At 38.3% G+C, this 114,782-nt stretch overlaps 11 protein-coding genes across 21 annotated transcripts in view; 4 read left to right on the forward strand and 7 right to left on the reverse strand.

The window, feature by feature from the left end:
• The window catches only part of LOC113636021 (serine/threonine-protein phosphatase 2A 55 kDa regulatory subunit B beta isoform), a 48,820-nt gene extending 35,744 nt beyond the window's left edge, over positions 1–13,076 (forward strand). For all 3 annotated transcript variants that reach the window (XM_027135882.2, XM_027135883.2, XM_027135884.2), the window contains 7 exons: positions 130–295; positions 1,584–1,696; positions 4,833–5,010; positions 5,596–5,760; positions 8,412–8,581; positions 8,987–9,078; positions 11,262–13,076. In XM_027135882.2, the coding sequence (XP_026991683.1) occupies positions 130–295; positions 1,584–1,696; positions 4,833–5,010; positions 5,596–5,760; positions 8,412–8,581; positions 8,987–9,078; positions 11,262–11,541 (1,164 nt within the window). In that variant the 3' untranslated portion in view covers positions 11,542–13,076. The remainder of the gene's footprint in view (positions 1–129; positions 296–1,583; positions 1,697–4,832; positions 5,011–5,595; positions 5,761–8,411; positions 8,582–8,986; positions 9,079–11,261) is intronic.
• A 5,915-nt stretch (positions 13,077–18,991) lies between these two features.
• On the forward strand, positions 18,992–21,255 carry gpr151 (G protein-coupled receptor 151). Its single transcript, XM_027135885.2, has one exon. The coding sequence runs from the start codon at positions 19,332–19,334 to the stop codon at positions 20,604–20,606; it is 1,275 nt and encodes a 424-aa protein (XP_026991686.1). The 5' UTR covers positions 18,992–19,331; the 3' UTR covers positions 20,607–21,255.
• Positions 21,256–21,346: 91 nt separating this feature from the next.
• tcerg1a (transcription elongation regulator 1a (CA150)) lies at positions 21,347–38,556 on the reverse strand. 5 transcript variants are annotated; one of them, XM_027135773.2, is made up of 21 exons: positions 38,404–38,556; positions 37,811–38,021; positions 36,660–36,812; positions 36,126–36,396; positions 35,441–35,674; positions 34,894–34,956; positions 32,341–32,529; positions 31,990–32,096; positions 31,760–31,848; positions 30,791–30,951; positions 30,481–30,559; positions 28,292–28,427; positions 27,370–27,459; positions 26,274–26,392; positions 25,729–25,879; positions 24,543–24,707; positions 24,072–24,254; positions 23,271–23,450; positions 23,058–23,141; positions 22,847–22,947; positions 21,347–22,280 (listed from the first exon to the last, which is right to left on the reverse strand). In XM_027135773.2, exons 1-21 carry the CDS (start codon positions 38,448–38,450, stop codon positions 22,079–22,081), a joined length of 3,015 nt encoding a protein of 1,004 aa, XP_026991574.2. In that variant the 5' UTR covers positions 38,451–38,556; the 3' UTR covers positions 21,347–22,078. The 5 variants fall into 5 exon arrangements, with proteins under 5 accessions (XP_026991574.2, XP_026991575.2, XP_026991576.2 ...); XM_027135774.2 differs by having other exon boundaries at positions 37,811–38,018; positions 38,404–38,531; XM_027135775.2 differs by having other exon boundaries at positions 38,344–38,464.
• A 2,155-nt stretch (positions 38,557–40,711) lies between these two features.
• On the reverse strand, positions 40,712–60,414 carry stag2b (stromal antigen 2b). 2 transcript variants are annotated; one of them, XM_027135686.2, is made up of 33 exons: positions 60,223–60,414; positions 56,522–56,656; positions 56,337–56,415; positions 55,000–55,143; positions 54,788–54,884; positions 54,622–54,698; positions 54,317–54,521; positions 53,985–54,136; positions 52,441–52,514; positions 52,057–52,180; positions 51,855–51,953; positions 51,540–51,619; positions 51,325–51,432; positions 50,350–50,461; positions 50,051–50,168; positions 49,852–49,955; positions 49,561–49,653; positions 49,375–49,464; positions 49,039–49,242; positions 48,787–48,857; positions 48,602–48,689; positions 48,431–48,511; positions 48,252–48,344; positions 47,981–48,155; positions 47,183–47,322; positions 46,978–47,079; positions 46,735–46,883; positions 46,480–46,608; positions 45,811–46,016; positions 44,583–44,820; positions 43,842–43,955; positions 43,205–43,331; positions 40,712–43,087 (listed from the first exon to the last, which is right to left on the reverse strand). In XM_027135686.2, the coding sequence occupies exons 2-33, from the start codon at positions 56,563–56,565 to the stop codon at positions 42,965–42,967; spliced, it is 3,840 nt and encodes a 1,279-aa protein (XP_026991487.1). In that variant the 5' UTR covers positions 56,566–56,656; positions 60,223–60,414; the 3' UTR covers positions 40,712–42,964. The 2 variants fall into 2 exon arrangements, with proteins under 2 accessions (XP_026991487.1, XP_047658264.1); XM_047802308.1 differs by lacking the exon at positions 60,223–60,414 and adding an exon at positions 56,901–56,978.
• Positions 60,415–62,748: 2,334 nt separating this feature from the next.
• Positions 62,749–69,126, reverse strand: LOC113636052 (X-linked inhibitor of apoptosis). Of its 3 annotated transcripts, XM_027135938.2 has the most exons (8): positions 68,977–69,005; positions 67,335–67,434; positions 65,065–65,883; positions 64,858–64,957; positions 64,041–64,119; positions 63,890–63,914; positions 63,562–63,756; positions 62,749–63,469 (listed from the first exon to the last, which is right to left on the reverse strand). In XM_027135938.2, the coding sequence occupies exons 3-8, from the start codon at positions 65,861–65,863 to the stop codon at positions 63,279–63,281; spliced, it is 1,389 nt and encodes a 462-aa protein (XP_026991739.1). In that variant the 5' UTR covers positions 65,864–65,883; positions 67,335–67,434; positions 68,977–69,005; the 3' UTR covers positions 62,749–63,278. The 3 variants fall into 3 exon arrangements, with proteins under 3 accessions (XP_026991739.1, XP_026991740.1, XP_026991738.1); XM_027135939.2 differs by lacking the exon at positions 67,335–67,434 and having other exon boundaries at positions 68,977–69,126; XM_027135937.2 differs by lacking the exon at positions 68,977–69,005 and having other exon boundaries at positions 67,335–67,486.
• Positions 69,127–71,851: 2,725 nt separating this feature from the next.
• On the reverse strand, positions 71,852–73,065 carry LOC113636053 (uncharacterized protein C21orf140 homolog). The gene has a single exon (XM_027135941.2). It carries the CDS (start codon positions 72,950–72,952, stop codon positions 72,194–72,196), a length of 759 nt encoding a protein of 252 aa, XP_026991742.1. The 5' UTR covers positions 72,953–73,065; the 3' UTR covers positions 71,852–72,193.
• A 2,054-nt stretch (positions 73,066–75,119) lies between these two features.
• Positions 75,120–77,368, reverse strand: psmd10 (proteasome 26S subunit, non-ATPase 10). The gene is made up of 5 exons (XM_027135235.2): positions 77,207–77,368; positions 76,965–77,063; positions 76,719–76,865; positions 75,949–76,115; positions 75,120–75,843 (listed from the first exon to the last, which is right to left on the reverse strand). Exons 1-5 carry the CDS (start codon positions 77,318–77,320, stop codon positions 75,690–75,692), a joined length of 681 nt encoding a protein of 226 aa, XP_026991036.1. The 5' UTR covers positions 77,321–77,368; the 3' UTR covers positions 75,120–75,689.
• A 224-nt stretch (positions 77,369–77,592) lies between these two features.
• nxt2 (nuclear transport factor 2-like export factor 2) lies at positions 77,593–81,342 on the forward strand. Its single transcript, XM_027135497.2, has 4 exons — positions 77,593–77,822; positions 79,051–79,137; positions 80,020–80,164; positions 80,931–81,342. The coding sequence occupies exons 1-4, from the start codon at positions 77,808–77,810 to the stop codon at positions 81,113–81,115; spliced, it is 432 nt and encodes a 143-aa protein (XP_026991298.1). The 5' UTR covers positions 77,593–77,807; the 3' UTR covers positions 81,116–81,342.
• On the reverse strand, positions 81,242–93,875 carry acsl4a (acyl-CoA synthetase long chain family member 4a). Its single transcript, XM_027135493.2, has 15 exons — positions 93,573–93,875; positions 90,950–91,415; positions 90,456–90,633; positions 90,129–90,238; positions 89,808–89,946; positions 87,963–88,113; positions 87,754–87,877; positions 87,584–87,655; positions 87,351–87,490; positions 87,089–87,258; positions 86,117–86,191; positions 85,519–85,710; positions 85,203–85,317; positions 84,935–85,092; positions 81,242–82,855 (listed from the first exon to the last, which is right to left on the reverse strand). Exons 2-15 carry the CDS (start codon positions 91,292–91,294, stop codon positions 82,698–82,700), a joined length of 2,127 nt encoding a protein of 708 aa, XP_026991294.1. The 5' UTR covers positions 91,295–91,415; positions 93,573–93,875; the 3' UTR covers positions 81,242–82,697.
• Positions 93,876–94,105: 230 nt separating this feature from the next.
• pin4 (protein (peptidylprolyl cis/trans isomerase) NIMA-interacting, 4 (parvulin)) lies at positions 94,106–100,938 on the reverse strand. Its single transcript, XM_027135498.2, has 4 exons — positions 100,800–100,938; positions 100,409–100,479; positions 98,995–99,114; positions 94,106–94,374 (listed from the first exon to the last, which is right to left on the reverse strand). The coding sequence occupies exons 1-4, from the start codon at positions 100,834–100,836 to the stop codon at positions 94,216–94,218; spliced, it is 387 nt and encodes a 128-aa protein (XP_026991299.1). The 5' UTR covers positions 100,837–100,938; the 3' UTR covers positions 94,106–94,215.
• Positions 100,939–103,514: 2,576 nt separating this feature from the next.
• On the forward strand, positions 103,515–107,754 carry nek12 (NIMA-related kinase 12). Of its 2 annotated transcripts, XM_027135496.2 has the most exons (4): positions 103,518–103,649; positions 104,007–105,187; positions 106,142–106,321; positions 106,984–107,754. In XM_027135496.2, the coding sequence occupies exons 2-4, from the start codon at positions 104,029–104,031 to the stop codon at positions 107,139–107,141; spliced, it is 1,497 nt and encodes a 498-aa protein (XP_026991297.2). In that variant the 5' UTR covers positions 103,518–103,649; positions 104,007–104,028; the 3' UTR covers positions 107,142–107,754. The 2 variants fall into 2 exon arrangements, with proteins under 2 accessions (XP_026991295.2, XP_026991297.2); XM_027135494.2 differs by having other exon boundaries at positions 103,515–105,187.
• The last annotated feature ends 7,028 nt before the right edge of the window (positions 107,755–114,782 follow it).

Consider the following 114,782-nt stretch of genomic DNA (forward strand, 5'->3'; position numbering starts at 1 on the left):
AATTCAGTTTGTAGCTACTCAATTAGACATCCCACATCCAGTCAATCATGTTTACTGAGTACAATTTAGTGATAATATCAGCTTCAAAACCAGTCTGAGATGTTTGTTTTCACTTTCTCTGACATCTAGAGTAAGAACCAACCTCAAAGGAGAGGAGAGTACAACGTTTACAGCACCTTTCAGAGCCACGAGCCCGAATTTGACTACTTAAAGAGTCTTGAGATCGAGGAGAAGATCAACAAAATAAGATGGCTGCCCCAACAGAATGCAGCGTACTTCCTTCTCTCCACCAACGGTGAGTTGAGTGAGCAGGCATCACTGAGGATTGACTGCAAAAACACTGGTTTTTCACTGCTGTGATGCTCAATATGACAAATACTAATACAGTTTTGGCAATGGTGAAATGTAGACAAAACATATTCACAGTATAAATGAACCTTTACCATAAATTATCATATGCATTTGCAATGTGGAAAGTGAGGCTACATTTTTAGGGAGCATGAAAAAAGACTGTACCGTTTAGAAGGAGGTCTCTTACTGAAAATTCTAAATTTGTGTCTTTTCTCTGCATAAGCAATTTTACATCATCTCTTTTTTTTAAAAACTGTAACAGAGAAGTGCATTTAAAAATGTATTTGAATCCTGTGTATCTCTAGCTGCTTAACAGTGGTTAACGTCACAGTATCACCATGTTGAATCTGTTCTCTGTTCGTTGTATAGTGCACTATTTGGGGTGCAGCCATTTTGTAGTGTTGGTCGAATTCCCAGTGGACATATTATATTCCCTGGAAAGCTGGATAGTGCACTGTTTTGTTGTTCATCATGCCATTTATATCCACCTATGTCCACTACTTAGTACTTAGTTACACACTGAATAGTGTTTTCACTAAATACAAAAGGTGTTTGTATGATGTAGCTTTTCAATTTCACTGGAACTAATAGGCTCACACAGTGAAGTCTATGAAGACATGGTTTGTCAAGTGAAAGAACTTGAGTGGCCTGCACAGAGCCTTGACCTCAACTCCTCTGAACACATTCAGGATGATCTGGAACGTAGGCTGCACCCCAGGCCTTCTCACCCAACATCGATCTCACAAATGCTGAATTGTGAATGAATAGGAAAATCCCCACAGCCATCAGGAATGGGGTGTTCAGCAAGCACATATGGTAGTGTTGGTCAGGTGTCCACATACCTTTGGCTATATGTATAGTGAATAACCGAAAGAGGATTGTACCTATTACTAACAGCAGTTACTAGTTGTTAGGAGAGGACATAAAAGTGTTAGGTGCACATATTAACCATAACTAATGCAGTGTATATTTACACTATGTTGACTTTGAAAATGAAGAAGAAGGTGTATAAGCAGAATATACAGATACATATTAAATTACTTTGTCATTCATTATAAAATTAAGGTAGGTTCAGTCTTCCTTTCTGTCCTACTGAAGAAGTGAAGGGTTTGTTTAAATTATTTCAGACGATATAACTTACATGCCGCATGAGCTGGAGAGCTGCCACTATTGTGCCAGATTGTGAGCAGTCTCTTGTTGCTTATTCTCCTCTTTCTGTCTCTCTCTGCCAGATAAAACTGTGAAGCTGTGGAAAATCAGTGAAAGAGATAAAAGACCAGAGGGCTACAACCTGAAGGATGAGGATGGGAGGATCCGAGACCCTTCCACCATAACATCACTACGGGTCAGCATGATGCATCTCTGTAATGTTATACAGCTAATACACTTACTACGCTACACAATTAATACAGTGTTTAGCATTAATTATGCAACAGACACTGAGGCAGATGTATGTAGAGATGGTAAATCTACTTTATATTCTGAAAGTATTCACTGATGACTTGTTTTCTGGGCATCTCAGCTAAGAAATGTGAAATGTGAGATTTTTAAATTCTCACATAACAGGAAAAAAATTTCTAGCTCTTTCACTGTACAGAGTCTAGCTGCAGCACTGCAAAAAAAATATACAGCAGCATCAGTGCTTTGTCTAATTCGGTGACTATGTCTTCCTTTGTCAGAAACTGAATAGCTGGCAAAACTCTTTTTTATCTTATTCACAGTATGGATGACTGTGGCTTGAGCTTGACAGAATGCTTTGTGAAAACCTTTTCTGCACGAAACGGACGTTACGGCAGGTCATAGCAGTTCACCAGAAGCTTTATGGTGCATTCTGTTGTTACGTGTAGCAGTCACTCATTTTAATTCCCATGTGTAAATCACATTTTCTGTGCTCAAAGCCAGCACTGATAAATGATCTGCTATCATCAATAGACACTGTCTTTCTCCTAATCAAAGCCAGCTGGTGAGAGTGATGATTGTGTGCAATGAAGGAGACATGATCATCTCTCTCTCTCTCTCTCTCTCTCTCACTCTCTCTCTCTCGCTCACCATTGTGCACTTTTACCCATCCTTCCAAATTGAATTCAGTTACAAAGGAGGGCATGACTCAGAATGTCCATTAATGTTTACTGCAGTGTCTCTGTTTGTGGCTCCATGGCCTAATGGATTAAAGCACACTGCTCCTGCGCCATTGTCTGCAAGATTAGCCTGACACGCGGCCGATGGCACGGAAAGGGTGGCAATCCGATTTGAAGCGTAAAATGTATGTGCGATAAAGGTGGAGAGAGGGATTTATCATCACACACAAGCAGAGGACTGAAGATCGCTAGTGTAGTCTATGAGGCAGGTTGTAATTTTTTTTTTCAGCCCTTGTTGCCAACACCATATTCCTGCACTCCTTCATGTTTGTGGTTTTTCTCCTCAAGTGAACAGACTTGATGGTAGATACCAAGAGTGATGAATTAAAACATTAAATAACATTAATCCAACAGATAAGGTAAAATCAACAATAAAAATTATCTCCATGTTAGTGTATTTGTATCTGGTCAGTGCACCATCATTCAAGTTCAAGTCTAGAGCTTGAGGCTTTTCAAATCTCAACTCATCCAGTTATTTAATTTTTTTTTTTGCTTCTAACCAAAAGTTACTAAAGTTTAAATTTTAGTGTAGGTACCATTTCCACAAAATAGCATAGTTTAAATCAAAAGTAGCATAATTTAAACCAACTCAATCTTGACCAGGCAGCTACTCAGGACTGCCACGTTTTAAAATTAATGATCAGGATCTTTGTTTGTCGTGTGAGCTTCATTTCTGTGCTCCCACTGTAAACAGCTCTTGCTGTTTTTTAGCATCCTGCAGGATCCCAGTGTCTGTAGACACCTTTAGTCTCTGTGAGATGCCCTGAGATCCTTTCTGGCACGCTTTGTTAAAAAACAAAAGAAAACAAAAAACGATTGAATGAATGAATGATTGAACAAATACTGCATTTCTCATTCTAATTGTGTATTTGTATTTGTTGAAAAGATTTCACTCTGAAAAATATATTTATATTTAGTTAAATCTCTACTCCAAATCATTGTAGACAAGCATACAGTAATAGACAAGCATAATAATCAAGAATAGCTGTGAAAACTAACATACCAAATCTAATTTCTTCTTTATTCAGTCCTAAGGGTGTGAAAATAAATCAGAAGACACAAAGAAATGCTGCTTGAAACAATTATGTAACCAACCATTTACCAACTACTATTTTGGCTAAGACATGTGTTAGTAAACAAAATAAGCAAATGTTTTATACTAAATATTTTACTGATTAAAAACTAATGGACATTGATCACGGATCTCTGATCTGGAACTATGTCTGTAAAAAGCTGCCTTATATTCTGTTCATTGACCTTTGATTGGAAACTAATAGTAGAATGGTAAATTTGTCTTGTGTTATCGTTCATTAAATACTCACTAGAGCAGAGCTATGAGCGTTCTTTTAAACAGGAAATAAAAAACACGTTCATCAACACACATGACAACAACCAGGCTCTTTTATCTTACTATCGTTATGAGAACGAAGGTCGTTATTCATGTTAGATGTGAATAAAATGTCGTTAAGTGGCATCTTAAAGTAAAACAGCCTAATTCATATTCATATCTAAAAACTCACTCAGACAGTTTAAGAGCCTGAAGATAATGATTAGTATAGCTGAGGTTGCTCTAGGGCCTGATTTTAAACACCTCTCATGCTGCGTGGAGAAGCTTTATTGCTATGTGCTGTAGAAGAAGGAAATCACACAAGGAGAGGCTTCCTGCTGCTACAAAACGTGCCATTTTGGACCAAGGCGTGCACCACATCTGCATGGTGCAATTAGGACCTGCAGGAGAGGTTTTAGTGCAGCACAGAATAGACACAGCACAGTGGGATGTGAAATACAATGGCACACATCCAGAATAGCCATTACAGTTGTCTTTAGCACCGATCAGTGGCGAAGAGCTGCCAAGAAAACAACAAATGATTTTTATGTTTAACCTGAATGTCTAATATGAAATATGAATCTGTGAAGGATAAAAAAAAATGGCTTGTTTACACAGTCATTGTGTTTCTCAATAATTCCACATCCCTCTTTTCAGGCTTGTGATGAGGTTAAAATCAATGAGAAAATGTTAAAAGAAAACTCTTTTCTGTAATATCGGCATATATTGAAGTACTAATTTTTAGTTGATGCTTGTATGGAGTATACAAATGAGGACTAGAGACCAGTCACTTTAGTTAGAGATGAATTCCCACTGGCACCAGTATTAACTCTCAGTTAGACAGTACCATGAGTAATAAGAAATCTGTTAACCAAAATAGACAAAATTTCCGATGAAAGAAAATATGGAGATCATACATTGATCATAAATAGTGTTATTTTAAACCATTCAGGGTTGGTTTTGTCCTTTAACAGTGTGGATGTGTTCTTATTCTGATTCTCTCCTTGTTATTGCAGGTACCCGTGTTGAGGCCAATGGACCTCATGGTGGAGGCGACGCCCAGAAGGGTTTTCTCCAATGGCCATACGTACCACATCAACTCCATCTCGGTTAACAGTGACTATGAGACATACATGTCCACGGATGACCTTAGGATCAACCTGTGGCACCTGGAAATCACCAACAGAAGTTTCAGTATCCTTTATTACTTCGCTGCTTTACAGTTCTTTGTGTGAGAGAGATGCAGCTTGTCTCCTGTGAAAGTAGACAAATCTAACCACTGGACTATACAACTGTAAATGAAAAACATTTCTCATCTCATTAGAGAAATCTCATTTTATCAGTTGTATATAGTTCCATTTTCATCTACTATTTTTGTTGCTGATGTTGTAGTTGTTGATGATTCAGAAATATGTTTCAGTGCTTTGGCTCTGATTGGTCACAATAGAGATAGATGACATCATTCTTTGGGAGTGTAAAAATAGCAGGACTATGTACAGTATAAGCTCTTCTAGAATCAACACAATGAGTCAGAGTGTCTATTGATTGATAAAAGGTACTCAGCCTGGATGGTTGTGTCATGATACAGTCTGTCTGGAACCTGCACAAGTTTTAGACCTTAATAAAATACTACAGGGGATTTCTATATTAGTCACAGCTAAGCTATCCATGCTAACATTATAAAAACAATAGAAATAGTAACTTTTCTGTTTTTCTGAAAATATTTGTATTCTTTTTTGCCATGTTTATTCTAAAGCATTTCCTAAGCAGTGTTTTTAGACATTGTGGACATTAAGCCAGCTAATATGGAGGAGCTGACTGAGGTGATTACAGCGGCAGAGTTTCACCCACACCACTGCAACACTTTTGTCTACAGCAGCAGTAAAGGCTCCATCCGTCTGTGCGACATGAGGGCTGCTGCACTCTGTGATAACCACTCCAAGTGTGAGTACTCATGCAATTCCTTTATGATTTAATAAAAAATGAGAAATGAATAAGTTCACCTCAGTTCCAGTTAGAAATCTAGTTATGTGCCTCGGTGGTGGCAGTGGAGTTGCCTCTCTCATAGTCTCCAGATACACCAGGACCCTGACCAGGATAAAATAGATACTGAAGATGAATGAATTGTGGCTTAATGACATAGCTGAACATTTCTATTCCGTTAAATGAAGATGCAGCAAGCTACAATGTAGAGCCAACTCTCATGCTAGAATCCTCTGTCATCTTTCATATTTATTTATGACTATGAAAATCTGCTTTCCTCCTGCCATCTCTCTGAGTCTTAAAGAGAAATTTTTTTTCCAGTTATTCTAAATTCAGATTATTGTCTCTGTGAAGTTTCTCACATTCTCCTTGCGTCTCTGTAGGCTTTCCTCCCACCTCTCGAAAACATTGTAAGGAGAGCTGGTGACTAGTGAAATTTCCCTCTGCTGGACTGTTGTATCATTCACCTTGTAGTCTCTGGATGAAACAGTAAAATGATGGATAGATGACAGATAAAACAGATAAAAGAGTAAAGATTTTGGATGCATACTGTATTTGACCTTTCAATACAAGCAGTCAAGCTCTTTAGCATCTTTTCAGACCTCTTCCATTTTTGGGGTTGTTTTTTTTGTCTGCTCCTGAGGATCTGCACAAGTAATACTCAAGCATTACAAATGGTCATGGGATATATAGCACTGCGATCTTGAAACTGAAGTAAAATGAAGTAGTTGTACAGTAAATACAGTCTATCTATCTGTCCACTTCATGTACTGCATATATTATATGGATATATTATTTAGAAAACCTGGAGTCTATCCATGGAGGATGGTGCACAATGCAGGGGACATTCTGGACAGGGTGCCAAGTCATTACAGGACACAGTCTCACACACACTCATACACACACACTACAAAAAAAGGTAATGATTCTAATCAGCCTATAGCATGTGTCTTTAGACTGTAGGGAGGAAAACTGGAGGAAACTCACAAACCATGTGAACCTCACACACAGAGGACAGAAGCAGGAATCAAACCCACAGTCCTGGAGGTCAAACCTCCCATTTTTGGGAAAAACTCAAACATAGCAATAAGAATATCATAGGAGCAAGCCCAAAAAAAAAAAAAAAAAAAAGGGGGATTCTTGTGAAATTCTTATACAATTAAATAGGAAGTCAGATATCCAGACACGTTTTATACCTGTTTAATTTAGGTCAGAATACAATGAAGTACCGGTTAATGTTCAGGGTAAGGTGTACTAAATTTGTTTGAATAGACCCTTTACAACATGCAGGCTCTATCCATGGATTCGCCATTGAATCAGACATTACAAATGCATAGAGCAAGGGAGCTCCTTCCACTCTGTCCTTTCCCCAAGAGACCAAACAGCACGTCAGCCGTGACAGGGATTATCCCACCTCCCACCTTCACCAGGGGACAAAGAAGGTGAAGCTTATGCTAATATTTAATATAATTATGTTTGTTAAGGCTTTACCTCCTTAATTTCATTTTGAAATGATTTGATGGATGCTGAAAATTTTATTTATGTGACTGACTTGATAACTGGACCCAGATAAATTTCTGTTAGATCTCCTCTGGGTTTTGGATCTCCTCAGAGTCTGCTGCGAGATTATGGGCAGGGGTGTGCATTTTCAAACCAGATTGAATACATTGGCATTTAAGCGGCGGTTTGAAAAAAATAAATCAATGCACCAAGGCGGTCCGCTGCGTGTCTAGATATCTCAGAGGGTAAAAAATCCAGTAATTTGCTGAGCTTTATGGTTATGGTAGGTGCTCCATACACACAGACACCCTGTTGAATACACTGTTTGTGTTGTGTAACCTGGGGAAGGAGTGGTCTTAATGGGAGGCTGTAAGAACTGTTTCTGAAAGCTCCTCTAGCATCTGAGGAGGTGGACATGCATCATACAAACAGCTGTTGTTTTCACCTGCATTGTGCAGACATGTCTGGGGAAACTGGACATGACTGAAATCTACTGGAAGCATATTGTGTATTTTTTGTGAGAGTCAATTTCAGGGTTTGTGCAACTCTGTGTGCATATGTATTGTGTGTGTATTATTCCTTCCTCCTCCTCCTCCTCCTCCTCCTGCGTTCCTCCTACACTAATAAATCTTAGCCCTGTCCTAAGGAATATTCTGAAAAATCAATGTGTGCTGTGCCACAGAGACCCCCTGCAGCTTTTTTCCACGTGCAGCAGAGTTCCCCGGAGATCTCATTACGCTCTAGTGAACGATATGCAGCTTAACTTGCACATCGATGGATTTGTGGAATGACAGGTGACATGATGTCTGTCTGGGACACACACACACCCACACACTCAATCCAGACAAGCCCAAGTGGCCAGTGCTTTGTGTAACTACACAGAGCTGCCTCACTCCCTCACTCCCTCTGCTCATGGCTTTTATGTGTCAGTTAGATATGCTGCTGAGACAGCATAAGCAAATACATAAAGCATGGCGGGTGTAAATGACACTTGAACGTTTATCTTGTTGAACTGGTGACAAATTTGGTTTGTGGTGGGATGGAAACTTATTGTTCAACTCTTAGAGTTGAGAATCAACAATTTTCTCCTCTTTCTCTACTTTCTCACACAGTCTTTGAAGAGCCCGAGGACCCAAGTAACCGGTCCTTCTTTTCTGAAATCATCTCATCCATCTCCGACGTCAAGTTCAGCCACAGCGGACGCTACCTAATGACCCGGGATTATCTGACGGTTAAGGTGTGGGACCTGAACATGGAAAGCAAACCCCTGGAGACCTATCAGGTGAAGCTTGCCTTTTGCATTTCTCCTCCTTAAAAACTTGAAGAGTAAAATAGTAAATAGTAGAAATAGTAATAGTAAAATAAGACATGCTTCATATTTAAAATAGGTTTGTTGCTTTGTGTGTTTTGATTTTAAGGGATTTGCACATCCTAATAATATTGGTTCAGCTGTCTCATGTCCATACATGTAAGCAAATAAAACACATCATTATTACAGTTAATGACATGATGCATACAAGGATATAATGGAAAAGCAAAACTTTTGTGTTCTTCTAACAAAAGTGACAATTCTGATTAACCAATTCAGCAGTTATGTTAAAAATACAGGATTCCCAAAATACTGTGAGCGAGAGAGTAGTTTTTCTGATGAAATGCACTCTGTTTTTGTTCGTGTGTGCTCCTGTAGGTGCATGACTACCTGAGGAGTAAACTCTGTTCCCTGTATGAGAACGACTGCATCTTTGACAAGTTCGAGTGTGTCTGGAACGGATCAGACAGGTAAGAACTGTTCACGATTATTAACACTGATATAAACATTATGCCTCTTATTCCCACTACACATTTATTCCCCAGCAGTAATTACTATAAGTGAACTAACATGTTAACAAATGAAGCCAGTGTTTTTTCTACTTTAATATCTTACCTGCTATGTTAATGGTAATTTTTTTCAGGGTTTAGTTAATCGATAGTCTTACATGTTAGACACGCAGGTAATTCCTGTTACTGGACAGCTTGAAGTGCAGACCAGAACTTTTTCATTATTTGATATGTTACATAAACTCTTGAATTTCCTCAGTATCTATCTATCTATCTATCTATCTATCTATCTATCTATCTATCTATCTATCTATCTATCTATCTATCTATCTATCTATCTATCTATCTATCTATCCATCCATCCATCCATCCATCCATCCATCCATCCATCCATCCATCCATCATATGCTGTAGCTTTGGGGTCGACTTTAAGTATGAACTCACATTGAAATATTCCACTTCCCAATCCTGACAGATGACACACAAGCAGTGCATCATTATATATCATTTTATTAACATCCACATAGGACAAAAAAATATTTTATGTCAAAAAATAAGTTTTACACAATAATTGTGCTGCGATGATGTCTTTAAAAGGTCAATGGTGAGTCACCATCGCAATTACATTGTTAACTGAATCTGACATCAAATGAAGGTGTCCCTTATTTAGTTTAATCCCATTCTGGAGGATTGGTTCACAGTAGATCAGACCTTAAATAATCAAACTATAAATTTGTTTTTACTTCACCTATAATGCATGAGTGTATAACACTTTATTTTATATCCTCATACCTCCTCCTTAAAAATGTATTCCTGCTACTCCACTGATATCCCTGTTCTGGACTGTTGTGTGAATATAAATAGCACTTTAATGCACAGGTTATTAGAGTAAATGTAATTGTGTGAATGCACCTCATTGTTTATATTTTTATATCTATTATGCCATATTTAGGCACATTTCTGTTTAATGGCTTTCAACAGGTTTCCCTTGCTCGAGTGATTGTGTTTATTTTATTTATGCACTTATTTTAATTGAGGCCGTCTGGGAAAGCTGACAAACAGCCAGATCTAAACATGGGAATTTGGAAAGAGACCTTTTTTATTGGCCATTAGCATAATTCACTCTTTAAAAGAATGAAACCTAAATATATTAAACAACAGTATGAGGGAGAATTGTTTTATCTTACGTTCTACCATTACTTTTACTGTCTTGCTATAAATGTTGTGTAAGGAGCTAATTTAACAAACATAGTGCTTTAAAAAAAGTCAGTCTGCCTAATGCTACAGTTGCACATACAGCGACTTGCAGCAACATAGTGACCAGAGATCATTAATTTTCAATGAGGGCTGGAAACTTTTGCCAAAATGAGCAACTAGTTGAAGGCAAATATAGAGCGACTTGCTTGATGCAGCGGCTACCAGTGTAAATGAAGACAGTCGAGGGCATGCGATCTGTGGCAAAGAGTTCTATTGTATTCACCTCCAGTTTTCTGTGCACAAACAAGCCAATTTTTTTATTTTATCTTCTTTAACTCCATAATGGGATAAAGTGGAACAATGCGACCCCCATATAACTAATGCCCAAAAGACTCAGTATTTCAGATAACGGATAAATTCTGTGTTGTAAAGATAGTTTGGTCATGATGTGATTCATGGTATTCATGGATATTTATAGCACAATTTACTTCAGAGGTCTTACTTTACTTTGAGTTCACAGAGTATTTTGAACAAAATTTAAATGATGAAAAATTTTGACCAAAAACACCCAGACATTTAATATTACAGTTTCATATCTTAAAAATAAATGAATAAATAAATGAATTCATAAATTTTTGTGATTTGTGATTGGATAAATTAGGCGGCTGATCTGGGAACAAGATTTATTAAAACATAATGAGCTCCATAGCAAACACTCATCTGTGTAACCTAAAGAATAACAAACATCATTAGTGTGAACTTACAGAGAACTACATATGTTCTCTAAACAAAAAGACAAACTTTGATGAAAAAAATACTAGGGTGAATGAGAAAAACAGATGAAAATCTAAAGTGTTGTCTTTATATGATGATACTTAATTTGACACTTTAGTACACATTGTACAGTATTTTACAACCTGTGTTTGTTTGTTTTTCATGATGTTCAGCATGATCATGACCGGCTCCTACAACAACTTCTTCCGAATGTTTGACCGCAATACGAAACGGGATGTGACCCTCGAGGCATCACGAGAGAACAGCAAGCCGCGGGCCGTCCTGAAGCCACGCAAAGTGTGTGTGGGTGGGAAGCGACGCAAAGATGAGATCAGCGTCGACAGCCTGGATTTCAGCAAGAAAATCCTTCATACCACCTGGCACCCCTCTGAGAACATCATCGCTGTAGCCGCCACTAACAACCTTTATATCTTCCAGGATAAGGTCAACTAATACAGGCACAGCCTGGGTGGCCCTTTACACACACACACACACACACACACACACACACACACACATACACATACAGGCATGGACACACACACACACACCAACAGGCAGACTGGAGTGCCTAATCGCTGCATGGGGCCAGTGTTTGGCTGCAGGAGCCATGATGCTGGTGGACTTTTTATGTTGAAGATGGAGCAGGAAACGGAGAGCATGAGCAGACCGGCATTAAGGACGCAGGCATGTTGCGCACTGGAGAGTGGGAAAAATATGCGCTATGCTATTTTACGTATTTTCATCACCACAACCACATTTTCTCTCTTTCTCTCTTTAACACCCTTTATTTATTCTATTTATTTACTTCTCCATTTGAAGGACATGTCCGATGTTTTACAATTGAAACAGGGCTGCATTACATGCACTGTTTTATTAGTATTATTATTAGGTTTAACAGATCTGACTCTGGAGGACGGTATCAGTAAGTTTTGTTTGGTCTGTTTTTCATTGACTCTTGCATCAGTGCTCAGGATTGTGACACCAAAGGGCACTCTATAATGAAGCTGACGAAGGTCTAGACAGGAAGGACACAGCTCCATTCCCTAAAGCCCTTCATCCACAACACAGCTGTCGATGAAACTGAAGTGGACTTTGGATGTGGTCATGCACACTGATGCTAAGGCCAGATACAATCTCTGGACATAATTCTAATTCTTTGCTACTTGATTCTTTGAGAACATGGAGGTTAAGTGGTCTGAAGTCGTTGCCGTTTTATTCGTCTTTTTATGTTACCATTTCATTTAATAAGCTGTGGTGCCTTCTTTTCATATGTGGACTTGAGCGCAGTTGGGAAGGGGGTTGATGGGATGCGTGTTTTTGGATGGTGTGATATGTTGGTTTGTGGAATGTGACTGTTTTTTGTTTTTATAAAATGTGGACTGAATAGCTTTGTGTAAGGAAAAATGAATGAAAATGATGTACTCAAGTACGCAAAATGTAAGTACTTGAATTTTGCAAAACAAGTCATGATGTCAGCTCTGTAGGCTTATGATTTAGGAAGTGTACGTCCCTGGATTTAACTCATTCAGTGCAGTGTTAGGTGGAAGCTGTTATTGCACTCGTGACAAATCACTCTAATTATCTAAGAGAATGTCTGCTCAACAGGGTGCAAACAACAGCATAAAATACTTTTGCCTCTTATTCAAACAGCTCACATGTTCCACTATTGTGCATTTCTCTCAGACAGCTAATGCACCATCCTACTTTTAAGTATGTTTCATGATGTGGAAGGAAATGGCAGGTCGGCGAAAAATGTAGCCTAACTAGACATGAAGAATATATGATATCAGGGAATTTTAGGTACAAGTCCTTAAAAAAAATAAAAGTAACATCTAACCAATTTCAGTTGTGAACTTGTTAATGAAACAAAGTTTTATAGCTCAGAATGTATTTAAATGCAATTGAATGACATGCAGTCTTTACGCTTAATGGAATTTGTTGGAATAAAAAATGAAAACGTGCGAGTTGAAATAGATTGATTTTGACTTAATTTGTACAGTGAGATTTGTCTTGAAGTTGATATATATGTGTGTGTGTGTGTGTGTGTGTGTGTGTGTGTGTGTGTGTGTGTGTGTGTGTGTGTGTGTGTGTGTGTGTGTGTGTGTGTGTGTGTGTGTTGTTATTGACCATTTTATCTGTGCACTTGCATTCTATTCCACTGACTTGTCAGACATTTTTAATCAGTATAAATAAAAAAAATATTATTTATAAGTCTGATATAAAATGTCAGGACAATGTTGGCTTTCAATGTGAGACATTTTTGCCTCTTTTGGAACCTTTCACAGAATTTTAGAGATTGTAGATATCACCGTGAAATTTTATGTTTAAGTTTATGAAGTTTATGAATAAGCACAGTAATAGGTTTAATAACATGAATTACTTTAAAGGTTTAAACAAACGAAAAAAAATATGAATATACTTCCCCTGGTTAGCCAGATAAAGACCTATAAGCACTTAAAAAGCACTAAATATCTCATTTCCATTAAGCAACATTATAGAGTGTAACATGACAGAGAAACCCAAGGCTGAACATAGGCACAACAGGCACAAATTCTATTTTGCCCTCTGATTTAAATGTCAATTAAACTGCGCCATCACATAACCTTAAAATGGATCACGTGCGCCCCCGTGTGGCCATTTGGAGGGAAATATATTTGGATTCATGTGGTAAGTAAAGATACATATTGTGAGCTGCTACACTCGCAGACCTAAATTAGTATTAAATGTACAATTCCTTTTCGCTGTACTATCAACTCTTCCAGTCTAAAAATTCAATTCAATTGAATTTGTATTCAGTTTAATTTTATTTGTATAGAGCTTTTTACAATTGCCATTGTCTCAAAGCAGCTTTACAGAACATAAACATAGAACAAAAGGTTAATATAAAGAATAATATAAAGATTAATAGAATACAAAATTCAAGATCAATATTAGATATATTTAAATGTGTATGTGTTTATACTCAATGAGCAAGTCTGAGGTGATGCACAACTTATTTAGATGGTGAAGGAAGAAACCTTGAGCGGAACCAGACTCAAAGGGGAACCTCATCCTCATATGGGTGACACTGGAGGGTGTGGTTATAAATATACAGTCTGACAAATGTTGTATTGATGCAAAAGATCCCATCTCCTCTTTAGTATCGCAGAAACTAACTGGAGCTGGTAGATCTCTAGATGCCTCGGGATCTCAGAGTCGGCCTCATCTCAGTGGACGTCCAAAAAATTCATTGCACGGAAGATGATCGGAGCTGGTACAATTTCTGGATGCCTCGGGATGGGTAGAAAGAGAGAAGCTTTGGAGAGGGATTAACATATCTGCTGTTCATAATATTTGCAAGTCTGATGTAATAGTGCACAATATTATGGGATGTATTGTGTGTATGCCTGACTAAAGAGATAAGTTTTTAATCTACATTTAAACTGGGAAAGTGTGTCTGAGCCCCGAACACTATCAGGAAGACTATTCCAAAGTTTGGGAGATAAATAAAAAAATGCTCTACCACCTTTAGTAGACTTAGATATTCCGGGAAATACCAGGAGTCCTGAATTTTTTATCTCAGAGAGTTGAAGGATTGTAACATGTTAGAAGACTAGTTAGATACATGAGAGCTAAACCATTAAGAGCCTTGTACGTAAGTAGCAGCAGTTTGTAATCAATTCTAAACTTAACAGGTAGCCGGTGTAGAGATGATGAAATTGGGGTTATATGGTCATACTTTCTTGTCCTAGCAGCTGCATTTTTGACTAACTGTAGCCTATTTATTAAAGATGCAGGACAACCACCTAGTAATGCATTACAGTAGTCCAGTCTAGAGGTCATGAATGCATGAACTAGCTTCTCAGCATCAGATACAGATTGGATGTTTCTCAGCTTGCCAATATTTTTAAGGTGGAAAAAGGCTGTTTTTGTAATATGGGTGATAAGGATTTTCAAAAGACAAGTTGCTGTCTAATATAACACCAAGGTCTTTCACTGTCGAGCTACTAGTAACAGTACATCCCTCTAAATGGGAGTTGAATTGTGAGAGTTTCTGGGTTGCTGCATGGTTTTTGGACTGATCAGTAGTATTTCTGTCTTATCAATGTTTAACAACAGAAAATTACAGCTCATCCAATCTTTTATCTCTCTAACACACTGAGTTAATTTTGACAATTTAGCTATTTCATCTGGTTTTGATGAGATATTTAACTGTGTATCATCATCGTCATGAAACTAATCCCATGTCTTCTAATGATGTTCCCTAATGGAAGCATGTATATCGAGAAAAGCTGAGGTCCTAGGACTGATCCTTGAGGGACCCCATAATTAACTGGCAATAAACTGGAGGATTCACCATTTAATTCTACAAAATTGTATCGTTCAGACAGGTAGGAGCTAAACCAACTTAAAGCCAGTCCATGAATACCTGTGTAATTTGGTAAGCAATCTAGGAGAATGTTGTGATCTATAGTGTCAAATGCAGCACTAAGATCAAGTAGAACTATTAGGGACATAATTGGTCCGAAGCTAGGAACAAGTCATTTGTAACTTTCACAAGTGCAGTTTCTTTGCTATGATTGGACCTGAAACCTGACTGAAACTCTTCAAAGATATTGTACCTGGGATTTTTCTGGTTATTTTATATGAGTTTGCTCAGGTTCTCAGCCCTAGCAGTTTTTAGAGCCTGTCTATAGCTGGACATACTGTCCTTATACGCAATTCTAAAAACCTCTAATTTAGTTTTTCTCCACTTTCGCTCAAGGTTATGGGTTTCTCTCTTGAGGATGTGAGTATGACTATTATACCATGGTGCAGGTGTTTTGTCTCCAACCTTCTTTAATCTGATTGGGGCAACAGTGTCTAATGTGCTAGTGAAGATAGGGGCAAGTCGTGGCCTAATGGTTAGAGAGTCTGACTCGTAATCCTAAGGTTGTGGGTTCGAGTCTTGGGCCGGCCACGACTGAGGACCTTGAGCAAGGCACAGAACCCCCCAACTGCTCCCCGGGCTCTGCAGCATAAATGGCTGCCCACTGCTCTGGGTGTGTGTTCACGGTGTGTGCGTGTTCACTGCTGTGTGTGTGTGTGCGCACTTTGGATGGGTTAAATGCAGAGAACGAATTCTGAGTATGGGTCACCGTACTTAGCTGTATGTCACCTTCACTTCACTTCACTACCTATGCTGTTAGTCATTACATCTAGATTGTTTGTGTTTAGTAAGAGGTACAGTAAGGAGTTGAGACAGATCAGGCAGGTTATTTGTGAATCTATCTTTGTTTTTTTGGAATAATAGTTCTACCGAGTCGATAAAGTGGTGAGACACAGTTAGTCTGTTCTACAGGTAGTGTGTACATTATGAGGTAATGGTCTGTGATGTCATCAGTGACATCTATTCCGTGTGATATTATTAAATCTAGCGCATGATTAAGACAATGAGTTGCTCTAGTGATGTTTTGTTTAAGCCCAATTGAGTTTAGTAAGTCCATAAATGTGAGTCCCAAAACATCATTTGTATTGTCCACGTGAATGTTAAAGTCTCCTACAATTGATGCTTTATCAAAATTAACCAATAGGTCTGAAAGAAAATCTGCAAATTCTCTAAGAAAATCAGTGTAGGGTCCTGGGAGCAGTGTTGTATAAAGTAGTAGAAGGCAATACTTGAGTAAAAGTACAAGTATCGTACTAAAAAAAGACTTTGGTAGAAGTGAAAGTCACCTTTTAGAATATTACTCCAGTAAAAGTCTTAAAGTATCTGATATTTAATGTACTTAAGTATTTGAAGTAAAAGTAAAAAGTAAAATTTCAGTGATTTTTGGTAGGTATAAGAGCAGGGCGGTTTTCATCTTTAGGGGTTTTAGCCCTCAGTGAGAATTTAAAACAAGAAGAGTTTTATATTACAATATAAGCCAAAAGTTATGGTATTATTTAAAATGGGAAAAGTGGAAACCAAAATTTATACATGATTCCAGTCTTGAATCAGATCAGTTCCTGTATGTGTGCATTCTCTACAAACAGTGTGTCCAATGAATGCAGTCATTAATAATAAAAAAAAAATGTTCACAAGACTAAGACCAAATCAATAAATGTTATTTTTATTTAGTATTGAATGGATTGTTTGCATTAATATTTTGTTTGTGCTACAACTCTGGTAATAAGAATAGTGACATTTCACAGCTTTTGGTTGCCGTCTTTGCGGCTTTCCGCCGATTAACGTTATAGATAAACGCCTCCAGCTCTGACTGCGCGTGCACGCTGCGCGTGCCTGAGCTTCTCCGTCGAGCGTGCGTACGTACGTAATACAATCTAATAGCAGTGATTCGCCAAACCTCCCTTATTGCAGTCGCACACATTTCTTCTGATTTTATTTTGTAGTAACGAGTAACGAAGATGCTTATTGGAAATATAACGGAGTAAAAGTATGCATTTTATCTAGGAAATATAGTGGAGTAAAAGTGAAAGTTGACATAAATTTAAATAGCGAAGTAAAGTACAGATACGTGACATTTCTATTTAAGTACAGTAACGAAGTATTTTTAATTCGTTACATTACAACACTGCCTGGGAGTCTGTACACGGTTGCTAGAGCAAGAGAGGGATTTTTTCGTGTGCATGTGCGAGAGTGTAAAATTAAGAACAAGCACTTCACAGTAATTAAATCTATACTGTGTTCTCTGAGTAACAGTAAGGAAATCACGACCATGACCAGTCTGACGAGGCTCGTGCTTATAAATATATCCTGATGGGGTAAACTCATTTAGACTGATGTAATCATTTGTTTAAATCCAAGTTTCAGTAAGGCAGAGTGCAGTAAGGCTATTTTCTGAGATGATTTCATTTACAATAAGTACTGTGGGTGTAAATGATCTAATGTTCCGAAGCCCAAACATTAGGAACTGTTTTTGTTTGTTTCTTTGGCATTTTTCTGGTCTAATTATATCTATAGGATGAGCTAGTGTGCATTTGTATCAATGTGATGATGAGGTGAAAGATGGCTATTGAAATGTAGATTTAAATCGTAGTATAGGTATGTAGTACATATGCTATAAATATGTGCCTTAAATATTAGGTACACTAAATATTTAAATTGAGTCAACAAAAGTTAAGAGACAATGATAGAATAAACATGATCAAGCAGAACTTTGTACTGATTCGGTTCACTACTGGGACAGATGAACCCAAACAACACCTCCAAAACCAAGAGAGCCAAAGTTTGGAGAGATGATTCCATGTGCTAAAGGTTTAAAAAAGTTATAACAACAACAACAACAACAACAACAACAACAATAATAATAATAATAATAATAATAATAATAATAATAATAATAATATATTGAAACTGCAACACTTGGAACACTCTGTTATAACACTCTGTGATAGAATTTTGAGAATTGTACTTAATTATTTAATAATAAAATTATTTATATTTTGTTATGTGTTTAGAAGTGGACTAAATGAATTGAAAGTATAAATGTAACAATTATGATCTGAATCTTTATTAGTGTGTGAACTCTTCCAGTTTGAAAGCTATGACCTAGAAACATTTTTCTAGATATTTCACAACTCAGAACCTGCAGAAATGTAGAGAAAAGATCATTTCCCCCTGAACCTGTTTTCCAGTGATTTGCAAAGATGTGCATGTAATGTCCTTGTCTTTTAAAAATATGGAATAACACTATCATGAAATATATCCTTACAGATGTTTAGTGTGTTTTGTGTTTATCTGTGCTAAAGAGCAAAATATCATGAGCTTGTCTTATGTGCGCATTCACCAGAAACCTGTAGTTCATAGATACAAACAATGGCAAAAGTATGAGTGTGTAAATGTCGCATCTCTCTCTCTCTCTCTCTCTCTCTCTCACTCACACACACACACACACACACACACACACACACACACACACACACACACACACACACACACACACACACAATTTGAGACGCTTCCCTAAGCCCTGGTGCATCCGTGTCCTGCGCGTAAAACTCGCTCAATGTCCGGTACTTATTTACAACTTGTTTGAAAGACACAGTGTATTGTAAGTGTAATTAACTGACGCTAACTGGCCTCGAGAGGACGTGGCGCTCCAGTCCAGGCGAAGGCGGACAGTCAGCTGGGGAGGGCACGTGTCAGTCTCACTCCGCCTTTATAACAGCGCGCAACCCGCAGCCTCCGGGAATAAAACGCGCGGGTCAGACGGAGTATAAGCCACGCGTGACAGAAAGTTACGATTTATTTTCGACTTTTTTCTGATTTTTCTGCGGAAATGGACAAACTGCAGGACGGGAATTTCAGCTCGGCTAACAGCACCTTGAACAGACGACCGTTTCTGGGGAAAGGCGCATATCAGCACCTGCAGCAGGGCGACCTGAAAGTGCTGGTGCCGGTAGGACTGGGCGTCATCTCTGTCCTGGGCTTCATTGCAAACGCCACCGCGGTGGGAGTGCTGGTGGGCAACGCGCGCAAAAACAAGCTCTCTCTGATCAACGCGCTCATTCTCAACCTCCTGATGGCTGACGGTTTGCTGCTGGCTGTCGCCGTCCCGTTTAAAGCCACCGCGTACTCCCGCGCCAGCTGGACTCTGGGTTTAGCCTTGTGCAAAACGTGCGACTGGTTTGTGCATTCCTGCATGGCGGCAAAGAGTTTCACGGTGGCCATCATGGCTAAGGCATGCTACAGGTACGTCAGTAACCCGACCAAGCAAGTCACGATCCGCCTGAAGACCATCGTGGTGGTGCTGCTTTTCACATGGCTCTTGGCTTGCGTCCTCCCGCTCCCCCACTGGCTCTTCACGTCGCTGCAGAAGGAAGAGGGTGGACTGCTGTGTGTACTCGAGGTGCCACCAGAAGCCCGTGAGTTTATGTCCTTTTACGTGAAGGCATACCCACTGCTGGCCTTTTGCGCACCACTTGGCTTCGCGCTGCTGTACTTCTGGCGCGCTTACGGCCGATGCCAACGCCGCTGCAGCAAGACGCAGAATCTGCGAGCACAGATCCGGTCGCGCAAGCTTACCTTGATGCTGTTCGGCCTGACCGTAGCCATGGCCACCATGTGGCTGCCACAATGGGTGTCGTGGGTGTGGATGAGGCACGCAGCGGACAGTAACGTCCCCATGCCGCCCGTGCTGTTCGCCGTTGCAGCACAGTTCGTCATGTTTACCATCTCACTAGCCAACCCGCTCATAGTGCTCGCGCTGTCTGAGGAATTCCGAGAGGGATACAAGGGCCTGTGGCGGCGTCTCACGCTGCGCAAACACGCTCCCAAGCCGCAACCTAAACCCGGGCCGCACGCGCCCACTGCGCCCAGGTCGCCCACCCCGCGACCCGAGGCTTCCGCCCACCTTCCTCCGAGGAATACAGACGAGTCCCGAGCCGACAAGCAGCAGCAGCAAGAGGAGGAGTGTTCCGGTAACGGCAATAAAGATGGCCTGGTGCCGCCGGATGTGGAGCAGTTCTGGAACGAGCGCGAGAGCGGCTCCATGTCTCAGGAGAACGACCCCATACCCTGGGAGCATCAGGACCACAAAGAGGACAAGCAGTAGTCGAAACCACTACCTGAGAAGCAACACACAGCTGTCACACAAACAACAGGAAGCTCAGCAGCTACAACCACTGACCTCACGCAAACTCCACACACAGGCCAATGAACACAATTGGACAAATAGCGCACTGCATCTAAGTTGACGTCAATATTCCACACCATACACACAGTGCATTCATGTACCCACTAAAAGATGACCATAACACCAGCAAACTATAGGGCTTCACAAACAAGGTTCCAGCAGAGACGCACACACCCCAAGTATCCCTGAAAGATTGTCCCACCAGTACCATTTGTGGACAATATTTATTACACTCACCTTGTTATCTGTCATAATATAACTTGAAAATGGTTTGTTTTGTTGGCTAAAGGTTCTGTAGAGAAATGTTTTGTGTTATATTTTGTGATTCTGATATGTAAAGAGATAATGCTCTACATTTACACCTTATCTGACTTCTTGCCTGATGTTAAGAAGCTGTAAATAGCACATTTCTGGATTGGAAAGTTAGCAAATTCCTTGTACAATTCTCCAAATATTGTGAATGTATTTCCACAAATAGAACTATTTCACCTGTAAAATATGAGGAAATGTTTTGTATATGTATTTGCGCAAAAATAAATGATGTTCCAGATCAATCTGAAAGCATGGCCTGTATTTTATCATTATCTAACCTTCCTGCAAGAAAATGAAATTATAAACTGAAACATTATTTTAACAAGAATAAAGAAATATTAACAAGGTAAAAAATAGGTCACTTTTATTCCAGTCAACTTGTACAGAAACACTGATGCTACAAAATATGGTCATCTTTTCAAAAACATTTGATCAATTAAATTAAACCCCATTAGCAGCAGACTGGCTTGGTCACTGCTTGCACAAACTATTACATATGGTAATGAAGGAATCAACACCCACCCGTTATTTAAAAAATATCTTTTTTCACAAGTTGTCAGTTAAAACGAGAGATGAACCGAGGTGCTTCAGTAGATGAAAGACACAGTGGACGACTGCAGTTGCAGATATTAAAGATAAACTGTGTGTACAAAAATCAAAGCAAATTTAATGGATTATGATTCGGCCACAGGTTCTGATAAAAGGAGTGGAATAGGGGGAACAGGTGGTCTTTGCTGCTCTGTCTCTCCCGATCCTGGGCATTTTCCTCGGCACAATACAAACACAGTTAACCCTGCAGAACTAATGCAAATCCATCACACCATAACGGTATCAGGTGGGTTCATCTGGGCTTGGAACGGATTCTCGCTTGCACTGCCTCTCTAACCGTTTTAGACAGATGTTCTCAGCTGTCACTCATGCAAGAGGTGAATTTTCACAGAAGTTCATCAGCGCACCTGCTTCCACTGGTCAACCAGCCTTGCTTTACTCAGATGTTCTGAGGAAGCATACGAAGATAATGGAACCAAAGTGGGGGGGAAAAAAAGTTGGAGGTCTGGAACGAGTGTATTTGAGTTAGATCACTTGGTGGAACGCCGGGCAGGTTCGAAGGCTGTGGGAGGGGGAGGAGGTCCCCTGCGCTCCAGCTCCTCCACGTATGCCATGATGAGTTTATGTCTCTCGTCCGACATACAGTCCAGTACCAGATAGCGTTTATCATTCTGCAGGATCTTCGTCATGTCCATCAAGTGCTGCTCAGACTCCTGTATGAACTTACGAGATCTGATTAAAAAAAAACAAAAAAACACATTGACAATCATTTCCACTAATAAAAATGAAATCAAACCTCATTTGTAATAAAACTAAAATGAAATGAACCCATTAATTGAGTACATAAAAAAAATGTTTGAAGCAATTAACATACATCACTAGCATATGCCACTATGATCTAACAAAGCTGCAATTAAAACTACTGGATCCTTTCATACTTAAACGGCTGAACGGTTGAAATGTGCTGCAGAGCATTTTGTGTGTATGGCAAACCAGTGGAACTATAAGAGTACAAAGTTAGATCCCAAACACCTATCCTGTACCACGCAAGGTTCTCTAGAGAACAACATACACTTTCACAGCTCTGTAAAAGTGTTGCTACAGAACAGCATGGTTTCTAATGCTATACTAAAGTGTACGGTCCCCCTGCTCTATCATAGTGTTTCTAGAAAAAGGAGCAGTCTCCCACTATCCTAATGCCTCTAGAGAAGAGCACTTAGTACTATTGCAGTCTTTATTGGAGCATCACCAAGTCAAATCCAGCTGTTTGGCAGGCCATGCTTTCTTTATCAACTCACTTGTATGTGATGAACTTGGTCTCTTTCAGTAGAGTTCTGAAGTCTGCTTTTGCTGAAATGTGCTTGTCTTTAATATAGTCTTCAAATTCTCTCTGTTTTTTCTGCAAAAAATGCAAAGCAGACTCATCACTAAATTAACCAGGTACAATGCTTCTGGATTCTTTATGGCCATACACAAGGAATAAAATACTAAAGAAACAAATGTTTGTACCCGATCGCTACTAGAAAACTTCATACACCTTGGATCCTCTTTGATGCCCTTTTTCACCTCCTTCCATGTCGATGTCAGTGTGATCTTTTAGATGGAAGCAAGTTGGTATAATGATTTTATTTGCCTTTCATCCACACAAGAATTCACAGCAATGAACAGTATTAAGATAACATAAGATGATAAAAAAGAAAAAGCAGATGATGGGGGTTGTACCGTGGGCGTCTCGTCTAAAAGTTGACGGAACAGCTCCTTCTTCTTTTTAGCTAGTGCCTCAATGTGCTCATTGAAAAGCCTCTCCCTCTCCTCTCGCTCCAGCAATGAAGAAGTCTCCCAGCGGTGGTCTTTCCTCAGGGAACGTCGTGTTTCAGACCAGGAGGCATCTGATGATCTGACCTGGCATTTAAAAGCACCGGAAAATCTATGAAGCAACCTCAAATAACTGCTTGAGTGTGAAATTCAGGAAACAGTGGCATGGGCAAAATGAATAATGAGCTAGTGTGGTTTCATCATATCATAAATGTTTTTAATGAGGCCAGCTGTCACTTACAGATGAAACACCTACATTTCCTACATTTTCATCAATCTTCACAGCTACATTGTTTTTAATGTGTGTGCTTAGTTTTGCTGACAGACCTGAAAGACAGTTTAGTGTCTGCTCTCTTACAGCTGATAGAACTCATGTTAAGGGCTTGAAAATGAGCAACGTTATGAGGAAGAATATGAAAACAGGAATCTGGAGTCTGACTGACTTGATAACTATGAAAGCCTTGATAATTTGCTGATGAAGTACGTCATCAATCGACTGCTGAGAGCAACATATCCGATTTTGTAAAGAAGGAATCTTATAAAAGATGCTGCTGTGGACGTTCTCTAACCCTAACCCAAACACAGACACACACGCGCGCACACATGCACATGCGCGCACACACACACAGTGACACACCGTGACACAGCTTTTTACACATGTCGAGGTAATTCAAAGTGATTTTTGGCCAGTGGTTACACACATCTTACCATATCAGACATGAGAGCTTTGAAGTGTTGCACAGCCTCCTCTCGTTTGTGCTGCTCTCGTTCACGGTCAATCTCTTTGGTCTGCTCAGAGCGAAATCTTTGCACCGTCCGCTCCCTTTCCCTCAGACTGGCTTCGATCCGCGCCTGCTTCTCCAGCTCCTTTTCCTTCTCTGAGTTTGAGTTCTGAGGAAGGTAGTAAGGGGAGATAAACACAGCTTAACAATTGTTCCTGACAACCACTGCAGGGTAAAGTGGGGCTAGAACTAGAAAATGCCTGAAAACATAAAAAGCTAATGTTATATTTCTGAATAAAAGAGCACAAACTAAAGCAACAGCGGTTAGTCCGTGACGGGGATTATTTCATTTTCAATAGTTTTTAATGAGATGGATGTATACAAAGAAAACCAATTTTATAAATCATGCAAAGTTAAGCTTAAAACACAAACATGAATGCACAGAAGTCCCATTTACCTTGGCAAGCTTCTCCACAAAGCTTTTGAAGAGTTCCTCTCGTGCAGCTGAAGTCTCCACTGCTTTGTACCGAGGATCCGTCTCCATCTTCTCCTTAACTTTGCTCCAGCGCTGCTGACCATCCACATGGTGATCAGACAGCAACTCGAAGAAGTCCTGTCTCACCTAAAACAGCATGGCTCACAATCAACCTGACACAAAGCTATTAAACAGACATCCTGTAGCTAATGTGCTTTCTGTATTTTTGGTAATGTTTAACTGTCCAGTTTCGATGAGCCTGTGATTCTTGATCTGCAGTGACACCTGATGTGCTCTTATGTTGTTGTGCTTATGCAAATTTCATCTGTGTGTGCTGTGCATCGGAAGATGCTTTTCTGCTCACTACGGTTGTAAAGAGGGGTTATTTAAGTTATTATAGCCTCCCTGTCAGATCAAACTGGTTTGATCGTTCTCTTCTGATCTTGCTTATCAACATGGCATTTCAGGCTGTAGAAACAGGTTGTTTTTTTTTTTTGGTTTTCCACATTCCCCAGTCTGATGTCTGGACATGTACATGCACGATTTTTTTTGCATAATCACACAAAGTGTTTTAGCATACATACATCTGATACATTGCTATAGTAACAGAGTAGCATGCAAGTAAACTATCAATCAAAATCTAATTTGAAAATTAAGTAGATCAAAAATAAGAATTCAAATAATGCTGATTTAGACAGAAGGTATTCAGTGATTACTGGTGTAGCTTTATGATGTTAATATGGGTCCCTGGCTGCAAAAACGGTGAGAACCTCTGATTTAATAGCCAGTTTCCTGTGCTCTGGTCTGACTGGTCATTACACTATGCATAAGTGTTGTTTGTTAAAGCAACCTTAGTGGCAGTAGATTGGCATCCTCTGGTGAACCCCACTCTGTGAAGACCTCCCCACCTATCACCCCTCCCCAAACAGGTGACATTTTGTTGCTATTAATGTTTTATTGCTGACCTTTAGCTGCCAAAGGCAATCAGCACAGTTCGCCCATTACTTAAGCATAACTACTTCATTCCAGCCTACACAAAATCCTGGAGGAGGGTATGAAGGAAACTGCAGTCCTTTGTGTACTGGGTCTATCAATCCAGATAATCCCACTTTTTGTTCATTAGTGCCATCATTTATAGTGGAAATTAGGATATGGTTAGCATGCTCACCTTTTCTCCTCGGTTCTTCGAGTTCTCCTTCTCTCTCTTTTTGAGAGATGTCATGAACTCAATGAAAATGGATTCTCTGTCCTTCATCTTCTCAATAGCTTTAAACCGTGCATCTCTAGCGTGCTTCGTTGCAAACTCGCTGAACGTGGTTCTAAAAAAATAAAAATAAAAAAATGAACAAAAGAGGCACAATTCATCTAAATATCTATGTGTAAGTTTGTCTTAAATTTGTTGTACTCTTTTAAATTTTACAGAGCCATGTGCACAGATGCGCTGTTTTGTCTTGTGTCCTTCACCATTATTCGGCTGGAACAATATTTCATCCCACTGTATGTGTTTATATGGTTTAAAAATGTGCACATTTATTCAAATAAATTCACTCATGATGCTAGTATTTGAATATTTCTTTGTCTTAAATCTACACAAAATCAATCAGAAAATCAAATGAACTAATCAAAACACAGGTATTGCACCATTTTCATACAGAGAGCAGCATTATTGTGGTGTTTAGCAAGGCACATGTTAAAGTGGGTCCAAGTATTCACCTGACACCAAGTCTGGCTTCTTCCATCATCCTCCTGAAATCCTCTTTAGCTTGCATTATCTTGTTCTTCTTCTCCTTCCTCTCCTCTTCAGCACGTGTCTTTACGTACTGATCAAATACCTGTGCAGATGCCAGTTAGGATTTAGGGATCACAAAGTGCTTCTTTTTTCCATATTTACTGCATGTGTTGGCATACATGTTAACTCAAGACTGATTTATAATGATCCAAACATTACATATTACATCCACTAAGAAACTTGCTCCAATTATTAATTTAGACTAATTATCTAATTAAAGCTGCTCCTAGTGGACTAGTCACCATAATACACACTGTTATTACTGTAATAATAAACAATAACAAAGTATTTTAAACATGTGCAATAACAGAAATTTTGAAAAATGTACAATATTACCTATGTGCAATATGTCTTCAGTGTAACCACTACTCTTTTTATACATTTTTGTTTTTTGTATATTATGTATATTATATTATGTCTTTATTCTTTTTTTATATGTATTTTTTCTGCTGTAACAGAGAAATTTCCCCATTGTGGGACAAATAAAGGTATATCTTATCTTATCTTATCTATCCATAGATATAACCTGTCATTTTAGAAGTAGGACTACTCCTTCAGAAAGGGGTTTGCTTACATTTTACTGACTTACTCTAATGTTTGATAGTTGAATAAAACGTCATAGTTACTTTACTTACACATTCTCTAATTTATCTGTTGTTAGAATAAATCTTTTTAATTAAAGTCTTAATTAAATATCTGTCATATGGTTACATATATAGCTCATATAGTTTGTACTGATAAGAAATGAACCAAACTCAATTGACACTTAAGTTTTCATAAATCAGCTTTTCCATTCAGTACAGGAGAATAATTTATTCATGGTTATTTAAAAAAAACCCTGCAGATGCAGTGGATGAAGGCGAGGTTAAAAAAAGTGGTATACTAAAAATAAGCTGAGCTGATGTTTAATGTTAATTCATTATAATGAATACTGGGATAAATTCACCCCAGGTGTAATATTTGATATCATAAGACCGAAAAAAAGAGTATGCCTTTGCATGCATAACATTGTGCAGGTACCTGCTTCCGTTCTTTGGGGTTCAAAAGCAGATAACGAGGATCAAAGACTATCTTATGTAGCTCTTTCTCCCATGTAGAAAACGCTGAAACCTGCCACAGAAAGAGAGAAACAAATATAGAAACAACAACCAGGAAATTGGAGCTTTTAATGCCTCTTTCCTCTGTAGTTACGCCCATTCTAATGAGCAGGACATTCAGCGGGTGAGCTCTTCTGAGCACGTCCCCCCCACAGTGCTGGAGTCAGGGTGTGTGCCTGCCACGTTTCATCCCCCTCCACATCAGCATCTCTAATGAATAACACACACGGTGGGGTGGCCCAGCACCTCTGCAGCTCTCTCCACACACTAATTGGCAAGGACAAGGCTAGGGTAATTAGTAAGGGACAAAAGGAGATGTGATGGGTGCTCCTCTACATCTTTCCCAGTGGCTGCTCTAGTTGCTACATTATAGTCTCCTGAACACATGGGAGCTAAAGGAGGGGAGGGTCTCACTTGATGTCTGCTCCTTCTGACTGCATAAAGCTGCCTTTTATCTGATGGAACACACCGGCAAAGGGCAAATACCTTAAAGAGCTCTCAAGCCCATACATAACAGAGCAGTTTATTTTTTAATGTAAGAACCAACTAATCTGCTGCCATTGATCACGGCGAGGGGAGAAGCGCTGCTCGTATTTGATGAGAAGATGAGACGAGAAAGATCAATGTTACTCTGATAAGTTGAAATGTCAGGAGAGCATTCTTAATGAGACTTAAAGCTGCAAGTCAGCAACACGTTTAACCTTTAATGAACAGAGGTAAGAAAATCCCTTTAAGAAACTCATATTAGGTATCAATTAAAAGGGATATTTGATCTAGTCTAGCGAGAGCTGTGTTAATACAAATAAAAAGACTTAGTAAAGTATGCGAGAGTACTTTGGGTTTACCCCTCTCTCTAGCAGCATGTCTTTGAACTGATTCATCCGAGTCTCTTGTGGAACCACGGCGCGCTCCCTCGCTGCTCTCAGCTCAGCCTCCACTGCTGCTTCCTTCTCCAAATCTGCCTCCATTTTCTCCTCTAATCTACAAGACAAAATAAGATGATCATGTTAAAGGAAAAATAAGATGGTGAAGAGTTCAGTACAGTTCTGAGGTAGAGCTGTAAGGACAGAAAGTAAAACAAAAATTAAAAAATTTACAGTATTTTGCGCACCGGATTATAAGGCGCAGTCTCAATTACGGGGTCTATTTCTGTACTTAACCCATACATAAGTCGCACCGTATTATAAGGCGCATGCTAAAACATACGTTCCACAAAAAAAGGTAACAGAAGCAAAACAGTGAGTTTAGTTGAACTTTATTCTACTATGTAACAACACACAAACTATTTTTAATCAATCTTCTCCCACAAATCCATCAAAGTCCTCATCTACTGTGTTTTCTTAACTTGGCGCAGTTCATTTTCTTGCTTCCTCCACTTCAAAACCATAGATAGATTGATGTTGGATTCTTTCAGCTGCTCTATTCCCATTTACAACTGCGTAACTGATAGTCTGTAGTTTGAATTGTGCCACATAAGCATCTGATTTTTACTGGCGGATGGCAAACCAACGTAAGGTGCATTTACCACCGGAGGCGTGGCGAAGGTAAGCGTACGTACTGTACATATTACGTAATGTTCTCTGATTGGTTTATCGCTGCCAGCGTACGTAGTGTATGTATTACATCCCTGTGTCAGCGGGAAATGGTCGGACAGTCAATCAAGCGGAGCGCTTACTAAAGTCACACAACAACATTTTTACAGATTTTTGGAACTCGGTGCACACATAAGGCGCACCGGATTATTAGGCGCACGGACGATTTTTGAGAAAATTTAAGGCTTTTAGGTGCGCCTTATAGTGCAGAAAATACTGTAATAAAATGAAATAAAAAGTTAAAAGTGAGCAAGAAGACTTAGTAAAGTACAGTATAGGTGCAAAACGGGATGAATGTAAGAAACAATGATGCATGATAAATTTTACTTGCTAACAGTACGATATGAGGTCATTCAGGTCAGTGTTTAATCTAATCATACAAAATCTTGCTTTTGATTTTTCTAATCATCTGTCAAGGTTTACCATTTATACGCTCACCTTGTCTAACAAAAGATATAAAACTATGTGCGTCTCACACATCTCTCTCACACACTAATGTATTAATACATACTTCATATATACACACGTTTCTTTTTCAACTTAAGTTTGTTCTGTCAAAATTAGTGCACAGTTTTCTCTCTGCTCAGGTTACGAGAGTAGTGAAGTCACTACTTTCTATATTTTCTGCACTGCCTGGACGAGCGGGAAATATAGAGTTGCATATTGTTGCCACTGCTCAACCGACAAGGGATTTTGTTTATTTAGCATGCTTTGTTATGTTGATGTTCTCAATATCGTTTCCCAATTTGGGCACAAAATTCTTTAGTAAGTCAGTTAATTACTATGAGGACTCAAAACCTCAACCTCTCAACCTTCTAAAAGAGTGGACCTTGGATGACCATGTTTTTAAAATGGGATGTTCAACATGCACATACTGATGGTCAGGCGTCAACATACCTATATCCATACATTTATTTTATTGCTGTTTACATTTAGCTTCTGACAAGTTTTTAACATTTTTTTCGGGAATCCAAGTTCTACATTAATAAACATAACCCCTTGGGCCTCCAAGTGATCATTTAAAAATTCACTTAAACTAAAACAATGCTGGCCCTAAAGATGGCTTCAGTTAAGTCACCACAAAAGAAATGAGCAGGTCAAGAGCGTGTTAAAAACTGTAAATGAAATGGGGAACAAGAATTGTCACCTGTGAGAAATTGTGGGTATATGGCAGTGTTTAGTAATAACTGTTAATAAGCAAGATCATTTTTGGACATGCAATGTTTTTTTTAGTATTGTCTGTTTTTTTAATCATTGTATTATTCACCAAAAGAGTTTTTTAGTGACCTAGTGACCCAAGATATTAAAGCACTTCTCCAAGTCTCCCTGAATTAGAGCAACAAAACAGAATACAGACATGCAAGCTAAAATGGACAAAGTTGGAGAATGGAGTATTTCTGAACTGATTCTTAAAAAAAAACAACAAAAAAAAAACACCTTACTTTCTTTTTTTGGCACTGCTGGGCTCATCCTCTGATGTATCCTCTGTAGCTGCAAGCTCTTGTTCCTGCTTAACAATTACTGATCACACACAGACACACACATTTTGTTAAAGACAGATGGTTTGGACAGAGCTGTGGAAAATCAGCAAGTCATTCAAGACAGATGACACATGGGTCAATACTGGGGTCTCTTGCATTAAATGTTTAAGCACCGAGCCAATGCTTATATGAATACTGTAGACATAATATGTATTTAATGTACTGAAACCTGATTTACTCTTGTGACCATGTTCACATGAAGAGTACTAACCTGACTTAGGGCCATTGTCCTGGCCTCTCTTATGGGGTGGCTCTTGTATACTCTTATCAACATCAGCTCGCCCCACCAGCTCCTCCGGCCTTTCCCACATGGACAAACGTGTGGTGGGGTTGTAGAAGAACACACGATCATCACCAGTCCAAACCACACACCTGACATGGAAACAGAACTGAACACTGAATGGTCTGTATGTTTTATGCACAAAATAAAGGTCCATAAATTCCAACACTGTAATATTCTGGTTTCAGACTAAAAGTTAATACAAATGTTTAAATAAAATACGTTTGTGTAATTATTCAGGAAGTTTTGAAATTTTGAAATATTGAGATGTGTTGACCCAGTGAATTAAGGTGAAACATTTACCATGGTTGAGCCCTGAATTAAAAGACACACAACTGACTTGACTGTGTGACATTAATGAATTCAGATCATTTATTGGCAAACATCTCATATACACACACAGAGAACACTAGTCCAATAGTTTTGGCCTTTCTATGCTCTCAAAACAGCATTGACGCTTTGTGACATGGATTCCACAATATGTTGGAACTGAACACTGTAATTCCTACAGATTTTCAGAAATGTATTGAAGATAGAAATACTTTTTGGTGCAATCAATCAAGCCTTGGTTGAAATCACTGAGATTAATTTTCCTTTTTTGGGATCTAGAAACATTTATATTTGGATATAAGGAACAGCGACAAAAGACTTAGGGATTTATAATAGCAATAAAACTACCTTTTTAAGTTGGTCTAAATATTGTGAAGCCTATTAAAATAATATTCAATAATAATGTTAATAATGAGCAAGTGAGATTTAGAGTTTAAAGGAATACTTTGGACATGAATCTAAGCAGCTGCATACTAACACAGTCAATTACACTCTATGACTCCTTATACTAATATCCAAAACAGATAGATAGGGACTTAAACAGAAATTGTGTGCTCCACTCCGGCCTACCATGGCGTGCCTGGAATGGGGTTGGTGGCTACAGGTCTGGATTTCTTAGCAACCTTCTCCTCTTCAGTCAACTCTACCTCCTTGGGCTCCTACAATCAAAACAATACCAAAAAAGATTGAATAAAACTAAATACCAACCCAGTACAGGTCATTTATTAATTATAGACAATATCTGTTTATGCAACTATTCCACCATGACACATGGCTATGATAATCCAGCAGAAATATACCTCCTTTTTCTCTATAGGTGGATAAATCATGGGGCTCCCATTGTCCACCTGCATGAACTCAGTTTCCTGAGAATCTTCAGAGTCCTTTGCTTTATCAAGCTCCTTTTCTGTTAGGATCACAAAGTGATTACCGGTTAAGGAATCTACTTTCAAATTATGCCAAAACATAGCTGTAGGGCCATGTACCCAAGTCAGGCCTTAAGGTTGTGCTGTCAGTAAACCTGATGAAATTGGAAAAAGCCTCCTAAAATTTTTATCTAGAGTCAAGATTAAGTCACTAATTTCTTATTTCAGTATTGAACACAGGCCCATTTCAGAGAGTAAGTATTCTGCCTTGCTTCACACCCAGACCTTTGTCTTTGAGCTCCTCAGGCTTGTCCCAGGTAGTCTCCAGTGTGCGTTTGTTGTAATAGTATGATTTCCCTTCTGCAGTTTTAAACTCTGACCAATCTCCTCCTGACAGTGGGGACGTGGTTGCTGCTATTGTCATCTGAGGAGGCATCATGGGTAAAAGCGAAGGTGCCATGCCAGAAAGCATACCTAGAAAAAACACACACACACACACTTGCCATTAACATACTTTCAGCAATGGCCAGAACTTAAACTATTTGTAGAGTCTTCACAATCATTCTATATTATATGATATTATCGATAGTTAGCTGGCCCAAAAATATTGGGACACTGACATAGTTACTGTTATATGAATATGTTCCCAAATTCCAAATGTTCAGCTTTAATTTGAAGGTATTTACATCCAAATCAGGCCAACAGTGTTTATCAGAATTATTCAGGTGGCTGCTCAACTATTGCATGGCCAAGTCTGTTATTCCCTCATTAAAAAAAGGTCTATAGTTAACATTTGCATTTGGAATTTACAGCTATTGACTAGTCCAAATAGCTGTAATTGCCAGTGAGGCATTAAACACAAAAAACACAAGCCACCACACACACACTAAAAAATTTATAATACTAATAAATAAAAATAATCAGTGAGATGGCAAAAACCTTAGATGGCCAAATCAACTATATGATACATTATGACAAAGAAAGGAAAGCTCAGGAACAATAAAAGACATAAAAGGACAACAGGTAAACTTCTGTGGTTCATGAGAAGAATTTTTCTGGTGAAGAAAAAACCCTTCACAACAGATCAAGGTCACCCATCAGGAGAAGAAACAGAAGACCTCACCAAAAGTAAATACAGAGTTTACCATAAGATGTTAACTACTAGTGAACCTCTAAAACAGACCAGATTAGAGTTACAGCTAACTAAAAAACAAATGAAACAAAAGAGCAACTTGTAGAACGATGGGAAGAGAAGAGTACGGTAAACCTTATCATTATCCTAAGCATGCCTCATCTTACGGTGTGGACATTAATGAACTGGTTCCCTTCGATTTACTGATCATGTGACTGTTGACAAAAAATGTAGAATAAATTCTGAAGTATTTAGAGCAATAAAATTACTGCTCGGTTACAGCCAAATGCCTAAATTTATTGGACAGTGCCATCACAGTGCAGATGGACAATAACCTGAAGCATACGTCAAAAGTCGATCACCTGACCTGATTCAAACTGTGCATGCATCTCATTTGCTGAAGAAAAAAAACAGATGTGAAACGGCCCAAGAACCCACACAGAACAGCTTGACTACATATATATTGTATATAAGACTGCAATAAGTGCATTGTAAAGAGTACTGTAATTCCTATATTCATGTAAAGCTGAAAATCTTTTCGTAATGGAAAAATACATATTAAATTGTACAAAAGATAAGGGCACATGCCGAGTGGCAATGAAAGTGAAAATATAGCAGAAGCCCTTACTAAGAAGCAGAAATTTAAAAAAAAAATAATTAAATAATTTAGAGCTTTTGTTAACTAAACTGGCAGTAGGTCCACATAGGACCATAAAAGTCGCTGTGTAGGTAAATGATCACTCTGTGTAAAATATTTGTTCCTAAGCACCACAGCTGACCAGATGCTATTTGTGCCATGGATACTTCGGCAGTGTGTCAAATGGGTTCTAGTGAATTAGGCATAACAGTGTTGCTTGGATTTTTGAGACACTGTGTTGAGAATAGTCCATCAAGCAATAATGTCCAGCTAATGGCATCCTGTGGTCAGAAACTGATACTGATTAAGGGCCAGAAGACAAATAGCACAAAGTGTTTCATATGTGAATAAAACTTTTAGTATTCTAGTGCAGCCTCACTGGTCAGTTTTATATTTTGTCCCTTACTAAAAACCTTTATAGGTCGACTGTTAAACATAATTTTGATAAAAACTGGCAACCTGAGTTACTACAGAGTCACTGCAGACATCACATCAGCTTAATTAAATCTGGCCATTCTCCTCTGACCTGTCTCATGATTTCCACCCACAGAACTGCCAGTCACTGGATGTTTTTTCTTGCACTATATAACTATATCCGAATGGGCGAACATGTGTATTTACCTTGCTTGCAGTTAAAGCCATCAAGAAGCTATTTCAAAAACTTTAGTATCTGGAGAAATGTCTTTGATATTCTTTGAACAAAGTTAATCAAATCTAGTCCAGAATCAAAGGTCACCTTTAGAATGGCATTTGACATTGACAACACAACAGTGCATGCCACAGCAATGACACACAAATATACCACAAATACAGAGAAGCACAAAGATTTGACGCATGAACAGCAGTTCATAGCTACAAGAAAATGTAAGCTCATGAGATATGGGAAGCTAAAATCTTTATTTCCTTAACTCTCTGCATTTTAAAAGCACTCCAAAACAAGAAAACAAAAGCGTCTTTAAATTTTGGTTAGAAATGATGGGCTCTTTAGAACTACAAGGTAAATACAATACATAAAGCGTAGATGCACAACAGTCACCAGCATGCCGGCTAGCGATGGAGAGGGAATTACCATTCTTGCTGGGAGAGATAGTCTTTATATAAGGACAGCTGACTATCTGCATCATTGCTACACCTAAAAGAATCAAGCAAGCACAGACCGTTGGTCAGAAAAAGACAGGTGTCAGCTAGAATTCACAGGTAACAGGCAGAGAAGTCTCAGCCCGAAGGTCAAACAACCAACAGGTTCTGTGTCTGTAATTATTTTGTCAGTCTGATACACGAGACTGACTATCATTCTGCAAAAACTTCTCGAAAATATACACCAAGACTAAACTGTCCAGGAAACTAGCAATTATGTAATCTGTATGTAGTATAATAATTCTAATAAAATTTTACAATAAAAAAGAGAGTAATACTGCCATCTATGGATCACTCTCACAAAGCTCTTATATAATTATATTAAATTATACAGCATGCAACTAGCAATTTCAACAGAAAAAATGAAGGAACAGACAAAATGATGACTATTAAGATCAATATTATGTAAAGAGAGGAGGCATTCAGATGGAGCTCAAAACTGGTGTCGCTGCAGGTGTCAAGAGAGAGATTCAACCTACCGGGTAGTGGGATGGGCAATCCAGGCAGAGGCACTCTGAAAGGTGGCACCATGACCGGTGGGAATGGTGGGATTGCAGCGGGCTGTGGCACGGCGTGGGGTAATGCCACTGAAAGTGACTGTGGCCCAGTTGTGACAGTGACTGCCCCTGCAGGGGCATTGACAGCAACTACGGGGGTAATGGCCACAGTGTGGGCAACAGTTACCGCGGATGACAGATCTGTGCCTTCTTGAACTGTAAAAACCAGGAGAGGATAACAGATAAAGTTGAGACAAAATTAGCATTAATATTTATATTTTCTATCCATATTTGACATGTCAGGGAGAAGAGATATTTCTGTACAAACCTGGAATGGATCTTTAAGACAAACTGTGGTCTAATGTGCTAATGTTTGTTTAATATATTGTGCTATAATGTTTACATTCAAATATCATCTTAATACTAAATAGTGATTAAAAATAAGCATTTGCACTAAAATTATCATCAAAAGTCACCCAGACAATCAATTCTAAACAAAAGTCTAGGATTTACTTAAAGCTGCTTTGTGACTGTGTGTTCTTAAAAGCACCATACAAGTAAAATTGAATAGAATACACCATTTTTACATATACTTATACACTGGCACAAATCAGACAGAAAAGTAAACTTCAAGCCAAAGTGTGGGTTTGGAGCAAGTGATATCTACCTGTTCCAGGAGTGGGGAGAAGAGGCGAGACTACATTTGTACTGGGGGTGGAGGTGGAGCTCATGACTGTGGAACAAGCCTGGGTGATGTGTGTAGTATTTGAGGATGCAGCAGCTGTTGCTGGGAGGTTGTTTAAAGGGCTGGGGCTGCTGGAGGCCACTCCTGCCGCCTGGCTCATCATCAGAGGCGTGAGTTCAACCTGTTGGATCACCTTCACACCCTCTGGTTTTGCCCAAGCCGACTCTCTTGTGCGTGCATTATAGTAATACACCTAAAGGAAAGCAAAAAGGTTATGTTTACTTTTTTTATAGCTAAAAGTATAAAAACATTAGTTATGTTAATCAAATAGCCTCCTTTGGAAAAGTAGAACTTGTGCAACTTGGGGTTAACTTTGCTGAACTATTCAAAAAAACATAATGGGATGCATGAATACAATAGACACTTAGCTTTTTTTTTTTTTAGCTATTTTTAGTATTTAGCTACTGTAACAGCTATACATACACTAATACATACAGCAAATGTAGAGACACTTACCTTTCCTTCTGGACTCTTGTTTTCTACCCAGATCTCTTCTGTAGAGGTGAGAGAAGCAGCAGTAGGTGAAGCCGAAGGTGGAATACCGGGAGGGAAGATGAGTCCAGGAGGAGGAGGCATGGCATTTACAGGAGGTGGAATGAACGGTGGTCTCTTAGAGGACAAAAAAAAAAAACAGCAATAGAAACTAACAAAAGTTAGCTACACAACATTGTTTAAAGTAGTATTCTGAAGGTTAATACATACTAATAATGGTGCTATAAGTCATACATGAGATGGTAAGCAAGGCCAAACTTGATTAACTTTGCCTAAAATAACTGTCTATGAGTTATCCTGCTTACCACAGTAATCTGCAAACAAGAACAATTCTTAATTTCTTAACAAACAACACATTGTACTATTTCTACTGATTATAGTTACATTTAACCTTATAAAATGTCCATGAGAACTGCATGAATACAAATGCAGTTGTTCATATGAGATGACTTTCATACTCTCATGAGATGACACTGTCATACAACTTCATTCGATATTTGGCATCAGTAACAAAGATAACACTCAATGGCTACCAGTCTAGGATAATTAACTGTAGTTAATTACTTAGTTACATTTGGACAAGTGACCAATGTATGAGGTATACCTACTTTGTTTACTAGGTTAACTGTACATTATGTGAAGGTTTACTGTTATAATAACACTTGATCCTCCAAAGGCATCAGCCAGGTTTTAACGTCAGAAATAACGGATGTGGTAAAGCCATTCTCAGCATAGCAGTGAAAATAAAAAACAAACAAAAACAAAAACTAACAGACAACATAAACCCACTGTCTACAGTTTAGGCTATGAGCACTATGTGCATGTGTGTTGTTCTCTCATCACACAAAGACATGGCATGTAAATGTCTGGTAAATAGAAAACTTCCTACAGGATGCTGTTGGCTGGTTAGTGTTAGTTTGATGGCTGTTTCTCAAAGCAGCAATGAAAAATACATGTTTAAACATGACTCTATCTAATCCACTCATATGTTACAATGTCATCGTTATTGTTTTGCTGAAAATGTTCCAATGAGTTAATCAGCAGTGATCCTATGCTGGTCCGTTTCCAAGGGAAATACGAGATTAGCACCAAAACCTACTTAATAAACATAGTACCTGTAAATGGGCGGTGCCCACCGGCGGAGGGACACTGGGGTCAAAGGGCATCCGTGCGAACGGGGCTCGCGCTGCTGGAGTTGGGCCTCTCATCACCGTGAACGGCGGAGTGGAGGGAGTGCTTAGTAACGGCTGCCTACGTGGTAATGCCCCAGTCACAGGAGGGACAGCGCCGGGGAACCGGGGGGCTGATTGCTGCGCCATCCTACTGCTACAGAGAAACTACATCGAGTCATACAGCCAAAACAAAAAACGGCACATCCCAATTTTGCATCTGTTTACGACATGCCGTGTTATGCTTCATTAAAAAAACCAAAATGAGAGATAAATATCACACATTATTTACTAATAAACTGCAGCTGAATACAATAAACAGCTTTATAAACATCCACCAGCATCGAGCAGCCTCTGTATTGTGTGTCTAAACTAAAAACCACACTAGCATGCTATGCTAGCCTACTAAATACACAAAACTCAGACCCTCTCGGTCAAACTGAACAATTTATTAACTGTAATTTATAAATCTCACTCACATTATTACTAATGGAATATCTGTAGACAGAGTAAATCACTGATACGGAATATAATCTGACCTGTTAGCACTAAACCCAACGCTTTCTCCCTCCGTGTGTTCCGCCATTACAGGAACACAACAAAACACCAGAGTGACGCATTTCCGGTAGTAACGGCCCACAGCTACACCACGTGCACCACGGATCAACACAAACACCAACTAATCGTCACATGTAACATTGACAATCGTTTAATGATGAATTCATGACGCAGATATTTTTAAATATCTCCAAATATACACTTCTTTAATGAGATAATAAGAATTCACTAAACAGGAGCGAAATGCCATAATCCATAGTTACCACTAGATAACAACCATTCACATCCATGTCACTTCTGTACCTGTACAGTCTGTTTTGCACCTTAGTATTTTATATATAATATATTTACATATATTTTCACATATACATATATAAGTACATACTGCATATAATGTGTAGTGCTACTGTAAGGATGCCCAATAGTACACTGTGTGTACTGACACGTTTGAGCATATTGCACATGTTCATTTGCTGATTCCATTATCTGTTTGTTAATTGTACATATTGTACACACATTGTACCGGCTATATGTATGAGCATACTGCACATTTCACCTGTGGATTTCTTTGTTTGTTAATTGTACATATTGTACACACATATTGCACTAACTATATGTATGAGCAAATTTCACATTTTTATACGTCAACTCATTATCTATATCTTTATCTGTATATCTGTACAACTGTTCTGCAATTTCTGGAGTTTGCTCCTAAGAATTTCACTCACCAAAGCACATGTGCTGAGGTGATGTGACAATAAAAGTGACTTGACTTGACTTGAAAATCAAGCACTATTTTGATGAATGGTGGACTGGAATATTATTTTACCTCCATGTATAAACAACAATGAAAAGACATAATGGAAAACCAGCCCAAAGTTTTTTGACCTGTCTGCACGTCATCACACTACTAATCCAACTAGAAGTAAACAAATTCACAGGTGAGCCAATGCATCTGGGAACTTTGCTGCTCAGCCCCAATGTCCAGCAGAGGTTGTACTTCATTCACCAGCTGAGGAAGTTCAACCTGCCACAGGATCTGCTGAAACAGTTCTACACTGCCATAATTGAATCCTGAGCTGGGAGTAAGTCATACATGTGCAAGTTACAAGTAAGTCTCAAGTCATGAATGTCAAGTCAAAATCAAGTCGAGTCTTTTTTTATTATTTGTCAAGCAAGTTTCAAGTCTGAAATTTGCGACTTAAGTCTGACTCAAGTCAAGTTATATGACTTGAGTCCCCCATCTCTGATTGAATCCATCCTCTGCACCTCAATTACTGTTTGGTTCAGCTCAGCTACCAAATCTGACCTCGGAAGACTACAGAGGGTAGTCTGGACTGCTGAGTGAACCACTGGCACAACTCTCCCCACTCTCCAAGACCTGTACTTCTCCAGAGTGAGCAAAAGGGCAAAGACAATCACTCTGGACCCCTCACATCCAGCACACTCACTCATTTGAACAGAGCCCTGAGCACCAGAACGACCAGACATAGGAACAGTTTCTTCCCTCAGGCAATCCATCTGATGAACACAACATACGTGAAACACACGACACTATTCTTACATACACATTATTTACTTAAAACACATACTATTTATATTTCAATTGGACATTTCACACTTGAACATTTGTACATACAAATTGTATATATTGTAGTCTATATGTCATTCTGTTACACTGTGGAAAGTGTGAAAACATACCTGGCAATAAAGCTCTTTCTGATTCTATTGTTCATCTATGATTGAAATGTTCATGACAAACTTAGTGATTCATTCAGTGGGTTCAAGCTCATAGAAAGTGAACCAGGTTTACTACTGCAGTTGTCCAGTTTCAATGAATCTGTAGCTTTTTCCCAGATTCCTCTTTCTAACAGAAGAAGAGCCCAAATGAGGGATTCTGCCATTGAAGCACATCCACTGGAAAAAAAAAATCATATTTTCAACTGAGATGTTTACCTGTTCACCATTTTATTTGAATTGTTGTGTTTGAGTTACCCATTGTAAGCTCAAACATTCTGAAAATTTTATTAAAAAAGAGAGTCATGTGTTAGCTAAGCCTCCAGATAACTTTAGACTGCGAAATAGCCCAGGAGACCAGCAACTACTGAAAAACTAAAACCAGCTCATGTTTAATTCATATTTTTGTGAACATGAAGTGAAGCTCTTTATTTACATTTACAGCATTTGGCAGACATTTATTCTCTACCAGGAGTTTATGCATTGCCACATGACCAGTTATCAGTGACCTAGAATGAATTAGGACACAAAAAAACAAAGCACACAAAAGAATGAGGTTTACTTTTATTCAAAAACTTACTGTCTCCAGATAAATAGAAATCAGAAACAGTACAGTAAGTGACAGGACAGGGAAACAATTATGTATCAGCATAAATCTTTGAACAGGGTAAATAGGCTTATAAACATTAACAGGGAAAAACACTAGAAAATTAAGTTTTTGTTAAAATGCACATATATTTACACAATCTATTCAGCAGTTTTGCCAATGTAGTGGTGAGTGACAAACAGGTGCCAGTTTCCAAAGGCTTTGTATTCATAGTTCTTTAGGTTGTGTTGCACTTTCTAACTCAATTACACACTTGCTATTTGGGATCATGGCTTCAATAGCAGTGCTGTCCTGTCGGAGACATGTAACTTTCTACAGAACTGTGTTCCAGCCCTAATCAAACAGGCTAATCAGGTAGATTGATTTATTTGGCGCTGGTGTGTTGGTTTAGGGGTGAAACTGCTTACTGCAGAAGGTAGCTCTCAAAGACCAGGCTTGGTAATCACTGTTCTAAAATAATTAGAAATCTGCACAAAACAAGAAATGAAAAGTAACATAATATTGAAAAATTGAGAACGTTTTTACAGGCATGTTTAAGGCCAAGACATGGAATGATTAAAATATATCCCTGTGACAAAACAGGTTTAGATATAATGTTTCAGTACAAGCTAGATGTGTTCATTTAACTTTATAGAGCTGCCCAAAAGCAACACAAAACCTGTTCATGTTTAAATGGAGAATTACACCGTGTTACATTGAAGCTTTGACACTGGAATAGAAACAAACAAAAACTTAAAGCTGAATGTAGTAACTCTGATTGTGAAGCTTAACCAACCAAATTTACATTTAGGAAAATGTAAAAACCCCAAAACCTGGGAATGCAAACAAACAAAACACCATAAAAAATGCAAAAAAAAAAACAAACAAAACTCATTGGTGCTTGGCTACATGCTTTTATATATATATATATATATATATATATATATATATATATATATATATATATATATATATATATATATATATATATATATATACACACACATACACGTATATATATGTATATATACGTATATATATACGTATATATTATATATATATATATATACACACACACACACACACACATATATAAAATCCTTTTTAATTTTAAATTGGAGCTTAAAAGTAAGAGAAATCCTAAATGCAGTTATAAAATCAGCACCAATTGATACTTTTTTAAAACTTATTTAAAAGTATATGTCTACATCACTGTTTAGCTGAATGTATGGGAGAAAACAATGGAGCAGACTTACTACAGTAATATTTGCTTTTAATTCAATACAAACAAAATGGCACTATTTCAGAGATTTCCTTTTGATTCCTTGGTTTTGCTCTTTGAAGGGTGTGGATCTAATATCTGGGAAGACAACTTCCTCTGTTATTAACAGACACTATTAGCTGCATTTTAGTTATCTTTCTCAAAGGGATGTGAACAAAACTAAACACTAGATATAAAGAGGTGGAGGATGTCCTCCATTTTACATATTAGTTAAGAAGTTTAAAATATATCACATCACTCACTATGATGAGCAATAACCTGCTTATAAATTACTACTTTACACCTGATTACTCACTATTACAAAAGGGCTATACATAACATAGTTATCTTTAAGTTAAAAAAAAAAAAGAAGATGCATTCACCCCAGTTTCAAGAAATACCACAACTCTTGAAGAGCTCACATACACTTCTTCACACAAGATGACGTTCAACTTTGAAATATATTTTATATATTTATACATGGCGAAGAACAGTCCAACAATCCATGGCATTCATTCAGCCCCCAACATTTTGCATTAAAAGTGAGCGCTTACTCAATATCTAAGCCACTATATCATCTCTAGTGAACAAGAATAGACGTTTTTGTTTAACCAGTTACTACACTGATCTTGTGTATATAGATATTTTTTTTTTTTTTTTTTTACAAAATCAACATTACAGAAAAGGTTTTTTTTCTTCAAAAAAGATTTTCTCTATCATTTTATCCTGAAACACGAGTACCACAATGGCCTACAAAAGAAAATGTTGAAATTCAGAGTGAGTTCAGTGTTACCAAATAAATGGCCATCGATTCTCTTTATTTCTTATATTGAGGCTATTGATACTCCACAACATGGAGTAAACTGTAGAACTGAGCTGTCTATTACAAATCACCCCTATTAGTGCCACCTAGTGGAGCTCTCTCATGGCAACAGAATGGAGCTTTGATCCCTCCGTATTACCGCTGAAAAGCATCATAACCCAGGAAATGAGTGGTCCTTACAGACTCATCCATGATAGAGGCTGGGTCAAAAAAGTCTGGTTTCAGCTCTGTTCTCTCTCGTCGATTCTTTGAGGCAGGCTACAAAACAAGGCAGATAAGACTGTACATTAACAATAATACAATTTTTCACTGCTTATAAATGAAGCCTATACAGAGAATGCTATTCAATTGGGATGGCCACTTAGAGTTCATTACCAGATCAATATCCATTGTGTCAAAATCTATGCCTTCGTTGAGATCCTCAATTCTGCTTTCTGATGACATCATTACATCCTCGACAATTGGCTCCTCGTCGTCTTCCATAAGGCCTGATCCTCGGCGTCTGAAAAGACATACATACAATGAAGTTTTTTTTAATACCAGAACCAACAAAAATACCAAATGCGATTTGTTTTATTTAAAAATTTAACAAAGCTCTTTATAGCATGTAAATCTTAAATAAATGGCCGCTGTGTGTCTCAGATGAAATATTCATCTACCACCACACAGGATAAGACCTCATGCTGTCTGCATCTCTAAGGCTTTCTGCAGTAAAAACACAGCTTGCTGAATTACAGGCAATTAGTGAATTAGGTCTTTTAGTATTAGTCATACTATCAACTTCTGAAACATCAAATGACATAAGACTCATATGCAGTAAATGGGTTTAAAACCATTTAAAAAATTTGAATTCTGGTTAAAGGGAACCCCCCCCCCCCCCCAAAAAAAAAAAACCACCCTTTACTTATGCTACAACGTCATCAGATAACAGTAAATAATAATGAGTAATGAATATTTTTATATCATGGGCATTATGAAAGCAAGGAAACGTATTTAGTATGTGCTCCTTTACATTGCATGCTGCAGGTTGCTCCTCAGTTTGGCGTAGTTCATGGCTCTCTCATGCTGCTGCCTGGCAGCTTCTTCCTGCTGCTGCCTCTGGGCCAACATCCAAGTGACCTGTGTGCTGCAAAACCATACAGGCAAATCTTACTGCATGAACAATACACAGAAGCAACACTGTTACACATAACTACTTACAGCATGCACAATAATATCATCTGTTTTTTCACCAAAGAAATGAGTCATGCTGTGAAGTGGAAACAGCAAGGTATAAAATCCCAAGAGAAGGTGCTCAGGCTACCAGTTTTTGAAAGCTTATTGCTCAGAAGAATCACTGGTACTTGCTCATTAATGCTGCTTTCCACTGGCTTTTGAGACTTAACCAAAATTTGATGATCGTAAATTATAAAAACAAAGCTGTTTGTTATACAAATAGATCCATTTATTATTGGCATGATCTACCAATTCCTAAATCCACTAAATCATGAAAGTTCATTAACATGAATTTTATTTTTGATGTGTCAATTATTTCAACTTTTATCATCAGCAAGGCCACACAAACAAAAAAACAAACAAACCATAACCTGTTTGGAGCTTACTTCAAGTTACTATTCCAATTATCTTGTTTTAGCATATTGCACATAAATGCCAAAATACAAAAGTTTTGAAGAATATGTGAAATTATTCTCCATAGAGAGTTAAAAATTATTGCTGTCATATTTTCGCAAGTCTTTGAATACTATGCTCTTACTTGTAGTCTATGGGGGTCTGGTGATTGTGAGGTTGGGGTGTGTAAGGGTGTGTGCGTTGCTGTGGATGTTGTTGCTGCTGCTCAGCTGGCATTGTATACACTCCCATGTAGCTGTCTTCAGGCCGTAGGCGTTTGGGGTCACGCATGACTGTGGAGGTAAGATGTGGAGAAGGCATCATGACTGGCGTCGGCATGCTCTGCTCTCGGTTCAGCCACACTTCGCTGCTGCTACTCTCCTCTGCCACACACACAAAAGCAAAGTTAAGAAGGTTGTAGGACTGCAGATTTCCTAATATGAATACAATTTTGGGCACAATAATTGTAACACAGTTTGTATACGTGTTAACTTCTTATATGTTGTTGCAGATAATGCTAGCACATATATACGGTGCCAGGAGCACAGCGTGTTCTCACAAAATGAAAAGGAAATTAGTCATTTTAACAGATGGTTAAATAATTTGTCATGGCAAGATTTCTGTTCCTCTGGCAACAGCAACTTATAAGCCACTTGCAGGCAGGAAAGCAAAAAAAAAATATCTTGATAAGCACGCTCTATGTGCGGTCTCACTGTGATGACTGATACATCAAATTTATTCCTTTTAAACATTTAATAGTAATGTGTTTATTTATTAAAAATGAATTTAAATTGTAAACATTCATCAAACATTTGTTTAAGACATATTTGTTCATTCTCACTACAAGCATGCATTTGGGTAATTAAAAAAATGCTTAGCTTTATAACAGTTGCATTTTTTTTGTAGACAAGCCATGCTTCAAATGGATAAATAACAACAACAACTGTATATGTGAGTCAACAACATGGCACTACAAAGTCCCAAAAGTGTTTAAAGCCTAAATTTGATCAAACTCATAGCTGTAAACTTGATTGGCCCTTTGGAAAGTGTGTCTACCTCTAGCGGGGGAAAAAGCCACAGTAAGACAAGGTTAAAGATTGCGTTGTAACCAGCATTTAGAGAGTCACAGAGTACTTTTGGCTTATATATTTTTTTCACCCTGCTGCATCATCCATGCATCCATACCATCCTTTAGTAGTCATTCTGTTGTATGTAATGTTTGTTTGAGTGCAAAATCAAACTGTGTAAATATAACTCAGGTTTACGATTTTCGTACCTTTTAATATTTTTTGCTACAGCTACTTTTATGGTTCAATTAAAGCAGCTGAACATTCTCAATCCATGTGACAAATTCTTTAAACTAAGACTAGTACCTTCAGATAGTTTCCTTTTGCCTGTGACAGGCTTGGCTTTTTTGCTGCGGATAGTGGAACCACGGCTGCTGATGCCGCTCACCACGGACATGGTATCGTCATCACCGCCAGCCTGTAGAGAGTTCCTGTAGGAGATAAGTGGGAGCCAACAGTCCTCCCTTTGCAATGTCATCTGAAATGTCATAAAGCGCTCCAGATACATGTGCCTGAAAAGAGAGAAACAGGTAAAAAAAAAAAAATCAGCAGGCATACTTGAACTTTGTTTAAATCATTAATCAACATGAACCATTTTCAGACTTTTTGGCAGAATAGAAAAAACCACATGGAACAGCGATGTAACAATGCAGGGGGACCAGCAATAAAATGAATATCTGCCAGCTTAAAACTGAGCAGCTGATGTCAGTGTTCTTTCCCCCAACCTACTCCATCTACCATGTATGTCATGACGACAGATAAGAGCGGAGATGTTTTTCTGTACTTGTTAAAAATATTTTCTAAAAACCTACATATAGTGGAAGATTGTACTTCATTATGAAGTTCTTCAGTTTTTGTGATTAAAAAAAAAAACTTACGTAAACGCCACATCACGATAGAAACGCTGTAGTATTGACCCTACACATATTCAAATATCACTTCGTCACAAGTGTGAGATTAAAAACTTGATCTTACACAGTGCGTTTGTCCTGTCTCATAAGCTTGGATGAGAATTCACTGAGGATGTCCAAAAAGGCCAGGTTTACAGGTGGATATCCATCTCCTTGTGGGTTTGGCTCCTTGAAGGCAAACTCAATACCATCCCTACAGGTCAAAGACAGAGTAAAATAATGATCAAGAACAGACCATAATGAAATCCCCCATATGCATCCCTTTACCACAGGAAAGCAAGTATCTGAGAGTAACCACAGTGGCTCGGTAGCAGCATACTTGTGTAACATGGCGATCGCCTCTCTGGTCTTCAGTTGATCCAGGCCAAAAGTTAAAGAGAAGCGACGAGCCAGCTCTTTAATGCCGCAGAAAGCTGAAGATGAACGGTCAAAGCCTGGGCCCAGATCTGACAGCAGCTCATTGAACAACTATAAAAAGCAAAGAGAAAAGGGCATGCAACTCTTAAGTTGTGAAAGTGTATGAGGAAATGGATCATATGGTTCAAAATAAACACACACTTACCTGCTGCAAGCTCAGAATGAGTGTCTTTGCACATTGGATCTTATCAATCTGTCTTGTTTTGCTCATGGTTTCCTTGATTATGTCACCGTAGTCATTATAATACTGATGCGGAAAAGGGTAGACAAGTTGATGGAGTGAAAGTTAGCAATTTGTCACGGTTACGGCTTGAAGAAAGTCGATGATGAAATGAAAAATTGAGACTCACCCTCATATACTGCTTAAATATGTCAGCACCAGTCTTCATCTCCACCACATTGTAGATGATGAGCTTGCAGTAAGCTGCGAGTAGGTTTCGTCTCTTGTGCAAAGCTTCTATTTTGCCTGCTTCATCGTCCTGCTGTCCATCTGTTGAAACACAACCAGCACAGTAAATTAGTGGGTAATCTTAAATATTTTATGTTGATATATACTGTATCACAGCTGTGCTGCCTCCCTCTTGTGGTAAATTGTGTCATTAAGGATTAGATGATACGGAGTTCAACGCGATACAAGGAATTCAGAAACACAGCAACTTAAAAAAAAAAAAGTTTACAAAACATTTAGAATAGGTTTGCATATTTGTATGAATAGTTTTTGAATAAGATCTGTTTAAGGAATAATTAATGCAACAGACCACACTTGCTAACCTAACACTGATACCTACATCATCAAAATCATACACGGTTTTGTAATCCCACAGATACGTGTTAGAAATAACGTTCAAGCTTTTAGAGTGCCAGGTTACCCATACATATATTGATATCTGTATATACACACCTTTGGTTTAACAAGATTTTAAGTCAGACCATTTCAGCTGGAGTCAAAGAGTCATTCAACTCCATGTTTACATTGAGCTTAAGACTAATCTACCCATTAACATCTAAACTCATGTTCTAAAGGCAATTTCAGGAAATCACCTAAAGCAGAAAATGAAAGCATTATAGATAAAAGGAAAAACTGGATGGTCTGTTCATTCCACACAATGGACTATAGTCCATTGTATAAAAAAGGCAGTATGTTGAACCTGTGCTGCTGTTATCCTCATCCTGGTCAATGAAAACATGGTCTAAGATGAAGCTGAGCAGCTCAGACTGCAATGAGGCATCTGGTGAGTAAACCAGCGGCTCCAGCACTTCCCTCCCTCCAGATATGATCTGGTGACTGAAGATCATCAGCAGGTCACACAAGATGGTGAAGGCCTGCATGGAAAGGGCTAGTTAAATAAGTGTCTTCATCAGGTAGGATAGGAAGAGATGCAAGGACAATTAACTGAGAGAATATTCTCTCATACTGACCTGCTCTTTCACAGTGGTGTTGACACTGGCTAAATATCGCTGGCACATCAGGCAGAATGCACGCATTTGCTTTCTCAAAGTCAACATATCCTCCTATCGACATCAAAAGAAATAATTAACAAACTAAGAAAAGGAAAGTTACTTAACAAAACGGAAGCAAAGAAAAAACATCGTCTTACTTTTTTGCAGCTGCCCTCGGACACCTTGGCTAAGTGCCAGAGAATCACATAGTGTGTACATTGCAGTGCATGTATGACAATCTGAAAGGTCAGGCATACAAAAACCGAGTCAGTCGCTCATTGCAATCTCTTTGTACTCCAAATCAAACAAAACACCATTTAAAGAGTCACCTGCTCTGGCATGTCCCCATTCTCAATGCCTGTATTGAGTAACTTATAGTTGCTGGTGAACAGATCCCATTTCGAAAGGTCATGAGCACTGTGAAGAGACAGTGGGGAAAAGAGCAATAAATGACATGACAAACAACTACAACTGTATAACAAAAGATCGTAAACTGTAAAATGTAAATCTCTACTTGTGAAAAGCAGTGATCCTCTTTAGTGTGGATAGGACTTGATAAGCATCATCCTCATCTGGTTCTTCTCCCTAAGAAACAAGGCATTGTGGAAAGAAAAAAAAAAAAAGAATGTGAGCATTTAAATAGACAGCTTAAATACAAGTAAATTGTTTTCAAGCAAGAAAAAGCAGATATATTCTGAAAATAACAGGCAGTGTCTCAATGCATATATCTAATAAACTGCAGAGAGCTCAGCTTGCCTGTCCTCACCTCTTGAAGAAAGTCTTCTAACAGCTTATTGAACTTGTCCACCTGTTCGTCCAAGAGCTGGCTGCGTGCGATGTCTACCCTGTTGAAGATTGTGAACTCCTCGTTGCAGAGGGAATGGTAGGTCTTCGAGCAGGCCTCTAGCACATCAGTGTCAGTGTGCTTCTCCACAATGTCCCTGATTTGTCTCAGCAGTGATTCCAAATGCTGAAGATGGGATAACAATAACACAGTATTTTGAACATTGCCTACCGTCAGATCTACAGCCAATTAACAATTTTATATTTTGCTTTTTTCACTATCTAAACAACAAACGTATAAAGTAGCTCTGGGCCTCACCTTTTCCAACCGCCCTGTTGTATAGATCTCTAGATCAAAAAACTGTGGTAACTGCAGAAGATTTGTCACCTTCTCTGCATCAACTGAATACTGTCAGGAGAAAGAGTACTTGTACTTATCCACATATGAAATGTTTACACACTTCTTTAGCTCCCAAACAATAAATAAAATAAAAATACTATTTACCTTTGCAAGTAAAGGTGGCATTGCCACTGCAAAAAGCTCAGTTATTCGTGTCCGATCGTCAAGCTGCGTTTTCTTCTCTTTTGCTGTCAATACCTGGAAAAAAAAGGAAACTGCTAAACAGTGTGTGTGTGTGTGCAGACTAAATTACATAATTTCAATTCACCATTAACTTAATTTCTTTTGTGAAATAATCCTTCCCTTGGAAGAATGGACACGTGATTCTGCTTGTACTTAATTTGTATTCCACACATTTGCAATGCTAATGACGTGCATTTCCACAGTGTCTCTTACCCTTTTGCCAGTGCCTCTGCCTACAGGGGGATGGCATTCTGCAGCTTGTCGGATGGTACAGAGCATGATCTCAATCAGCGCAGTCTCCTGTCTGTCTGTCAGAGCTATACGGGACATGTTCAATTAGAACCATTAGCACAATAAAATACCCTCAGTACACTGTCACAACAGTTACACAAGCCCATGGGATATTTCAGACCTTCCTCTCCAGGCAGGGGCTCATCCAGCAACAGACTGATCATGCACTCCCAGTCCTTCAGCAGTTCAGAGGCACAGTCCCACATGCTGTCCACCAGGTACGCAGCATGTTCATGAAGCTGAAGACAAGACAGTGTGTTAAACAGTGAGCATCTAATAACTGGACACAGAGTCATTACCATGTTTAGTGCTTTTTTTATTTCAATCTATAAACACCTTGACATGACCTGTGCATTCAACAGCCAAAGACACTATTGAGGTCAACAGAGAAAGGAGGGTGAATGTGATGCTGTGACTCACCTCACTCTCTAGAAAGAAGAAAACAGTAGTTTTCATCAGATTGGCATTCAGACTCTGTCTGCCCCGTCTCTTAGGCATGCTGTCATCCTCTATGTTCTGATGGCTGAACAATCTACAAAGGAAAAACAAAAAGGTTTCAGGGAGAGATAACTGTCATTTAGGTCCTGACCCTACATTTCATCTTTGCACAGATAAGAGCACACTGCAGTCTCTCGAATACCTTGCATCCACACGAGTTGGGAATAAGGAGTCAGAGACAAAACTACAATCTGTATTATGATATTCCAAACTAATAGGTTGTTTTGACAATACTGTAACAGCAATATGCAGTCAGTGCTGTATCAGAGCATGAGGTTGGAATTGGGATCTGTGTATAATTTATACAACAGCTCAGATAAATCAAACCTGCTCCAATACACCAGACGTCCTCCCTACTGATAACAGACAGGAGGCGGTGGCCAGTATGGAGAAGATAAGAGTGTGTGCTCCAGAGTGGAGCAATGAAAAAGTGTCTGTCCTATTGTCAGGAGACCGGTAGTTAAAATCCCAATAAAGCCACAACCAGACATTGCCATGAGCCATGGGAGCAAAATTGGCCATGCTGTCTGGGTTAGATGCACACTCCCTTTCCCCTGTCAATCACAGCAACACTAGCAAATGGACAGGAGTCTGTGTACTCGTACATACAGAAGAAAGCAGATAGCACCTTACTGTGAGACTTGCAAAAACTGTTGGATGGAGTCACATTTCTCCGAGGAAGCATGCGTTAGCCTTCACCCTTCCCAGGACTTGCGTGCTATCTCGGGTAAACGTGACCGATATGTAATGCGGTGTATACCAAAGATACCCATGTGCCCAACCTGCTTTAGGTTACTCTAATCTCTCTCCTCCAAAACACAACAGACGTTTTAGAGTATGTCACAACATGTGTGTGTTCTATTGATTAAGAAAGAAAAAAGCGAAATCAAGCCTCACTTCTTGAAGAGGAACTCTCCAGCAGCCACAGCAACAGGCCGATGGGCTGAGTACACCAGGTGGTAGACACTCTCACAGTCCTCTGCTGTCAGGACCTCATCACTGCTACTGGAAAAGCAAACAAAGGAATCATGTGAGCATACTATCAGGTTTTGTCTCACCTAAATTTAAATTCACAGAATAACAATAACAAATGTCTGTATATGCATACTTACTGTAACACGAGTGTGAGTAGTTTTATTGCTTGCACAGCAACGTCATACTCCTTGTCCAGTGTCATGGAAACAATCCGATCCTGAAAAGAGAGGAAAAAAGTTAGTAGCAGTTTGCATATATCCAAATATATAAAGATATTTTAAAATCATACTAAGAAAATTTTAAAAGAAACTTAGGCACATATAACTATTACTATTAAAAATTATGAAATTAACTATAAACAGTTCTTTATTCCCACTTTGATGAAATTCTGCTCTTTACTGCTTTTTCCCCTCTATGCGTTTGGAAAGAAATAAACTGCAGATGGCTCTCACCTTGAAGCGGCTGGTAAACAGCTCCAACTTGGCGTTGAGCTCTCTGTTGTAGTAGAGGCCCTGCAGAGCTGTGAGGCATTTCAGCCGCACTTCGCCTTGCTGATGAAGAGAGCAGAGAAACAATGAAGCTCCACTACTAGCATCCAGCACATGCTTCATCCCTGTGTGAATCAAACATTTGGAAAACATCCAACCACCTCACCTTGTCGTGCATCGTCCAGCCGACATATTTCAGGTAGCTGTCGTTGAGAAATGCATCACTGTACATTTTCATCCACACCCCGATTTCCTCAATGCAGATCGCTCGGATCTCGGCTATCGCATCACTGCAGGGAGAAAGACAATCAGTAACCAAAGCCTCATTTGTCATGATGTCTAGATGTAAGCTTCTGACACGATAGAAAAAAAATTGCTTTCCAATTTCCAACAGTTTGTGCTAAAAAAATTTTTTTCTAAACAAAAATATTGCCCTAGATTATATTTGTCAATTATCAATTAATCTGAACACCTGCTCTGTATCTCTAATAAACAGAATTATGTAGCATTTTTCTTCTTATTGCTATCAGAAGACCAAATGATGGCATACCGGTATCTGTGCACAAAAACTCCCTTGAAAATAGCATTCATCATATTTTCAATTTCATCCTGATTTTCTTGAAGCTGCAAAGAGAAGTACAAACATTATTACTTAAATCCAAAAACCTCTTAGTAAAAACATTCATACTCTAGTTCACCCTTAAAATAATGCACAGGTTTGCGATTATTACTGTATTGCTTGAGAGACATGAATGGCCATTCCCAGTTAAATCACACACCAGCCTCCAACACACTCACACAGATGGCATGCCAGCAGGACTATCATTACATAAAGGAACTGTTAATTAATATTAGTACTCCAAACTAAAGATAGCTCTGCAATCATTCTGACAATTCTGCCTTAAACAGGATTATATGTTTTGTTTTTTTAAAAACTCATTGACAATCTTTTTGGGGAAGTGATTTACTCCTTGTTGATCCAGCAAGTCTACAAACATTTTTGTGGGCATACAATCTACAAAAGCAAAAAACTTTCAACAGTAAGACTGCATGCCACATCCCTCATTGGAATACAATTTCACTAAAATATTTTATTAATAAAAATAAATTAAATGGCATTTGGATTTATACGAGGTTATGAAACACTGATAAATGTTAATAGCTGTTCATGTTGACAAAACAGCATTAAATACAGAAAGTAATGGATAGCTTGTGCCAGATACTTAAAGACAGTTGTGCTTATCCTCTATCTCCTTGGCATGGATCTTTAGTATAGTCATCAATACTGCTGTTACCTGAAACCTTTTATATTTTATTGCTGATATTTTAACATATAGAGATGTGTAACATTAATTGCACGTTATAAAAACAGAAAAGTCTGCATCTGGCTTTAGCAGACAAAGGAAAGTCTCCCCAAATAAAGACATACCACTTCAAATACAGGGGAAATGGCCATGTATGTCAGTAGCTACAGATACAAATTATGCAATCGTACAAATCTGAAATACTTTTGCTACAGACCAGAAAACCAACAGTGCTGGTGTCTATGTTTTTAATGCTTGTTGAGCAAGACATGAATAAAATTATCAATATATTATCTTTCATAGAAAATACTAAAAAGACACAGTGAATTGTCTTATCCTTGCATGCATTTTTTTTTCTTGTAGACTGTTATGCAATAGCTGTCCTTTATCAGGGAATTGAAATGTTAGACCAGGTGCATTTTTTGCAAACTAGGTAAAAGCTGCTTTATGGCAGTTTACAATGCAACATTCAGGTTGTAAACCAAAGAGGTCTTTAGTTTCTAATGTGGTGACTTACTGACTCTCAATCATGGTGTGAATGCTCTCACGTGTGATGCCAATGAAAGAGCTTTAAAGTAAGCGTGCTTTACACAAGGAAATCCATTATGGTTTACAAATAACCACAAGTTAAATTACAAACTTTTTTTGTCACCTATGAAATTTGCTTGAAGTTTGCCAAGTGTTTATTCGATCATCTCATAATCAAGCAGCTTTTTTATTTAAATATTGAAAGTGCAATCTTGCACAGATCCCATGAAGCCACTGGAGTAGTTGTAAAGTTTGGCTGTACCTCCTTGCGTTTCTGTAGGAGCAGCTCCAACCTGTCGTTAGCCCGCTTGCCGATCATCTTGTTTCGCTCTGCTTCATACTGGCGCTGGGTGTTGTCCATGTTAATGCTGAGGTTCAGTGCTACATTCACCAGAGCTGTCATAAGCTTCATGGCTGTATCACAACACACACGATAAACAGGTATCTATTAATACAATATGCCATAGACACAGAGATAGACAGACAGTTACAGATTCAGTTCAGTTACAGTTCATTCACACTGAGATAACAGTCAGATCCTCTCAGAGGGATTGTCTGAAGAAAAATGGCCATTATAAATATAGTAGGTCTGACCTGCTAGTGTGCTGGTATGTCTAAAGGCTCGCACTTGGGAGTCTGACAGACCGGTGAGCAGGGAGATGACTGTGTCCATCATATATTCATCATAGATGATGCTGTACTGACACTGTCGGACCAATACAGAAATGAACTCGCAAAAACTGGACTTGAACTTCTTCCATTGTGGCCCAGCCATTGTGAGTGGGTAATCTCCACTGTCCTACAGTAACAAACAATACTTTTATTTAGTACTGAGACAAAGATGTCCAGCATATTAAACACAACACTGAAAGCATGTTCCACAGCAAGTAAAATCTTGCCTCGTCAAATTCTTCAGTCATCTTTCTGATGATCTCAGAGTTCTGCATGTGCCGAAACATCTCACCACTCACAACACCTGCAATAATAAACAGTGTGCGTCTCAATAACGAACAAAATGACACCACAACTTAGTTCTAGCTCACAACAGGGAGAATCCTAATGTACCTTTACAGCCAGAACACTGGATAAAAAAGTTTATCAAGTCAAGGAGAGCCATGTCTCTGTCCTGTTTGTAGGACTCAATCCAATCGTCCACGACAGACTGGGGTGGGGGAGGTGGGGGTAAACAAAAAAGTTAAATCTTTAAGACCGATAGAAAATTCAACAAGAAAATATTAAACTATACGTTTTGAGAACTCAGCAGTGTCGACACTGACCTGCATGGCGCTCTTTCCCAGCTTGACAACTTCAAACAGCATGATATTCTCCATGCCATTCTCTTGATGGTGTCCATTTAAGCGACCAGCGCCTTTTCCACCTCCTTTCCCTTTCTCCCCAGGGGCCTTCTTCCCCTTTTTCACCTACAGCACAAAATTCAGTACAGCCTTAACAATGGCTCTGTAAACAATCTTCAATGCAAATGAAATTACTTGAGGAGAATAAAAAAAGGAATTCTAGATCATTGTATATTTAACCAATGTTTGATGTTTATCAACCTATAAGTTTTAATGGTTAGTATTTATAAAACTTTTTACAGAGAATCACAATGTGTGAACAACTCTCATGAAAATGTTCCTGTGCTGGGAAACTTTTCAAAGATCTATGAATGTTATAAAGTGCTAACAATCAACATGCATTCCATAAATGTCTCTAAAACAAAGCCACTAGATCATCATTTATAGCTTTTACTTTGTTAAACAAGATGCTTTATTATTATTATTATTATTAGATAAGGTGGAGTGTCTGCTGTCCCTGATCTATTACTATATTATCGAAAGCAGACATAAATCTCAAAACAATATAAACTTAATATAACGTTCATGAGTCTGTATAAACAAACTTAGTGCTCACTACGGTCCAAACCGGAGAGATGTTTGCAAGTTGTTGATTTCAACAACCTCCTTACTCCTAATTTCAGGCAAATGTAAAAGGTTGAGCAGTTTACTGTATGCTGAAATTAATCTTTTATTATACGATTAATAATGACTTATGGCATCATTTAAAACTCAATAAAACACGTAGTGTAATTAAACTCAAGGCTAAAAAGCTGAGATATCTGACTAGACTCATGTGCTCCTTGTTGCTATGTAACTAATGCACCCAGTAAACCTTGCTTCTTGTATAATCCCTGCATAATGCCCAGTTTGGGATCCATATAAACAATACAGTCTGAATCTGTAACTGAAATTAATTTCTTTTCATTGTTGAAACTCACTGCATTCAATCACAACCAACATGACTTATTTTTCTTTATGGGACTGCTTTGTCAGCATGTGCGGTGTATTTATCAAAACATCTGACCATCTTATCTGATAAGAAAGAGTTAATTTGCTCTACTTTAATTAGTTAAATGTGTTTAAGTCAGAATTATATGGTTAATTATTAATTCTTCATATATAATCATACTGACAACTAAAACTTTCTTCTTATTTTCACGCCATTAGACGCTATCATATTGCACATACTCGCACTATTGAGCAATGTCAAATTATTGATCCCAAAACAAACTAGTTTAGTCAATGTTACATTCAAAATGCTTAGTCGCACAAAATACCTTTCCTTTTCCTTGAACAGCATTTCTCCCATCAGAATCATCAAAGTCAGTATCTGATGAGAATCGTGTGTCAGTGTCCCTGTTTAACAACAAATAAATCAAAATAAATCAAGAATCTTACCCATGATCTCATCACACACTAGACTTATTATGTATCATGAATAATAACAGAAATGATTACTTACTGGGGATAATGAAACTCCGATTGTAATTCTGGTGCTGCTATCATTTCTTTAACATCTTCTGGACCACCTTAACTTGTCAAAGTCTTAATCTTCCTTCAAAACTAGCAGCAAATGCAGATACCTTTGTCATAAGACCTAAAACAGATCCAAAATAAATATCAATTCAGAACATTTGCATTTACTTTCAGATCTGATTATATTAAAACGAATAACTTAAAAGGGAGCAAAAGGGAAGGACAGAGAGAAAAACTGACAAGCAATAAGTCCTTAATGATGGCCAAAACATACTAAAAATATGGAAAATTTTTATTAAATAGTGAAATCAATTATGGAGCAACTAGTGAAAAGCTCAGAAGTAGAAAATAAAAGTTGTGGTTACATTATGGCCACAAGGGGAGCAGTGTTGCACTACTTTTCAGCAGCTGCTCTTTGAGTGCTTGTCCATGTGGGTGATGCACTGAGACAGAAAGCAGAATCAGGAAGCAAAAGTAATACAGGTAGTGCTCAAGATAAATCTCCTGTCTCAAAACAGCTACTACTACTAAGAAAATCATGTTCTGCATTGAGGAGAAAAAAAATTCAAAATAATAGTAATGTTTTCATTTAGTCCCAAAATGCAAAAATATATTTTACTACCAGATTTTCACTATCAGCTGTACCAGAACTGTATAAGCAAAACAAATATTTTGCAGAGGGTTCACAAGTTGCATGCATGTTTCTACAATAAACTAATGAAATAAAACATGAATGTACTTAATCAATTTTTAGTTACACTCTCTATATTTTAAATGAACTAATTTAGATCATAGGGATGTAACTTAAAATGAAGCTTTCCTTAAAGGAAAAGATAACTTGAGATCCAGTAGAGAAAATATATCTACATTTGGGCTGCAATCTCACAGGATATAAACTTGGGAGCACAAGCAAACAGAAGCTTGCAGGACAGTGAAAACAAGGGCAACTAGCTTCTTAACTGAATGTATTGTGAATATACTCTAATAAAACAGCTAAAGTTGAGGAAATGTATAAGCCAGAATTGTTATTAATTTTTTTTTGTATACAATGGTTGCGATCGTATCGTGCTTTTTTTTAAATGATCAATTAATTAAAAAGAAAATTAAACCTGTTTAGTCCATACACAATTCTGATTTAATTCTGAATACCGATACGCACACTGGCACACTGAACAAATACAGCATATGGCATAATTTTAGACCGCTACAAGATACCCATCCCATTATGTCCCAATCATCTTGCCAGAGTGGGCCAAATGCAGATCAATGCATTAACCCATATTCAAAGCAAAATAAACTTTATATGATTATGAGGAATGCTGACCATTAATTCTACATTGCAACAGATATGCTTTAACATTTCCGTGTTAAACTCTTTTTTTGCATAAATTATTTTTACGAATGATTTTACATTCTGTCCAGATATTAATTACAAAAAATTACATGGGAACTTTTTTTCCATTAGTATAAATGGCAGTATTAATGGCAGAATTTTTTTTAATGCCACATATTAAAGTTCTAAAATGACAAAAACGTCTGAAATTATTTCTAAACAGAGGAAAAACACTTTTTACTTCATGTTTCTGTTTAGTTTTCTGTAGACATGTTTAACACTGAGCACCACAGACAGTCTGTCTGCACAATTTAGTCCTGCAGAACTACAGCTTCTGTACCGTGCTGTGTGAGAGCCACACGCCTGAAAATGTGCTTGATGTAGATGAAAACAAGGAGGCGTGGCCTCCTGCACACTGTCACGCTATGCGTCGTGTTCATTGGCCGGTTTGTCTGCGGTTTCCAGGAAACAAGCAAGAGAGCGCACTTCCTCCGTTACCATATAAGGCATTAATTTATCCGCCCTCGTGCTTACCGCGCCCAATCAGAAATGATCATTATGATTCGTGGCCGTAAACATGTAAAAATGGGAGACGTCCGGAAGCAAGCAGATTAACCAGTGGGAAAGAGATGCTCGTGTGTGTTAAAGTGAAACCGCATTAAGCGTTAGGAGTTGTTTTTCTTATGTGCCCTTGAAGAACTTTAGGGAAAAATATAAGGTATTATAAGTAAACAGGTGAAGATACATTAACACTAAGGGGCGTGGCCTTAGTGTTAATGTTATAAACCAATGTGTTACAAGTTTAATCCTCACTAAACTGAATTACAAAAGAAACGTGTGTTGTGTGTGTGTGTGTGTGTGGTGTGTTTATGACGCCGTTATGTCTGAGGTGTAAACACGAATATTATGGCGTATCAGTAATCAGAACAAAAGCAGACTATAACAACGAGTCATAATAGAATTATATACATTCAATATTTTGTTTATAGTATGTAGAATAAAGCTACAAACCCTTAAGGACAACAAGATTTACGTCTTAAAAAGTGGCGCCAAATGAAGCTAACAAGTACAAACATACCTAACAAGCTAACAGGTTCATAAGCACAAAGACACACTAACAAGCTAACAAGTACAAACACACTAGTACACAAGCCAAATAGCGAACTAGTACAACACACTAACTAGTACAATCACCTCAAATGTGATATTCAGGGCTAAGTTATTCAGCTACATACGTGACTTATATAAACAATTTATTGTGTTCAAGAAGCTCTTCCGCAGTAAACCATAGAGTAAATAGGGAGTTTGAACAACTTGTTTAGCATCCAAGTTCGTATGTATTGATGTCGTCTGTCAAACATTTCACTCTACACATCTGGACTAAAACATCCTCCATAAAGTTAGTCATTTGGGGCTGTAACGTTATTTATAAACTACCTCCACACGAGGTAATAAGAGATGAACCACATTATAAGTATTCGCTGTAAAACTAGTGAGAAATGATGCAGACTGTACGGCTGCTAGTCACAGTGAAGGGTCCAGTCAGCTACGTGTTAAAGCTCATGTGAAACATCAGTGAGAGGAAAAATCCCCCTCAATCACATCTCTGAGCTGTTTAAGTTTGTCCTGTACAAAGTGGTGTACAAACCGTGACTGCGTGAGTCACTTAAAACAACCGCAACAAACAAGTTCCAGGGGAAACCAGAATATGGGGAGGGAGAGAGTGAGAGAGAGAGAGAGAAATCTCCATCTTGAAACCAATCCAGCAGCTGTTTTCAGGATTCTCCATTTTGGCTCTGCTTACAGATATGATGCCTTCCAGCTGAGCGAGTCGTGTTGTGATTTACACCGCATTTGTGAGCGTTAAAAACCTTCATCAAATGCATAACTTTAAGTACCAGGACCCAAAGGCTCGTTTTTTGTTCGTGCGACAACAGTTTTCTGCTTTCACGTGCGAGGGGGAAAAAACGCCTCCCCGCGTCCTCCATCTTGGTTGTGAATTTGTGCTCCAGTTTCGCCATAGCGGCTGCGCTCGCGCCCGCTGTCTTTAGCCTGCTAGCTAGCAACATCAACAAAAACAGCTCACATAATTACCGCGGAAGTGGCCTACGATGTCAAGGATTAAACCCTGAGCAGCACTGATGCGCGTTTAAAACCTTAAACTGTAATGTTTTAAAACTGTCCAACCCAGAAAAACCTAGCTTATTTGACTGTTTTGTCCATTTTAAAACCGACTTCTCTCAGAACAACTCCCGCGTATATTCGGGTACGCAAGCTAACCAAAGCTAGCGCTCAGCAAAATATCACTAAACCCCACCAACTTCTGTAAACGTCTCCGCCATTTTACAACTTACCTTCCAGCAGGATTAAATCCAGCACACATGCAGCTCCGTAACGGTGTCGAGTAGCGCTAATTGTTTTGAACGAAAAGCCCGGACAGATTCATGGATGTTAGTTTGAAAGTGGCGGTCAGAGGCTGTCTGTTCCAGACACTCAACCCGCTCGCACCGCTTGGTTTGTTGTTTCGATGATCGAGCGGAAAAAACGGCACAATGCTGCCACCTGCTGGTCACATGGTCACGACCCTTCAAACTGGACCGTGAGCGACATCTAGTGGTCAAACCTGGTTATGACGCTATTAATAAAACAGCAGCAAGGCACTAAGATGAAATAACGAGTCAAAACAAAACAAAAAAGCTCACTGGAAGAAATATGTTATTTTGCACAGTACAGGCTAACGTATGGAGCTTAATTACGACTAGGTGATTTCAGTGTGAAAACGATTTGACGTGTATTTATACTGACATGTATTTAATGTTCCCATATGATCAGATGTTGCCAGATGTTGGCTAGAAATTCCTCATCTATTAATGAATGTGCTGAAAAGCAGGAAGCCATAAAGGAGGCCTGATGCTGGTAAGAACACACTAGGTAAGTACACAGCCATTGCAGCTTGAGACACACTAAATCACTCACTTATCAGACGTTTGGTGCTTACTCTGATAAAGAGTTGCATGGTGTTAAAAGAAGATTGTGTGACTTAAATTCTGAGCCAATTCACTTTCAATAAAAGTCCATGAGTTCAAGTCAGAGACAAGGTAAGGCACGTGTCTTTTCCAGAGAAGCATGTCGGAAACTTTTATATTGTTTAACATCATACGTCATTGAAAATGGATCTAAAATGAAGTATATCCTATATGAAGGATAAAAATGGACACAAGACGCTGTACTAAAAAGCTGATCCATATGATATCTCACATCGGAGGCACCGCCATATAAAAATGGCCCCCCCCCCCCCCCCGGCCTTGGGTCTTGGGCAGGGTGAAAATTGGTTCTGTTTGGAGACGCACATCCCCTATGGATCCAGTGAAAAAACAGCAGATACCAATCTTACACCCTACAATTTCTTTGGATTTGTTGTGAGTCCAGAGTCTCAGATGTTTAAAAAAACTAGTACCCAGGAGCAACCTTCCTCTGTTCAACTGTCATATAGCCATAAGTGAACAAAACATTTTGGAAACAATACTGACTGCATTTAAATCGAGTAACCAAAGGGGAGCCACATGTGAACATCAGGGAAACATTCTGTGTTTACTGGGAAATGATACGTACAACTTCTGAGTTGTACTCAATTTCTGTAATATTTAAAAAATATCTGGGTATGTTTTAAACCCACGTGAATGCATATGTAACTTAACTGTACTCCACATTCTTTACTGAATATGGCTCAACATTATGCTCAAATATGCTAAACATCACAAGAAATTTTAATCTCACTGTTATGTGAAAGAATCTTTTTAACATTTAAAATATGCTGTACAAAATGCATATTAACAAACCTTTATGTATTCCTTAGTGCATCCTCTTCTTGCCGTCCCAATATATGTCACCTTTTCCAGTATGTATAGAAACAAGGAATCCGGTGGCCTTCAGAGACACTGGGGATTGATTGTGGACACCATACAGGCTTTATTTGGGGTTATCTTTACAAACGCTTATCATTTCTTGTGGTTCTGGATCATTAACTTTCCAGCAACAATGTAGATTTAGCCTACAATTTTTGTGTACAGTATCTAACAGAAATTAATAATCCAAAGCATCATGAGGCCTAGCCACCGGAAGCAAGGTATCATTTTCCATCTCAACTGTTCACCTTATAGTTAACAGCAGAATTTGAGGTTTTTAACAAGTCTAACAAACTCCATTGGGGTGCTTTTGGGATTTCAGGAAAATTAACTTTTTCTGGCAAATATTCCTAACAGTGTGCAGGACATACGGTGGACTCATCTTACCATAGTTTTGATATCAAACTTTAGTTATCACCATCTGCAGACTAATTATGCTAGTAAAACTTCACAAAATTAGACTGATCTTTAAGATCCTCAGCAACTGCTAGCACTGTAGCATAGAGGTCACCCTGATGTGGTGTATCACTGTATGATGTGACAACTGCTCCACACAAAGCTGTCCAGAGAATGGTGAGAACACCTCACGGTCTCCTGGTCATACAGACAACCACACAAAATGACCTCAGTTTCCCAGCACACAATTTTCCAGATTTCCACCTAGCAGAAAACATGGAAATATTTAATCACGTACGAGCAATTTTACCGTTGTTGCTTGGTCACTACTTTAGCGCGATACTTTTCTTGTAGTTTTATTACTTGTACTCAATGTATTTAATTTATTCTGTTTTAATAATATAAGGATTTATATTATTGGCATACCGTGCAATCAATAAACCTTTGCCTTTATGAACTTTTCTCCCACTTTTGCTCCTTGATGCATGACCCATTCTCGTTCAGCCTTTTTACTGTTGTTGAAAGTTTTGAAAACAGTAAATGTGTAAAAGGGAAAAGAAAAAAATGTAGTAGTCACTGCAGATTTTTACCATTTTTATTATCTAGTGTTCATACTCTTGGTCACACTGCATGTTCTAATATCACTGTTCTAAAACAAAATTAGAGTTCTACAGTTATGTTTAAATCAAGTTAACCAAAGCTTAAAGATGCAACTCAAACAATTGAATAGAATCACACTTAAAATAATTTAATTACATTAAGAAAGGCACTATGTGAAGGTTAGAGTGGAAAGAATTCAGAAATAATATGAAAATGTATTCGTATAATGTGTGTATCAAAGATGGCACAGATTTAAATAGTTTTATGAAGATACAAACTAAGCAAAAGCTAATTTAATAAAAGTAATAACATTTGCCATTTTATATAAATTTACTTTATAATCCAAATATACAAATACTTAAAAATATAAAACAATAATTATCTGTCAAATTCTTTCTATAGCATCAATGTGTATTTTGAAGCATCCATGTATGTTTATTTGTAAGTAATTCTCATGATAATATAAGTGGGAAAAGCAGCAGCTCTGAGCTGGATTGCCCTGGAGGTTGTTAGCTGTATGTCTTGATTTTCTGTGCAATAACTGTGCAACAGATGGGGCATTTGTGAAGAGACTTGGAGCACTTCATGCAGGTCACGAAGTGTCCACAGGGAACGAAGACGATCGAAACGTCGCTGTCCATGCACACTTTGCAGAGCTTTTCATGTTGCAGCTTCTCCAGCTTCTTCAATGGGTCTATAGCTGAAAGAAGCAAGAAAAGATTACATCATGAATTACCTGTATGGATTTCTTACATCAGAGAGAAAAAGACATTTGCAACAAACTGCGCTTACTCTGAGATTCCTGAGACATGTGAGAATCACCATCACACACACCACTGGTTATGTCTTGAATGAGATCTTCCACACACGAGTAGCCCTTGCCATTCTTACGGAGTTTCTCTAAGACGAACCTTTCCACTTTAACAGGATCGAGACCCATGTCGACAGCTTTCTTGGAAATATCTGACTGTTGTACATTGGATGCCACTGAAGAAAAAAAGCCAAAATAAGATGTGTGCCAGAAAAAGCCTACTAAATTCCCCCATCAGATGGCAAAGATTGTGGGAAAGGTTCAGACAGTACGTTTTAAGTTATAAATATTAAAAAATAAGATGTATACCTCTCTCATTATGGGAAAATCCATTCTGAAGAGAGAAAAATCACATAAATCAACATTAGAAATGTAGTGCCTGCTCAATATTTTAAAACGTTTTTTTTTTTCCATTTAAATTATCCACGTGATCAACATGAGATTTATTAATTCCACTTACTGAAGTGCTGCTTATAGGATGTCTTAGCTGAACGCTGTTGATAAACTCTTGCCCTTTTTCGGCGAGCAGGAAACTGCATCTGCTCGACAATTAAAAAGTGGATTTGCAGGTCACATTTCATGTTAAGGCACACATTTATTATGTTAGACAAGTGCAGCAGCATATACTTGTATATACACAACATCCCGAGTCTAATTACTGTCGGATAATTTGTTGTAACTGTGCAGCTCTGACAGACAAATCACAGGTCTGTATTAATGTGGTCTCTCTCATATATTCTCATTTCTGCAGTAACATCTCATTCATGTGTATGAGCCCTGATAATAAACTGATAAAAAGGAAGATTAAAAACAGTACTGTCAGTAATTCATTTGTCAGATTAAATATTTTTTTTGGAAATACAAAGAAAAACAAAGGCTGACAAGATGAGGACTGTCTAATTGCTTTAACGTAAGTAATAAAAGAAACCTGCCGGTTTCAGAATGTGACTATTAATGGATTAAACCTACAACTTGTTCTTCAGTTAAGACAAAAAATAAATCTCTGAAATATTGCTCTGCTATTAGAGGAATATAACAGTTAAAGCATGCTGTTATAGGAAACTTTGTTTCCTATAACAGCTGAGGCTCATCACATTACTCCCATTGTTTATGTTCCTAAAATGTTTCATTCAAGAACATTTTGTTCCTTATTTAACTTAGAAGACAAGCCTATCTTTAAATATATAAAAACTTGGCTACAACCTAGGAAAACATGAATTATCAACAAGTGTTTTAGTCACTTTCTACCCATCTAGAAAACTAAGAGAGCTCATTACCCTGGGTAATACTTAGCATGCTCCACCCATGGATCATCATCTGGCTGCCAGATCTTCAGACGTCCTCCACATTTAAAGCAAACCACACCATCTTGCTCACCTGCATAAACACACACACAACATTGGCATCTGAAGAAGAAATATGTAATCAGTCCTGTTACCATCTACACAAGAAAAAAAAAAAACAGTGGAAGAAATAAGCCTTACCTATTCGAGAAAACCCAGCTCTAGCCATACTTTCATGGTTGATGGGATGTGCCGTGTTCCTGAAACTTTCGAGGCGCTTCTCAAAGGAGTCCATTGAACTGCTATGACCACTGTTTCTCGTTCTCGGCTGCTCAGAGGGAATGTTCCCCACATCATGACCCAAAATGAAGAAGCAGTTTGGGTAAAGTCTGGAATGTTCCTGCCAGGGATTGTCACCTTCCTCCCAGTTAAATAGCATGCCTGCGCAGCAGAAACACTGCACCCTGTCTAGTTGCCCGTCACTCTCTGGCACATAAAACAACCCAGCTTCTGCTAGGTCATGAGGCTGGACTGGGGACCAAGAGGGCCAGTTGCTGAATGACCTGAGTCGTGCATCTTCGCTCTTCATATGCGGAATCTTGGGAAACACTGACTCATCCACCACTTCTCCTCTGCTTAATCGAAACTCCATGTCTTCCTGATCTTCATCATAGATAGAGCCAAGGGACTGAGAGGAGGTTCCACCAGTAAGGTTCACGTGATGAACGCACTTGAGGAATGTGCAGGAAGGTGAGACAGACTTGTGTCTTTCTACTGGGCTGTCCCCTTGGTGCCAATTCTCAATGGTGTGCAAACAGCTGAAGCAGCGCACACGATCAGATTCACCTGTGAAATAAAAGCCTGCCCTGGCCAGCCTCTCCGCAGGAACCTCTCCAGGCTTAGGAAAAGTTTGAAACGATTTCAATCGCATGCTCATTGCAGACCAGTCTTGCAGGCTGCTATCAGGTTCAATTTGGTCAAAAGCACTAGAGCTATCCATAGTCACGCTGAGTACAATAGCTGAAACACAAATACGCAAGAACCTTAAAGAACCTTTAATAAAAGGACACTGCTAATGGTATCTGTCACAATGAGCGCATGATAACATTATGAAAATAACAGACTAAATATGGAGTAATACAGAGGCATGTTTTGAGAATAAAACAATTTTGAAATTCAATTTCAAAATTGAATAACATGGCTATCTAATTAAACAAAACATTTATATCCTATTTTGTGACAGCTATGTGGTCACAGTTTACACAATTATTTTAGGTTTCCAATCAATCAATGAAAAAAGAGCAGCTAACAGGAGTATTTACAACGACAACTAATAACGAAACTGTTTAACGAAAATACACTAAATATTAGCTCTACAAGTCTTTCACTACAATTAAAGTGTGTTCAGCCATTTCGCATTGTATATTTCTACAGCACTGGTTTCTTTTGTATCAGATGTTATCCACAGCTAGAGATCTGACTTTACAGAATGGACTTTCAATTCCTGACCACTGAGTAGTAGTTGATTCAACATTTCTGGATAGTTCTGTGAATTCCGCTGACAGTCTGCTGGAACATAAATGGTGTATAAACAAGAGTAAAAGCAAAAGCTTTTTTTAAACTTTATTTGTACTTAACGTGTAATCTCGTTATGAGCTCCACGAAATATTACAAAATGGTAACAATAAAAATCATAACTTCACAAGAATGTTTGGTCTGAGCCATTCAGCTTCATCAGCCCTCCTCCACTAAACAGTTTATAAATACTAAACTACTGGGTTTAAACAAGTAACTACATCCACGCCTCACTAATAGGGATTAGTCATTTCACTGCTCCTGCTTAAAATTTCTGAATGTTATCATGAGAATTTTTTTTTATTTAACTCCACACTCTGACCCATTAAAACAATTTTTTTGCCCTCTGGTTGCCACATTTGATTTCCGGGGCAATTTTTTTTATTTTATTTAAAAAAAAAAACAAAAAAAAAAACGTTCAGACGTGTGAAAATTTTTCACATGCACACAAAACGTGACAACTGCATTTCGTATCATAATCTTCTGAACTTTGAATGTTTACTCAGGACTGTTTTACACGTGAGAAGATAGTCCTGCGAATATATAACATTTCACAGCACTCTTTTTTTTGTCGTTATTCCGCTTCCCAAGAGCTTTTAGATCACTGTTAGTATTATTTTAGATTAAGATTTAATGCAGAAAATACTTTTACTTTTACTTTCGTAAAACTACTTCACGCTGGTGCAGGAAATAAATTTAAGTCTAATTGTGACCAAACTACTCTACTCCCTCCTGTTACCCTCCCAGTACAAACCTTTCCCAAACAAAACAAACACAACGCCTAAGGTGACTTAACTACCTACGCTTATGCTAATATGCTAACATGCTAACCGAGCTAGCGACAGTACAACTATTATCAGGAGAAAACCTGCGCTCGAATCATAACTATTACTCACCTTGGGTTGATAAATCAGGCAAGTAAGAGCTTTAGGTATCGAATGGTGCCGTTCAGAAACTGTAGTATACCGATAGCTTCCCTGTGGACTGACAGCTGACCTAAGAACCGCAGAAGGGAGGTCCGTGACGTCATCAACACGCGCACGAAACTTAACTTCCGTTTTAAACGCTTTTAATTTCATCATGTGGATAATGTCCGATAATTTCTTTTTTTTCTTCTGTATTCGTATACTCTGTAAAACCGCACTTAGATCCAGCTAATTTATAATCTGCCTTTACAGCTGTATAATAATGCACAGGGCTTTAAAACGGGATGTTCAGTGGCCAAGGGGGTGCACATACTTATGGTCATATGGCATGAGCAGTGTTGTCATGTGCCATGTTTAGTCAGTCAAAATTACAAAATGTAATATTTACATTGATTTTGGATTCATTACGCCAACTTCAGTGTTGTGGCAATAGGAACTGAGCTCCTTTATTGAAATACCTTTTACATACAATTACAAACACATTTAAATAGATCTAAAATTAATCTTGAATTTTTGTATCATATTAATCTTTTTATTATTCTTTATAATAACCCTTTTGTTCTATGATTATATTCGGTAAAGCTGCTTCAAGACGATGTCGATTGTAAAAAGTGCCATACAAATAAATTTCAATTGAATTTTGCCAAGACAAAACCAGACTCAATGAGCTTCTGACATTGTTTACAGTACATTCAACTGCATATGAGATTGGTTTTAAAGTCTGTATGACACTTAAGGACGGTTGCAATTGCTTTATAGAATAAACGCTTACAAAAAAATTCACATGTACCTATAGCACCATCATACCACCACAGGGTTAGAATGTCACTTTTATAATGGGAACAGCCTGTTTCAGTGGTCAGATTTTTTCAACTGATTCATTTGTCTTTGAATTACATATATGGAAATGAAAGAAGTTCTGTGTAAATGTACCCACAGGCATAGAAAAGCTTAGGCATCCATATATTGCTCTCATACATTCTCACAGATTTTGTGAGCCAACCAGTGAACATGAGGTAGCCGACTAAAAATCGACTGTCAAAAGGGTTTAAAAGTAGTTAGCTACAAGTAGTAATGGTAGTACCTTAAATTTATTTTCAGTAGCATGGCAGTTGCTGATATTTTCAAAATAATTTAGCTTTTTTCCGGTAATAAACTACTATTTCACTGAACAAAATTTTGCATTTTGTTGTTTTTACTTAGGATCCAATCCCAATACCTCCAATTGGAGTAGCACACATCTACAACTAGAGATACCAATTCTACTTGTGATGAACAAGATTGGTTTAACACCAAGTTTATATTTATCAGTGGATATCTTTTTACTGTCGTTATTCATTTGTCTTTATGTTTAGCCAAATAGCTAGCATTATTCGATATTTATTAAAATGCACTGATTATTAGGATTATTATTTCAACTGCAGTAAAGCTATTTCAAGAAACATGTATCTGTTTTTCCCACATAAACCATATAGTAGCCACTGTTTTGCAATTTTCTGAGCTCTTCTATGTATGTTGATCACTAGGCAAAGCTACTTACATTTCATTTTTCACATTTAGTATTTAGTATTTTCTGTAAATCATGGTAAATCTTAGCAAAACTTTTGTTTACCTTGTCAGTAACTCCTTGAAAAATATTCCTAGTAACTCCTTTGGTTATTTTTACTGTAACCTGGAGATTATTCTAGAATTTTAGAAAAGAACTCTGTGACTGACATCTTAGAATTTTGTTGCATCACAGCTGAAGCATGAATTACAATGGAATGCTGCAACTGCACTTTGGTTTCACTCAGAACTAAAGCCTTTTTACACATATCTGCCCACCTAATGCTTCAAACCATCAATGTATTTGTCTCATGATTAATTATGATTAATTATATTGCCACTGCTGCCTATCATGGAGAATAGGCCGTTATATTAAAATATTAAACTGTCTCGCCCCATTCACTTCTTGACTCATTCTCTAGTCCTGGCATTGGTCTATTGTAGAACCCCTATAATAAACAAAATCTTATATATTATATACTTTGGTTCCCCAAAAATCCAAGCTGCACTTTTATTTATTTAAGTAATGGAAAGGCAAGGATCATTATTTTGTTTTTGCAATACACTGAAGACATTTGAGTTTGAGGACAGTTTACTCAGAGTCTAGGCTGTTTCATGTACTCACTTGGTTTCTGTTACGCAATTTTCACTATTTTGTTTCAGCCCACTCAGAATTGCATGAACAACATTCCTTAATGTTCAACTTATGTAAAACTTACTGTACAAATGTACAGTCCCCTCCGAAAGTATTGGAATGGAAAGGACGATTATTTCTCTTTTGCTATACACCGAAGACAAGATATATTCATCTGAATATTAGAATTTAATTTTCTGATAAAACTTAGAACATAGCATCTTTGGTGACAAAGTTTTTGAACAGATAAGCTTAAATTAAATAAGTATTAATATTTTGATGCATATCCCTTACTATAACACTGACACCAACTAACTGACACCCACTGACACCAACTAAGCTATTGAAGCGTTTCTTTTTCCCCAAAACACATTTCAATTTGGTTTTCACTTATGTTTTGATGCCTGCTATATCAGATTAAAAGTGAAAAAAAGTGAAAGTGGTGATTTCAATCTCTTTGAATCTCTCTCTCAAGGTATGTGTGTTTGCAGTGAAGGCATTTCACCGTATCGCCTCACTCGGTTTCTGTTACTCATATTTCAAATTCTAGAGGATGGATACTGTAATGTTAAACTAGTGGAACAACAAAGACAATTATTTTGTATATATATATATATATATATATATATATATATATATATATATATATATATATATATATATATATATATTGGAGAGAGGGTTTAGGAATTACAGCTATTACACCGGTGTAGGCTATTCCTTCATTATTTCTTAATCAATTAAGCAGGTAAAAGGTCTGTGTTGTATTTGCACTTGGAATATGTTGCAGTGAACCTCAAGGAAGCTCTCCATACAAGTCAAACAGGCTTCAAAAACAAAACAAATCCATCAGAGAGATAGCAGGAACATCAGGAGTGGCCAGATCAACAGTTCGGTACATTCTGAGGAAAAAAATATGCAATGGTGAGCTCAGCAACATAAAAAGGACTGGCTGTCCACGGAAGACAACAGTAGTAGATGATCGCAGGATCCAAAACACACTGCAAAAACAACCCAGGTGCTTTTTAAGAAAAAGAATTGGAATATTCTGCAATGGCCAAGTCAATCACCTGCTCTCAACCCAATTGAACATGCAGTTCACTTGCTGAAGGCAAACTAAAGTCAGAAAGACCCACGAACAAACATCAACTGAAGACAGCTGCAGTTAAGGCCTGGCAAAGCACCAGAAAGGAGGAAACCCAGTCTCTGGTGGTGTCCATGGGGTCACTGCCTGCAAAGGATTTTCAACAAAATGTTAAAAATAAACATTTTATTTATGATTTATATTCATAAATAAAATGTTCATTTTTAACAAAATGTTAAATAAAATGATTTATATTCATTTGTCCAATTACATTTGAGCCCCTGAAAATGGGAGGGACTGTGCATAAAAATGGTTTAATTTTCAACTCTTGCATAAACAGTGATAGTTCAAAATTGCTCTTTTTTAAAAAGAAACTCGAATAATGAAGCAACTTTTTTCCTAGTGTTGTGAGATTATCCCCAAAAGGTAATAGGATGAGGATAGGAGAAAATGGAGTTGTAGGATTCATGGATGCCCTTAACTTAAAACTAAGATCCAGCCTATATACAGTACACTCTAGGGGAAATTCCTATTCAAAAACAAAGTGGACAATAACGGTTGAGGAAGAGGTATAGAGAAGCTAAACGTGAAAAGGAAGAGGAACAGAGGCAGCTTCTGTTTGCCAATTAAATTAAAATTTGGTTACAGAAATGAAACATTTGAATATAAATAGAGTTAAATAGAGTTATAATTCCAATTGCCATAAATGCTACTGCAAGACTGCAGAGGATCAGACACTGTACCTAGACAGCTGGAAGAAGACTCCAACTGACTAAGAAGATTTATGCGAAGATAAGTTTTATTTATCAGATGTTCAAGAGAACCCTGATCGCTTTTATTTTGATTTATATGTACCTTTTTACTATAATGAAATGTATTCTTAGAAGTAAGAATGTTATAATCTTATAAATAGTAATAGAAATAGTTATAAAATAGTTGAAATAGTTACCCTATATATTTAAAGGGCAATTTAGAAATGACTTATTTAATGCTCCTTGATGCACAATGTTTTGAAACTATTAAGATATGTCTTCCTGGCACAAATCACAGAGCGTGCCTTGAAAGGTTGGAAAAAAGGTCAACCACAATATTGCATGTACCACGTTGTGCCTTGTAAATTGTTGGAAAAAGAGTATATAAGCTTTCCTGATTGTAGGAAATTGAATTCAGTAGGAAATTAATTCAGTTAGGCTATTAAAAATCTAACAATTTCCTCTCTTCCTGCAGAGAATATTTATTTTGTTATTTATTTATGTTGTAATATTTTGAGCATGGTGGAAAGCACATTTGCCTCACACCTCCAGGGTTGGGAGCTCGTCTCCCAGGTCCACCGTTTTTATGAAGAGTTCATCTTCATGTGCATTGCAGGTATGCGTTTTAAGCTGATTGATATCTTTAAATTGTTTGTAGTGTCTGAGTGGGATACTATCTCCTGTCTCCTGGGAAAGACACCAGGTTCCTCGCATCCAAGTAGGATAAGCAGTGGAGAGAATTTTGTTTATAGTCTTAAAGGTTGTCTGCCTTGCTTGGAACTTGACTTCGTAGAGCTGGGGTTTGAACTCATCTTCAGATAAGAAGTTTAGTACTGTTGCAAGCTGCTTTAACCCATTTGCATCGGGTCATTTCATTTAGTGCTCTGTCTACTAAATCACTGCATCTGATCACTTTATGCGAACCATTTCTGTTGTTATACACATCTGTGTATTTATCTCTGTTATTAATCGTGAACCATTTGGCAGTGATCCATGCAGTGTTGAGAGGACTTAGATGCGCATAGTGCATGGGTACGTGTAACATCATATGGCCATGGTATTGGGCCACTTCTGGACAACAGGTCATTGGTAGAAGCTCCACTGGAGCTGTAGAATAGACAGAGAATTCATTTTCCTTGATCTGCCTTTTACTCATGATATCTGGGTTGAGTATAATGGCACATTTCCCATAGTGGTCATATATCTCAGAACACAGCTCTTGGAATATTTCCTTGTCTGGTTTCAGCACTGTGCCACTCAAATAGAAGTGCATCCTGTAGTTCCAAGGAACCCAACCAAGTTCTCCACCAGCATGAATAATGATCCATGTAGGCTGGGATTTCGGGCTGGTATTTTGAGGCGAAAAGTCTCCACTTAAATGTCTTTCAGACAGTTCTGTTTTTCCCACATAAACCATATAGTAGCCACTGTTTTGCAATTTTCTGAGCTCTTCTACGTATGTTGCTCGCTGGGAAAAGCTACTGACATTTCTTTTCCAAATTTGTTGTACAGTGTTAATCAGTTTTAGACGCATTTCTGAGCAGTAACTTGTTAAGTATTCTCTGTAAATCATGGGAAATCTTGGCAAAACTTTTGTTTACCTTGCCAGTAACTCCTTTGGTTATCTTCCAAGTAGCTCATTTTGGATAACTTGCCAGGAAATCCTTTGTTTATCTTATATGTAACTTTTAGAATATTCTAGAATTTTAGAAAAGAACTCTGTGACTGAAATCTTGAATCTCAAATGAAGTATGCATTACAATGGAATGCTGCAACTGTACTTTGGTTTCACTCAGAACTAGATTTTTTTTTACACATATCTAAACCATCAATGTATTTGTCTCATGATCAATTATGATTAATTATATTGCCAAGCTCCTCACTGCTGCCTATCATGGAGAATAGGCCTTGATATGAAAATATTAAATTGTCTTAATTTATCATAGCTTTACTTTGCAACTGCGGACATTTTATTACAACATGTTCAAGGTATATTCCGTTGTTAAACCTAATGAGAAAATCATATAAGAGTAAAAGGATTCAACTCGGTGCTTTATTTCCTTGAAGAAAAAAAAAAGATAATTCACAGTTGTAGTCCACCATGTTCTGGGGCAGGATCGAGCTCCTGTTGCACAAACATTCTTTTAATCAGAATCAAATGTGTTCTTCATGACTCCTTGATTATCTTCCCAGTAACTCATTTAGTCTTATCTGCAACTTGGAGATTATTCTAAAATTTTAGAAAAGAACTCAGTGACAGAAATCTTAGTTTTGGAGTCTTAGAATTTGTCTCATGGTTAATAGTGATTAATTAGATTGCCATGCTCCTTGTCTGTAAAAATTTATTTTTATTTCTTTTGATATTTCTTCTGTATTTTTATTTATTTTTTTTAAAAACAAACGATCATTAGAACAATTGCAGGAATGATGCCAACTAGTTGAGAGAACTAGCATAATTGGTTCAACTAATTACTTCAGAATGGGCATTAAAATGGGCAGGTACAGTTTTTTACAATTCTAATTATAGCAAAAATATTTTACACTTCACATGGGCCAAGTAAAACTGCTAGTGGAAGCCCAAATATATGCCTCAGTCTATGTCTAGAATAATGCTGCAGAATTTTATTTACTTCTCAAGACAATTTGTAAATATAGACAGACATACACTTATAAAAGTGTAATTAAGGATTGGCCTTGTAAAGGATGTGATGGTCTCAATCTTGACTCTCCACATTCACTTCTTGACTCATTCTCTAGTCCTGGCCTTGGTCTATTGTAGAACTCCTGTAATAAACAAAATCTTATATATTATATACTTTGGTTCCCCAAAAATGAATGTATGAATTTAATGTATGAATGATGGTCAAGTGTCCACATAATACATTCCCATTGAAAAGTAATTGAAAGGCAAGGATCATTATTTTGTTTTTGCAATACACTGAAGACATTTGGGTTTGAGATAAGTTTACTCAGAGTCTAGGCTGTTTCATGTCCTCACTTGGTTTCTGTTACACAATTTTAACTATTTTGTTTCGGCTAACTCATCTTTGGTGACAGACTGCTCAATTTAAGGTGAGCAAAAGTATTTGAACAGATAAGCTTAAAGTAAATAAGTATTAATATTTTGATGCATATCCCTTCCTTGCTATAACTTCATCAAGCTGGTGACCCACGGACAGCAACTAAGCTATTGAAGTGTTTCTTTTTTCCCCCCAAAACACATTTTTATTTGGTTTTCACTTATGTTTTGATGCCTGCTATATCAGATTAAAAGTGAAATAAAGAGAAAGTGGTGATTTCAATCTCTTTTGTTTAGGTTTCAGTATTTCTCTCAAGGTATGTGTGTTTACAGTGAAGGCATTTCACCATATCGCCTCACTCGGTTTCTGTTACTCATATTTCAAAATCTGTCCAAAGTAGTGGAACAGTAAAGACAATACTTTTGTCTTTGTTATACACACTGCTTTTAATTTTATAAGATATATATATATATATATATATATATAATAACTGACACCCGTATATATATATAAGATCTGCATTACCAGATCTGTCAACACATTTTCAAGAACAGCAATTGTAAAAAAAACAAGCGAGTGCATTTTATATCTATAGGATGAGTGATTTGTTTTTGTTAAAACAATGCCAAACTTTCTATTTTCTTTAAGTTCCAAGTTCTAAGTTTAGGTACATGACCTAGGATTATTGATGTTATATGTAACCATTAAAACAGTAAAAACTGAGGGAAGATTGGCTTTATTGCAATAAACAGTGATAGTTTGCTCTTTTTTTTAACAAGAAACCTGTATATTGAAGCAACTCTGCAAACATTATCTATAATTAATATTAACTAATCACTAAAGGAAGTTTTCCTAAAATGTTAACTGCTGTAGTATTTTTTCATATGTGTCAGCTCTAGTATAACATATTGTATAGTGTATGAAAGCAAACATAACAACATTAGGTGTATGTAATCATTTATTCCCCTATTTCCTTTTTGTGAAATAATTGACTGAACTAATGATGTGTAAAATGTCAAAATGTTAATCCTGCCTCCAAAAACAATCCTTAATGTGTTAAAAGTAGTTTGAAGAGAAGTGCATAATTTATTAAATCAAAAATATCAAAATATTTCAAAAATTTTTTAACACTTACTTTTAAGGCTCTAATTCTTAAAAAAACAAAACAAAACAAAACAAACACATTCCCACTTTCTGCAGTAGTCCACCATGTTCATCGACAGGAGTTCTTCACGTCTGTAGAGCTGAACAGCTGGAAACTGCTGATGCACAAACCTTCTTATAATAATTTTAACCTTCTACAATCCTTCTAAGAATATTACCAAGTCCACCTTTGGCAATCTGTAAAGGTGTCTTTTCCTCTTTATTCTCAATGTAAATACTGGCACCGTGTTCAACTAAGAGCTTTGCAGCCTCTACTTGCTCTTCATCACATGCAAGATGGCTGGCAAAAAACAGAAAGACACCATTAATAAACACGTTTTATCACAGGCCGCAAAATGATGTAGTACATTCAAATCCTTTGTGTACAAATTGTGACAACACTCACAGCGGGGTGTTGCCCTCTGAGTCCTGAATATTAGTAGAAGCGCTCTGTTTTAAGAGAAGTTGGATGAGACGACAGTTCCCCTTTGCCGAGGCTCTGTGTAGAGGTGTGGATTCTAGTTTATCTGTGGCGTTAGGGTCAGCACCATTTTCCAGCAAAATCAGGGCTATCTGTTTAAAAAAAAAGGAATGTGTAAATATTACACACAACTACAACAATAGTCAATACTGAGGTAAATCAGTATTTATCTAATTTTTTTTTATACAACTGAGGAAGTGATGGTTAAGTGCCTTTCCCAGGGCTACCTACCACTTCCCCAGTTTATTTAAATCAAATTATTTTGTGAACCAACCTGGCTCCTTCACTCATTGACCATTCTATTATCTAAATCTATTATACAGATGTATTCTGTAGATTTATAGCTACTGATTACAGCCCAGGTGATGATATGAACAGTTTTTCAGCCACAGTTTGTTCTGTCTATCAGTAACAAGGAAGCATCATAGTGTCCACAGTACTTAAAAGCATGTCTTCTGCGTCTGATTCACTCATACCACAAACACACTTACTACCATGTCAATGTCAGTGCTGTGCAGAAAAAGATTTATCCAAATGATGCTGGTTTAGTGATGTTTCCCTTTTATGGATACAATAGAAACCATCTAACTCATTGTACATAATACATAATATGACGTTAAATGACTGTAGGAACATGTTATGTAACCTAATCAATGACACATATTAATGTTTAATGACTTAATTTCTGATCATACCTCATATCTGTCCTTTGATGCTGCATAATGTAATGGGGTGCAACCATTTTGGTTGACTGAATTCAGTTGAGCTCCTCTGCATATTAAAAATCTAACAATTTCCTCTCTTCCTGCAGAAGCTGCAATGTGCAGAGGAGTCCAAGATGCCTACAAAATGGTGTTAAACATGGTTAATAACTTCACACTGAAACATTACAATGGATTGAGCAGGAGTGACAGTGGAGCTGAGAAAAGATGCTGACTCACATCATCCTTAATTTCCACCTCAGCTCCAAGATCCAAAAGAAACTGCACGATATTTGCATGTCCAGCGGAACACGCCCAGTGCAACGCAGTCCTGTTGTCCTAAAGAGTTAATAACAATCAGCCAAAAAAAAAAACCCAATCACATTTTAACAATAAATACTACATAAACTGCACAAGGAGTTGATAACTAGCTAACTGGCTAATCTGATCTTTGCTGTATATTTCACATTCTACCCACTCACCTGATCTGTTTTCGCTGCCAGACTTCTGTCAGACAAAATACATTTTTTTAATTCTTCATATTTGCCTGTATAAGCTAAATTACAGATCTCTAAGTTGGACACAGACAGCGCCATAATAACTCCTGTAGTATGCACAACGGGTGTTACACTCAAAAGTATCCGGTATCGGAACGTTCAATATTTCAAATTAAAAGTACCAAAATAAAACTGATATGATATTGTTATCATTTATACATATGAAATGAACCTTAAATATAAAATATATAGTAATATGGGTTACTATATTGACAATTACAATAATTTTCCAAGTATAATAATAATAATAATTATAATAATAGTCCTGAAAAGAAGTGGGAACTAATAAAATCAAGAGTACGACTGTACGGACAGCGTTTACAGGAACACACCGAACGCAAAGGAGCAGTGGGGTTGGTTTGTTTAATGGCTCTGTAAACATTATACCCATTATATTGTGTGTAACTGTTCCCGCCTGGGTTTAGTTAATGCGCAGTGTGAGCTGGATTGTCGCACTTGTTTCAGCAAGTACATCTTAAGAGAACAAACCCACAGAGAGAAGCTCACGGCGTGAATATTCATCAGTATGGCTTCAACTATTGTAAGTATACCCCCTCCTTTTCCTCTCACCCCCCCTCCTTTTCCTCTCACCCCCCCTCCTTTTCCTCTCACCCCCCTTTCCTTTTCCTCTCACCCCCCTTTCCTTTTCCTCTCACCCCCCTTTCCTTTTCCTCTCACCCCCCTTTCCTTTTCCTCTCACCCCCCTTTCCTTTTCCTCTCACCCCCTTTCCTTTTCCTCTCACCCCCCTTTCCTTTTCCTCTCACCCCCTTTCCTTTTCCTCTCACCTCTTTCCTTTTCCTCTCACCCCCCTTTCCTTTTCCTCTCACCCCCCTTTCCTTTTCCTCTCACCTCTTTCCTTTTCCTCTCACCCCCCCTCCTTTTCCTCTCACCCCCCCTCCTTTTCCTCTCACCCCCCCTCCTTTTCCTCTCACCCCCCTCCTTTTCCTCTCACCCCCCCTTTCGTCCCTTCTCACCCACCCCTTTCGTCCCTTCTCACCCCCCCTTTCGTCCCTTCTCACCCCCCCTTTCGTCCCTTCTCACCCCCCTTCGTCCCCTCTCACCTCACCCCCCCTTTCGTCCCTTCTCACCCCCCCCTTTTCCGTGCCTCAATTCAAATCAAATCAAATTTTAGTTGTCACATACATACAGTGTGACGACATGCAAAAAAAAAAAACAGAAGATAGATAAAAAAAAAGTATAAACTATATAAAATATGAAAATATTAGTGGAAAGATGTATATGCATAAATGTGTATGGTTTTCAAAGATCCTCCCGCCCCTCTTCCCGCGCCTCAATTCAAATCAAATCAAATTTTAGTTGTCACATACATACGGGGTGACGACATGCAGTGAAATGCTTTTTGCATCTGTCCGGTATATAAGTATAAAAAAGGAATGCAACTTAGGATAAAAAAATTAACCAAAAGATAAATAAAAAAGTATAAACTATATAAAATATGAAAATATTAGTGGAAAAATAATGTATATGCATATACATAAATGTGTAGATTGTTCCCCCCCCCTTTCCCTCTCCCCCTCCTCCTCCCCCCTTTCCCTCTCCCCCTCCTCTCCCCCCTTTCCCTCTCCTCTTTCCCTCTCCTCCCTCTCCTCCTCCCCTCTTTACCCCCTTTTCCTCTTTCCCCTCTTTTCCGCTCATCCCCCTCCTTTCCCACTCCTCCCCCCTCTCCCATTTCCCTCTAGTCCTTTCATACTTTTATTTATGATATTTATTATAATCAACACTAAACTGATTTCTTCCTAATTAACAGGACTTCAGGACACATGTGGATCAGTCGTGCAGATACTCAGAGGAGTTTGTTAACATTTACTATGACTGCATGGACAAAAAAAGACGAGTACGTATAACACACATTCATATTCATTGTTTTGTTTTTCTTTTTACAGTTTAATAGCAAGATTTCAGGGTTTTACGATATTAATTGAATATTAAACACACAAGCTGGTGGATAAAATAAAAGGAAACATTTGTTATAGTTGTATATAAAGGCCTCTTTATAGGCCATCTTGTAAATCAGAATCAGGTTTATTGGCCAAGTGTGTTGACACACACAAGGAATTTTGTTCCAGCTGTTTGTGACTCTTAAAAATACAGACATAAATAACACTATACTATACAATAAAAGATAATACGGACTATAGTGAACTGCCCGATGTTAAGCAGTTCTTCTCTGATGTAAGTTATCACGGTAGGGTGACCAAACACACAAAGTAAACAAAAAAAATCCTATAGAGAGTCATGCCAAGGCAGCCATCTTGGATAGCTACTAATAAAATCCCCCAGTTGTCCTCTTTTAGAAAGGATAACTGTGGTTTTTAAAGATGGCAGTGTATTGCTTAGTTCAAGATTTTACTTCTCACATAGACCAAACGGTATATAACAGTGAAATAAAACCTGGCCTACTTCACCATAAACTGTACATTACATAAAATACATTTAAATGCTGTAATTGAAATGTCTTTACCCCCAACTGCTCAGTTGTATACACAAGTTAATTGTCTGGATAAGGACATCTGCCAAATATAGTAAATGTAATGGATTACATGACCAGAGGGTTGTCAGTGCAGTCTATCTCCTACATGGAGAAACTAAGGTTAGTGTTCTATGATTTAAGGGGAGCACAGAGGAAGGTGGTTGTGTAATTATGGAAGAGTCGAAAAAAACGTCGTTAAATCTGTATTATATATGAGACAAAAAAATGCCCTTTTGTCTGTTTCAGAACCTGACACGACTTTACCTGGATAAAGCCACCCTGGTGTGGAATGGGAATAACATTTCAGGACAGGATGGTCTTGGAGAATTTTTTGAGTCTCTTCCCTCAAGTGAATTCCAGGTGCACACACTCGACTGCCAGCCAGTCCATGGTATGTGTAGCATTATGTGTAGCATTATGTGTAGCATTATGTGTAGCATTATGTGTAGCATTATGTGTAGCATTATGTGTAGCATTGTGTGTAGCATTGTGTGTAGCATTGTGTGTAGCATTATGTGTAGCATTGTGTGTAGCATTGTGTGTAGCATTGTTACAGGGCAGTGTACTTTCAGTCTGTACTGTTTATAACCACCTCTACATAGTACAACAAATCTATGATCCTGTATAGGTCATAATTTCTGTTAAATTCATTTGCCTTTTGGTCAGGTGTCAAGCATAAAAAAGTAGGTGGAGCTAGAAGTAATGCAGATAACGTATTGTTCGAGGTCGAGGTTTTGAATGGAATAACATCATTTTGACAAAAATTAGAGCCTCTCTTCTCATAAATAATTGTTTGTTGTAGCATGTAGCACAGTTTGCTTGTTTGCTTTTACTTTTTCACTAAAACATAATTAGAGAGAAATTAGAACGCAAAGTCCATCTATTGATTCTACTGTTTTTCTTGACAACACATTTGTGATGTGGAAAATGATATCAACCTTAAACAAACTTGAGAGAGCTCATCTTACATTATCAGATGGGAACAGATGCAGGTAATAATCCAGAGAACAGATCATTCTGATTTGGGTTAGTGGCTTTGTCCATTTTCTGATGATACCGTGCATTGCTCTGTTCCCACATAGTTAAACACAAAACTGCACAAAGTGTTCCTATTTGTTTAACTAGAGAGTTTAAGATGTATTATTTCCATTTTCCAGAACAAGCGACTCAAGGCCAGACAACATTGCTGGTGGTTACTGCAGGCACGGTCAAGTTTGACGGCAGCAAACAGAGATATTTCAACCAGAACTTCCTGCTAACTGCTCAGGCTTCCCCGAACAGTGACCAGCCAGTGTGGAAAATCGCAAGTGACTGTTTTCGCTTCCAAGATTGGGCAAGCTGAATGATCAGTTTCCTGCTTTCCATTATGGAAGATCTAAGTGACTTTTACTTCTATGGGCAGTTTTCTTTTTTTAAAATTTGTTTGTAAATGAAAGACTTGTTTCAAGATCACACTGTGGACAAAATGTACTCTGTAGAAAACAATTTAATTATCACAAATGTATATTACATTTAAAATGTGGTTCACAAAATTTAATAAATAAGAGCGGCATGAAATGTTCAAGCAAATGCATGGTATTTTCTAATGTTCACATTTGGAATGGTTTGTTACATTGAATTTACTTGGGACCCTGAGGCTTGATGGGGAAAAAAAGTCTGGAAACCTTTTTTTTTTTGCGCTGTTCAAATATGTCCATACAGAAGTGTAAACACATAAATCCAATCTATTTCAAACAACAGTCTTTGTTGATAAGGTAAATGTTCGTTTAAATAATGGCATAAAACAATTAACACACTTAAATAAACAGTGCAAATGAACAATACTTCTCAACAGTAATTAAATATTTGGTAAGGAGATTGGAGATCTGGATAACAAACTTCAAATGAAATCCTACATTTTCAGAAGCAGCAACGCAAATAAATTATAGTGCAAAAAAAACTAGGCAGTGCATCCTAAACTGGCAAAAAAATGCTGCACTACTGGAACAGAAAATTCAAACTATATCCAAAGATGATTTAACTTCTCAAGTCAATAAACGTTATTCTACAGACTGCATTGAACTTAAACATGGTCAGCTTCAGTGAAGGTTTCTTTTACAGATAAACATTTGCTAAAATGTTAGTGGTTTCCTTTCATAACCGTCAACTGCAATTTACAGTCCTGAGTCCTTCCAAAAGTACAAGTTCATTCAATAAATTAGCACAATATTAACATTTGAAAATCCACACAAAACAAAACACAAAAGTTACACGTAAAGAAACAATTGATGTGAATCCTTTCAAGTAGTAAATTACACAGTCCTCAGTGTATGTGCGAAGTTTCTAACACAAGCTCGCTGCTATTGGGGGAAAAAAAAAACCCCGTTCAGAAGGCACAATGAGCTCGCCGTACGCCGCCTGCTTCAGAAAGGAAGCTCGGCCCGTCTGTACAGCGACAACCTCGTCTCGTGTCTAACGAATGGTTTTCGCCTTCAAATTCTTTACATAATTGTATTAGAATGATGAAAATACAAACCGATCACTTTTTTGTACAAAAATACAAATAGATGAAGTTGATGTTTTAAAAGCAATTATACTTGATCTATTAATATGTTACCTCTCATGAGTGAGTTTTAAGTGAAAACGAAGCCTTTTTTTGTTTGTGCAAGTCGAATGTTGTCCCTTTAACAGAGTCTTGTGCCACACAGCTACTTAAACTATTCTACAGCTAAGAGCCTAGAGCTCTGATTAGACTTTTACAAATCTGCTGATATTATCCACAGTATGATGAGCAGTAGTTTGGAAACAGATCAGCACAGTAGATTATCAGGACGTGTGATGATGTGTGATTACAGTGAAATGTTTCTAGACATGTACAGTATACATATTCAGCATGAAGCGTATGGCGCCAGAGCGATGCCTGATATTCAGTATTTGGCTGGTTTTTATTTGCGACCGTACATTCGCTCAATGTCGTGGAGATAGTGGTTCTTCAGCTCCTTTCTCTTCAGTTTAAACGCGTCTGTGACCAAGCCGGTTTCAGGAGTCCACGGTTCTGGGCTCAGGTGAACTTTTACCGGGATCTCAAAGCGTTGCAGTTTAACTACAATCACACACAACATGACATGAGTAACAGCAGGAGATGAACAGAATAAACAGCAGAAGACATCTCTTTACAGGGTGTCCCAGAAGTAATAGAGTAATTACTGAAACGTGTGTTCACAGTGTGTTCAATTTCATTCTTCTTCTTCTTCTTATAGATAATAAATACACACGATAGCACATTTGCCTCACACCTCAAGGCTTGGGGGTCTGATTTCTACCTCTGCAATGTGTGTAGAGAGAAGTTTCCTCTGGGTACTCCGGTTTCCTCCCCCAGTCTATAGACATGCATTATAAGCGGATTGGCATCACTAAATTGTCAGTAGTGACAATTGTGAATGTCTGTGTGATTGTTCACCACAATAGACTGGTATTGTTGTAAAAAAATCTTAGTAGAAATAATTAAAATATTATTCCTTACAATACTATAACCAAAGTAAAGTATTAGGCCTTGCAAAATATTACAATTGCTGTCATAAGACATATGTAGGTGATGTTGTAGGCCAAAGATGTTTATTGTAACCAGATTCGGGGCTGTCAGGCCTAGTCAGTCTGAACACATTTGTAATAACAACTTGTTATGTAGAAGGGAAAAAGACCATTGTTCCCAGACCTTATCTCATAAATTGTTATGGAAAATGAAGAACACCATGGTTCTCAGACCTTGGTCCATAGCAATAACATGTTATGTAGAATGAAAAAAACAGTGGTCCACAGACCTAGGCCCTGAAAAATAAGGGGAGGAAAATCCATAAATGGGCATGTGGTGCTCATAAACTTGTTGTGCAGACTGAAGAAGGCCTAGGTGTTTAGTCTGAGGTCATGAAAAATAAGGGGAGGAAAATCCATAAATGGGCATATGGGTGAAAGGTAATGGGAAATAAGGGGAAATTTGGTCAGTGTATTTAGAAAACATAGGAGGTAATGCCGGTAAATAAAGTGATATGGCACTTTGGCTCCTAGGAGTGCCAGGATATATATTGAGAAGATATGAGGTTTTTTTGGTTCTTCGGGGGCGAAGGTGTGTGTGCGCGTGGAGGCGTGGGGGCGCGTGCCCGTGTCCGCGGGTCAAGGTGGGTGGTTTTTATTTTTGCAAGGACGTCACGAGAGTTCTTGTTTTTCTTGATTGATTTTGCATGACATGCTCTTTTTGGGGGTTTTCATTTGTTACTTTTAATTTGGCAACTTTGTTACTTTTAATTTGGCAACTTTGTTACTTTTAATTTGGCAACTTTGTTACTTTTAATTTGGCAATTTCTCTTATAATTTGTTGGCTGATTGACCACAATAAAGAAGTCATTCTCATCCAGGTCTGAGGAGTTTTCTCAGTATTTTTGTAGTAATTATAGAGTTAACAGTTAAGTTTAACTAAAACAGTCTTTAGTAACCAAAAAGTCTAAGTGTGGAGATCACCCTGCGATGTGTCGACTTGGAGACCGGCTCTGAGTTCCGACAGTATCCTGTCCATTGTGTACCGCCTTGTGCTCCCAGTCTCCTGGGATAGTAAAAAATAATTTTATCCCAGGTTTACTGAACCACTGTGAGAAAACCTCCATGTCTTTCCATGTATTTATTCATTTTCTGTACTGTTTCAACAGCAACTAACAAGAACAACATTTTCGCTCCCAGTTTGTCTCCTGTGGACAGCATGCTAATGTTATCACAGTACATGATGCAGCTGCTAAAGTCAGTATACACTAGAAGGTTTTGTTCAGCAATAGACAGTCGTTAAAAGGCTGCCATCCATGTTTGGTGCCAAACACCAAACACACAGCTGAACAGACACTAAATAGAGGCAGAAGCTAAAATTGGGAGAGTAAAGAATAACCTGAAGCCGATCCCAGGGAACTCAAGGCATAAGGTGGGGTACACCCTGGACATGGTGACAACCTTTTTGACTTTTTTTTAGGAACAAAATAAAAGTGTGAGGCATGAAGCATGTGAAAAGTGGTCACTTTTTACACTATTATTACTGGGACACATTGTACAGGGAAAGGTGATTCAGATTTTTTTTTACATTGCTCTTGAAGTAATAATAATAATAATAATAATAATAATAATAATAACAATAAAAACATACTTGAAGTGGCAACTTCTTTAATTTCCCGCAAGACTTCCATCTCCATAAGTGGATGGTTGCAGATGTCCATCCATGAGCCACTGATACCCTTCTGATGAGCCAGAGCAGTCAGATTCTTTTGATTAGGTACCACAAAGCTGATCACGTAGTTCTGATCACTGGAGACAAAAGAGTACAGAACAGTGTTTAAACTGTTGCACTGTTATTGCTAAATAAGCAGCTGTTTTTCCCAAGTCACACTGCTTGTACAGATGTTTCGCTAGCCCACCTGTTGGCGTATGCGCAGATGTTATCAATAAGGGTGCAGTTCTTCAGTGCCGACTCAACTTTGCCCAAAGACACGTATTCTCCAGCCTGCAGTTTCACAAGGTCCTTTTTCCGATCTAATTATCAGAGGTACGAAAAGGATTGAATGAAATGAGTGCCAGAAAAAAATGCATCACTGAGAAATGTTAATAACTAGTGATGTCTGAGGAGAGTAAACACTTGAGCTATATTAGCACAGTTACCATTACTGAGGAGGAACATTAACAATTCTGGACAAATTTATTCATTAAGAAAAAAAAAAAAGTGTAGACACACACCCACAATCTGCAGACAGCCATCAGAATGAATCTCTCCTATATCTCCGGTGCAGAACCAACGCTGTCCATTTTCATCCAAAAAGAATTCCTCACTGGTTGTGTTGTCACGCCCGTAGTAGCCCATGGTCACATTTGGACCACCAATTATAATCTCTCCTCGTGGATGAGGCCTGTCCAGCTTTGTATAGCCACCTGAAAGAAAGAGAACACAGTTAGAGTGATGTGACATACGGCTAAGTATGGTGACCCATACTCAGAATTTGTTCTCTGCAAAGTGCACACACACACCCAGCAGTGAACACACACCGTGAACACACACCCAGAGCAGTGGGCAGCCATTTATGCTGCGGCACCCAGGGAGCAATTGGGGGTTCTGTGCCTTGCTCAAGGGCACATCAGTCGTGGCCGGCCCGAGACTCGAACCCACAACCTTAGGGTTAGGAGTCAGACTCTCTAACCAATAGGCCACAACTTCCCCCCAGTTCTGTATTTTCCACACAATTCTAAACATATTAAAGGCTTTTTTAATGAGTGAAGAGCTGAACCACACTGGGATAAACAGGACAGGTACACATGTTTATTCATATCATCCACTGACCTTCTAGCCAGTCTCGGAATTTGACCTCACAACAAATGAGAGGTGCCCCAACTCTCCCTGTGGTGTAGTCGGTCACTGCAAGGCAAAACAAAAAGAGTCGGGAGTCACATTAAAACAAGCTAAACAGTTCAAAATAACCCCTTGTTTTCTATTGTTTTGAGTACAGTGTTGTGCACGCTACACAAAGGAGATATCAAACAAAGCATTAGAATGCAAAATAAACACGTGAGATGTCGGTCACATGACCGTGTGAATGAGGACTGAGCAACTGGCTGTGGTGACTGTTTCTGCATTATGTTGTTAAAAAAAAAAAGCAGAAAAAAGAGAAATAAGAAAACGTGGAGGAAATGTTGGTCAAGTAGATGTAGGTGGCAGGGATTCTGTTCTGCAAAGAGATAAGGTACTGCAGTGCAAATAAACATAGGTAGTGTTGTATGGCATGCTGCCAGGGATCATGTTCAGTTTGTTTTTATTTTGGCTGCTGTTCCAGTTAAACAACCGTTTAGATATTAGCTGGTTGGAGGCTGGGGTTATTTTGTAAATATTTCAAATTAGGCTGTGACAAGAAAATGGAGGCTAAATGTGTGTATTGCACATTCAGCATAACGTATGCACTACAAGATCTATACAAAAGTATCTGAAATATGTGTGATGATTACATATAAAATCTAGTATAGTATGTTAGACACTTGATACGCTTCCCAATAACCTTATTTAAAGCTAAAAATGTAGCTGTTTGAGAAACTAAAAACTAAAATCATACTGTTTGCAGAACATCTGCTGAAAATGTTGAGCATTTCATTCAGATATCTTGATCACAGTGTAGTAACAACACTCAACCCTGACTTATTGCACATGGTAAGGAGCAAACAAACTGTTTTAGAACTGACTGAAGATGTTAATGATATGTCATTGAACAAAACTCTATTAGAGAGGTTAAGTGTCTCATTCTCTCTGTCATGATCTTCTCACCCTCAGTGATGGTGCCTGCTCCACAGGTCTCGGTGAGGCCGTAACCCTGACCCACAGGGCAGCAGAAACAGATGTTCATGAAGCGCTGTGTGGAAGAGGAAAGAGGCGCTCCTCCTGACAGCATCATTCGGACATTTCCTCCCAACAGAGCTCTCACCTTCTTAAACAGTCTACACACACGTAAAGAATCACCATGAATCTGAACCGTCACAGAAACTTTTACTATAGTGTCAATCACACACGAACACACACTCGCTCTTACATGTTACAAAGGGGAGCATCGTAGCCATTCTCTATCTGCTTCAGCTTGTAGTTGTAGGCCAGATTGAACAGGGTCTTCTGCACAACATTCATCTCCTGTACTTTACTCATGACATTTTTCTTGATGCGGTCCATTATTTCCTAGTAGATAAAAAGCACAAGTTCAGTGGTGATGATGAGAATAAAGTTAAACTGAATTAAACTCAATAATTACAGAATATATATAGAATGTACCGGTACAGCGGCCATCAGTGTTGGCTTCAGGACAGTGCAGTCACCCTTACTTCCCTTTTTAATTTTTGTAGACTAAAAAAATAGAAATATAAAAAAGTAGCTTTTATTAAAAGAGATTTATCTTCAGAGTAAAATTTTAACTGCAGTTCTTTATTCCAAGACCGTGTTACCTGATCAGAGAGTGTCTGCGCAGAGGAATAACCAATCTTGCAGCCGTACGCTACACACGAGATCTCCGCAGTCATCTCCAGCACATGGGCCAAGGGCAAATAAGCTATATACGTGTCCATGGGGCTATCAAAACACAAATCCCATTCAAAGTAAACAGAACTGACTTAGCAGTAGTAATACAAGGCCATGTAAAGTACATTCTACTCACCCTAGGCCTGGGATCCTCTCACACTGGCCTGTCATGCCTGAAATGAGATTGCTATGGACAATCACAACTCCTTTGGGTCGTCCTGTGGAGCCACTGGTGTACATGACGACAGCCAGGTCTGAGGGGACGGGTTTGACTATCTCTCTGTTCACTGCAACATGAACCAAGCAATATTTTATATTGTTTTAAGAGTGACAGTAAGGAGGATTGATGTACACTAGCTTAAAAACACAAATTACTGTAGAATGTTTAAAGAAATACTGAAATACAATAATAGCTATATCTCAAATCATGTACCTTGAATCTATCCATCCATCCAACCATCAATCTTCCACTCACACATTAAACTGGTCACGATAATGTCAACCATGATGCAGAACAAACTCCAGGGTGCTTTAAATTGATTTAAAGCACTCACTCCATCCCATAATTTAACTCATTCACAGTAAGAAAGCATTGGGAAAGGAATGAAATGGCATTCATATGGAGTAGTGTGAGCTTGGTGATAAATTTGGTGTCCAGTCTCGTAGTGACTGGCAATGTGTGGAGAGAATTTGACTATGCAAAAGCATCTCAGACTGCTTTGCTATTGCGTTAAACTTAGAAATAGGAAAATACAAGTTTACAATTACAATTAAAAGTTGTTTGGAATCAGTTATTTTTAACATATATTGGATTTGTCTATTTACTTTAGAAAATGAATACATAGCTTTTATTTTTGTCACATTTAAATCATAGCACAGTGAAATTTGAACACATCCCAACTTTGAAGCTTATGTTCAGAGTGCATGATGCAGTGCCCATGATGCAGTGCCCATGATGCACAGCCTTGTCCAGGGTCTCAACAGTGGCAGCTTGACACTTGGCTTGGACCCCATTCTTCGTATCAACAACCCAGAGTCTGAACTACCCCTGCCAACAACCCAGAGTCTGAACTACCCCTGCCAACAACCCAGAGTCTGAACTACCCCTGCCAACAACCCAGAGTCTGAACTACCCCTGCCAACAACCCAGAGTCTGAACTACACCTGCCAACAACCCAGAGTCTGATCTACCCCTGCCAACAACCCAGAGTCTGAACTACCCCTGCCAACAATCCAGATTCTGAACTAACCCTGCCAACAACCCAGAGTCTGAACTACCCCTGCCAACAATCCAGATTCTGAACTACCCCTGCCAACAATCCAGATTCTGAACTACCCCTGCCAACAATCCAGATTCTGAACTACCCCTGCCAACAATCCAGATTCTGAACTACCCCTGCCAACAATCCAGATTCTGAACTACCCCTGCCAACAATCCAGATTCTGAACTACCCCTGCCAACATCAGAATTAGAATCAGAATATATAAACTTTGCCGCACTCATTATTGCTATTGGTTTTTGATAAGCAATGGGTTTTTCTCCTGAAGCACACTACATTGCTCATCTGAAGTGATCTCATCTCATGCATACACTTCTGTTCTTCAATATCCATGGAGTGAAACGCGTTTCCATGGTTACGACAGCAATAATTCTCATTGGTAGTTCTGGCTGTAAGGATTGTGGGAAAAGAAGTACCTCACAAGCACTTTGGCAAATGATTACCAGATCTAGAAAAATACAGAATCTGATTGATGCATTCTACAGTTATGTTATCACTTAGCAATAGCTAAGTGAATATATATAGCTAAGTGAGAATATATACGTATTAAACTTGATTTGAAATGTAGGCAAAAATAGAAATATAACATTCAGAGGTGCCAACCGTGCTTATAGACAAATGTCAGAATGTATTTGTACACAATGCTTTGGATAATAATTCAAATCTATACTTAGCTAGTTTAGTGCCCAAATTGCACTTACAGTTTTCAGGCTTTGCTCCCAGCTCCTTTACAGACTGCATGCTGTGAATCTGGATGTTCTCTGGATAGCTGGCGGTGCTGAGGCTCTTGTTGTCCACGTAAATTATGTGCCTCAGTTTGGGGATTTGAGAAAGGACACTCTATACAAAAATAACACAACATCATATAGCATGTTAACTGTTTATATAAAAAAGATTAACATCACAGCATCAATGCAGCCAGAACTATTTAATTAACAAAAAAAAACTACAACATGGGCACAAGTCATGCATGTGGCCTTCCTGTAGATGAGACACTAATCAGAGAGGAGAGAATAATTCACCTTTAACTTAGTTTCCAGAAGCTCCATACTAGTGACCAAGTGAGTCACGCCACACTCATTTAGTCCAAAAGCCACGGCGTCTTCTCCAAGAGTCGCATAAAATGTGACCACTGTAAAAAGCACAATCATATAAGGCATGACCGGTAACTTAATAATTCTTAAATAAATACAGAACAATAAAGCACTGTGTTCCACAGTAAGACATTTCAGTCAGTAACAGGACCTTTCGACCCATTTCTTACAATATATTTAATCATGGCAACATTCTGCTACGTATCTTGCAAAATGCACAGAATTTGCATGAAAGACAATAAATTAGCTTCTTACATGGGAAATTGTGTCTGAAGCAGGACTGAGCTGTGATCATCCACTCAGCACGTGTCTCACAGAATATAGCGATGCTGTTCCTTGGCTGTTGGCCCAGTGCTGCCAAGCCACTGCCAAAGAGAGAAACTTCAACATCCAGCTCCTGATACGTCATCCACTTGTAATCCCCCAAAATCAGCTATAAAAAAATTGAAATTAAAAAAAAATTTTCAATGCCAGCAAAAAGACAGTGGATCAGATACAAAAAGAAAAAAATGAACAAATTCATTCTGATCCTGTAGAATATGGAATTCGATTTATACTTTATCATTAATTATAATTCATTTATTTGCCATGTGGGTCAAAGTTTAATTGAAATAGCTATATAAAACAACAAATATCAGATGCTATCTCTACAGATAATATAACCAGCCTGCAGATAGCTTATGCCTTTGTAAAAGTGATATTTGATGCCTGTAGATGTGACCAAATAATGCATGTGTGTAAACATCTACCTTTTTGAAGACCTTGCCACCAGGCTGGGTTTCATTCTCTTCACTTAGAATTGTTCGCGTTCCCAGGCACTGTAACCTGCTAAAGCGCTGCACTGCATGATCGAACAGTTTGTCCAGTGTGTCTTTTCCAGGGAAATCCATCAGGGCCAGGGAGTCGAAATGGTCCACGCAGCGATACGGACCCTCTATTTGACCTTTGGTGGATTTGGCCTTGAGTCGCTTGGCGAGGGCGCTCTTCTTCTGGGCTCCCGTTAGGAAGTACCATGGTAGGAAGCTCAGCATTGAGTACAGCCATACCAGCATGTGGACAGGGAGCAGGACCACATTGCTAAGGTCGATTTTCATAGTCGTGTAGATTTCAAGACTTGGGTGTCCAAAGCTGAATGACGTTTCTTTATTACGCTGTTACTTATTGAGTCTGGTTATTTCACAGATGCAGAGCCTCACTTCCTCCTTTTTGTGTGACCTAACAAAGACAGAGACACAAAACAGACAAACAACAAATTAGGAAAAAAGCAACTACAATGAAGCTCTTTGACAAGTTCAGATTCAGCTACAAAATGGGCAGTCGTTTCTCTGCATGGATGAGACCTGTGTCACAAAAGTGTCTTATAAATGATGCATCCCAGAAGAGTGAAAACAAACAACAGTCAGATCTATGCAAATACCACCAGCTCATCATAAAAATGACTCCACAGTAACAAGCTGCAGGCTATCATGACCTTAGAACAGGCCACAATGATCAGATAAGGTTGTGTAAACAAACTCTGTTGTCATTTAAAAAAGAATAGGCAGATAAAAAGACATTAGATTAGAAAAAAAAAATAAATCACATTTTTCTCTGTTAATGCAAACATGTCATGTCATACGATATAATAATTCAATCTTTTTTATGTTAATTCTGTAAAAATATTTAGATATCCTGGTACATGTTGCCATTATTATGTTAAAAAAAAATTTAAATGCTCTTCCGGATCATTTACATATTTTTGCATATAACAAAGTCAATGCATTTTATAATGCTTTTACAGAGCTAAGCCATGCACACACATTCGCATTCTCGAGTAGGTACATATAATGAATATGTAAAAAGAATGATCCACCAAAAAACTTCACCTTTCTCAGTTGTATTTTTAAAACAATTTCCATCAGATATCAATAAAGTTATCTCTCTCTTGCACTCTGTCCAAGCTTTAATTGCTTGGCCATATCATATATTGCAATCATACCAAAACAGGAGTCCAATGTCTCAAAGATTTTATCTAAGACATAGGAGTCTACACACCTTTTCTGCCATTTTGTCTTTTGCTTATATTGTCTATTGTCTCTTGTTGCTGATGTAACACTGGAATTTTCCACCTGGTATTAATAAAGCACTACCTCATCTTACATAAAAATACCTGACAGCTGTCCTTCACTAAATTTGACCTTCAGAAAACTAAAAAAAATGTCCTTTTAAGCTGATGAATAATGCAGCCGTGACTATTTCCATAGATACCCCGTTACCCCCCTTACCTTCATTCACATCACATCAGATGAGTAAAAAAACAACAACAATTAAGCAAGGCCAAAAAGAATGGACGATCAGACTTACTCATTAAAAAGATGAGTCTATGAAAGAAGAGTTTGCCATTTTATTTGAGGATGCTACACCTGGTCAGAGCAGTGAGGAAGCGTGAGTGTGAGAGCCAATGAGGCGTCTCTCCTGAGCTCACCCCACACTCACCACATCCACCAATACGGTGTCATCTGGATTTACAGGCTCAAACTTGGATCCCATTACCCTCATTGCGGGTTAATACGGTTTATCATTTAAAACCATCTCCTCCAGTCAGGATATGTAGCATCAATGCCATGTTGGCACAACTCAAGGACAAAGATCATACAATTGAGCGACATACTTGCATCATATAAATGGTCCCAGTCACCATCACAGCCATATTTAACAATTAGAAAATGGTGGTAATTTACATTTCTGGCATTTTAGCAGAAAACCTTTATCCAGAGTGACTAACATTTTTATTCCAATTTATACAACTAAATAATTGAGGGTTAAGGGCCTTGATCAGGGGCCCAGAAGTGGAGCTTCTTGATTGGTGGAGCTGGGATTCGAACCCTTGACCTTCTGATCAGTTATCCAACACCTTATCTACTAGGCTACCACAATTTATTTAAGGGATGTAGTAAACTTCCGTTATAACTCAGGGATGCCTGTGCTATCATGGCGTGTTGTGCTGTGTCAGGACATACTGGTGAAACATGCTTTCTTCTGTGATCACTCTATAACCACAGTGAACATCGAACAGTTATAACATACAAGTCTCATACATCATCCACATCATCACCACCTCCGCCGCCGCCACATGGGTACCGCGCCACGCTTTATACTTCACACATCATTAATCTTTACTTGTTAGTGTTTCACTCAAACGCAAACTGTTTTATTTTTCACATCCGTCTCATGACGTTTTAACCTTCTAGCTAAGAATTAATTAATTCTCATTCTCCCCCGTAATAAAGCCACAAAGCTGCTTTTTTTGAGCCGATACTGAATCTCGGTCACGCTGTTTTATTATTAGTACAATATAAAACACAAGCCGAACCAAACAAACGTTACTGATACCTTAAAGCGCTGAAGGATCTCGCAGTCTTTACAGCAGCCTGAACGCCGGTTGCTCTACCGTCACTATATCACCAGACTGACCGATAGTTACCTCTCAACGTCTTACCCAAACCCGGAAATCTGACGTCATCTGACTCCATGTTTTTCACCCAATCAGTACGGCGTCGTGCGGCGTAGCGTGCGCGTGCTCATTTGTTTCGAATCTGCTCGCGTTTTGAATGCGCGTGCGATGCGTCTGTGACGCATGTCCAACTATTTATGACTTAAAAGTGTAAAAGTTGAGAAACACGAACACGGAAATGAACGTGATTTCGCTGCATCTTGATGTGTGAACGTCATTGTTTCCTAGATGCCACTGTAGCTGACTCAGCAACTCTCCTTCAAGTAACCCATGTTTATCAATGCAATCATTTATACTAACTACTTCATCCTGGTTAGGGGGATGGAGGGGATTGGAAACACTGACCAAAAGGCAAGAAAAACATACAGGATGAGATAGCAGTTATAGCAAGGACTTATACCTAGGCTCAATGGTGTGTGTGTGTTTGGCTTTTATTAAATGATATTTACACCATTTGTTTAAAAAAAAAAGAAGAAGAAAGAAAACACAGGAGGAACCATGAAGTCCACTCAGGTACAAAGGTCACTTTTTGCCTTCAACCATGATGATGTGGTAGCCGAACTTTGTCTTCACGGGAGGATCCGTGTATACAGGCTTATCCATTGTGCTGACAGGCAGCGCAAACGCAGCATCCTGAAATGGTCCCACCATTGATCCTCGAGTCATCCAGCCCAGGTCACCCTGGTAAATGTAAAACAAAGTTTCAAAGGTTTTTGATTTAACCTTTCCCTAATTTGATCAAGTTAATGTTGACCCTGTTTTCCAGTGACCTTTCAAACCAAAACAAATGAGATAAACTGCAGCATGTGGCATGACAAAAAAAGCGACTATGTAATGTGAGAAACACTTCTCTGTTTTTAGCCCAAGTAATCAAATGTAATCAGAATCAGTAAACAGGAGCTGTATTTCTTTTGCATACAATTAATTTTAGTGCTTAACTAAGTGCAGAGTACTCAGTTCCAGTACACAGAGGCAACACGCACAATAAAAATAAGATGAGTATAAAAAATAAATAATATAAATACACATATGTAAACACAGACAAAAAAATAATAATTAATAAATAAATTGTATGTACAGTTGTGCTACAGAAGACAAAATGGAATAGAACAGAATGAATGAGATGCAGGGATGTACTAGGATGGAGGTTGTAACAAATAAATATAAGATTATGGGACATCGTTATTGCGTAATGGTGGAAACTTTTAACTGTTCATGAGGTAGATTGGGCGAAAAACTCTTCTTGTGCCTGGTTGTGCTGGTCTTTGGGGATCTGTATCGCCGGCCAGATGGTAAAAGTTAAAAGAGCGGATAACTTGGATGTGAGTCATCAGGAGTGATTTTCAGAATCAGAAAGAGCTTTATTGCCAGGTATGTTTTCACAGGCGAGAAATTTGTTATAGTGACAGAAGCTCGTGTAACACAATGACATATACAATATAGACAAAATTGTATGTACAAGTGTGAAAATGTGCAATTGAAATATACATAGTGCAAATGAGAAACGTATTGTATTTCATGTATGTTAGTGTTCATCAGATGGATTGCATGAGGGAAGAAACTGTTCTTATGTCTGGTCGTTCTGGAGCTCAGGGCTCTGTAGCGTCGACCAGATGGCAACAGTTCAAAGAGTGAGTGTGCTAGATGTGAGGGGTCCAGAGTGATTGTCTTTGCCCTTTTGCTCACTCCGGAGAAGTACAGATCTTGGAGAGTGGGGAGAGTTGTGCCAATGGTTCACTCAGCAGTCCGGACAACCCTCTGTAGTCTTCTGAGGTCAGATTTGGTAGCTGAGCTGAACCAAACAGTAATTGAGGTGCAGAGGATGGATTGAGGTCCAGAAGATCCTGTGGCAGAACTTCCTCAGCTGGTGAATGAAGTACAATCTCTGCTGGGCCTTTTTCAAAATGGAGTCTATGTGAATGTCCCACTTCTGGTCCTGGACTCTCCTGAAGTCCACTATCATCTCCACTGTCTTGAGCGTGTTCAGCTCCAGGTTGTTAAGACTGCACCAGACAGCCAGCCGTTCAACCTCCAGTCTGTAAGCAGACTCGTCACCGTCCTGGATAAGGCCGATCAGTGTGGTGTCGTCTGCAAACTTCAGGAGCTTGACAAAAGGGTCGTTAGAGGTGCAGTCGTTCGTGTACAGGGAGAAGAGCTTTGCCAAAAATTTGGAGGATCAGTTCACCCTGGGGGGGCGCCAATGCTGATGGTGTGGGTGCTGGATTTGAGTTTTCCCAGTAGCACTAGCTGCTGCCTGTCTGTCAGAAAGCTGGTGATCCACTTACAGACAGAGAAAGGCACGGAGAGCTGGGTTAATTTGGGCTGAAGGTGTGATGGGATGATGGTGTTGAAAGCAGAGCTGAAGTCCACAAACAGGATCCTCACATAAGTCCCTGGTCTGTCCAGATGCTGCAGAACATAATGCAGTCCCATATTGACCACGTCATTCACAGACCTGTTTGCTCTGTAGGCAAACTGCAGTGGGTCCAGTAAAGGTCCAGTGATGTCCTTCAGATAAGCCAAAACCAGTCTTTCAAATGATTTCATGACCACAGATGTTAGAGCCACATGTCTGTAGTCATGAAGTCTGGTAATTTTGGGTTTCTTTGGAACGCGGATGATAGTGGAGCTTTTGAAGCATGAGGGGACTTCACACAGCTCCAGTGATGTGTTGAAGATCCGTGTGAAGATGGGGGCCAGCTGATCAGCACAGGCTTTCAGACAGGCTGGTGAAACACGACACACATCATCTTCACTGAACTGAATTTTAGGTGTGTTGGAGTCGGGGGGTACAGAAGGTGAGAATTGCGCTTTTTCAAACCTGCAGTAGAACTCGTTCAGGTCGTCTGCCAGTTGTTGATTCACCACAGTGTGGGGGGATGGCGTTGTGTAGTTGGTAATGGCTTTCAGACCTTTCCACACTGAGGCGGAGTCATTAGAGGAAAACTGAATCCGTAGTTTTTCTGAATAATTCCTTAATAATTTCATGAGTCCTTTTCCTCACTCTGGATATATACAGTTCTTGAAAGGTGGGCAGGGGAACACTAATAATCCTTTCAGCAGTCTGAACCATTCTCTGTAGTCTTCTGAAGTCTGATTTTGTAGCTGAGCAAAACCAGACAGTTATTGATGTGCACAAAACAGGCTCTGACGGTAGTAGGACTGTTTTAGCAGCTCCTGTGGCAGGTTAAACTCCCTCAACTGGGTAAGGAAGTGCATCCTTTGTTTTATTAACCGTTTTTGATGTGAGTGTCCCACTTCAGGTCCAGGGATATGGTAGCACCCAGGAACTTCAATGCCTTCACTAAAGCCACAGTGCTGTCCATGATGGTGAGTGTGGGTGGTGCATGGGTGGTTTCTCCTGAAGTCCACAATCATCTCCACTGTTTTGAGCGAACTGATCTCCAAGTTGTTGTGACAGCACCAGACAGCCAGCTCTTTAACCTCCTGTCTGTAGGCAAACTCGTCTCCATTTTTGATGAAGCTGGAGACTGTAAACTTCAGGAGATTGATAGAGGGATCAATAGAGGTTCAATCGTTGGTGTATAGGGAGAAGAGCAGTGGGGAGAGAACACAACCTTGATGTGGTCCAGTGTTGATGGAGTGGCTGTTTGACATGAATTTCCCCAGTCTCTCTAGCTGCTGCCTATCTATTTCAATCTTTTTATTGAGGAAGTATCACAAACAGTCATGTACAAACAATTTACTGGTATTCCCCTTAAAACTTTGTTATTTTAAAACACAATAAAACAGTGAGTAAAGAAAAAAAGGCATAAACAGGAGACAGAAAACACACGCAATAATAAACAAACAAACAAACATAAATAAATAAATAAAGTGGGGGGGGGGGGTGGGAGAGGCAGAATTAATCACATGGTAGCATTTGTTGCGATTTAAAATAGTCTATGAAAGAGCCCCATTTATGGTGAAATTTTTCAGAGTTACCCCTGGATGAAAACTTTATCTTTTCCAGTTTAAGCAATGACATCACATTCTGGAGCCAAACAGAAATTGAAGGTGCTTTAGAGGCTTTCCAGAGAAGTAAAATGCACCGTCTAGCCACAAGTGACGTAAATGTCAAAATATCAACCTTGATCAGGGTCAGTTAACACAGAGTTAACCTGGAGTCCAAATACAGCTAAGCGCTGCTGCCTATCTGTCAGAAAGCTGTTGATCCACTGACAGGTTAGTTTGGTCTGAAGGAGTGTAGGAATGATAGTGTTAAAGGCTGAACGGAAGTCTACAAACAGGATCCTCACATAACTCCCTGATTTATCCAGGTGCTGCAGGATGTAATGCAGTCCCAAGTTTACTGCATCATTTACGGACCTGTTTGCTCGATAAGCAAACTGCAGGAGGTCCATTAAGGGTCCAGTGAAGTCTGTCAGATAAGCCAGAATCAGTTTCTCTAATGACTTCATGACAACATATGTCAGTACCACCAGTCTAGTCTTCACTGATCTGGAGCGCTGGAGAGGGGATGAGGGGGGTTACTGAAGGTCATGTAAAGAGATTGTCAGAATAGGTGTGGGCGGTTTAAAATCCACAATAAAACTCTGATAAAATCAGATCTTCAGCAAGTTGTTGATTTGCCACAGTGCTGGGGGATGGTGTCTTGTAGTTGGTGATTGCTTCAGACCTTTCCAGACAGAATCTGAGTCGTCAGAAGTGAACTGATCCTCCAAATTTTTGACACAGCTCTTCTTAACCGCACTAATCTCCTCATTCAGAATGTTCCTGGACTGATTGTACAAGACCCTGTCTTCATTTCAGTGTCTGAGTGTTTCAGTAAGCCGTGGCTTATCATTGTTGAATATTAGATGATTTCTGGTAAGGATGCGCATGTCCTCACAGAAACTGATATATGAAGTTACAGTCTCAAGGAGCTCGTTCAGATCGTTGGAAGCAGCTTCAAAAATACTCCAAACAGTGAGGTCAAAACATGCTCGTAAAACTCGCTCTGTATCTTGGGTCCATCTCTTTACAATCTTTACAAGTACTATTAAAAAAACTACTCCCAGAAACAAATGACCTGATTGTTCCAAGAAGTGTAAACATTTTCCTCATATGATGGTGACAGAATGAACAGACATGACAAAAATAATTTTTTAAGTCATGGACTGAACTTCATATGATCAATGAGTTGATAAAAAGAGATACATGATCATTACATAAAACCAAGTGTTTGAACAGGAAAGTGAGATACAAATTTGAGATACAAATGTTAGGGATACCAGATACATATTTACCTCAAAATAGTGTTGTAATAATCAGTGCTAGGATGTGATCTGTAAGCCTTACCCCTTGTCTAGCTTTGTCTTCACTGTACTGTGATGCCACTTCACTGAAGCGCACTCCAGACTTCAGCTTCTCCATAGCCTCCATGCATTTCCCATGTTTCTCACAAAGAATATGGCGTACCTGAAAGATTCAAAATAAAAAAGCAAAATCATTTTTCACCTTCCATTTTAATGATAAGCATACTGCCAGGGTTCAGATGAATGAAAGCATTAAATCAGCAAACATACAGGTGTGCTTAATAGGTATATAGTTACTGTTTTATACACAACAAGCCAGTTTCCTGCTGCCCCTGTCCACTAGAGAAAGGGCACAACCATATGACCAGCGCTGATCAGATTTGGTTGGTGAAGTTCAGCTCAGTAAATAACCTAGTAGTGTGTGTCATACTTGTGCAAGTATAGCAGTCACTGTAGTGTTGCTGTAGAACAAAGGGAAAGTGCCGTGAAATGGCACAAACCATGTGATTTGATTCTGTAGATTGGTCCTGTTGAAACCAAAAATCAATGAGATTTCTTTGACTTGGCTGCTTTACACAGCAGATAATAATATTCAAGATACATAACACCTCCTGCAGAATCTAACCACATTTAACAGCGCCTTAGCAGTTTTGCATATTAAAGCGCTCTATGTGTGCTCATTGCTCTTAGTGCAGTCTAGAGCATTTCACATGTTTAAGAAGAGATCAAGATTTTCGAGAAGGTCTGAGCACAAAAACACAGAAAACATGCCATGCATCTTTTTATGTGATTGGATGCTCATTTGGTCAGTACAGTTTGACGCCATCCTGGAAATACCATAATTATCAGGTGAATGCACATGAATGGCATCACATTGCTGTAATTATTACTCAGAAACTCCATAACTTCCCGAGCTGGGGTCATGCCAGTAAATAAATGTTACTTCTACAGCAGACAGTAAGATGAAAATGGACATTGTGCATGTTTATTCTTAAATTCTTTTTCGAGGCAAAATGTGTCTGTCGTTGATAAGAGAGAAAAAAAAAAAAGGTTCTCAAACTTTTCACCTCCATAAAAAATTCCACTGAACAGACCACAGTGTAATTAGTACCTTGATCTCATGCACAGACTCAAAGTGATCAGGGTTTTCCACTGAAATGATCAAATGTATATAAAAAAGGATTGTTACAGAACACATTGTCATTTTATTGCCCAGTGATCTTTAGTCAAAGTGTATGGATAGAACATGTTTGTTCCTCTGAACGCAAGGCTGCTGTTTGCTGGACATTTATGTCTTTCTCTATGCATCTCTCAAACCAACATCAAACACTATCATGCTGTTCTCATGAAGCACCACCCAAATAAGCTGTGGTCAACTGCTGTTATTACTGATGGACAGATTGCAACAGGAAGTGCACATGTATGGTAGATAAACTGGTGAGTGTAGTTTCAGATACCTTTACTGCAGTGCCTCCTTTCTGAGCTTTCTCCTTCTTGTCACTTTTGTCTCCACTGTCCGAGGCACCTCCTGCTTACACAGCACACATTTTACCATCTTACACACAAACCTGGTTTGATCATCTTCAAAAGATTTGCCATCTGCCTGCTCAACTCATACAGCTAGCTAGCTAGGTTCCTTATCCACAAGTCATAACTTTATATGTCATTTTAATTAGCAAACACAAAACACTCAGTGCTACTCTGAACCAGCCAAGCTGCTTAGCTAGCTAACTAGCCTGCTAGCCATTTATACAGATTCTGAAAGCATTTAGCTTTAGTTGTACATCGATAAATTATTTATTGCTGATGACCTCTAAAGATATGTTGTGATCACCATACATATCCTACCTTTTGCCCCCTTACCACCCTTTCCTTTGGGTGGCATTTTTATTAGCAGTTAGCTAGCACTTCTCCCTGCACTACTATACAGACTCGGCCTTAACCGGGTTGCCAAATATTGAGGAACCCACCTTTTGGAAAAAACATGCTTTTTTTTGGTTGTTAAATTCTTGTTTTAAAAACATATTTTATGGGACATCGTTTGCAAGATTATTATCAGCATTAATATTAATAATAATTATTATTATTATTAATAATAAAAGAGCAGGACTGTACTGTATACAATATAGTTTTAGATACTTGCTATCTAGCAATTGATCCCAAAATGTCTTACAATTTTAAACACAAGGTTTTCTTTTGTTTATATGACAACTGGCAAAGAACATTAGCCAGTCACCTTTAGGGACTAGGTTTTGGTAACCACAAAAAAAAAAACATTCTGGTCTTTCATGGTCTCAGAACAGGATGCTCACCAAACTGGTATTATCTTTGTGATTACAAAACAAAGTCCCATCATTTTCCCCGTAATGTTTTCTCACAAGATTGACTTCCTGCATTATTTCTTTTGCACACAAAGGCCTGGTTTCATATGTCCCATTTATATAAACATTTACACTGAAATTACAATCAGTTAGTATTTGTTTAAATATTTGTTTAGATGAAAAATGCAAATGAATGCATAGATGTTTCTTGTGTATTCTACAGTTCCGACAAATAATAATTATGCTAACTTTATGAATGCGTTCTCCAAATGCAAGCACCCTTTTGCAAGAGTTTATATTAATTAATTGTTACCAGAGCATTAGATAAACCTATTAGGTAAATGTTTTTATTTGTTTTCTTTGTCAAGCAAAACTTTGCTGAAAAAATCATATGGGAGCCAGAAAAGTTCTGTTCTCCGAAATTCAATTCACTCTCACTCAACAAGCATTTTCAGAATATTCTGAAAAATGTCTGCTGAAACGTCTAGCTGCCAAAACTCATGCTAAGCTGGTCAAGCTGGTACATTATAAGCAATAATGTATAATTAAAAAACAGTGTTGCAGTTAGATCAAATTTAAATATTTATTCTAGACAATTATTCAGGAGACAAGTAAAAAATAAGGACATCAGGATGACAAGCTGCTACTGGTGGTAGCATCCAGGGTCTTTAGTTCAATCATGAACTCAGGTTAAAATGTGTCTGGGGTTTTTGTATATTTTCTCTATGTTAACATAGGTTTCCAGTGTGTGAATAAGTCTGTGTGTGTGTGTGTGTGTGTGTGTGTGTGTGTGTGTGTGTGTGTGTGTGTGTGTGTGTGTGTGTGTGTGTGTGTTGCACTGTGATGCACTGTGATGCACTCAGGGTGTGTCCCTCCTTCATGCTTAGAGTTTCTGGCATAGATTCACCTGTAATAGAGAAAGTGGTTACTGAAAATGAGTGAATAAAGTAACTTGAAGGAAGTTGGAATAATAGCTCACAATTTGGCAAAAATAATTCACCAGTTTGTCCACTGTGTCTTGTATTTTGACAGCTGGTCAGATCAAGCTGGATTTTTTTCAGTAGAGGAACTCCCATTTCTATTTATTTAGTTACCTTGCACATGGTTTGTTCATGTGGAGGTGGTGTGCAATTTTAGAATTGTAGACTTGGTGCCATCCAAATGCAAGCTTTTTTTCTTACTATGATCCTATGTGAATCACATAAGGAATTTATCCTTTGTATCGTGTTATATTTATATTCCAGTGAAACGTAGAGTTATGTAAGAGTCCCCAAACCTTTGGGTGAACTGAAAGTAAATTATAAACTGGATGTTAAGATTATTGATAATTATGATCTCTTTAATGCAGTTTCTTTCATTTGTGTAACCTGGCAGCTTCCACAGCACACAGGTTGGCTACTGTACATACACTAGCAAGATATTTAAGTTTTTTTATTTTTCCTAAAAATATTTCCCATCGTAACACACTGTCACCTTCCAATAATTGATTTTGAGTTTCAGTGTTTTCAAATAAAATTTACATCAGAATGAAATTTAGTATACCATTTATAATTTGAAATATGAAAGAATATTTAGTATACCGTTTATAATTTGAAATATGAAAGAATTGGTCATTTGTCTGAATACTTTTGCAAGGCACTGTATATGTACAATACAAATATATTAGTTTGATTATTAATTATTTTCTTATGTATTGCCAATTCAAATATGTAGCATAATTTATTAACAACAACAACAACAACAACAACAACAACAATATTATTATTATTATTATTATTATTATTATTATTATTATTATTATTATTATTATTATTATTATTATGTATTTAAATGTTTCAATGCAATAATTATGCTGTTAACCAAAATGCAGAATAGGATGACAATTATATGGCTATAATCGATAGGCAAAGACCAACAACTTTGGCCAGCTATGGAGGATTCGTAAATGAGCCGTTTGGGTGCCGAAAGAATCGACTCTTATAGTTGAGCAGAGCCGATTTCCCTGACTCAGTATCTGTTACTGATTCCGCTGTCTTATCTGGGCAGGCACTTATTTCCAGGGATTTCAGAACAGCGTAACAGATATTGCGTCATCGGGTAGGCGTGGCCTATTTGATAATCTAACCCTAACCATAACCGTAGTTTTTGGTTGTTTATTTGTTTTATAAAATAGATCTACCCGTATGACTGTTTTGTCCTTCGTAGTATGCTGTTTTTTTGTTTTTTTTGGAAAGAGGGCATTTTTCCAAGACCTCCGGAAACACGCCCACTTTACGTCATGGTAACGAAACCCCTGGAATTTAGTAAATGCCGTCTTGAAAAAAACGGGTTGTTGCCACGGAGATGTCTTGAAAAACACAACAAATTGATGATGGAGGTGACTTTAGCGGTTTTAAGCTAGCTAGTAATGTTAGAAAGTAGGTAGAAAAGCAGCGAGAACGCTAATGCATATCGATTTAGTTTAGTCACAGCGTTGTTTATGAGCAGAAGCAAAGTAAATATGTTTTTAATAGTAAAGGATAGAATCATAGCACGATCAACTACATGTAGCATATTTCAAGCCAGGATTGATAGAGCTACTGATCTGTAAAACTTTTATTATTATTATTATTATTATTATTATTATTATTATTATTATTATTATTATTATTATTATTATATTTTACAAAGGTGTACAGGTGTTAAACCCCTCTAGTAACAGGTTTTAACAGCTAGTGCCTCATTTAAATAAAAGCTTTGCAGAGGACAGTGGGTTAATGAAGATACGTTGCAAAGTATCTTCATTAACGATAGGTACGGATAAAGACATGGAAGCATACGAGCAAATTCTTGAACTTGGCAGAGGAGGAGCGGGTGTCGTCTTGCTGATGAGACACAAAGAAACAAAGAAGCTCTATGCTGTGAAGAAAATAGAAGTTGACAACTCTCGAAAAATAAAGTCCAAAGACAACATACTGCAAGAAGCTGAAATTCTGAGGAATCTGAAACACCCCCATATTGTGATGTGGAGCGACACGTTCTGTGATCCAGCAAAAGGGCACATCTGCATTGCTATGGATTATTGTGATGGTGGGACGCTGGATGATCAGATTAAAGGCAGAAAGGCTGAAGAATATTTCTCAGAGGCTACAGTCATGAGATGGTTCGTGCAGATCGTTATGGCGGTCAGTTACATTCATTCTGTAAGAATTCTACATAGAGATATTAAGCCCTCTAATGTACTGCTAACAAAAAGGGGGGTGATTAAGTTGGGAGATTTTGGAATATCAAGGATCATGAGCCACACACTGGATATGGCCTCCACATGCGTAGGGACACCCAGCTACCTCAGCCCTGAGCTGTGCCAGGATGTTCCATACAGCACCAAATCTGACATATGGGCCCTTGGCTGTTTGCTGTATGAGCTTTGCGCACTTAAACAGGCTTTTATGGCTAAAAATCTACTTAGCTTGTTTTATAAGATTATAAAGGGTGAATTCAGCCCAGCACCTGCGAGCTATACAGATAGACTTCACACTCTGATTGAGAAGATGCTGTGCTTAATTCCTGACAGCAGGCCAAGTGCTAGCTGCATCCTGTCCATGTCTTATGTTCAGGAACAGCTGGAACTGTTTATTCAGCATCAGGAGACAGAATTGACAAAGGTTAATGCTGAACCTATACCTGCCGAGAACGAAGATATCATATTAACCTGGAACAAAACTGTTTGTATTGAAGTGCCTGAAGCTGAGAAAATGGAAGGAAATTGTCAAACACCTGCTATTGTAGAAGACGAGATGACACATGCTGGGACTGAGTCTGATTATTCCGAAGACTTTGATGAAAATGACAGCATGTCATCCATTGAAGATGACTCAAAGAAAAATGCCTCCTCCTCTTGTTTATTGCACGAGGGAGTTGAAGAAGAGCTGCACGGTAAGCAGAGGAGATTTGCACATGAAACACTCACTGAGTCTTTTTCTTTGCATATTGAGTTGATCAGCTCAAGGACTAGGTTTGTGATCAAGTATTAGTATAACGTTACAGCATCATGAGATCATGTGAAACAGTTAGACATTAAGGTGTACTAGTAATGAGTAAAATCACAAAAAATATTTCAGACCAGTACAGCCTTGAGATATTTGAACAGGTATAAACAGGGCAGCCATGCAAATTCTGCATTATTACTGCAGGCTAAAAGCTAATGTATTATCTAGGGATGAGTCAGTATGTTCAAATATTTAGTTATACAGTATATCTCTTTTCACTAACTGCTTCAGCTGCTTTCCACTGTGGATTCACACACACACACACACACACACACACACACACACACACACACACACACACACACACACACACACACACACACATGAAGCAAAGTAAATTAGGATATCTAGTGTTGAGAGGTGGCAGTGTGAATATTCAAAAGTAATCAAATAATAAATGAGTGTTCTGGGGCTAATTAAATGAGATGTGCTTAAAAAATTACCATTTAAGGACCACCAAGTGTCACCACCAAGTGTCACCTAATCCTACTGTACATTTTGTTGACAGACTGGCCCAATACAAATGAAAGAAAGAGCTGCAGTGTGACAGTTTATTAAAAACTAAAATAACCCTGCAGTGCATTTCAAACTGTGCCGGATAAATCCGACATTATGTAAATGCTAGATTTAATCAGTGCATTACTTGAGCACGAAGTGTTCCACTGTCAAAAAGTTAAAATACTTTAAAAGTTTTAATCAAATACCATGATGTGCTGATAACATGATGATGGGTAATAACTATCCTAGAATGCATGTGTCCTAACTTAATTTATTTTTTATTTTAACTTGAACTAAAATTTGTGTTTAATTAAATTCGTGCACTATTTGGTACATGTTGCAGGTCTCCCTGATGATGTGGATGCTAATGAGTACCCAGATGACTTTGAGGATGAGGATGAATTGGCTGAAGTGGTGAGCTGCGCTCGAAATGCCATGCAGACTCTAACAGATGAATCTCTTGAGCTAAAGGACAGCGACGGTCCATCTGTCACTATGAGAACTCTGAGAGAGAAGTACATAGGTATATAAATAATTAGATTCATTATATTCAGAATATTATTTATGAACAAAAAACAATAAAAAGGATCATATTTAAGATTGTCGTCATCCTCAGCCCTTAAGCCGTACGCTGCCTTCTTCAGTTTAGTTCTAGAGACTGAGGAGACTTAGTTCTTAGTTTAAATTTTTCCTCAGTTGATTTGGCCTGGGGGGCACGGTGGCTTAGTGGTTAGCATGTTTGCCTCACACCTCCAGGGTTGGGGGTTCGATTCCCACCTCCGCCTTTGTGTGCAGAGTTTGCATGTTCTCCCCGTGCCTCGGGGGTTTCCTCCGGGTACTCCGGTTTCCTCCCCCGGTCCAAAGACATGCATGGTAGATTGATTGGCATCTCTGGAAAATTGTCCGTAGTGTGTGTGTGTGTGAGTGAATGAGAGTGTGTGTGCCCTGCGATGGGTTGGCACTCTGTAAAGGTTGTATCCTGCCTTGATGCCCGATGACGCCTAAGATAGGCACAGGCTCCCCGTGACCCGAGAAGTTCAGATAAGCGGTAGAAAATGAATGAATGATTTGGCCTGTTGATTTGCATTCATGATAAGAAAAACACTTACTTGTTGAGTCATTTTAGAGTGATGATGAATTGCTGCAGTTATGAAATAGGGTGTGTTCTCTCTGGTCTCTGTGCAGAGGATGTTGGCCCTTCGCTTTATGAGGAGATTAGTGAACATTTTGTGACCGGCTTGAAACCAGAGGACCTTCAGCCACAGTTCCAGCACATAGTAGGGAGCGACCATCTGGAGACCTGCTACCTCATATTCAACATTGACCAAGAGACCACGTGTTGAGCATGCAGCCTTCTTAAAGACCTTAAAAGACTTGACAATATGCTTTTACATTGCAATATATTTAATAAGTAATAGCAATTCATAGTCACTTTGGTCACATTATCTATGAATAATAATAATAATAATAATAATAATAATAATAATAATACGAAGAAGAAGAAGAAGAAACCTGAGGCAAAAAAAACCCTTTCACTTAATATTTATTATAATCTTCTAATATTATATGCCTATATGATTTACACCAATGTATTTATATGTGTATGAACTCAGATATATTTACAGGAGTTATATCGACAGTACTATATCTTATTAACAGCAGATGGCAGTCTGTAGACAGAAAATGAATTTGAGCGTGCTTTTTTATCCTGTCGTATATTTTCTTGTGCTCATGACACATCTTGGCAAATGGTTGCTTCTGCTCTTAATATGGTGATGACGATAATGATGTTTACTGATGGTGGAGAGAGAGTGGCCTAAAAATACTAGAAATACTGCCTGGTACTGAGTCAGAGGGAGATTGAATAACAAACACAGTGTGATGTTTAGTTTTAAGTGAAACCATACACCAAAGTGTGATTACCAATTTTTTTTTTAATAAAAATGCTTTAAGTTGTTCATTTGTCATTGACTACTTTAGAAGTCACCTTGTGATCATGGTATCTCCTACTGCGCAAATGTTGTATATCGTTTAAAAATGAACCAGATGTCCAGGCATGCTTCATTGGAGCTCAGATGCAAAGCAGGAACTAGAACACACTTTTCTTCCACCTCACAGATACATGTCAGAGGTGGACTGGCTGTGCTTATGTGTGAGAGTGAGAGTGAGAGTGTGTGTGTTCATGATGACCGGTCGAAGACTTGTGTCCATCAGTGGCTCGTGATGTTAGATTTTGGTAATGACATAGCTGCAAACAAAATGAATGTTGAGAATCATACTATAGTATAGGCTACTATGACAGTAGAGCGTATAGAGTTGATGACATACAGTCATCCAGCACACAGTGTAGCAGCTCAACCTGTCAGCTGTTCAACTCTTCAATTTTTCCTCCTAGGAAGACTAGGTGACTGAGGTGCACATGCATTTCTGATGAACGCACATTATCCGCTCCATAATCACCCTTTCCCTATCCAAATACAATAGAAAAAATTCTGTACATCCTAAACACACTTGTCTGTACTGTAAAACAACTTCTCGGTGCACACTGGGTATTTTTGGGTTATTTTCTGTGTAATTTGGTGTAAAAACCCTGGCATGACCTTGGCAACCCAATCATTAATCCCTCTGCCTGTTGCTCCTCATCTACTCTAAACTTTCATGGAGAGAACATGAGGCAACATCATTCATGTCCCTATGGTCCTCTATTAGCAGTTTCTATATTGCAGTAATAACTATAGAGTCAAAAGAGGCAGAGATCATGCTGCACCATGACTGCACATCGGTGGAAAAATAAATCAGTGGAACCTGAGCTGATCTGTACAGTATACACTGTTAACAGGTAAGTAGTATCTCATTTATACCCATCACCACTGCTTTCATTCATAACACAGCAGTTTTTACATGTAGAATTTTTCCATCAGCTGAGGATCTGCTCCACATAGCTTACATTCCCTCCTCCTAACCAGCTTGACCTAAATCTAAAGAAAAAGGGAGAAAACTGTCACACAACTGTACAGTCTACTATATTTTTATTCAAGCAGGCTCACCATGATTCTAGGATAAAGATATGAAAATGAAGACGATAATAATGTGTTCAAATTCATAGCTCATAGGCCCTTGTTGTCAGATGAGGTGGTTTGGGAATTTAGCATTGACAGATTAATATTCTATTTTACTGTCTAACATGGGACTTTGGTAAAACAATGTTCTCTAACTTTCTCTACCTAGTAGCAAGTGCTTCACTCCATGACATGGAACAGCAATTTATAAAATTAGCAAAAATGGCAGAGGTGTGTAGTAGTCACGCATTGTGCTCTCTTTATAACAGACCGGTAACAATAGGGGTGTATTTAATTGGTATTCTTCTAAATGCTTTCTCAGCCAGGTGCCGTATGTCCACCCAGTACTGCAGGGCCTTTCCAACAGTAGATTACTGACTCACACACAAAATGTCTTCTGCAGTGCTGTGAATGACCTTCAGTTTTAACTAAACCATCAGAGTTCATAAGAGCAACATTGACTATTTATTTTAATATCATTTGACTTAAAAGCATTTTTTAGATTAAACCATGTTGTGAAGCACACTTTCTTAGATCTTGTACTTGAAATCTCAGCAGGTCCATTTCTGTAAGAAGTATTTATTTGATTAACATAGAAAAGCTCTTTTAAATGTATACACAGCAACTTTAAAAGATTATTCTTTTATGTTGATTTGACATCCAGCGAGTATTTGAGTAATGACCAATTAGCTGTAGAAAGGTCCGTGCCTTGGAAAACTCCCAAGGAACAAATAAAAAAAAAATCTGCACTCCACTTGAACTGACTGAGAGCGGGTCAAAACTAGAAGAGAAAAAACCTTTTGTTATGAAAGATTTACATGCAATTTCTTCAAAACACAGCTCTTCTCTCCAGTTTACAGTCTCTTGGGATGAGAAAGGATGAAACACCAGCAAAGAACCGGTTCAGGTTTGGTTCATGGAGCCTTTAAAAACCTTCATGAGACAGACAGAACATCCACTATGCTTTATTTATCCTTAAGTGAGCACAGCAGGGAGGAAGGAAAGGTAGTACAAACGCCGGCTGGTGTGAAACTGTTTCCATGAGCCATCTCAGCACTATCCATTCTGACCTATGACACCTGCAAGCTGGTCAATATTTCATCCATAGTGGCTTTAATGACTGTGAAAGCCTGTTACGTGTGGCTTTGAAAGCAATGTGCTAAATGTGACATGATATTGACTGATTGCTGCATGAGTGCTCAAAACTTCCATGACAAATATTTCCTCCATCAGGTCTCATTACTTACACTCATTCAGACCTTCTCACTCTGGAGCTCAGACTCCATAAGAGCACAGTGAAATACTGAGCCTTTTATAAAGACAAATATCTCTGCACTTATTCTATTTATTCTTAGGTAGAAATATTTATTTCTTTTTAAAATTACATTGCATACTAGAGCTGTTTCTAATGATGGATTTTTTTATGTAATTATATATTTAAAAAAAAAATACAGAACAAGAATCTGAAATTATTATCTGTTTAGACTCACTGAATCCAGACCAATTTTTTCTCTCCCTATTTTTCAACTGTCCAGTTTGGGTGAGTCTGTGCCCATGATAGCCTCAGATACCCATTCCTGCCTTACATGAGTGGTCTTTCTTCTGTTGAAGCTAATCCACCTCAAGCTGGATTATTTAATATATAATATTAAATAATATTAAATTAATATTTTGTGTATGCTGAGATGCTTTTCTGCTCAGCACAGTTGTAAAGTGTGATTATTTAAGTTGCTATACCTTTCCTGGCAGCTCAAACCAATCTAATCTATTCTTTGGCCTCTCTGATCAACAAGCTATTTCTATGCACAGAACTGTCACTGTGCTCTGTTGTGCTAAAATCCCCGCAGATCAGAGTTTGTGAAATACTCAAACCAGCACATCTGGTACTAACTAACATGGCACGATTAAAGTCACAGAGATCATACATTTTCTTCCACTCTGATGTTTGATGTGAACCTTAACTGAAGTTCTTGACCTGTATCCACATGATTTTTTTGAGAGCACTGCTTCCATAAGATTGGCTTATTTAAAAAAAACTGCATAAATGTGCAGGTGTACAGTTGTTTCTAATAAAGTGGATGGTAAGTTGGTAAGTGTGTGTGTGTGGGAGAGAGAGAGAGAGAGAGAGAGAGAGAGAGAGAGAGAGAGAGAGAGAGAGAGAGAGAGAGAGAGAGAGAGAGAAAGAGAACACACTCTCACTCATTTTCTACCGCTTATCCGAACTACCTCAGGTCAGGTCACGGGGAGCCTGTGCCTATCTCAGGCATCATTGGGCATCGAGGCAGGATACACCTTGGACGGAGTGCCAACCCATCGCAGGGCACACACACTCATTCACTCACACACTCACACAATACGGACAATTTTCCAGAGATGCCAATCAACCTACCATGCATGTCTTTGGACTCGGGGAGGAAACCGGAGTACCCGGAGGAACCCCTAAGGCACAGGGAGAACATGCAAACTACGCACACATGAGGTGGAGGCGGGAATCAAACCCCCAACCTGGAGGTGAGGCAAACCTGCTAACCACTAAGCCACCGTACCCCCCTAGAAAGAGAACAATACTTAGGATATGTTGTTGAAATCTTATATTCTCCTTAATTCCATAGAAAGATCATTTTAATTTTCTGGTATTTAGAAAATTGCAGAATCAATTTGACAACAAATGAATGAAGAAAAACCCCCCTATACATATATTTTAAATAATTTATGCATGAAAGAGTTAGCATAAAAAAAATTAAGCATCAAATAGCTTAACAGGATTAAATAAAGGGTGTGAAGAAGAGAGTAAATGGAAGAGTTTTCCGTTTATGTGATCAAAGTAATCCAAGATTAAATAAAATTGCTGCTGTTATGTAAAGTTATATAATTACATGACAAGTACATATTACATACAAAGTTTGGCTAATGCTAAGAAAGGTTACACACTAATCTCATGCCTCAATTCAAGTACATTAAAGTAGATGTATCATTATAAGCTTCGCCATAGCAGGACCTAAGCTTGAATGTAGCCACTCTCCACAAGCAATCCTATTTCTGAGTTGGTTACAGAGCTTTATGTCTGTAAACCTTGACTGCTTCCTTTAATCCTTCCTGTTTAGAAAAAAACAACACATCGTAGCATTTCTAATACATCCTTGTTGTGAAAATGGAAGTTTTCTGGGTGCATGAATTTTAGCCATGATGCCTGACAACCTCTCTCAAGGCCGTAAAAGTCGTTAATGAGCAAAGAGAGACCCAAATCCTCTGAGGAAATAGTGAGCGTTATTGCACGTTTCTTGATGTACTGTATGTTCTTATAAATAATGTTAAATTGAAAATTGGGAAATTTCAACCACTAACATTTAATCTCTGGAGCAATGATGCAGTCTGTGGAATTCACAAAAGATGACAGCATACTGTATGCATTAAAGCTGGTTGCACTTCCTCCTAGCACTAAAGCACTTAAGACAATAAGAACCTGCAGGCTGTCGTAATCGAGTGTACTATGTTGTATGTCGTAGGTATGAAATATTGATGGAGATGGACCAGAGTGAATGAAGGTTAACTCTAAAACATTACTCTTTAGACAAGTGAGGTGGAAGACAGTGATATTAGCCTGCACTCTAATCTGCCCTCAGTGTCTGTCCTGTACCTAAAAAGGCACACTGGGCAACATGGTTTCGACCCAATACCTAGAGCAGGCAGATGGAAGTCAGAATAGCAGGCACAATTAATATCAGTCCAGTGGTTTACTCTTGTATGGCTTTGCTTAGAAACACACACTGAATGCGCATAGATGATTTATAGCATCTCAATCTCATGAAATAAAATAAACAGAGATAACAGCTATCAGAATATGACATTTATATTTCACAGTATTTGTTTATATATGGCATTGTATTTCTGCACAACCCTTATATATATAAATATATATATTTATATATATAAACACTAGCAAAAGTATGCGGACACCCACCCAATCACACCCATGTGTTTGTTCAACATGGCAGTTCAGATTTAGTCCCTTCATTTGCTGTTATAATAATCTTCATTCTCTTGGGAAGAATTTCCACAATTTTAGAGCATGGCTGTGGTGATTTGTTTATTCAGCCACGAGAGCCTCAGTGAAATCAGGCAATGTTGTCAGGACGAAGAGGGCTGGGGCAGCCGGCGCTCCAGTTCATCCCAAAGGTGTTTTCAGTGGGGTCGAGGTCAAGGCTCTGTGCAGGTCACTCGAGTTCTTGGCAAACCATGTCTTTGTTGTTCTGCAGCATGTTTAGTCCACTTAGCTCTAGTCTAAAATCTCAGTGTTACAGCTCATAAAGACATTCTAGACAATCAAGTACTTCAAATTTGTGACCATTGTTTATGAAGCCCCTATAAATGACCTTTCTTGCAAAACTCTCAGTCTCCACTGATGTTGCCCTTAGCCATGTCCTATTTACCTTTGGTATACATATGAGGTTGCACACTTGCTCCCATCCATTCTCATCCATTACCATGGAAAAACAAAGACTGCAAATCAGAAATAATTTAAGCGTAATTCAAGCTACAAAAATGTAACGTCTGAAAAAGTTGTATGAAATTTGTCAGTAATTGGACTCATGAGTACACTGTCCTCCACACAGTGAGGCGGATGATAATGGAGGAAAAAGAGCCTAGAGATCTCAGTTATGGATTTGCAAAGTTTAATTAATTCTTGTGATTGTCAAGTTGTAAAATGATCTGTTGAACTCCTTTTGCTTAACAACAAGCTGTTTAGAAGTACCACAGGGGGAAAAAAGCCCTTCCTTTGCACAAGGCAACAAAATGTCAAAAAATGACCATCTCCTTCTCCAGATTTAAACCTTACTACAATTAAGTTCAACACAAAACAAAAAAACTGGACAAATGGGCTAACATCCTAGACACGTGTCTCCAACTGGATTTCAGATTCAGATTTATAGTCACATCACAGTTTACACAATCACTATGTATAGTCTGGAGTGTGAGTGAAATTCTTATGTGCAGAGAACCAAAAACAATAGAGCACAATTGTGCAAGAAAAATGATGCAAAATACAATGAACTTCCTTTTAATTGTTTAAGCTTTTATGTGTTGTTCTTTTATATATTCATTTTATGATGATTTTCATGAAGGATGCCACAAATTCTGGAGCACACTATAGGTGCAACTTTAATACTGTGACATCCTTCATTTTACTGCAATTTTTATGCTTGTCACAAGCTGAGGTAAGCTCTGATTGCTTTTGACATGCGCCTTACTACAGCAAGCTAAGCTTAAACAACCTGCCATCCTCTTTGCAAAATATTTGCGGCTATTTTAAAGCCTGTTATTAAATGAAGATAAGAAAGATGACAACGTCCCCCTGCAAGTTTCTCTGAGTTAAAGGGAAGAAAAACTTCAAAACTGAACTGACATCAAACAGACATCATTTTCCTTTATTTTCTGACTTTAAACAGACCTTGAGGTGGAAATCTTTATTCCGCTGTGTGATTGTAATGAAGATTTCGGGCTAATAATGATAGCCATTCTTCTTTCTTGACCAGTTGCAGATACCCTTGTGAATTATCAGTGCCAACTGAACCCTATTAATAGAGTTTGTACACTGAAGGGCGGTGGAAAGATTTCATGCATCAATGTCATTATTAACTACAGTTAAGAAGTCCAGATGTTAACTGAAAGCAATCTTTACCTTTGTGTAGCAGTTAAATTGCATGTGCGCAGCTCCTTCACCTTCACTAGATGAAAGCAAGAGTGTCCTGATCTTTATTATCACTAGATCTGTCATTGGTCCCTGAGTATTGATCGAGTATTGGCCGACTGGAGGTGTAGCATCCCGCAGGTACAGAGAAGGAACAGTTATATATTGATTAGCTTATTTTGGATGCCCTAACAGAATGCATATTGAGCTAGTTAGTTAGTTAAGGGCACTAATAT

The sequence above is a fragment of the Tachysurus fulvidraco genome, chromosome 17, assembly GCF_022655615.1.
Source record: "Tachysurus fulvidraco isolate hzauxx_2018 chromosome 17, HZAU_PFXX_2.0, whole genome shotgun sequence".
NCBI classification, from domain to species: Eukaryota; Metazoa; Chordata; class Actinopteri; order Siluriformes; family Bagridae; genus Tachysurus; species Tachysurus fulvidraco.

Bases quoted from the DNA above. Each gene is read 5' to 3' on its own strand.
- gpr151 (XM_027135885.2), top strand. From the start codon at position 19,332: ATGGACAAACTGCAGGACGGGAATTTCAGCTCGGCTAACAGCACCTTG.
- tcerg1a (XM_027135773.2), bottom strand. From the start codon at position 38,450: ATGGCGGAACACACGGAGGGAGAAAGCGTTGGGTTTAGTGCTAACAG. The intron at 36,813-37,810 runs GTACTATGTTTA...TTGTCCTCTAAG, and splicing joins TGGGCACCGCCCATTTACAG to AGACCACCGTTCATTCCACC. The intron at 23,142-23,270 runs GTACAACCCCCA...TCCATCTAAAAG, and splicing joins TTTTAGACGAGACGCCCACG to ATCACACTGACATCGACATG.
- stag2b (XM_027135686.2), bottom strand. From the start codon at position 56,565: ATGATAGCAGCACCAGAATTACAATCGGAGTTTCATTATCCCCA. The intron at 54,885-54,999 runs GTCAGTGTCGAC...CCCCCACCCCAG, and splicing joins TGGGAAAGAGCGCCATGCAG to TCTGTCGTGGACGATTGGAT. The intron at 43,088-43,204 runs GTAATGAACTCT...CTTGTTTTGTAG, and splicing joins ACACAATGGATATTGATCTG to CCTGCCTCAAAGAATCGACG.
- LOC113636052 (XM_027135939.2), bottom strand. From the start codon at position 65,863: ATGGATAGCTCTAGTGCTTTTGACCAAATTGAACCTGATAGCAGCCTG. The intron at 64,958-65,064 runs GTAAGGCTTATT...GTGTTTATGCAG, and splicing joins AGCTGGGTTTTCTCGAATAG to GTGAGCAAGATGGTGTGGTT. The intron at 63,915-64,040 runs GTAAGTGGAATT...TTCTCTCTTCAG, and splicing joins ATCCTATAAGCAGCACTTCA to AATGGATTTTCCCATAATGA.
- LOC113636053 (XM_027135941.2), bottom strand. From the start codon at position 72,952: ATGATTTACAGAGAATACTTAACAAGTTACTGCTCAGAAATGCGTCTA.
- psmd10 (XM_027135235.2), bottom strand. From the start codon at position 77,320: ATGGCGCTGTCTGTGTCCAACTTAGAGATCTGTAATTTAGCTTATACA. The intron at 77,064-77,206 runs GTGAGTGGGTAG...TTAACTCTTTAG, and splicing joins TGGCAGCGAAAACAGATCAG to GACAACAGGACTGCGTTGCA. The intron at 76,116-76,718 runs GTATGATCAGAA...TTTTTTAAACAG, and splicing joins CATCAAAGGACAGATATGAG to ATAGCCCTGATTTTGCTGGA.
- nxt2 (XM_027135497.2), top strand. The intron at 79,138-80,019 runs GTACGTATAACA...TGTCTGTTTCAG, and splicing joins GCATGGACAAAAAAAGACGA to AACCTGACACGACTTTACCT. The intron at 80,165-80,930 runs GTATGTGTAGCA...TCCATTTTCCAG, and splicing joins CGACTGCCAGCCAGTCCATG to AACAAGCGACTCAAGGCCAG.
- acsl4a (XM_027135493.2), bottom strand. From the start codon at position 91,294: ATGAAAATCGACCTTAGCAATGTGGTCCTGCTCCCTGTCCACATGCTG. The intron at 89,947-90,128 runs GTGAATTATTCT...ATTTTTGTATAG, and splicing joins TTCTGGAAACTAAGTTAAAG to AGTGTCCTTTCTCAAATCCC. The intron at 82,856-84,934 runs GTATGTTTTTAT...GTGTGATTGTAG, and splicing joins TAAAGAAGTTGCCACTTCAA to TTAAACTGCAACGCTTTGAG.
- pin4 (XM_027135498.2), bottom strand. From the start codon at position 100,836: ATGCCACCCAAAGGAAAGGGTGGTAAGGGGGCAAAAG. The intron at 100,480-100,799 runs GTAGGATATGTA...CTGTGTAAGCAG, and splicing joins GGGTGGTAAGGGGGCAAAAG to GAGGTGCCTCGGACAGTGGA. The intron at 99,115-100,408 runs GTATCTGAAACT...TGAATCTTTCAG, and splicing joins AAGGAGGCACTGCAGTAAAG to GTACGCCATATTCTTTGTGA.
- nek12 (XM_027135494.2), top strand. From the start codon at position 104,029: ATGAAGATACGTTGCAAAGTATCTTCATTAACGATAGGTACGGATAAA. The intron at 105,188-106,141 runs GTAAGCAGAGGA...TACATGTTGCAG, and splicing joins AGTTGAAGAAGAGCTGCACG to GTCTCCCTGATGATGTGGAT. The intron at 106,322-106,983 runs GTATATAAATAA...GTCTCTGTGCAG, and splicing joins TCTGAGAGAGAAGTACATAG to AGGATGTTGGCCCTTCGCTT.